The 141,533-nt window shown below is 41.7% G+C and overlaps 3 protein-coding genes across 6 annotated transcripts in view; all 3 read left to right on the top strand.

Annotated features, from left to right (window-relative positions):
* Positions 1–21,702: 21,702 nt before the first annotated feature.
* On the top strand, positions 21,703–34,962 carry CHCHD1 (coiled-coil-helix-coiled-coil-helix domain containing 1). Of its 2 annotated transcripts, XR_016313158.1 has the most exons (4): positions 21,703–21,885; positions 23,518–23,636; positions 25,486–25,712; positions 34,679–34,962. XR_016313158.1 is itself a non-coding variant. In XM_089680188.1 (3 exons), the coding sequence occupies exons 1-3, from the start codon at positions 21,750–21,752 to the stop codon at positions 25,591–25,593; spliced, it is 363 nt and encodes a 120-aa protein (XP_089536314.1). In that variant the 5' UTR covers positions 21,703–21,749; the 3' UTR covers positions 25,594–25,771. The 2 variants fall into 2 exon arrangements, 1 of the variants encoding a protein (XP_089536314.1); XM_089680188.1 differs by lacking the exon at positions 34,679–34,962 and having other exon boundaries at positions 25,486–25,771.
* An 8,684-nt stretch (positions 34,963–43,646) lies between these two features.
* Positions 43,647–103,026, top strand: LOC149460050 (neurotrypsin-like). Of its 2 annotated transcripts, XM_089680186.1 has the most exons (15): positions 43,647–43,990; positions 56,350–56,395; positions 60,540–60,782; positions 61,317–61,455; positions 62,599–62,771; positions 62,914–63,061; positions 67,777–67,955; positions 77,222–77,363; positions 81,037–81,242; positions 81,673–81,814; positions 84,635–84,834; positions 90,822–90,900; positions 91,800–91,922; positions 94,895–95,172; positions 97,727–103,026. In XM_089680186.1, exons 1-15 carry the CDS (start codon positions 43,919–43,921, stop codon positions 98,035–98,037), a joined length of 2,481 nt encoding a protein of 826 aa, XP_089536312.1. In that variant the 5' UTR covers positions 43,647–43,918; the 3' UTR covers positions 98,038–103,026. The 2 variants fall into 2 exon arrangements, with proteins under 2 accessions (XP_089536312.1, XP_089536313.1); XM_089680187.1 differs by lacking the exons at positions 56,350–56,395; positions 60,540–60,782.
* A 22,894-nt stretch (positions 103,027–125,920) lies between these two features.
* ZSWIM8 (zinc finger SWIM-type containing 8) overlaps positions 125,921–141,533 on the top strand; it is a 153,982-nt gene continuing 138,369 nt past the window's right edge. For both annotated transcript variants that reach the window (XM_089680183.1, XM_089680182.1), the window contains exon 1: positions 125,921–127,329. In XM_089680183.1, the coding sequence (XP_089536309.1) occupies positions 127,152–127,329 (178 nt within the window). In that variant the 5' untranslated portion in view covers positions 125,921–127,151. The remainder of the gene's footprint in view (positions 127,330–141,533) is intronic.

Below are 141,533 nucleotides of genomic sequence, written 5' to 3'. Positions count from 1 at the left end.
GGGGTGTGGCAGGGGGTGTGTCTAATGCCTACATACATTTGCTAATAAGTGTCCCTTGTTCCCATCTTAAAAAGTTGGGAGGTGTACACTTGCTGCACAAACTGTTCAGAAATGTCAGCATCTGGGACTGGGAGAAAAGAAAAAGATCTCTGGATGCATTTTACATTTGATGCTAGGGAGAACAAGACCTTTGCAAGCCATGTTGGAGAGACAATTGCTGGTAAATATACAACTTGAAGTGTCATTTGCAGACGAGTCGTCCAGAAGTTCCTACAAAGGTAATAACAATTGTACATTGCAGGGATTTTACCAAAGTTTGCTGCAGTCAGATTCTTCTTTTTTTTATTCTGAGCTGTTTGTTTGTCTGTGTCCATGTGCAGTCACTGAATCTGTATCCCTTTAGATGTGCTTTCCCTTTGGAAGTATCTTGCCAAAAATTCTAATTTGTTGTACAGGGGATGCCCAAAATGACAGAACTGTAGATTGAAAAGCAAAGCTAATTTTTTTTAATATTATTTACAATATGACTTGTGTCGTAACTGTATATGCTACATAATTTTTTTCATATTTGCTAATTATTTCCCCATGAATGTGGAGTTACCCTTTAAATGTTTTTTTAAGCTAACGTTATTTAGTCAGGTAACTGGTGTGTTATGATTTGGAAAATGTGCTAAATTGAAGAATTTTTCTAATTTGGCTATTTTGACCTAGATTTTTAAACTCTTCTGCAATTTACCTTTTAGTGAATAAACATGTTGTTTGTGTCTCTCTTACACACAAGTCACACTGTATCTCACACATTCATATATTTCCTGGACCTCCCCATGTCAGCCTACCAAGGGTCAGCTCCGCCCTCTCTGACCCCTCCAGGACAACCTCTTTTCTAGCCCTATAGCGGCTGTCTCCCCTCACTCAGTGTTCTTTTTTTGTCCTCGCTCTGGACACCTTGAAAAAAAAATCTCTCTCCTATGGCCTTCCCAGGTTCAGTCTCTCCTGGGTAAGAAGACCCCTCGTTTGGGCTGTAAACCTCCCTGTTCAGTGGGTTCCCTTGGTGCGGGGATTGTTATGCATGCTTTAAAAATGTATGTGCGTTGATTATGCCACCCAACAGCAGTTATTTCCGTGGGGCAGTATAAAGTACTGCTGGGAAGGCGGGGTGACTTTAACTGTGCATAGATTGGCAGGCTTGTAGTCCCATATCTCAGTACGTCTGTGGGCTGGTTGGCTTGTAGTCCCATATCTCAGCACATCTGTGGGCTGGCTGGCACTTGTAGTCCATATCTCAGCATGTCTGTGGGCTGGCTGGCACTTGTAGTCCATATCTCAGCAGGTCTGTAGGCTGGCTGGCACTTGTAGTCACAAATCTCAGCAGGTCTGTGACCTGGCTGGCATCTGGGGTCTGCCTGGAGCTGGTAATCCCCACATCATAGCGGTGGCATTTGTTCCAGCTGCAGAACAAGCTAGGTGGTACACATGCACTGAACTTCCCGGGTTGCCATGGAGCTGCCGGGATGCTCTGTGACCCAGGAAGCTGCTAACTTATTGGGAGGCTAGCTTTCTCCCTCATGTTGCAGCTCTGTGGCTACTGCAGAGGCTGCTGTGTCTCTATGAGCTCCACCTGTTTACTTGCTGCTCCAGCCTGCGTCCTTTTGATGCTCCGCTCCCTGTAGGTCACCTCAGAATGTTTGCCTGTTTGCCTTGGATGCATGCACATGTATTGTGACTCTGAGATGTGGGTTACGTTATATCCCCCTTAGGCTGTTGCTAAATGCTGCAGCTTCAAGCACTGAAGATCTAATGGAGAGGTTTTTTTAAATTTATTCTTCTCTTTGCCTGCTTTCTGAATTATTATCATTTTTATTTTATTTAATGTTTGCTCTTTTTTAAAAAAAGTGCTATCTGCGTACCATTTTGGCAGAAAGAACTCCAGAGCGGAATAAATTATCCGCAAAGAGCTCAGTCCAAAGCACTCTTGTCTCCTGTTGTCCAGGACAAGTTGCTTCACCAGAACAGTCCAGGGTGGATTAAACATTTACCAAGTGGTCATTCTAGGACACCGTAGCCAGTGGCCCATTGCAGTTGTACGGAAATGGGAAAGGAAAATCACTTCACCAAAACGCTTCCAAGAAGAGTAAGTCCTCTTGCCAGCACAGGAAAAGGTCTTCTACCTCTTCCAGAGTCTCTTCTCCAACCTTCCCTGAAGTGGTGGCTTGTTGGGGCTGTTCAGCTGAGGCATTGCTGGGCAAATTGGTGTGCCCATCCTATCTTACGTAGGGGGCACATGACAAAGCTTGCAGACGCACAGCAAGTAAAAGTCTACATTAGAGACACAGCAAAAAGAGTTCTGCACCCAAAGACAGAGAAAATACTACCCAGATTAAAAAAAAAAGAAGACCGTTCTTTCTTTCCCTTTGACATTCGAAATCCAAGAGCCCATTAAGGATAAATGTGCAAAAAACCTAACAAAAGATTAAATGTCCATAACAGAGTTTCAATGTTATACCCATTTTGTCAAAGGGATGGCAAATTATGGAATATAATTCCCAGAGTAGCCACCTCTTTACAGAGATTGGCCAGCCACATAACGCTTTCACTTGAAGGTTCGGTGTCTTTTAGAGCTCCAATGGACAATATTGATACAGATCTGAAGAGGATGTACACTGTGGCTGGACTATCTCCTATGGCCCTCATAGTTTGGGTGGCAGAAATGGAGTCCTGTGGTTCAGGAGAAGTGCAATTCTTCAGGATAGCTGTGGACTTCATTGCTGAAGTGGCAGTGGATCTAGTCAGATTGACAGCAAAGTTAATGACTCACACAGTAACACCAAAAAAGCCTTATGGCTAAAGCATTGGCTGCTGACAATGCTTCTAAACATAGCCTTGGCTCGATTCTATTTGATGGGAAGCTCCTTTTTGGCAAGACCTTTAACCTCCCTGGCGGTATGATTATTTCAGATTTTTGGTGCTGAAAGCGGTACCATTATTTTGCATGGAAATTTGGCGTTTTATATTGTAGGCCTGTAATTCTTAGGAATAACTTACTGAAATCTGTCCAAACAAGAGTCTAGTAAACATCCCGAGTAGGATAAAACTTGAAACATGAAATCATAAATTATAATTTAATAAATAATCATAAAAAATAATAATATAATAATAAATTTAATTCAATAATATAATCAAACCAAAAACACTGAAATTTGAAATAGAGCGCCAAGTTCGCACATCACTGAGCAAAGTCGCAAAATTGTTTTCAGTGTCTGATGACAAATTTCCCCACGAATCATCACTCAATTCTGCAAGCGGTTCTGATTTACTATCGCTGTTTTCTAGCTGGTCTAAAACCGCTTTTGACCTAAAGGGATGCTTTTTGGTTGCCATGGACATTTCTCAGTTTCCAGGCAATAAGAACAGTAAAAATACAGGCAGGGCACAGGACAAAGCACTAGGGACAAAATGTATGTGAAATGGTTTGATAATGTTTTACTTAGTGATTTTAGGGAATGTCACTTTTTGTCATTTTCAAATTTCCCGCCGTTCCGTGCCCCCATAGTTCTTGAACATTATTGCTTTCTCAGGTTTGCGTACAAGGGGCACTTTTCCAGTTCATTCTTTGCCATTTGGGCTTTGTACCGCTCCCAGAGCCTTCACAAGACTGCTGTCAGCCATCATAGCTGTTCTGAGACTCAGGGGTCTTCAGATATTTAATTATCTCAATAACATCATTCTGCTGGCCCTGTCGAGGAGTCTTCTGATGGATCACGTGTCTCTAACCTGTAACACACTCAAAAGTTTTGGATGGATAATCAACCATCAAAATTGTCAAATTCAACCAACACAGGTCCTGCTATATCTTTCTCCCCCAGAAGAAAGATCCAGACTCGGGTGAGGGAAGTAATGAGCAGGCCTTGCTTATTGGCAAGAGAGTGCATGCAGTTCCTGGGCCTTCTGTTATCCACCATCCCAGTTGTTCCTTGGGTCAGATGCTGAAGAAGGAAGTTTCAGTTCAGTTTCCTTCACCAGTGGAATCATCAAGCATTGAAGCAGAGGATCCTCATACCAGGTCCGATTTATGTGCGTTTATTAACCTGATGGACAATTTTGTGCAATCAGAAGAGCAGTGTCCCTCACCAACCTCCAGAACCAGTCTGGTTGGTTGGGGGAGCCCACAGCTTTGGTCACCAGGTTTAAGGTTGTTGGAAGAGGTGGACTACACAGAGTTCCTATCTGCTAGAGTTAGTAGCTTCCCGATTCACTCTGCTAGCGTTCTAGTATCTGTTACATGGAAAAGTGGTGAAGGTGCTTTCAGAAAATCAGACTACAGTGGCTTATGTGACCTGTCAAGGGGCACCAGAAGCTTGCCTCTCCTGAGAATACCCTGTCAAATCTTCCTTTGAGCAGAAAGGAATTTACCCTTGCTTCATACCTCCCAGGAACGGAGAACATTCTGGTGGACCAGAGTTGGAATTTTGTAGATCACGGCGAATGGGGCCTCAATTCGAAATTGTTGCGGAAAAAGCCTGGACGACACCAGACGTGGATCTGATGGTGTCAGCAATGAACTTCCGGCTTCCCTCTACTTCTCCTAATTCGGGACCCACAATCCTTAGGACAAGATGCCCTTTCCAGGCCATGGAGGTTTCACCTAGTGCACATCTTTCCACCAATCTCTCTAATTCTAAGGGTTCTCCTGAAGATACAATTCAAAGCGGGGGCAATAATAGCTGTGCTCTTTTGGCTGAGCCAGCCTTGGTTTCCCCTTGTATAGAGGATGAGGCTAGAACAATCAATTCCACTCCCAGTTTGTTTGGATCTCCTGGTTCAGAATGGGGTGTTCCATCTGAACCCCCCGAGACTGAAATTAATGGCTTGGAAGTTGAGTGGTGCTCTCTAAGACATCTGGAGCTGTCAAAGGGTGTAGTTGACATCTTGTTGCAAGCTAGGAAAAAGTCAATTATTTCGACCTTCCATCGGGCATAGAAAGCCTTTTTTGGGGCTCTCTTCTGGCAAAAACTGAAATGTTTCAACTCCCTCGGTATCTAATGTTCTTAAATTCCTGCAAAACAGTTTAAAGTGGCCTGGCTTATAATTAGTGTCAAATTCAAGTTTCAGTCCTCTCGGCCATGGCAAGTAAAAATAGGCCTTTAACCCTTTGGTCATTCTTTTTCTGAAGGCAACAATGAGGATTAGATCACTAGTGGGAATTTGTCACTTGGCTTAAATGCCTTGATGGCACCACCATTTTATCTGATAACTTTGTGTTCCTTATTCCATTTGGCTCTGAAGAGATATTTCCTGATGGCGATTGCTACCACAAGGAGAGTATCTGACATGTATGCTTTTTTTAGCTAGAGAGCCATATTGCTAGATCCTCCAAGACAGGTCTCATATTTCTTCCAAAGTTTCAACTCTGTTCCATATAAGTTGGAAGTCCGTACTTTCACCTTTCCTGGAAGATGGGTCAGAGGATAAGTGGAAGAAGTTAGATCTGGTTCATTCACTTTCAGTATATCTGAAATGCATGGAGGACATCTGTGAACAAGATAGTCTTTATACCTTCCATCAAGGTCCAAGGAAGGGCTTCACTACCCAAGGTCATGTCTTTGTGGATTGTCAAGACCATTCAGATTGCCTACAAAGTCCTAGGCTTGCCGCCACCTTTGGAAGTGAGAGCTAATTCAATGACAAGCATCTCAATCTCATGGGCAGCATAGGCTAAAGTGTCAGCAAAGGTGATTTGCATGGCAGCAAGCTGGAGCACAGAAAATGCATTTATTTGCCACCAAAGTCTTTTTTAGATCTACAGTCATTGCTGTCAGTAATAGAGGTTTATATGCAGCATTCAGTTTGTTTGTGTCTTGTTTTTTCCCCTCAATTTGTTCCTTTTAGCATTGCTTGGTACATCCCGTGTTAGGCTGACATGGGGCGGTCCAGGAATAGGGAAAATTGTATTCCATTCTTATCACAATTTTCCTGTCCTGGATCCTCCACATGTCAGATGGGGATTCCCACCCAGTCTCCGTCGTGAGGAGTGATATGTTGAACGCTGAGTGAGGGGAGATAGCTGCTCTTATGGGCTAGGAAAGAGGTTGTCTCCTGGAGGGGTCAGAGAAGGCAGAGCCGACCCGTGGTAGGCTGACATGGGGAGGATACAGGAAAGGAAAATTACGATAAGAATGGAATACAATTTTCTCTAATAAATATATACAGTATATAAACACACACACACAATACTGCCAAAAGTTTTGGGACGCCTGCCTTTACATGCACATGAACTTTAGTGGCATCCCAGTCTTAGTTTGAGGGGTTTAATAATGAGTTGGCCCACCCTTTGCTACTATATCAGCTTCAGCTCTTCTGGGAAGGCTGTCCACAAGGAGTGTGTCTATGGGAATGTTTGATCATTCTTCCAGCAGTGCAGAGGTGAGGCAATGATGTCGGACAAGAAGGCCTGGCTCATAGTCTCCTCTCTAATTCATCCCAAAGGTGTTCCATTGGGTTGAGGTCATGACTCTGTGCAGGCCAGTCAAGTGCCTCCACCCCAAACTCGCTCATCCATGTCTTTATGGACCTTACTTTGTGCACTCGTGCGCAGTCATGTTGGAATAGAAAGGGGCCATCTCCAAACTGTTCTTACAAAGTTGGGAGCAGGAAATTGTCCAAAATGTCTTGGTATACTGATGCCTTAGGAGTTTCCTCACTGGAAACCCAACCCCTGAAATGCAACCCCACACCATAATCCCCCCTCCACCAAACTTTACACTTAGCACAATGCAGTCAGGCAAGTACCGTTCTACTGGCAACCGCCAAACCCAGACATGGCCATTGGATTGCCAGACAGAGAAGCGTGATTCATCACTCCAGAGAACACGTCTCCACTGCTCTAGAGTCCAGTGGTGGAGTGCTTTCATCACTGAATCTGATGCTTTGCATTGCACTTGGTGATGTAAGACTTGGATGCAGCTGCTCGGCCATGGAAACACATTCCATGAAGCTCTCTATGCACTGTTGTTGTGCTAATCTGAAGGCCAGATGAAGTTTGGAGGTCTTTAGCTATTGATTCTGCAGACAGTTGGTGACTTCTGCGCACTGTGCGCTTCAGCATGCGCTGACTCCTCTCTGTAATTTTATGTGGCCTACCACTTTGTGGTTCAGCTTCTGTTGTTTCCATTTGCTTCCATTTTTTTATAATACCACTAACAGTTGACTGTGGAATATTTAGTAGCAAGGAAGTTTCATGGATAGACTTATTGCACAGGTGGCAACCTATCACGGTAACACGCTTGAATTCACTGAGCTCCTGAGAGCGACCCATTCTTTCACAAATGTTTGTAGAAGCAGTCTGCATGCCTAGGTATTGATTTTATACACCTGTGGCCATGGTGGTGATTGGAACACCTGAATCCAATGATTTGGAGGGGTGTCCCAATACTTTTGGCAATGTAGTGTATATACAGTGCTCAGCATAAATGAGTATACCCCAACAGATTTATCAGAAAACCTTTACTTTTCTTTCAGAATCAACATGTTCTGTGGGACACTATAAAACAAACTACTCCTACAAATGCAGGCCATTGATTGCAAGACTTGTTAATTTGCACACACAAAAAGTATTTTTCCTAACAAATTCATTCAAGACCATGTTGCAAAAATGAATACACCCCAATGAAAGTCTTAGGAGCAAAGCTAAATTTTAGACAACAAAATACTAATTAACAAGAATTTAACTACAGGTAAGTCTAATTATTCATTAAACAGGTGTCCAGCAGACAGTTGATTATAAAAGGGCATTATTTAACAAAGAAAACCTCTTCCCATTTCATGCTGTCAGCAATGGCACCACATGGATAAACCCACTAAGCAACTTATTCACTCCCTGGTTATCTCTCGCCTTGACTATTGTAACTCCCTCCTCATTGGCCTACCTCATCGCAGGCTATCCTCTCTTCAGTCTATCATGAATGCTGCTGCCAGACTCATCTACTTTACTAACCGTTACATATCTGCCACCCCTCTCTGCCAATCCCTCCACTGGCTTCCCATTGCCCAATGGATAAAATTCAAAACATTAACAACATATAAAGCCATTTATAACTCTGCCCCAAAATACATCACCAATATTGTCTCCAATTATCAACCAAACCGTACTCTCCGCTCCTCGCACGACCTCCTGCTCTCTAGCTCCCTTGTCTCCTCCTCCCATGCTCATCTCCAGGACTTCTCCAGAGCTTCTCCCATCTTCTGGAACTCTCTACCCCAATTTATCAGACTTTGCCTACTCTTCTCACTTTTAGGCGATCTCTGAAAACCTATCTCTTCAGGGAAGCCTATCCTGCCCTCAGCTAATAATGGAATTTTCTACTCCTCCTACCAGTCCATCCCCCACAGTTACTACCTTTTAGACCACTAGCCCCTCCCTCTTAAATTGTAAGCTCCAAGGAGCAGGGCCCCCCCTAACCCTTTTGTATTGAACTGTATTGTTTCTGTATTGTCTCCCGTTATATTGTAAAGTGCTGAGTAAACTGTTGGCGCTATATAATTCCTGTGTAATAATAATAATAATGGAAGAGAAATGTCACAAGGCCTGAGAAAGAAAATAATTTCTTTTCACAAGAAAAGTGAAGGCTACAAGATCAGCAAAGATTTACTTATCGGTCAGAATACTGTAGCAAAAGTGATACAAAAATTTAACAACTGCAACCATCTCAAAGAGATGTCCAGGCAGTCCATGGAAGTTAACACCTCAACAGGAGCATCTTCTAATGAGAAGGGATGAAGAAAATCACCATGCAAGTTCACTGTAGTTAGCTAAAGAAGTAGAAAGCCAAACTGGGGGGATTGTTTCCCATGACAAAATACAGCATACACTGCAGAGGTATGGTATGCATGGGTGTCGTCCATGAAGCAAGCCTTTCCTAAAGCCCATGCACAAAAAAGCCCGGCTAGAATTTGCCAGGCCCGATGCTGAAAAAGAAGAAGACTACTGGGACTCTGGAGTGGTGGGATGATGCCTTCAAAACTGTATGGTGTCACAAAGGTGAGGAGTACAAAGGAAAAAGCATGGTGCCTACAATGAAACATGGTGGTGGCAGTATCCTTCTGTGGGGCTGCATGAGTGCTGCTGGTGTCGCAATCTGCATTTCATTGATGGTATCATGAATTGATGTACTGCTCTATATTGAAAGAGAAGATGCTACCATCACTCCGTGCCCTTGGTCCTTTGGTGCACTTTTCCAACATTACGATGATCCAAAACACACATCCAAGTTCACTGTTGCATTTCTGAAGGGTGAAAGTGATTCAGTGGCCAAGTATTTCTTCTGATCTGAACCCAGTCGAACACCTATGGGGAATTCTGAAGAGACAAGTTGAGCATCACTCTCCATCCAGCATCCAGGCTCTAAAAGAGGTCATTCATGAAGAATGGAAAAAGAGAGATGTTGCAATATGTTGCCAACTTGTTCATTCCATGCCTAGAAGACTTGGTGCTGTCCTTACAAATCATGGAGGTCATACAAAATACTACATGTAGTAGTTTTTGTTGTGGGGTTTATTCATTTTTGCATCAGCTAATTTGAGGAAAAAAGATTTTGTAATCTAAGTTACATTATTACCCTTACTTTCATGCAGGGTATTGAATTAAAATTCAAGGAGGTCCAGTCACTAAAATTTTCTGCTGGCCGAGGTCTGACTAGAGTGTACCCATCAGCATGCCCCCTTACATTAGGTGTCGCCATCAGAGTGCAACTTTACATCATGTATTCCCATCACATCAGGTGTGCCCATCAGAGTGCCCCTTTACTTTAGGTATCCCCATCACATTGCCACCTTACATCAGGTATTCCCGTCAGAGTGCCCCCTTACACTCAAAGTACCCCTTTCTATCATATTTCTTCATCAGAGTGCCCCTTTACATCATATTCCCCATCACAGTGCCCCTTTCCATCATATGTGTCCATCATAGTGCCCCTTCCACAGTATGTGCCCATTTGTGCCCCCTTAACATAAAATGTGCCTTTCAGAGTGACCCTTAACATAAAATAAGGGGCATGCTGAAGGGTACATTTTATGTTGAGGGGCACTCTGATGGGCACATTTATATTAAGGGGCACTCTGATGGATACATTTTATGTTAAGGGCACTCTGATGGGCACATTCTATGTTGTGCCCATCAGAGTGCACCTTAACATTAAATGTGCCTGTCAGAGTGCCCTTTAACATGAAATAAATCCATCAGAGTGCCCCTTAATATAAATGTGCCAATCAGAGTGCTCTGTAATATAAATGTGCCCATCAGAGTGCCCCTTAACATAAAATGTGCCCATCAGAGTTCTCCTTAACTTAAAATAAGGGGGAATGCTGATGGGCACATTTTATGTTGAGGGGCACTTAAGGGGCACTCTGATGGGCACATTCTATGTTGTGCCCATCAGAGTGCCCCTTAACATTCAATGTGCCCATCAGAGTGCCCCTGTAAGACTACACCCTACCTTGAGGGCAGACAGGAGCTGTGCCAGGATCCTTGGTGGACGCTTGTGTACAGGCAGGGAGCGGGAGCCAGAGAGACAGTGAGCTGAAAGGGGCAGGGTGCACACGTGATGTCATTTCATGTAATGAGCTTAACAAATGTTCTACAAAACTCAGTTTTGTCAACATTTTGGAAATTGTTCTTGTGTTCATTGAGATATTGAATAAAATAAGTGGTGTATTTATTTATGCTGAGCACTGTATATACTGCTCAAACAAATTAAAGGAACACTTTGAAAACACATCAGATCTCAATGAGGAAAATATCATGCTTGATATCTATACTGATATGGACTGGGTAATGTGTTAGGAATGTAAGGATGCCCCATCGTTTGATGGAAATGAAAATTATCAACCTACTGATGACTGAATTCAAAGACACCCTGAAAATCAAAGTGAAAAAATGATGCAGCAGGCTAGTCCATTTTGCTGAAATTTCATTGCAGCAACTCAAAATGGTACTCAGTAGTTTGTATGGTCCCCATGTGCTTGTATGCATGCCTGACATTGCGCAACCTGGTCCCCTCTTGCACAAAGGAGCAGATATTGGTCCTGCTGATGGGTTAAGGACCTTCTATGGCCCAGTCCAGCTCTCCTAGAGTAATTGCTTGTCTCCTGTAATCTCTTCCATGCTCTTGAGATTGTGCTGGGAGACACAGCAAACCTTCTGGCAATGGCATGTATTGATGTGCCATGCTGGAGGAGTTGGACTGCCTGTGCAAGCTCTGTAGGGTCCAGGTATCGCCTCATGCTACCAGTAGTGACACTGACCCAAGCCAAATGCAAAAACTAGTGAAAACAGTCAGAAAAGATGAGTAGGGAAAAAATGTCAATGGCCCCCACCTGTAAAACCATTCCTGTTTTGCAGGTCGTCTCATTGTTGCCCATCTAGCGCACCTGTTGTTAATTTCATTAACACCAAAGCAGCTGAAACTGATTAACAACCCCCTCTGCTACTTAACTGACCAGATCAATATTCCAGGAATTTAATTGACTTGATGCTATACTCTGATAAAAAAGTGTTCCTTTTTTTTTTTAGCAGGATATATAGAGGGATGTGGTCAGGAAGGGGCGCAGTGAAGAAGTTTTGCCTAAAAGCCAAAGGCCAGCCCTGGGAAGGGACATAAATATAGTATATTATAAAGGGACAACTTGGAGCTGTGTGGATGGGTGAGAGAAAAATCAGAATAACTTGATTTTTTTTTCCACCTAATTTAACCCCACAGATACAGACAACCTCCAATGACAGGCCAAGTCAAGCCAGTGCACCACAGCAAACTATTTGCACAGCTATTTTAAGTGCTTCAAAATCAAAATTGATTCTAAGGAACACCAGCGTTTTATTTCATTCTTTGAAATGTCCTTGCCACTTGTTTTGTCAACCCTGCTGTCTGTGAAACCCTTATTGATGTGGCTGATGATAATATTTAGAAACTGTTTAAAAAGGCAGAGGAGTATGCCATGACAAAATTCACACTGCCCCACCCACACACAAGATGAAGATCTGTTTGAAGATGATACAGAAGAGGAGAATATTGAAAAATCAAAGGAAGAAGCATCATCCACATCAAAGCAGCCAGTCTCAGTTTCTCTCAAAACACAGTAGAAGACCCAGACAGAGGACATCCCCAAACAGCATAGTGTAGAAGATCAGAAAATAAAAGGAAGATCTTTTGCAGAAGCCTGTCACTGATGACACCGGAATAGATTTTGTCTGGCAAAGAATGACACTTTTTATCACCAGTTAAAACCTTTTGCAGTAGACCTGTTGGCTATGCCAGGTTCTCAAGCCTTTGCAGAGAGGGTATTCAGTGTCACAGGTGACCTCTCTAGAGGCAAGTGGAATAGAGCAAGGGTTGTGCCAGCACTTAGCATGAAGTGCTTTCCTAAAAATGAATCAAACCAAATAGAAGTGTTTTATTCTCCAGTCATTTATAACACAAGAAGTTTACCTAAAGACTTGTGGGTTGTGACTATTGCTGTAGGAAGAATTAAAAATTCAACAGTTCTAATTGTCAAATAAATTCTTAGAAAAATGCTCCTCTCTTAGCATTGACAAGTTTGACAATAGAGGTAAATATCACGCTAATGAAAAGAAAAACAGACCATTAAATTTGAATTAGAAGCATATTGTTGCTGAATGCTGTCAATAGAAGTGAATAGTATTCACTGCAAGTGACAGCATTTCCTAAACCTATACACAGGGCCAGATTTATAATTAGGCAGAGTAGGCAGGCATGTGCCTACAAGCGCCCTCCATAGAGGGGCGCTGTGCTGGTGTCTTGAAGGCACCTGCAGAGTGCCCCTCTATGGAAGGCACTTGTGGGCACGTGCCTACTCTGCCAAAATGAATTATACATCCGGCCCTGTGTATAGGTTTAGGAAATGCTGTCAATTGCAGTGAATACTATTCACTACTATTGACAGCATTCAGCAACAATATGCTTCTAACTGAAAGTTACTGATTTATTTTTATTTTTCATTAGTGTGATATTTACCTCTATTGCTTGGGAATGCGGAGAGAGGTGTTAATAAAAAGTGATTGTTATAAACCACACACTAATGATATTGTAGGCTGTGTCCTTTCTCTTTAAATCAGAATTAGAACTGTTGAAATAATAAACCGTGAACAGTAAACTGATTCTCATTATAGAAATAAACATGCAAAATACCCCTGGGCCCCTAGTTATGCTGTGCCTGTGCTTGTAGTTGTAGCTGTAGAAATGTTTTGTTGTATTCAGTTACTTGAACTGTACTTCTGTCAAAAAAATCAATATTCTTGCAACAGGGGCGGACTGGGCATTCTAGCACTCGGGCACTGCCCGAAGGCCCAGAGTCAGTAGGGGGCCCCATGAGATGCCCCTGGTACCTTTCATAGGCTCTTTTGGGTGTGGTTTGAGTTTGGGCGAGGACACAGGGGCCCCTTGATCCCCTATTGCCCGGGGGCCCCATGAGTTGTCAGTCTGCCCCTGGTAACGAAACTTGGTTTTATTTATAAAGACATTATATAATGGTTTAATCTGTGTCTGTATTTTGTTCAAACCTTAATAACATAAATAATAACATGTTAATCATTTTTTTACTCCAGGAGTATACACTGTGTGCACAATTATTAGGCAAGTTGTTTTTTTGAGGATACATTTCATTATTGAACAACTACAGTGCTCTCGGTCAATCCAAAGTGTTAATAAATCTCAAACCTGAACATTTAAGAAAGTAAAAGTGAGGTTTTGGCTTTCTTAGGAGAATATATATGTGAGCACAATTATTGGGAAACTATTAGTGTGCACAATTATTATGCAACTAAATGAAAAACAAACATTTTCCCATCTTACTTGTTTATTTTCATCTGTTAAAGCGAGAATAATAAACAACAATTTACAAATAAACATTTCTGACATTTAAAAAAAAAAAAAAAAAAAGAAAATCAGTGACCATTGTAGCCTTTTCAATAACAGTCAGAAGCCTTTCTTTCATGGAGTCTGTCAGTTTCTTGATCTGTTGACGGTCAAAGCAGCAACTACAGCCTCCCACACACAGCTCAGAAGGGTGTACTGTTTTGCATCACCGTAAATCTCCCGTTTAAGAAGGGCCCACAATTTCTCAATAGGGTTTAGGTCAGGTGAGGCAGGAGACCATGTCATTATTCTTTCATCTTTAACCGCTTAAGGACCACCCTATAGCAGATATACTGGACGGCGCCTGTGCGCAGGTTTACGTATATATACGTCATTCTGCAGCTGCGGATGTCAATCACCGGATCCCGGCCGGTAATTACCCACCGGAGCCCAGTGATTACTGAGCATCTCCGACGGGGAGGAAGACTGTTTTGTTTACAAACAGTCTTCTTCACTGTCCGCTCGAGCACACTGCTCGGGATGGCTGTGCACAGTACAGCCATCCCGATCAGTGTGCTTACAGTGAAGAACACCCCCCCCCGCACCCAGTAAACACTCCCAGCACACAGTTAACTCTTTGATCGCCCCTCTCATTAACCCCTTCCTGCCCAGTGCCATTAGTACAGTGTCAGTGCTTTTTTTTAGCACTGATCACTGTATTGGTGTCACTGGGGTGTCAGTGACACCAAGTTAGTTACCCCCCAATGTCAGAATGCCCACCACAATCCCGCTAAAAGTCGCTGATCGCCGCCATTACTAGTTAAAAAAAAAAATCCCATTATTTATACCGCCATTTGTAAACACTATAACTTTCACGTAAACCAATTAATTTACATATATTGGGATATTTTTTTTAGCAAAGACATGTAGTAGAATACATTTTGGCCTAAATTTATGATGAAATTGGATTTTGTAATAGCAAAAAGTCCAAAATACATTTTTTTCACAAAATTGACGGTCTTTTTTTGCTTATAGTGCAAAAAACAAAAATCGCACAGACGATGAAATACCAACGAAAGAAAGCTCAATTTGTGGCAAAAAAGGACGTAAATTTAATTTGGGTGCAGCGTTGCGTGACCGTGCAACTGTCAGTTAAAGTAACGCAGCACTGTAACGCAAAAAATGGCCTAGGCATAAAGGGGGGTAAATCCTCAGGAGGGCAAGTGGTTAAGGCCTTTACTGGCTAGCCTCAAAGTGGTGTACTTCGATTCGTGTGATGGAGCATTGTCCTGCATAAATATTATGGTCTTCTTGAAAGATGCAGACTTTTTCCTGTACCACTGCTTGAGGAAAGTGTCTTCTAAAAACTGGCAGAAGGTTTCATGTTTGATGTTGAGTCCATCTTTATCCAAAAAGGTGCAACTAGCTCATCTTTAATAATACCAGCCCATACCAGTACCCCACCTCGACCTTGCTGGCATCTGAGTCGAAGTGGAGCTCTGTGCCCGTTATTGATCCAGCCACAGGCCCATCCACCTGGTCCGAAAAGAGTCACTCTCATCTCATCATTCCATAAAACCTTTGAAAAATCTGTCTTCAGATATTTCTTGGGCCAGTCTTGACGTTTCAACTTACGTGTCTTATTCAGTGGTGGTCGGGTTTCAGCCTTCCTTACCTTGGCCATGTCTCTGAGCACTGAACACCTTGTACTTCTGGGCCCTCCAGGTTGGTTGCAGTTCCTGAAGATGGCAGCACTTGAGGATAATGGGTTCCTGGTAGCTTCATGTTTGATTCTTCTCAAATCTTTGGCAGTTAATTTGCGTCTTTTTTTTCTCAACACACTTCTTGCGACCCTGTTGACTATTTGCAACAAAACGTTGATGGTTCTGTGATCACACCCCACAATCTTAGCAATTTCAAGAGTGCTACATCCCTCTGAAAGACTTTTTACAATTTTTAACTTAGTTAAATCTCTTTTTTAGGCCCATTTTTCCTAAGGAAAGGAAGCTGCGTATTAATTATGCACACTTTTGGGTGTTGATCTCCTCCCTCATTACACAAATACACATCACCTGATATGCTTAAATCCAATTAGCATCCAGGTTTTTATAGCTAGGAGTTGAACAATATGCATAAAAATGATGATTTGGTCAAAATGCTCACTTGCCTAAAAATCGTGCACACAGTGTACAGTGAATAACGAACCTTATTCAATCAGCGCAGTCTATTACACGTGGCAACAATTGCATATAACAATTAAAATGGTATGAAAACAATATAAAACAAACCCACCCCCTTATTGCTTGCTGAACATAGATAAAGTGAATCTCGCATCACTCTCAATAGATGTTCCTCATAAGAAAGTGCAGCACAACTCCCTACTTCCTGATGGCTCCATGTCAGCACAGCTGGGTGAGGCCCCGGGTGAGGCCCCGCCCACCCCCAGCCTGATCATGATGTAACTCAATAAATTTTTGACCCACCTCCGCCTAGGCATTCCTTTTCTTCCTCTTGCAATCAGGACTGGTGGCGTCTCCCCTCCCAGCTGGTCTAATGGCTGGCTGTCCGTCCAGAATTGCTCTCAATGTTGGATGCGGTCCCTCTACTCCTTTGCTAACAGCAGTTTGACCAGGGAGCCCCATTGTTGGTCCTCGGGGCGGCATCAGTACTGCCGGCTATGGGGTATTACATCAGTGGGGGTTCCTTGACAGCTGCTGGCATGGCTAAACGTCCATGGTGGCTGCTAGGGATGATGGCGGTAAATAGAGAGCTGCGACCACTGCTAAGGGGAGCGGTGTTGATCCCCCAGGTTCTTACCAGCGCCGCTGAGCATGCGCGGGACTGCTCAGTCAATCAGGAGAAGGGAGCCAACATTTAAAGATGCTTCTGGCTGAAGCATCTGGCTTCTATGTGATTGTGTGCTCCTGCAGCCTGCCTGTGCCTGGTATTCCCTCTCTCTCCTCCAGGCATGCTTTGCACCTGCAAGGCTGTGCTCCTGTAGTTCTATCTGCTGTATTGCTCTGCTTCATGCTTTTGTTTTTTTCTTTCTTTTTTATAACATGCCTACCCCCTCTAAAGACCAGCACTCTTAAAGAAGGTAGGGGAGATGTCGTCAGATGCGTATATTCTTTTTGTTGTCCTTTGTGTCAATGACTAATTTTTTCTTTTTGTCTATGCTGCCCCAGCTCCTCGGGCCTTGGTCATGATCCTTCCCAATGATCAGAAGAAAGAAGCTCAGAAAGGAGAAGGAGTCGGTCATCTACATGGGAGGACCAACATTCCCAGAGGAGGATGCTGGGCATACCCTAGAACAGCCATGCCAGGCAAGACAGCTTGTGAGATTTGCTTCAAAGAAGCAACCAAACACCAAGAACTGGATAAGGTGGAGATGGTATCTCTAATGAAGCAGACATTTGAGGAGACGCTAAAGGCGTTTGCATTGCAGTCGTAGGCTTCAGCCGCTCGAGTTCCGTCCACCTCACGCTCCTTGTCTCCACAGATGCCGCCAGCTAGTCAGGTGATTCCAGAGGCCCAGGAACCTTTGGCCTCAGACGCTGTTTCCTTTGGAGGAGGTAAAGGGCTGCAATGACTTGGTCCAGCCTTTCGTGAAAGAGATTAAGCAGGCTCTGCTTTGGAAAGATGCAGAAGAAGCAGAGGAAGTTTTTCACGAAGATGAAAAAGGAGGGAGTCAATTTCCCGTTCATGGAAGCAATTCAGGACATAAATACTGATGAGTGGAACCAAGCGGATAAGAAAATCACTTTTAAGAATCGGTTTGCAAAGCTATACCCCTTCAAGTCTGAGAGTATTAAAAGTTTGGAGGAGCCTCCAGTGGTGGGCACAGCACTTATGCGCCTCGCTAGACACGTAACCCTTCCGCTTGATGACGCAGTAACATTCAGGGATGTGTTGGATAGAAGAGTGGATGTGGATCTTAAAAAGATCTGCACACTTGCTGGTGGGGTGTGTAGACCTTCTATGGCTTTGGTGGCTATTTAAAAGGCCATGGAGTCTTGGGTTTAGAAGTTAGAAGTGGCAGTAGGAAGTGACCTGAGCAAAGCCGAGGTCTTGGCCTCCTTTGCCAATTTGAAGCTAACGGCTTCTTTTATGGTGGAGGCATCCATTGACCTAATGTTGGCCAGGATCATACTTAATGCAGTAACTGCCAGAAGAGCCCTATGGCTGAGCCTCCAAACAAGGATGGTGTAAGATACCATTTGAAGGGTAGTCCCTGTTTGGAAATAAATTAGACACTGCCATCACAAAAGCTACAGGGGGGAAGTCGGGGTTTATTCCCCAGGATCAGAGGCTGCTTCGCAGAGGGTGCCGCATACAAAAATTTGCCAAGGACCAGAGGAAGAGATGCTAAGTTTTACAGGCCAGGGAAAGAATTTTGTCATTAATGGTCTAACACGGCTGCAAACCGCAAGTCGAAGAGACCCGCTTCGTCTCTAGGATAGGAGTCCCAGAAGTCTTTTTGAATAGAGATTGGCTTCTATCAGTGGACCTCAAGGACATGTATTGCCATGTACTGGTAGCCCCAATCTGCCAGAAATTTCTATGGTTTGCAGCGGGGCAGCCTTTCTGGCCCTAGTGGCGTACCTGAGTGAAGCTTCTGTCACACCGGAAGATAACCATGGAGACACTGGAGAATTTTGGATGGTTAATCAACCGGGAGAAGAGTCACCCTGTGCCAACCCAGAACCTGGTGTACCAAGGCACAGAAGTGAACACTCAGGCAGCATCAGTGGTGTTACCGAAGGACAAGATGTCATGCATCCTGAACACGATCCCAATAGCCCAGGAGAGGCTCTACCTTCTTGCAATAGAATGTATGCGGTTATTACATACGCAGATGGGGGCACCCACAGCATACCTCTTCTGAGGGAGGTTACTCCAATTATGGAATGGGCCCAAGCCAACTTACAACTGCTAACAGCAATGTATGTGCCTGGTTGCTTGAATACCCAGGCAGATTATCTATCTAGAACGAGTTTGGACAACAAGTGGGTCCTATCACCTCAAGTTTTTCGGAGCCTAGTGGCATGTGCCTTTCACCCGGAGACAGACCTGTTTGCTTCCCCGGAGAATACCAAACTACCTCGTTTTTTTTTCTCCAGGATCAATCTCCCACAAGCTATGGGGGTGGATGTGTTGACCGTGGTATAGAATTTCAAGACTGCATACGCTTTCCCCCCAATTCCAGTGATTCTCAGCTAGCTGCGCAGAATACACCAGGAGAGGGTGACGGTTCTGTCAGTAATACCGGATTGACCGAAGAAACCCTGGTACCCACCACTCCATTCATTGAACATCAGAGAACCATACCCTCTGCCAGTGACATTGGATCTGCTCATGCAGGTGCTCATTCGGCACCCCGTTCTGGAGAAGCTCAGCCTGACGGCCTGGGTTTTGAAAGGCAAAGTCTGATCAATCTAGGATACTCGGCTAAGGTCACAGATTCCTCGATGAGAGCCAGAAAGGACAGCACCAACACAGCCTATAGCAGGATATGGAGCAAGTTCTTGGAATTTGCAAACAGGCATGGCTTTGCGCCAGATAACCCGAGAGTCTGCCACTTATTAGAATTCCTCCAGGCAAGGCTGGATATGGGTCGGTCTGTGAGTACTCTGAAGGCTCCCATTTCTGCCCTCTTGGCTTTTACAGGACACTTTAGTGGTTCAATTCTTTAAGGCAGCTATCCGCCAAAGACCTTCCGAGCCTCTGGTGTTGGACTTCCTCGCATCGGACACCGTCAATCATCTTGTCTCACTATGGCATCTTTTTCTGAAAACAACATTTCTCGTGGCAATAACATCAGCCAGAAGAGTTTCGGAACAGGCAGCATTAGGGTTTTCTTTTGTTCTTTCCATAGAGGGTCGTGCTTAGACCAATGCTAAGATTTGTACCCAAAGTTGCCATCAGGTTTCACATAATGCAAGATATTACACTCCCGGTGCTCCATTCGGAAAATTCCCAGGACCCAAGTCCACTGGATGTTGGGCATTCATTGAGAGACTATGTCGACGCTACTGCCGAGCTCAGGAAGTCAGATCTTTTCACCATTACTAACAGTGCACAGAAAGACTCGAGAGCTTCTAGTAATCGCTACATGAATGGTCAAGACCATCTCTTTAGCTTACAGAATGAGAGGGTTGCCTGTGCCTGAGGGGGTTACAGCGCATTCCACTAGAGGGGTTTCAACCTCTTGGGCAGCAGTGGGCTGAGTTTCCATGGAAATAATTTGCAAAGCGGCTACATGGTCTTCTGTTCATACCTTCATGACTCATTATTGTATAGAACTTGCGGCTTTGAATACTGCTGATCTTGGCAGGGGTGTCTTGGTCTCTGCTTCCAGTCAAAATTAAATTGGTTTTGCATTACCCTCCCATCTGTAGCTAGTTAAATCAAAGCTGTGCTGACATGGAGCCATAAGGAAAATGGAATTCAAATACTTACCGTAATTTTCCTTTCCTGACGAGCTCCATGGCAGCACAAATCCCACCCAGTTTGGTAGTATGAGTTACAGAACGCCTAGGCTGAGGTGGGTCAAAAATTTATTGAGTGACGTCCTGATCAGGCAGGGGGTGGGCGGGGCCTCACCCAGCTGTGCTGCCATGGAGCTTGTCAGGAAAGGAAAATTACGGTATTTGAATTCCATTTTCCGTTATTCACCCGCCTACCTAAACTCTTCCCCAGCTCTAGGTCCGTACGGAGTTACAGACCTACCATTATAAACTGGAAAAAATAAACAATGAATTACAAGTGCCGTGACATCTGTTCCATGGAGTTCTGAGAGTCCAAACCTCCACAGATCCCTGTGAATGGATGGTGCGTCTGTGCTCATTCCCAAAGTGAGGCTGAAAGTTGCTTAAAGCTGGTTAAAGGTTTTGCAAATAGTTTGGGAGACATTTTGCAAATTAAAGTAACTGTAAACCCTCACATATACCCAGTGGAGTGACTGGACTGCACGGATGATGCACGGAGATGAAACATATCTTCCTGCATAAGTTGTACCTGTTTATCTATAGCTATATTTCCCCTACATCCATTCAAAGTGCAGAATTTACACAGGATCTCTCAGCTCTAAAGAGAATGGGGGAGAAGAGCTGGAGTTACATCAGTGAAGAGAGCTCTGAGAGCTGATTGGAGGGAGAAGACAGACAGGAACAGAGCTGAGGCTGCCAATCACAGGCTGTGCTCTCTTCTGTCACCATTTTTCTCTTGGTGTCAGAAAAACATGTCAGAAGGGACTCCTGCAGATAGCAGAAGAACTAGGATGCAGACAGAAATGACACTGAGTGCTCTGGATTGAGACAAAGACACACTATAGAGGGATGTGCTTTGTTCATATTTCATATCTGAGGTTTACAACCACTTTAAATCAGGCTGCCTCTCCCTCAGCATTCTATGTGACAGTTTTCCTGTGTATTTGCACCCCCTGCCTGTAATCCTAAACTGCCGATAGATTTGCACAAGTCTACCAGAGAAGTATTACTGGTGATGAGACTGATTTTCACAATAATTAGAGCAATCTTTAGTGGTTGGCACTTCTGCCTTGCAGCACCAAGATCCTCACTTTGAATCTCAACCACAATACATGCATGGCGTTTGCATATCCTCCCTGTGTTTGTCGGCTATCCTCCAGGTACTTTGGTATGTGTGTAGGTCTACAATGAGGGTAGTTTCGCTGTCAGCAGAGGGCGCTCTACCGAACACTGCACACGCATAACTCCGGTTTATCCTCTATGGATGCAGATTCCGGGATTACCATTCACAATCTGATATGAGATGAGCGGCGATGACGTCAAAGAGTTGGTGGGCGTCTCCCGTCTCGGAGCTTTACAGCTTCCCGTCCCATAAGCCTCCGCGGTGTCCTTGACTGTCATGGCGGCGGAGGGGGTTATAATGCAGGCCAAGGTGGCCAGACTTCTGAGCCGGAGGTTTGGGAAGCCGATTCTGGTCCCCAAAAAGCCGCTGGAGCTCACGGATAGGGTGTCCAACCGGAAGGCGAAGATAGCAGGTGAGAGGGGACACTGTCTGCATTATGACACGGAGTAATGTCCAGACATCACATTGCATATGTGCGACCGCACCGTCCGCCCTACACCCCCATCTGTGTACATGTGACCGCACCGTCCGCCCTCCACCCCCCATCTGTGTACGTGCCACCGCCCCGTCCGCCCTCCACCCCCCATCTGTGTACGTGCCACCGCCCCGTCCGCCCTCCACCCCCCATCTGTGTACGTGCCACCGCCCCGTCCGCCCTCCACCCCCCATCTGTGTACGTGCCACCGCCCCGTCCGCCCTCCACCCCCCATCTGTGTACGTGCCACCGCGCCGTCCGCCCTCCACCCCCCATCTGTGTACGTGCCACCGCGCCGTCCGCCCTCCACCCCCCCATCTGTGTACGTGCCACCGCGCCGTCCGCCCTCCACCCCCCCATCTGTGTACGTGCCACCGCGCCGTCCGCCCTCCACCCCCCCATCTGTGTACGTGCCACCGCGCCGTCCGTCCTCCACCCCCCCATCTGTGTACGTGCCACCGCGCCGTCCGCCCTCCACCCCCCCATCTGTGTACGTGCCACCGCGCCGTCCGCCCTCCACCCCCCCATCTGTGTACGTGCCACCGCGCCGTCCGCCCTCCACCCCCCCATCTGTGTACGTGCCACCGCGCCGTCCGCCCTCCACCCCCCCATCTGTGTACGTGCCACCGCGCCGTCCGCCCTCCACCCCCCCATCTGTGTACGTGCCACCGCGCCGTCCGCCCTCCACCCCCCCATCTGTGTACGTGCCACCGCGCCGTCCGCCCTCCACCCCCCCATCTGTGTACGTGCCACCGCGCCGTCCGCCCTCCACCCCCCCATCTGTGTACGTGCCACCGCGCCGTCCGCCCTCCACCCCCCATCTGTGTACGTGCCACCGCGCCGTCCGCCCTCCACCCCCCATCTGTGTACGTGCCACCGCGTCGTCCGCCCTCCACCCCCCAGTGATCGTCCCTGGATGTGAGAAGTTGTGTCTAGGGCCAATCGTTTGCATGTGATTGCTGCGTGAGCGGTGAGGGCGAGATTAGCTATGCCAGCTGGCAGTTTCCCATTACTTTCAGTGGGGCTGCTAATCTCAGTAACCCCCACTGGGATACTCCCATCTAATCACAACCTGGGTGCATTTGCATGTGTGAATATACCGTTCAAGCTTGGTTCATATGTGCAGGTGGTGCTGCTGCGCATCTGCACGAAAATCCGTGCAGCCGCACAGAGAAATGCGGACCCGTGGCCGGGTGGCATTAGTTCTAATGGGCACACTGCACGCACTGGAAAATGCAACTGTACTGGGAACCGAGGTTTGTTTTTTGCATTTTCCAAAATAAGTGCAGGGACTTCTTCCCTGCGTGTCACTGGGCATGGGAGTCCATTCAAATGCTGCTCTCATGCCTGCGCAAAACGCGGCCCTCACGGCCGCATATATGTGAACCAGGGCTAAAGGAAAACTGTGAGCAGTACATGAGTGACCTCACCAAATCTCTCCAGATCTTCTGAGACCCGCAGTCAGAGGCACAGTGCCTTACATCTCGCACTGCAGATTTACAGCTACAGGGTTGTAGGTACAGGAGTGTGTAATGTGTCTGTGATTTAATTTTGTCTTCTGTCACACAGAGGCATCCTGTCTAAGTGAGATGGCAGTATTGATGGCATGCTGGAAAGAAAATACTTTCAGTGACAAAATCTGTTCTAATGAAATCAATATTTTTTACAAGTGTGTGGCACAAGCACAGGTACATAGTTTATTTTCTGCATATGTTTTTTAACTTTATATTGACTCAAATTTTTTTGCCTTTTGTTCCTAAATATTTTATTGTGTTATTGGCCGCAAAAATTAGGCTTTCCATTGTTTTCTGTCCCAGTGACCATGATCACCAGAGCAAATGGAGAGGGCAGATCTACCCAGAAGGGACACAACTTGATAGGCTTCTTACTGTTCCGTACTCTGAGACTAAAGAAAAATGTTTTAGTTATATATATGCTCTAAACCCAACTCCAGCTTTGTACAGAGCAGGGAAATGATAGAACCTCTGCCATGTTTTGCTGTCTAAAAATGTTGCCATTTTTCAGTAACATTGGGAGGGATTAGAACATCTTTCTATCAGAAGGACAGGAAGTGAGGTGAAATCTCCCCAACAGAGTCATGGTCTGAAATAACAGTTTGACAGACGTACAGTATGTGCTTCTAAGTCTATCCAAAGACTTAGAAAAAAATATTCTGCGTTAAACCACGTACTAAAAATATATATTTTTTTTTATTTGTCTGTCTTCCCTTGGAGAGTATTTCCTACTTTGTCTCTGTGACACCAGTACAGGAAAATGAGGATGTGGTTGGCATTAATACAGGAAGGCACAGAAAGTCTTAAAAACCTAGAAGTTCTCAGCATTCCTCTCATTGAACTAAAATGTGTTTTTGTCTGTGCTTTTCAACTTGGGGTGGTTTTAAATAAGGAGAAGTGTCCCCAATAGAAACAAAGACCGCAATTAAAACTTGACAGGGGATATAAAGCCCAGCTGCGAGCACAATAACATTACCCCCCCGTAAAGCAATTCTAGATTCAGTTCCCACAAAAGCAACCTCAGCCCCCACTCTGCTTCCAGCACACTCTACATGCCAGAGGAAGAACAAAACTGAGAGCTGCAGGTCTCAGACACCAGCATTGTCTCTACATCCCTGTCCTCCAGGCCATTCACAATATATACAGTCCCAAGCTTCATTTTGTGAATGGCCAGGAGAACAGGGGACCAGAAACATCACCGAAGAATTGGTGTCTGAGACCTGCAGCTCTCAGTCCTGTTCTTCCTCTGACATGTAAACAGATATGTAGCATAAACTCATATAATCAGTGGATTGCTACATGCCTAAAGTGGTTGTAAAGGCTGAAGGTTTTTTAACCTTCATGCATCCTCCATGAAGGTAAAAACCTTCAGTGTGCAGCTCCTTTTTCACCCCCCCCCCCCCCAATACTTAACCGAACCTGGTCCCGATCCAGCTTTGCGCACAAGAGCAGCGGCTCTCCCAGGTCTCTGCCTCCTGAGACACTGCAGCAGGAGACATTGGCTGCTGTCTTTTACAGCCAGTGAGGGAACAGGGGGAGGGGACGTGTCTTATGAACATACACAGACCACTCAGGAGTGAGCAAAGCTTGCTCTGGGTGCACTCAGCAGGGGAAAGGGGCTAAGAACACCAGCAGGGGACCCGAGAAGAGGATTGGGGCTGTTCTTTGCAAAACCATTATTCAGAGCAGGTAAATATGACTTTTTTTTTTTTTTTTTTTTTTTTAAAGCTAAACCTTTAGTATCACTTTAAACGTGCCAATATCCCAAAGGAATCTCAACAACCTCAATATTTTATGTATGTAGCTGTGACTTTTTTAGAAGCACATTGTAGATCATTGTAAGAACATAACTGTCAAAGAAATACATGAAAATCACAAATTTCTTTGTATGACAGCAAGAATAAAACCATACATCATGACTAATTCAACAGCATTTTGTAGTCCTTGAATTAATGAATTACAATACAATGTATCACAATTTCTTCCACTATATTTCTAATAACTTTGTTCCAAATTTTTGCAGGCTGATCGAAATGCGGGTTCGCATGAAGAAGTTCCAGCAGGCCTGCTTCCAGCAGATAAAGTAAACAAATTGCTAAAGAAGTATCCAAATCGCAAACATGAGATCTAGATCTTCAACTTTTACCTTGCATTGAACTGTATGAACTTGGATGTTTCTGCTGAAAGGCAGAAGGGGACTATTCCAGCATGTTACATTTTGGGCCCTATGTGCCTTATCTTGAAACAAAAGTGAGTTATGAAGTAGCTACTGTGAGTTTTTATTATAAAGATGTTCTTAAAACCCTGAAGACCTTGTTTTTGCATTGATATACAACTTCATTGTTTTGCTCTGTATATATACATTACTTATACAATGTGAGGTTTTTCCATTTGGGTTCCAGATGTTATACTGTAATTGGTAGAGATGTATTAAAGTGATTTGTAAATCTGTTTTAAAATAAAAAATACAGATTGCACTTACCTGCTCTGTGCAATAGTATTGCACAGAGCAGCCCCAAACCTCTTTCTTCTGGGGTCTACACTCTTTGTTCTTCCTCTTCTGAGTCTGTCTCCAGAGCAAGTGCTTGTCATGAGGCAGATGTGTGGGCTGATGTACATACAGCATGGCTCTATCCCCCCCCCCCCCCCCCCCACCAATATCTCCCTCCTCACAGGATTTGACTGACAGTAGCAGGATCCGGTGGCTCCCACTGCTCTTAGCCAACTCCTGTGAGAAGGGGGAGAAGAGGTGATGCAGACAGAACAACTCTGGATCTAGCATGGATTTTGATAAGTCCTTAGGGGGGGCCTTGGGGGTTCTGCTTTTGACTTTTTTTTTTTTTTTTTTACCTTAATTCAGGAAATCCAATAAGGTAAAAAAAAAGTATTTTTGCCTTTTAAAACTACTTTAATACCATGTTTCAGATAAAAGTAAATTTTTTTTTTTCCGGTTGAGCAATTAATGTGGCAGAACCCATCTACATGAATAACATTTTAAACCTTTAATTTAAATCTGTTAAATACATTCAAGGCACATCAAAACTAAGGGCATGTTTCGCTTTAGAAAGTAGCAACAGCCTGAGTAGAAAAGCCTGCCTCCTGCCATGCTGTAGACTTTGCTCTCTGTCTGAAAACAGTGGCCTCTCTGCAGGGGTCTGATACACCCTTGTTTAACCACAGCTAAAAATGACCAATATGTAAAGCTCATGCTTTCTGCTAATTATAGAGCTTTAGCTTTTACTCGCCCAGAGAGTGCTGGACCTCTGCAAAGAGACCACTGCTTCTCTACAGAAAACTGGACAATAACAGGCTTTTCAACCTAGGATTTGGCCTAAAGAAATCATGCTGTAGGACTTGTACACCTTTTTGTTTTGATGCACCTTGAATGAATCAAGCTGATTTAAATGGGTTCACTTAGGCTCTAATTTAAACTAAGAGGACTTCCTGTGCAAATAATCAGTTTTATAGAACTGACATTGTAATAACTGGGTAAAATGAGATATTTGGTATGTGAAAAGATTCACTTCCAGTTCAAATACATGTTCAGATTTCTGTGCATCATTCCCACTTGAAAATCATAAAGTGAATGACATTATAAACCTCAATCAAATAACAATGGTGCCGCGGCTTCTGTTTTTAACACGCTTGTTCTTTCTTTGGATTTCACACTTGCCAGTCTAATAATCTTCCTTTCTGAATTCCTAACTGAATAAACCTTTTACTAGTTTATGGAATCAAGGAAGGATGACTGTTTGAGATTATGGTTGGGTGGACGATTGCCATGCTTAGTCCTATTGAGGCATTATTTCACACTGGCACTGTTGGGCAGCATAACCTTTAATGCACGAACAAGGCAAATTTGCTTTATGCCCTATGGCTTCAGTTCACAATACCATGATGTGTTGGAAAAAGTGTAGGACATGTTGCATTTTTGCACATTGGTCTGCCACAATGTAATGCATTGCTCTGCGCTGCACATAAGCTTTACAAACAAGTTGGGGAAAAAAACTGTAATGCTATTCAACATCGCATTGTAGGACTTGAGGGTTATCAGAAATATTCTGAATTGCATTGAACTCCGTTCCTTAAAAACTGTGGGTGTGGTTATATCTGGTGCCCCTAAGGAGAAACCTAGATGTAATATTTGTGGCTACAATACTGCTGTGTGTTTTTATTATTATTATTATTATTATTATTGAGAACTCCTTGGAAAATACGATTGCCAGCAATAGTATTTCTTAGCTGGAAGCAAGGGGGCAGCAACATTTTGAAACAGCAAGGGGGTGCTGCAGTAACCACACAAACAATTTTTATCTTTTTTTTTTTTTTAGATAAATAGAGCTTTATTTTGGTGGTATTTAATCACCACTGTGGTTTTTATTTTTTTGCTAAACAAATGAAAAAAGACCAAAGGGGGGAGGTTTCTTAGTTTCCGTTATAAAGTTTTGTAAATAAGTGATTTTTCTCCTTCACCTGCACTGATGGGGCTACACTGATCATCAGGGCCCTGATGATCAATGTAGATCTCTTATGTGCTGTTGGCAAGCGGAGAGGACTGCCCATAACCCTCATTTCCCGTTTACACTGTGATTGGACCCAGCTGATCACATGGTAGTAGGTTGCTCTGATTGGCCCTTTACCTTGATCAGCTGTGTCCAAAGGACACAGCAATCACAGACCGTGCCCAGTGTGTGCCCCAGGGGGCGTGGTTCTGGGAGGACTTCCATGGACACCCTGGGGAACTGGGTAAATAAAAGCAAGTGGTCTGTTAGGCCCCATTTATACTACTGCATTTTGAAATTTCAAAATGCTGTGCTAAAATGACAAATCGTAGAACCGTGTGTTCACCTGCCATTCGTTTTAATGACACCCGAAAACTAAATGTGGTTGTGCCACAGTTGTCGCGTGAAAATCGCGCTGCAGTTGCCTCAAACTACACTGTTTTGCCCAAAAGAAATTCAGAAACTTCTTATGGGTGACATGCTTCACACGATGCGGATTTCAGCACAATTGTTTTTGCGCAACAGCTGTGGCAGAACTGCACTGAGTTTTCAGGTGTTATTAAAATGAATGGCACCCGAACACAAGGTTTGTGATTTTTAGCAGTGTTTTGAAATTGTGTCCAGAATTGCGACGTTCCTGCCCACTATTCAAAATGCCCTAGTGTGAATAGAGCCTTCGTTATTCTGTCACTGGCATTTATAGCAGTGACAGGACTGTTGCGTGACATAAAGAGGAGTGGCTCATAAAGTACCAGTTTGAGATTCTGTACATACAGTCATGGCCGAAATTGTTGGCACCCTTGATATTTCTCCAGGAAATCATGTATTTCTCACGAAACGTATTGCATTAACACATGTTTTGCTATACACATGTTTATTCCCTTTGTGTGTATTGGGACAAAACAAAAAAAGGGAGGAAAGAAAGCAAATTCGACATAATGTCACACAAACCTCCAAAAATGGGCTGGACAAAAGTATTGGCACCCTTTCACAACTGCGGATAAATAAGAATGTTACAAGCATGTGATGCTCCTGTAAACTCACCTGGGGCAAGTAACAGGTGTGGGCAATATAGAAATCACACCTGAAAGCAGATAAAAAGGAGAGACGTTCACTTAACCTTTGCATTGTGTGTCTGTCTGTGCCACACTAAGCATGGACAACAGAAAGAGGAGACGAGAACTGTCTGAGGACCTGAGAACCAAAATTGTGGCAAAATATCAACAATCTCAAGGTTACAAGTCCATCTCCAGAGAACTAGATTTGCCTTTGTCCACAGTGCGCAACATTATCAAGAAGTTTGCAACCCATGGCACTGTAGCTAATCTCCCTGGTCGTGGACGGATGAGGAAAATTGATGAAAGATTGCAACGCAGAATAGTCCGGATGGTGGATAAGCAGCCCCAAACATGTTCCAAAGACATTCAAGCTGTCCTGCAGGCTCAGGGAGCATCAGTGTCAGCGCGAACTATCCGTCGACATTTAAATGAAATGAAACGCTATGGCAGGAGACCCAGGAGGACCCCACTGCTGACACAGAGACATAAAAAAGCAAGACTACAGTTTGCCAAAATGTACTTGAGTAAGCCAAAAGCCTTCTGGGAAAACGTCTTGTGGACAGATGAGACCAAGATAGAGCTTTTCGGTAAAGCACATCATTCTACTGTTTACCGAAAACGGAATGAGGCCTACAAAGAACAAAACACAGTACCTACGGTAAAATATGGTGGAGGTTCAATGATGTTTTGGGGTTGTTTTGCTGCCTCTGGCACTGGGTGCCTTGACTGTGTGCAAGGCATCATGAAATCTGAGGATTACCAAAGGATTTTGGGTCGCACTGTAGGGCCCAGTGTCAGAAAGCTGGGTTTGCGTCCAAGATCCTGGGTCTTCCAGCAGGACAATGACCCCAAACATACGTCAAAAAGCACTCAGAAATGGATGGCAAAGAAGCGCTGGAGAGTTCTGAAGTGGCCAGCAATGAGCCCAGATCTAAATCCCATTGAACACCTGTGGAGAGATCTTAAAATTGCTGTTGGGAAAAGGTGTCCTTCCAATAAGAGAGACCTGGAGCTGTTTGCAAAGGAAGAGTGGTCCAAAATTCCGGGTGAGAGGTGTCAGAAGCTTATTGATGGTTATAGGAAGCGACTGATTTCAGTTATGTTTTCCAAAGGGTGTGCAACCAAATATTAAGTTAAGGGTGCCAATACTTTTGTCCAGCCCATTTTTGGGGTTTTGTGTGACATTATGTCATATTTGCTTTTCTGCCTCTGTTTTATATTTGTTCCAATACATACAAAGGGAATAAACATGTGTATAGCAAAACGTGTTAATGCAATACCTTTTTTGTGTGAAATACTTGATTTTCAGGAAAAATATCAAGGGTGCCAACAATTTCGGCCATGACTGTATGTCTATGGCTGCTGTATTGTTCAGAACCCACATACTTGTTCTTGCTGCACTCCCAAATATGCTTCAGATGAATGTATGTTTTAATTGTTTTTCTATGGTATACCTATTACTAGTTTCCTTTTTCTGTATCTAGTACCATCAAAACAATCAGGTGAGTTATCAGGGGCTACCAGCGAACCTTTTGGCTTTTAATATCTTGGCTCCAGGTTGTGGGATCTCAAGAGTTCCCAGTTATGATCTACACTCATAGGGGTTGATTTACAACTGTTCACTTTGCAATGGAGAAGGTGAAAGTGTTCGTTATGGTAAAATCCTTGCACATGATGTGGTATTCTTTGCAAAGTGAAATTTCACCAACAGCCTATTTGTTTTTACAGCTCGAATTTAAATAAAGTTGGGATGCTGTATAAAATAAAATATTTGTGCTTTTATATAGATATTACATAGCATTCCAACTTTTTTGGAACTTGGGTTGTTACTAGTCCAGATTACTCATTCATATCACAAGGAGATTTTATTTGCTGCCTTCATCCATAACACACAGTGAAGGAAGTACTACAGAGACAAACATATTTAACCACTTGAGCTCCAGAACGTTTTACTCCCTTCGTGACCACAGCTTTTTTTTTTTTTTTTTTTTTCAGCACTGCGCTACTTTAACTAGCGATTTGTGCGATCATGCAACACTTTATGCAAATTACAGTTTTTTTATATAATTGTTTTTACACAAATAGAACTTTCTTTAGGTGGTATTTGATTACCACTGGGTTTTTTTTTATTTTTTTTGATTATATAAACATACAAAGACTGCCAATTTTGGGAAAATAACTATGTTCTACTTTCTATAAATAAAAACATATCCAATAAAATCAAATTTCCTCATAAATTTAGGCCAAAATGTATTCTGCCACATGTCTTTGGTAAAACAAAAATCTTAATAAGTATATATTAACTGGTTTGTGTGAAAGTTATATCCTCTACATATGGTGTGTGTATATTTCACAATTGATCAGTCATGATAATTTCTTGAGGCCCCAAAATGCCAAGACAGTACAAATACCCCCCAAATGACCTCTTTTTGAAAGTAGACAGTCTGATGCATTTGGTAAGAGGCGTGGCAAGTTTTTTGAAGTTGTGATTTTTTTTTTTTTGTCACTTTTTTTGGAAATTAAGAAATTAGATACTTCTTTTCCCCCAATTTTTTTTTTTTTTTTTTCACCAGTGCAATACAGCGTCCTCATGTGACTGGTCTGGCGGTGATGAGGGATACTGACTGGTGACAGTATGCTAAATTAAAAAAAAAAAAATATATATATATATATATATATATATATATATATATATATACTCACATACAGTTGTGTTCAAAATAATAGCAGTCAGACATCACTAACCTGATCAATCACTGTTTTTGGTAGAAATGATATTTCTACATGGCAAATAATTTACTAGCAGGTGTAGTAGAGTAATAGAAATCCAACAGACCCAACAGTCATGACATGCGTGCTGCTGATTCTGTGTAATTGAATCACTAATTGAAAGGGGCATGTTCAAAATAATAGCAGTGTGGAGTGCTATTAGTGAGGTCATTCATTCTTTGAAAAACAGGTGGCAATTATTGCCCTTATTTAAGGAAGGAAGGCAGCAAATGTTGTACATGCTGGTTACAGTGCATTTCTCTCTGAAATTCTGAGGAAAATGGGTTGTTCCAGACATTGTTCAGAAGAACCGCGTACCTTGATTAAAAAGTTGATTGGAGAGGGGAAAACATATAAAGAAGTGCAGAAAATGAGAGGCTGCTCAGCTAAAATGATCGCAAATGCTTTAAAATGGCAGCCAAAACTTGAAAGACGTGGAAGAAAGCTAAAAACTACCATTCGAATGGATAGAAGAATAGCCAAAATGGCAAGGACTCAGCCAACAATCAGCTCCAGGAAGATCAAAGAAGGTCTAAAGTTACCTGTGAGTACTGTTACAATTAGAAGACGCCTATGTGAAGCCAAGCTATCTGCAAGAAGCCCCCGCAAAGTCCCACTGTTGAAAAAAAGACTTGTGCTGAAGAGGTTACAATTTGCCAAAGAGCACATTGACTGGCCTAAAGAGAAATGGCGCAACATTTTGTGGACTGATGAAAGTAAGATTGTTCTGTTTGGGTCTAGTGGCCGGAGACAGTTTGTCAGATGACCCCCAAACACTGAATTCAAGCCACAGTACACTGTGAAGACTGTGAAGCATGGCTGCGTAAGCATCATGATATGGGGATGTTTCTCATACTACGGTGTTGGGCCTATTTATCGCATACCAGGGATCATGGATCAGTTTGAATACATCAGAATACTTGAAGAGGTTATGCTGAAGAGGAAATGCCCTTGAAATGGGTGATCCAACAAGACAACAACCCCAAACACACCAGTAAACGTGCAACATCTTGATTCCAGACCAACAAGATTGACGTTATGGAGTGGCCAGCCCAATCCCTGGATCTTAATCCAATAGAAAACTTGTGGGGTGACATCAAAAATGCAGTTTCTGAGGCAAAACCAAGAAATAGAGAAGAACTGTGGAATGTAGTCCAATCATCCTGGGCTTGAATACCTGTTCACAGGTGCCAGAAGTTGGTTGACTCCATGCAACACAGATGTACAGCAGTTGTCAAACAGTGGTTATACAACAAAATATTAAGTGATTCAAAGGAAAACAAAATCTTCAAACATTTTTCAGTTTATATAGTGAATGTTTGAGTTTGTAAAGAAGAATACAAACACTGCTATTTTTTTTGAACAGTCTAACCACTTTTCTTCAATTTTTTTAGAGGAACAACACAAATTTGATATATTTTTCTTCATGTTTTGATTTGGAATAGAATGTGTAGTGTTCCCAATGCATTTGTGTGTATGGAAATAAAAGCTATTAGAAGGATTTTGAGCTTTATTCACTTTTTTCAACACACTGCTATTATTTTGAACACAACTGTATGTATCTGTCTGTACTATATGTGTGTGTATATATATAATTTTATTACACAGTGATGATCATTGTATAAGCAAAAGTTTTAGCTGCCATGGGTTTAACCATTCATGGACAGCTTGCTTATGGTTGTGATCTGTGATTGACTACAGCTAATCACATGATACCATGTGAGTAATTTGGGCCAATTACAGATTGCAACAGTAAGTAGGCTGTTCATGAATGGAAAGCCATTCATGATGGGTTGTTTACATTGTTGTTATGCGTTTGCTGTTGCCAGGCATAGTGATCACATGATACCCTTTATTCCTTCAAGTTACCCTCACACATGGAAGCACTTGGGTGCTCAGTATAAGCACCTGCTGAACAGCTAAATAAAGCTCCAGTTTCTGCTCCGTTAAAGGATAAGTGTATTTAAAAGAAAAAAACACTTTTTTTTTTTTTTGCAGAAGCATGGAAAGCGTTGCACCAGCGATCAGCAAATCGGTGGTGCCATGCAGCGCTGTGGTAGTTCACTGAGAACTCCAAGCCGACATCCGTAAAGGATGTCAGTACTCAAAGATGGTTCATTCTCAGAACTCTGCTCTCTTTTCAAAAAGTGACAGCTGGTACAGGGAACTTCTCCCGGTACTGCTGTCCCGCAGAGTGCTCAGATCGACAAGCCGTTGCAGGAACATGTTACATGTTCCACCCTAAAAATTGTTAGAACATGTAACAGAGTTCACAAAGGTGAACTTATCCTTTAATGCTTTTGCTGCCAGAGCCCTTTTTTGCGGTTTTTGCACACGTTTAAAAAAAAAAAATCATTTTAGGCCTACAGATTACATAAAACCCCCAAAACATATATTTTCTGAAAGCTGACACCCTCGAAAATAGAATAGGGGTAGTTCAAATTTTTTATGCAAAACAATAGTACCACAAAGCTGTGCACAATTTCAGTAAAAAAAATATACTCAAGTTAATTTTAGGGCATTAAAAGGCATTAAACTACCACATTTTTGTAAAATTTTAAAAGATGAGGTTGCACAGAGTAAATAGATATCCAACATGTAAAATCTTAAATATGCATGTGCTCATGAAATGGCAACAAACTTTAGTACCTTATATTTTCTATAGGCAACACTTTTAAAGCCCCTTATACATCATCAATTTAGTATTACAGAGGAGGTCTGGTGCTATTGATCTCATTCTGGGGTCTCGCAATTGACATTTTCATGTGTAGGCATCTCGTGTGCATTTACGTTTGTACATGCGAAAATGTGAGAGGTTCAACATTTTTTCAGTGGGGTTGTGTTAATTATTTAACAAATTTTTTTTTTTTTTTTCTTCATCACATAGGTTCTCTTTACTGAGCCATCCGGGGGCTAAAAGACTCTGGATGTAATGCAGTGCACATCACACTGCGTTACATTCTTTCCCAGCCTCGATGGCCGGGAAATCTGTCAACGGGGACCCAGAAGTGACGTCATACATGCACATTCTGGGTCAGGACAAGGCCATTGAACAGGCTGAAAATGGAAAGGCACATCACTGCAGGGGTGAACAGCACAGAAGTGCACATTAGTACAGTGGTGGCAAATACCGAAGCATGTGTTGGTTTCATTAAAATAATACCTGGTTTATGCAGTGCATCTTTTTGTTCAGTTACTTCATGTCTGAGTACTGTACTGTGTCCCTGTCTCCCAGTTGTGCTCCTGCGTTGTCACCCTATCACACAGGCTTTCAATGTAGACAACAAGTAGTCATTTCAACATACATGATGTAGGCATGGTCTACCATTATCACCATCAGGAAATTAGACAGGGGATATGACATGCAGCCATCTCTGGAGTGAGTGTGTAAAGACAAAGTGCCTGAAAAGAGGATTTAGGAGCTCAGCGGTACAGAGAGAGTTCTTTTAATGTACGAAAAATATCCCAGCATTTATATCTAAACAGGTACAATCACCACCTTGATCCCATGGAAAGGTAGCTGGTTGCAACACTGACCTGTGTAATCTGATGGTGGGGAGGCCCCTGACAGAATACAATAGCTCATTGGGAGAGATATCTGCAGCAGTATCGCTTGTGTTGAGGCAGGGACCTGTCAGATTTTTTTTTTTTTTTATGTTCAACCCGCTGGTTGAAAAAAAGAATACTAACTGTCTACTCTGCTGAAATATTCTTATTTTTTTCAGATTTAGGGAATATACCACACTGATTTTAGGAAACATCCTAAATGAGACTCCTCACAGTAGAACAGAACTCAAGCCAGGCACACTATATTGCTAAAAGTATTGGGATACCCCTCCAAATCATTGGATTCAGGTGTTCCAATCACCTCCATGACCACAGGTGTATAATATCAAGCACCTAGACATGCAGACTGCTTCTACAGACATTTATGACAGAATGGGTTGCTCTCAAGAGCTCAGAAAATTCAAGCGTGGTACTGTGATAGTTTGTCACCTGTGCAATAAGTCCATCTGTGATTTCCTTGCTACTAAATATTCCACGATCAACTGTGAGTGGTATTTTAACAAAGTGGAAGCAATTAGGATCAACAGCATTTCAGCCACAAACTGGTAGACTACGTAAATTGATAGAGCATGGTCAGCGCATGCTGAAGTGCGCAGAAGTTGTCAACTGTCTGCAGAGTCAATATCTAAAGACCTCCTTCATGTGGCCTTCAGATTAGCACAGCAACAGTGCATAGAGAGCTTCATGGAATGGGTTTCCATGGCCAAGCAGCTGCATCCAAGCCTTACATCAGCAAGTGGGATGCACAAAGCAAGGTCCATAAAGACATGGATGAGCGCATTTGGGGTGGAAGAACTTGACTGGCTTGCGCAGAGTCCTGACTTCAACCCGCTTGAGCACCTTTGGGATGAATTAGAGCGGAAGACTGAGAGACAGGCCTTCTCATCCAACATTAGTGCCTGACCTCATAAATGCGCTTCTAGACAAATGGTAAAACATTCCTAAAGACAGACTCCTAAACCTTGTGGACGGCCTTCCCAGAAGAGTTGAAGCTGTTATAGCTGCAAAGGGTGGGCCAACTCAATATTGAACCCTACGGACCAAGACTGCCATTAAACTTCATCTGCGTGTAAAGGCAGGCTTCCCGATACTTTTGGCAATATAGTGTATGTTTCCTTGTGGGATCTTTGCCTCAACACCACTTATTTCAAGCACAAGGATAACCCCCCACATATACCTTTTGCAGTGACTAGCCTCAGGTGATGCACAGAGTTGAAACAAATCCTTTAAGGGAAAGGGACATTTTGGACAGAGAGGACAACTGGCTTGCAAAAGGTATGAAAAGGCCATCTTTGTAAAACTGAAATAACCATCACTGACCAGGGGTGGGGGACTTTAGCACCTTCTGTCTTCCACTTATAATGCTGTTCTAAAATCTCTGCATTAAAGTTTTGACCGCAATTCATGCCAGTTCAGGAATGTAAATCGAAGGATTAAAATTTTTAAAAGCCTTTCTGCCACCACAGATGAAATTATGTAACTAGTACAGAGTGGTTCCACAATTTTCTGTCCTTAAATAATAACACCTACAGTACCTTTCTGTGGTAATTGAGTCAAGTTGTTGGTGCTCTCTGTTTGGACATAAATACTGGGTTATTTTCCTTCCACTAAACAGAACTGAAGAAGTGGCTTGGGTATGCTACAAAATGTCTTGAACATTACAGAACAAGTCCAGAGGAATGTAACTAACAACCACTAGATAATGTATCTTTTAATTTTCCTAAATGGATATTTTGGGGCTTCTAACATTTCTTGCCTAGTTGCCTTGTCTACTCTTAGTGAATACCAAATTAGGATAACACTAAAATCCAGATGCTATTTAAAAGTTACTTCTGGCTCCTAATTTGGATTAAAGAGTTAGAGGCCATGTGCTACTTCATCAGAATTGGCAATTTGAAGACATCCCTGTGTGCAGCCCTGGACTAACTAAAGTCTACTACACATCGAAACAGGTTTGTGAATTCTGACTGTGATTATATGGTTTTAGCTCAAGTATTGGAACATGTATATGGAAATTGGTAACAGGGTTTGGGAGAATTGGGAAAAAATAGGGCTACTCATTTTCAAGTGAAATTTAATCTTCATGCCAAATTGTCAGAGATCATCAGTGGAAGAAAATAATACAAGGCAATTATTCATCTACCATTGACAGATTTTTCACTACAATGCCAGGTATGCATTGCTAGCTGCCTCTCTAGCATATATATATATATATTTTTACATTTCTTGCTTGTGCTATAACGTTTGCATTGTCTCATTAATCCCATTATAGCAACTCTATGAAATGAATAGCAATAGTGCAAAAATAGATGCATGACATCACACACTCAAGTGGAGAACCATAGAGTCACAGCCACATTTTTCTGTTAAAATGACCTTCATTGTCCATAGAATGAACAGAAATTTGTAATTTTGCATTTTACATTTTACTTCGGGTTAAAGAAATTGCCTGAAATATAGCCATTCTGCAAAGGTTAAATGTCATCAATTTCATAAGTATGAGTCATCCTCAGTTGTCTGCTGCAGAAAGAAAATCTGAAACCCTTTGCTTAACACTTAATTCAGTCTCCTAAACCTTACAACTGAAGCCTACTGTTTTAGTGCTTTGGTGACCAAGCGGTTTGAACAGATGCCTGTTTTGATTGCAGTTTTTAATATTCCAGATCATTTAAATGACTCATTGATTAAGTATGTTGGGAGAAGTGGCTGTTGGTCCAAACAGTTCATTTGATAGTCATCACTTTATAGAACAGATCTTTTTTCAGTAAACTTGCAGCTATTACAGTTTGTGTATTTTCTATTATAGTTATTAATTATCACTGTAGTATTAAAGCTGGGCTTTGGATGCTAAATACAGCTACAGTAAATGCACAGCTAAAATACTGTGTATTTGTTTACCGACTTAGTAAATGTGCTAAAAAATGTATAGTCTTGTGATTTGCATCCATATGCTATACCCTAGAGAAGAAGTCTCCAAACTTTATAAGCAAAGGGCAAATTTAATGTCCCTCAGACTTTAACAAGGTCTGCATTGTTTACATCCCAGTCTCAGGTTCATACAGAGATATGTTTGCTACAAGTGTGGTGATATCACCGCACTTGTGCTCCATTGCTTATCTCTAAGTCCCTCTGCTGTGGTGTAGATGGAACTTTGCACTCTTTCCATTCACAAATCTCTGTGAATGGTTGATTTGGCTGTGTGAGCTCCACTCAGGTATATATAAAACAGGATACTGCAAAGTAAGTGCAGGAGTGGTTTGAGAGTGGAGAGTTCGGAAATACAATCAAGTCTTTAACAGTCCTGTAGTTGAGATCAAGCAATATAAGGTTCCTTTGGCACTATTCTCCCCCTACTATTTTTCCTAAACTCTATCACTTTTTTTTTTATAAATTTCAATATACAGTGGGGCAAAAAAGTATTTAGTCAGCCACCAATTGTGCAAGTTCTCCCACTTAAAAAGATGAGAGAGGCCTGTAATTGGCATCATAGGTAGACCTCAACTATGAGAGACAAAATGAGAAAAAAAATCCAACAATCACATTGGCTGATTTGGAAAGAACTTATTTGCAAATTATGATGGAAAATAAGTATTTGGTCAATATCAAAAGTTCATCTCAATACTTTGTTATATATCCTTTGTTGGCAATGACAAAGGTCAAACGTTTCCTGTAAGTCTTCACAAGGTTGGCACACACTGTTGCTGGTATGTTGGCCCATTCCTCCATGCAGATCTCCTCTAGAGCAGTGATGTTTTGGGGCTGTCGCTGGGCAACACGGACTTTCAACTCCCTCCAAAGGTTTTCTATGGGGTTGAGATCTGGAGACTGGCTAGACCACTCCAGGACCTTGAAATGCTTCTTACGAAGCCACTCCTTTGTTGCCCGGGCGGTATGTTTGGGCTCATTGTCATGTTTCATCTTCAATGCCCTTGCTGATGGAAGGAGGTTTGCACTCAAAATCTCACGATACATGGCCCCATTCATTCTGTCCTGTACATGGATCAGTCGTCCTGGTCCCTTTGCGGAGAAACAGCCCCAAAGCATGATGTTGCCACCCCCATGCTTCACAGTAGGTATGGTGTTCTTTGGATGCAACTCAGCATTCTCTTTCCTCCAAACACGACGAGTTGTGTTTCTACCAAACAGTTCTATTTTGATTTCATCTGACCATATGACATTCTCCCAATCCTCTTCTGGATCATCCAAATGCTCTCTAGCAATCTTCAGATGGGCCCGGACATGTACTGGCTTAAGCAGGGGGACACGTCTGGCACTGCAGGATCTGAGTCCCTGTCTGCGTAGTTTGTTACTGATGGTAGCCTTTGTTACGTTGGTCCCAGCTCTCTGCAGGTCATTCACTAGGTCCCTCTGTGTGGTCCTGGGATTTTTGCTCACCGTTCTTGTGATCATTTTGACCCCACGGGGTGAGATCTTGCGTGGAGCCCCAGATTGAGGGAGAATATCAGTGGTCTTGTATGTCTTCCATTTTCTAATTATTGCTCCCACAGTTGATTTGTTCACACCAAGCTGCTTGCCTATTGCAGATTCAGTCTTCCCAGTCTGGTGCAGGTCTACAATTTTGTTTCTGGTGTCCTTCGACAGCTCTTTGGTATTCACCATAGTGGAGTTTGGAGTGTGACTGTTTGAGGTTGTGGACAGGTGTCTTTTATACTGATAACAAGTTCAAACAGGTGCCATTGATACAGGTAATGAGTGCAGGACAGAGGAGCCTCTTAAAGAAGAAGGTACAAGTCTGTGAGAGACAGAAATCTTGCTTGTTTGTAGGTGACCAAATACTTATTTTCCACCATAATTTGTAAATAAATTCTTTCCAAATCAGCCAATGTGATTGTCTGGATTTTTTTTCTCATTTTGTCTCTCATAGTTGAGGTCTACCTATGATGCCAATTACAGGCCTCTCTCATCTTTTTAAGTGGGAGAACTTGCACAATTGGTGGCTGACTAAATACTTTTTTGCCCCACTGTATTTATTGGTTTTAACGCATCAAAACAGCAGGTGGTACATGTAAAAAGGTCCATAAACCAATGTTACAGTAATTAGGGTTCAGTAAAAAGGAGGAATTACAATGTAGATAGCAGGATGCCATTGTTCATACCTATATAGGTAAGTAGAACTATAAAAACACTTTTTTTTATTTTATTTTGATAAGGTAAGGGAGTGGGGTTATAACCCCTGTCAGATTTTTTGTTTCACCATCTGTTTCCCATTGCAGAGATTTCCCTTCACTTCCTGTCCAATAGCCAAACAGGAAGTGAGAAGAAATCCCTGTAAATTAAGGGAATTCCTTGGGGACCCCCAGGTCACCAGAACTAGTGTCCCCATTGGAAGATTTCACCTCTATTACTTTTCTGGTGATAACCCAAAATTTGGGATTTTCTTTTACTTACACTTTCAATGATAATGGTAAAAAGGACAAAAAGAGAGGGTAAACCTAAGGCTGCATGCACACTGGCTTAAAAATCCCTGATTCTACAGGACTTTTGTGTTTTGCCTGTAGAAGCAGCTCAATGCTGTCCTATGTGTCCATGCACATTAGGACATAGAGGCATATTTTAAGCTCAATGTTTAGAGGCAGGAAAAAAAAAACCCCTTCTGGTTTGCATTTTTGATTGGAGCTTTCTGGCAGAAAAAATACTAAACTCCCCTAAACTGCGTTTTTCTTTCTGCCATGAGAACTGGCTTATTTTTAAGCACAGTGTGCATGGAATGGTGGCACAAACAGTAATAAATACCTGACAGGTCCTAATCCCTCCCTTCTCTGTCCAAAATTAAAAAAAGGTTTTGCCTTTATTATGCTTTAAGGATACAGTATAAAAGACAAGACGAGCAGTATTGTAACCTGGACCACAAAGCAAGTGAAATTAGAGAAAATAATTCTGGCTACGTACCAACTAAAAGTTTGTAGAAGAGAGGTGGAGAGTGAGGTGGATGAAAAGGGAAAAAAAGCAAAGATTGCTACTTTTATGAGAAAGGAGAGAAAAAGGAAGGGTGGCATAATACAGAAGATTCTCCACTACTGCATGAGCTCTTGGTAAGGGGAGTAAGTACTATATAGAGAGAGTTGGGTGACAGTATGTGATCCACAGGTCCCAGATCTTGAGGAATATTGTGTGGCTGTTGGTGGGGATACTAGTCAATTGTTCGTTAGCGAAAATAATAGATCTCTAGGGCCAGGACACAGTGTCAAATATTGGTATGGCCTGCCCACAACATGGCAACTCAAGATCCATGTCCACCCAAACCTACTCCACTTACCATCCTATGCAGTGCTGCTGAAGCCATAATGTAGGGTTCTGGTTGCAAAAGGAGGGCCATGTATGAGAGGGGACTAATTGGAATGGTGAGGATTTTGATGTGATGGAGGGAGCACTGATGTGAAGGGGGCTTCTGATGTCAGGTTAAAGTAGAACTATAGACAAAACCTTTTTTTTTTTTCATTTTGGATAGAGTAAGGGAAGGTTATAGCCCCTACAGTTTTTTTGCCCTCTGTGCCCCAGTGGGGAGATTTACCTTCCCTTCCTGATCCATAGTCAAAACTGGAAGTGAGAAGAAATCCCAACAAATCAAGGGAATACCTTGAGGCCCCCCAGGTCAGCAAAACCAGTGTGCCCATTGGAAGATTTCCTCTCTTACATTTCTGGGGACACACCAAAATGTAGGATTTTCTTGTATTTTCAATTTCAGTGATAATTGTAAACAGGCCAAACAGGGTAAATCTCCCTAACAGGGCACAGACACCAATAAATACCTAATAGGTGTTCTAATCCATCTCCATTCTGTCCAAAAAGAAAAAAAACAGCTTAGCCTTAGTTACTTTGATTTCATCAAGGCGGTTGTGTAAATTGCCCGAGGCTCTGTTTTGATGGTAACATTTATACTTTTTACAGGCTTTGGTGCCTTGAGATTTTGGGTACTTTTCAAGGGGGTGGGGACTGAAAAAAGTTGAGAAATGCTGCTATTTAGCATAGTAGGTAAAATAAAATTGTTCTTACAGTAGGGGGGCTGTATTAAACCACCAATTGCTGACTGACAATTGTAATATTAAATGTAATATGAATATTGATGTATGATTCCTATTTAAAGGACCTGTAAATAAATAAAAAAAAGAACGAAAAAAATTCCTTGTTCCTGCCCTGATGAACACTGCAATAAAGCAAAAGTCACTATTAACCAGACGCCATACAAAGATTATTATTTTAAATAAAGGTACTTAGTCCTCATTTTACTAGGCAAACAACCCTGTAACAATGAAACAGAGGAATGTTTTAGAAGAAAAAAAACACCGTCACGCCTAGTTACATTTTAGTTCATTTGTTTCAGTGTTGTTTTACATCCTGTGAGATGAGTGCTGTCCATGATTTTCTTTTTTTTATTTAAACAAACAGTTACATTTTCAGGACACACTTTCTAGGGTCTGCTAGCCCATTTTTCTCAGTCAAAGCAGTACTATACACATGCTTTATCAAAATGTTTAAAAAAAAAAAAAAAAAAAAGCAATCTGCAAAGGCAACATTCTTATCCCTGTGAGTGTTGCTGAGAACTTTGTACCCTGTCACAGCACAATGTGAGTGCGATTTTAAACCACCTACTAAGAAAACAATTCTTGTAAATCTTACCCACAATGTCAACTGTTACAATTGTTGAATGGATGAAATGAATTCAGATTATTTAGAATGAAAATCACAACCGTGAGATATGGACCAGGTCACGATGGATGGAGGAGGCTGATTATAATAGGCATGTGAATAGACTAAATGCGCCTAACAGCAGACATTGTTTCCAATCTTAACAATACTTGTGTTCTTATCCTCTCTCCTTTTTGTATACTAAAATACATTGTTGTCCCCATAGCAAGTCAGGTCAAATGGAAAAAATGGTTTAATTCCCTTTCTTTATGCTTAAGACATAGACATACATGAACCATACAGTATTAATAAAAAAGGAGCACATTGCTTTCTTTTATATCAGCCCAGTTGTAGATGAATGGCATCATGGAATCCTAAACTTCCCATTCCAGAGATCATTTAAATTGTCCAAGATGTGCATTTGCTAGGCTGTGTGGTATGGGACTGTCGGAAGATACAATGACAAAAGAGTCAGCTGGACAAATGCCAATCCATAATTTGATATAGTAGCACATAGCTTTACTAAGTATTTGAATTGTCACTAGTTCACTAATCCTTACTGATTTGGACTCTTGTAAAAGAAGAGGGTGGAGAAGAAGGATTGGAATACAAGGGTGGGTCAGGAGAAGGAGGTGGTTGCCTAAGAACTATAGTAGCTGTGTGGGTGGAACTGAGATCCTGGTACACTCTCACACTCTGCTAGCCTGCACTTGCATATCACCTCTCTGGATAATGCTTCCAACTCTCTGCAAGGATCAGCATTGACTAAAGGCTCTAATTGTACAGGATCCCTCCATCAAACAGCAGCCTAAGGACTGGGGGTGCTGCAGGACTTCAATGAAGAGCAGACAGCTGATCCTGACAGAGGGAAGTGTCAGAGGAGAAATCAGCTGCATCCCATTGCTGAGCAACAATGAAACCTCTGCACTTCCATGGAGTGCTCATCCTCATCATGTGCAGCTGTTGTACGTTCGCAGATTTCCAGGTGAGAATCCATGACACAGCTCTGTTCCTTATTAATAAGTCACAGGATATTCAGTATTTATCAGTGTCAGACTTTGCTCCACTAATCACTGTACTGCTTATCCAAGACTATACCCTCATTTGTTTTTTTTTCTAAAGAAGATAGTAAAAAGAGCAGGTTTTATGATTTCTCTACAAGACACAGAGAATCATGACTCAAGATTCTGCTGCAGCAGTATGCTCTTGGGTTTTTGATCTGATGTGGTAGTCAGCAACACTGCAGTAGCAGCAGAGCTAAAAGAGTGTAAAGGCCATTACATATACAGTACATTTAGGCTATTTAAAATAAACACTTACCCTGGGCAAACAATATATATTGAGAACATGAAGGAGAGACCTCAAGAGTTTAGCACGATGATGGTTTAATAGAAATAAAATTAGTAGTGCCAATACATTTACACAGTTGTTTAATACACACATCTGAAATTTCAAATATTTTTGTTTGTTTGTTCTTTGCTCAGCATAATTAGGAGTGCATGTGTCATTGATGGAGATAAACAGGCCCAGGGTTGGGTTGGCTATGGAATCTAAAAATGTCACAGTCTTGTCATTCCAATTCCTTTATCTCTCCATCGTTCTCTTAATGCGCTTGGCTAAATGAACATTGCACTGCCAGTGTTTATACTGTACATGCACTGTCATTCTTTTAGAACAATCTGGAAAAGAATAAAAATTATACATTCATTTATACATACATACTTCTCCGAAAAGAAAGACAAGCTTGGCTAAATGGGTGTGGTTTTGTAAGTACAATGTGTAAGTAAGAAATGTAGTAGTGTGATTTAACTGTCCTGAATGTTGCAATGAAATATGTATAGATATATGGTAATGTAAAATCAAATTTTATTTCATGCATTTTTTTTGCAAATTCTTTGCAGTCTTAGATGGAAGGTCTCTACCTTCCACAACCTCCTTCTAAATAACCAAAACACCATGCTGTCCTATCCTGCTTTTGTTTCAGGTTGTTTGAAGAGTAAAGCCTTACTGCATGTTAGCCTGGGTTCACACTGATGTGGTGCGGAACTCGGGAATTCCACACCGCATCACAATTGCACCCTGTTCGTACGAACTGCTGCGGGTGTGTATATTAAGTTAACGACACCCCGAAATTGGTTCGCAAAACACAGTGCGATGTGCAGAATTGGATCGCATGGGTGTGAATACCCATGTGATTCGATTCCAGTGCAGACAAAAAAAAAAGGGTCCTGCACCTTTTTGGTGCTGATACGGTGCGATTTGAGCCATACAAAATGTATGGCTCAAATTGCACCGCACAGAATTTGCATGTGATTTGCACAGGAATGCGGTGCAGTTCCTGTGCGAATCACGTGCGATATGCCACACCGCAGAAGTCTGAACCCAGGCTTAAAGTGGACAAGGTGGTGAGGAAAGGATCAGGATGGCTGATGAGAACCTTAGGCCTAAGGTGTTTAAAAAAAAAACTGTTACAGCTGTTTGCCTTTTTTATTATTATTATTATACAGGATTTATATAGCGCCAACAGTTTGCTCAGCAGTTTACAGTATACAGGGAGACCATACAGTTCAATACAAGAGGGTTAGGAGGGCCCTGCTCCTTGGAGCTTACAATCTAAGAGCCTCTAAACCTGTTTAACCTATGTGGCCATGCACACATAGGCATTTACAAGTGTATCAGAACAGGAGCATTTAGACGCTGAAAAAAAAAATCACTTGTGTGTTCCAGGGAGGAACACTTGAGAAGAAAAAAAACTATTGGTGTGCCTGTGTAAAAACACATAAAAGTGCCTAATATTCTGGTTAACAGAACAAATGAATGTCCAAAATACTTTATGTGCTTAAGTGCATCTAAATGTACCCAAAACACGTGCAAAATGCTGCTTTAGGCAAATTTTTTAAGCTGTTTTTTTTCCTGCCAGGAGCAAAGGTGTTGAGGGGAGAAAAAAAAATCATATGCTGATAGTACTGCTGCATGCATTAAGCCTTTAAAAATAATTTGGCAGTTTTCATATTTCTTTCTTCACTTTTCCACTTTAAGGCTGTGCCTCAATACCAGATTTCAGTCATAGTCGGTGCTGCCATGATACAAACAGGATGCAAGCATTGCTATTTAAGACAATAGTATCAAAGCAGATCACTATAAAAAGTGTTAGTAATGTGTAATGTAAGCTGTATGTGGCTATTGGTACTCAAAAGCTGTGCTAATGAAATGCTAAAATTAGGCATCATAAGAGAAGATTTCTTGAAAACACAGGAAGAGTACTGTGAAGCTGGCCATAGATGAGTAGAAAACCAAATGTTCTGTTGGCCAAAAAACGAAAATAGCTCATACAATTTTGCCATCATGTTTATTTCCTTTTTCTAAAAAAAAACAAAACCCAGCATGTTGGAGCAGGCACTTTTGATTGTGGCATGAAAATCGTGTTTTGCAGCTGGCACACTATTGATTCGAAAAATGAACAATTCAAACAAAATCAACAGAAATTTTTTGTTCAGTTTTTCAACTCCTCTATGGCCTGCTTTAGAGTCAACATGAATGGGTAATAACATTTACTGATTTTGTTTAGAGTGATCATCACTTCAAATCTCACCTTCAACCAAGACTGTGAGAGATTTCCCACCCTCTGGAAAATCTGCTTGCCCAACCCTTCATGACTTTGGTCATAACAAGTCTCATATATTAGGCAAATATCATAAGTCACAACAATGCTCAATTTACATAAAAAAGCTTGAGCAAATGAATGCTGAAACGCCTGCGCTGGACGATGAGCTCCACAATGTGAGTAACCCCACATGGAGTACTTTTTGGGAATGCAAGCCTTGCTGCCCTCAACGGACCAAGGAAATCCAAAAAAGCTATGTGCAAAGAAACGGGGCGCACGGGCCTAGTGCATTACCTTCTAAAAATGAGATTTATTGAATAAAAAGTAGTATACTCACAAAATAATAAAATCAAAGGCACATCACAAAAAAGAAAGCATGGTCCAATCTCCCTAGATGGTGGCTGTTGGGGGACTGTAGGCCTCCAAATACTGACGCGTTTCGAGGCAGAACCTCTTCCTTCGAGCCTTTTTTTTGTGATGTGCCTTTGATTTTATTCTTTTGTGAGTATACTACTTTTTATTCAACAAATCTTATTTTTAGAAGGTAATGCACTAGGCCCGTGCACCCTTTGTTTGTTTCTTTGCACAATGCTCAATTTACGTACAGTGCTTTTGAAAAATCAGGTTAATAGCCTTCTGCCTATGGTATTCTATGATTGTTTTAAGAACAAATAATGTTCCCATGCCTTTAAAAGCTTACAATGTCAGCCTAGCCTATTCTAAGAAGGGCTATTTGGGGGAAAAAAAGGTGCCCATAAGGACCAATTATATTTCATCTTTTTTTGACTTGAAAATGAAACAAAGAATCTGATAAGTTATCTTGCCTAACTTCTCACGTTTCTATTATATATAGCTCTGTAAATCTCCATATAAATGGTGCCTGTGTAGTGAACATAAAAGCTTGTTTTTTAAACGGGGATTGTTTTTTTCTATTCAAGGGAAGGACATACAAAGGGTATACAATTATGCAGTTCATTAGTGACTGCCCACAGATTAGGTGAGCAGAATAGGCTATACATATGACTATTTAAAACATGCTATGTCCCCTATTAGCCTCTGGTTTTACGGGTTGTTATATTTATAGCGTTCCTCGTGTAATCTAAACATGTACTTTTCGAACCTTGACTGGTGTAACTTGTGCCTGGATTTCTATTTTGCTCTGTCTTCAGTCCAAGGTTACTGTACACAGTGTTTATAGACATAACTGTAGCATACCTCACAGAGGAAAGAAAGTACACGATAACGGATGAGGACGTTTAGTTTACAGAGAAAAGAAAGGGTGTACTAGAATGACCCTACTCTCTTGTGGCAGACTTTGCTTCATACAGGAAGGCCAGCACTGTTCTTTCTGAACTGACCGCCCTTTAGAAGATCATATGAAAGGCTGAGGTGGAAAAACTGTACTCCTTTATGTGGCTCTTCTCTACCGAGCTTTTAAAGTTTAAATCCACCCAAAGTGGAAGACCGCGGGCACTTGATATTTTGCCAAGCTCTCAAGCACATTGCCAATGAGGGATCTAAGCTCTGTCAGCTGCTATAGCCATTGTAAAGCCAAGCAAGAAACTATCACTCCTGCTAAGTTTTTCATAAGCTAGGTTAAATAAAGAATCTAGCAGGAAAAGTATCTGGTGTCAACCCAAAAATAAAATGGCCAGTTTAGGTAGACTCTGACTTTAACAAATTCAATTTAGGACCAATAGCTTGTGGGCATTTCTTGGAAAGAAAACATTGAGGTGTAATGTTGTACAACACATATTTAGGAATATCATTGTGCTTTGTGCTCTCTTTACTTTCTGCCAGAAAGAGAGTCAGGTAGTTCACCTGACTGTATCTTAGGCTAGCCATACTCGGTTAGGCACCAATTGATTCCCCCACCAATGCTAAACAGCATCAGTGGAGGAACCTTCTCTGCCATCTATTGTATTTAAGTAGCAGGGCTGTCTGAACACCCAGAGTGCCTGCATCCAATTCAATGCAGTCTCTCTTTGGCCAATAATTTTTCCCCTAGCTCAGTCAATTATAAATCAGAGAAACAAAGGTGGTGGGAGTTTTAGTGGCTTTGTATCTCAAGACTTTTCATTGTCAGCCATGTTTTTGTGCCACTAACTCATTTAGTTTTAAAGCAGAACTAAACATACTGACCTAACGTTTTCCCAAAACAATTACATTTAAGGCATGCCATGAATGACAACTGTCAGTTGCTTGTGTTCTCAACCAAACTGTCAAACCATCAAATGGTTGATGTCATAACTGGTCACATGTGCAGCACCATGGCAACTGCAGATCAAACAGAGGGTTAGATGGCAGCTTCCTTGGCTGTAAAGGATAGAATGGTTTAGTTCCACTTTACAGAATTGTCAAGTCCCCTGACCTCAGATCACCCTCCACTTGTAAGCAAGCTGCACAGGCCAGTCTCAGCCATACCTCCCTGAGTAGCTTCACACTAACATATGTCTAAACACAGGAATGTAACAGAAAAAGTTATACTGGTACAAATGTGTCTGTGATCTATGAAGTGTAGCCATGTAAATATTATATTTCAGTTTTTGCTGTTTGTGGCATAAGTATAACAAAATTGTATGCTGGCAGTAGTGCATTATTACTTTCCAAGACCAGAGAAGTGTATTTATACCCAAAACATATTTTTTTTTTAATCTTGGATGGAATAGGGAAAAGGTAGAACCCCTGTCTGGTTGAATCCGAGGCTCAGTTCAAAAAGATATCCTTCACTTTCTGATCTAGGGACAATGTTTTACTAGACAAAACGTGAGGGAAAATATACAACAGGAAAACAGATATTCCCCCACTTACCTTTTTAACTTCTATGTTGCCTTTAGGCCTCATTCGCACAGGTGCTGAGACCCATACAGCGTGAATGAGACATTTGTTTATACGGCTGGTGCTGCAGACAGGCGGCCTATGTACTGTAAGATAATGCAAAGGCAGTGGATACATAGCCCTGTATGTGGACAGTGCGCTTTCAGTCTGTGCACCGCCCCTGCAAGTCTGTCAAATTATGACATGCAGCTGTGTTCTTCCATGTGTGCCTGGCCTGCATTCACTTACATACAGTGGATATAAAAAGTCTACTCACCCCTGTAAAAATGTCAGGTTTCTGTGATGTAAAAAATTAGACAAAGATAAATAATTTCAGAACTTTTTCCATCTCGATTGAAAAACAAACTGAAATCTTTAAGGGGGGGGGGTTTAAACATAAAAAAACTAAAATAATGTGGTTGCATAAGTGTGCACACCCTCTTATAACTGAGGATGTAGCTGTGTTCAGAATTAAGCAATCACATTCAAAATCATGTTGAATAGGAGTCAGTACACACCTGCCATCATTTAAAGTGCCTCTGATTAACCCCAAATAAAGTTCAGCTGTTCCAGTAGGTCTTTGCTTGACATTTACTTAATCACATCCTACAGCAAAAGCCATGGTCCTCAGAGAGCTTCCAAAGCATCAGAGGGATCTTATTGTTAAAATGTATCAGTCAGGAGAAGGAAACAAAAGAATTTCAAAGGCTTTAGATATACCATGGAATACAGTGAAGATAGTCATCATCAAGTGAAGAAAATATGTTGCAATGTCCTAACCTGCCACTATAATACCCTACCCTGCCACTATACTACCCTACCCTGCCACTATACTGTCCTAAGCTGCCGATATACTACCCTACCCTGCCACTATACTGTCCTAAGCTGCTACTATACTGTCCTAACCTGCCACTATACTGTCCCAACCTGCCACTATACTACCCTAACCTGCCACTATACTGTCCTATACTACCCTAACCTGCCACTATACTACCCTAACCTGTCACTATACTGTCCTAACCTGCCATTATACTACCTCAACCTGCCACTATATTGTCCTAACCTGCAACTATACTACCCTAACCTGCCATGATACAACCCTAACCTGCAACTATACTACCCTAACCTGCCATGATACTACCCTAACCTGCAAGTATACTACCCTAACCTGCCACTATACTGTCCTATCCTGCCACTATACTACTCTAACCTGCCACTATACTGTTCTAACCTGCCACTATACTGTTCTAACCTGCCGCTATACTACCCTAACCTGCCACTATACTATCCTAACCTGCCATTATACTGTCCTAATGTGCCACCATATTCTCTAACCTGCCACTATACTACCCTATCCTGCCACTATACTGTTCTATCCTGCCACTATACTACTCTAACCTGCCACTATACTGTTCTAATCTGCCACTATACTGTTCTAACCTGCCACTATACTGTCCTAAGCTGCTACTATACTACCCTAACCTGCCACTATACTGTCATATACTACCCTAACCTGCCACTATACTACCCTAACCTGTCACTATACTGTCCTAAGCTGCCATTATACTACTCTATCCTGCCACTATACTACCCTAACCTGCCACTATACTAACCTGCCACTATACTACCTCAACCTGCCACTATATTGTCCTAACCTGCAACTATACTACCCTAACCTGCCACTATACTACCCTAACCTGCCACTATACTACCCTAACCTGCCACTATACTACCCTAACCTGCCACTATACTGTTCTATCCTGCCACTATACTACTCTAACATGCCACTATACTGTCCTAACCTACCACTATATTACCCTAACCTGCAACTATACTACCCTAACCTGCCACTATATTGTCCTAACCTGCAGCTATACTACCCTAACCTGCCACTATACTACCCTAACCTTCCACTATACTACCCTAATCCACCACTATACTACCCTAAATATACTACCCTAACCTGTAACTATTCTACTCTAACTATACTACCCTAACCTACCACTATGCTGTCCTAACCTGCCACTATACTACCCTAACTATACTACCCTAACCTGCAGCTATACTATCCAAACCCTCCACTATGCTGCCTTAATTTGACACAATACCACCCTAATCTGATACTTTATTGCCCTAGTTTGACATTATACTGGCCTAGCCTGACACTATATTGTCATTGATTGACACTATACTGATTTCAGTTATGCATTACGTGGGGAGGTGGAGCTATGCTGCCTGTGCCCGGGCTGTGTGCAGGGAGGGAGAAGGAGCTGTGCCTCTGTCCTCTGCCCTGTCAGCAGTGACTTCTGCCCTACCAGCAGTGGCACTTGTCCTCTGCCCTGCCGACCTCCAATCCTTTGCCCCCCTGACATTTTTTAATGCACCCCCACATCAGACAGGCTAGATCCGGCCCTGTTTCTGTGTATTTTCAACTCTTGTGCCTGTAGCCCTGGGCAGTTGGCTGAGACCATTTTGCAATGGTCTGCAAAGCTTTGTTACTTATAGTAAACCTTCCTGGACAGAAATATGGAGACTGCCTTTGCTGACCTGCTTGAAATGCTAGTTGCCCAACTATGACGGCCTATTGACTTCAATACATTCGGCTGGTTGGGTTGATTTAATAAAGGTAAGTGGACTGTTCATATTGGAATAAAAGTTGCACTTTGCAAAGGTATGTTCTCCTGAGCTTAGAGAACAAGGGAAAGCACTCCTGACTTCCACCATCTAATTGTGTGCAACAAAAGTGCTGTTTTTTTTTTTCCTTGCAACTGATTGGGTATTCTTTGCAAAGTGAAATTTTACCACATACTCTAAACTCTCTGGGGAAAATTCCCCTGCAAACTGAAACTTCCCTTGCAAAGTGAACATCCTATTTGCATTTAGTAATACAACTCCACTGAGTCAGAACAAGCATGCCACCAAAGTCTGAGGGAAGTTCTTGTCTGTATATTAGTTGGCCAAAGTATCTATCAAAGCAAGACAGCCAGGCAACCAGCATTTGCAGAAGAGGAAGTCAGCAATGGTGCCTTCAGGCTCCCTTTTAAAGCTAACTCCAGGGAAAGTAAAAATACTCCCTTGCAGCCCAATCCACCACTGGAGTGTAGGGGAGTACTTAAAGGCATTCAGAAGAGCTGGCCATATACCCAGTGTGCATGAAGTCTAATGTGTTTTCAGCCCATATTACTTTACACCAGGGCAGGCTGTGGTTACAGGATCTTTAAGCTGAATATTGAATGCATTTTATTTTGTAGCCACAAATGACATGGATTTGATTGTGGTAATGTACTTTTAGGTTCCATTAGCTACTGCAAGCTGTATGTGTTAAAGGAAACCTGCACTGGAATACAAAGGCTGCCTTCTTGAGTTCCTTTTGAATATGTTTGCTGCCTGGCTTTCTATGACACAATTGCCTGTCAAGTCACTCATCTGGGACAAGCTTGATCAGGAAGCCAGAACTCCTAATCTGAAAACTATTTCTAGAGAAGTGACTCAGAAGCTGTTTAACTGAGTGATTTAACCCAGCCAGGCAATTAGCATTTTCAGTAGGAGATTTCAGCTCAGCAAATGACAACTTCCATTCTTCACTAATCAATGTTCCAGCGCAGTACCCATATGTCGCTAGACTTTGAATGGTTGTACCAGGATGATGCCCACAGCGGCATGCATCACCTTGGTACAGGTTTATAGAGCCAACAGTCCTCTTATAATAGCAATCAGAGTGGCTAACTAGCTGCTCGATTGCTATTACAAACAACGGGAGGGGATGTGTCCTTCCGCCTCCCCCCTGCCACCTTCCGGCTTTCTCAAGCTCTCCTGTCCCACAAGGAGACCCGAGCGACCAGCTGGCGCTTCCGCCGACTGTTGAGAAAGCCGAACAAAGCTGGGATTGACTTTGATTGGCTCTCTGCTATGGCAACCCAACAGCAATGATCTGACATCCCTTCCAGTTTACCCGGATGTCCACAGCGCCTTTTTTAAAAAATCAGAAGCATTTCGAAAACATTGATCTTGGTGTTTTGAATGCTTTTAAGAGCAGAGGAGGGATTTGGGGTCTCATTGACCCTAGATCCCTTCATAAAGAGTACCTGTCGCATGCCTATTGCTGTCACAAGGATCTTTACATTCCTTGTAACATCAAAAAAGTGATCAAAAGAAACAAAATTGAAAAAAACCAGTGTAAAAAAAAAGAATTAAAGTGCCCTGTCCCCCCATGCTCATATGCAAAGGTGAACACACGCGTCGGTCCCGCACACATGCAAACAGCGATCGTCCTACACATTTGAGGTATCACCGCAAACATTGGATCATGGGCAGTAATTCTAGCACTAGACCTCCTCTTTAAATCTAAAGTGTTAACATGTAAAGGCTTTTAACCTCCCTGGCAGTATTCCCGAGTGTAGCTCAGGGTAAAGTTTCAGTACCAAAAGCAGTAACCCCGAGCTACACTCGGGCTTACCATGCGGTGCTGCTCAGGGATCTGTTCTTCTCTTACCTTGTCCTGCGCTCCCGCGATGTCCCTCCTGCAGTGTCCCCTGCAATGTCCTCCGGTGGATGCCGATATCTGTCTTCTGGGTTCCGCCCCCTGTGACTTCGGGACGTATGGGGGACGGAACTGGCGGGAAATTTGAAAATGACAAAAAGTGACATTCACTAAATACACTAAAATCACATAGTATAAAATTACTGTATCAAACCATTTCACATACATTTTGTCCCTAGTGCTTTGTACTGTTCTTTCTGCCTGGAAACTGAAAAACGTCCATGGCAACCAAAAAGCATCCCTTTTAGGTCAAAAGCGGTTTTAGACCAGCTAGAGAACAGCGATAGTAAATTAGAACCACTTGCAGAATTGAGTGATAATGATTTGTGGGGGAAATTTGTCATCAGACACTGAAAACGATTTTGCGACTTTGCTCAGTGATGTGCGAACTTGGCGCTATATTTAAAATTTCAGTGTTTTTGGTTTGATTACATTATTGAATTAAATGTATTATTATTATTATTTTTATGATTATTTATTAAATTATAATTTATGATTTTGTGTTTCAAATTTTATCATACCCGTGATGTTTACTAGACTCTTGTTCGGGCAGATTTCAGTGAGTTATTCCTAAAAATTACAGGCCTACAATAAAAAAAATACATATTTCCATGCAAAAAAATGTACCGTTTTGAGCACAGAAAAATGGACATAATCAGACCTCTAGGGAGGTTAAAGCCAATGAATAGTAACATTTTCACCCTTTGCCATTGCACAGATGTGCACAATTTTAAAGTGTGATATGTTTAGAATCTATTTACTCAGTGTAACATTGTTATTGTCTATACTTTACAAAAAACATTGGGTTATGTAATGTGTTTTTTGCATTAAAATTCAAAAAGTGTATTTTTTTCCAAAAAAATTGCATTTTAAAAACCACTGCGCAAATACTGTGTGACATAAACAAATGCAAAATCAACCAATGTATTCCCTGCCTCTGCAAAAAAAAAAATTATAACGTTTGGGGGTTCTTACTAATTTTCTAGCAAAAAAAATACTGATTGCTACATGTAAACAAAAAGTGCCAGAAAACACTTGGTCTGAAAGTGGTTATAGAAATTGCTAGAGAAAAAAAAGAAACACTGATGGTGTATTGTTCATAAGACTAGAAGTAACTGCTCATACGTGCAGCAGCCTCCAAAATCCGACAGCTAGTATCAGAACTTGCCGCTGGTTCCCACCTCCTACTCATTCCTATTGGCCTATCTCTATAATGTGTTGCCTCATTGGCCATTAGGAATGCACAGGAGCAGGCAAGCAGCACTATCAGCAATTTGTCCCCTGATAGTGCTGCTTGCCAAATTTGAAGATGTTCTATCAGGAAAAAAAAATTGCTGATAGTGCTGCTTGCCAAATTTGTAGAAGTTCTATCAGGAAAAAAAATGCTGATAGTGCTGCTTGCCAAATTTGTAGATGTTCTATCAGGAAAAAAAAATGCTGATAGTGCTGCTTGCCAAATTTGTAGATGTTCTATCACCATTTTTTTTTCCTGATAGAACATCTTAAAATTTGGCAAGCAGCACTATCAGCATTTTGTTTTCCCTGATAGTGCTGCTTGCCAAATTTAAAGATGTTCTATCAGCAATATTTTCCCCCCTGATAGAACATCTTAAAATTTGACCATACATTAGACAATCTAATCATACAACCTCCTTTACTGACTATGTATTGCAAGGGCATGCATGATCGGTTGTAAATGTATCTGGGTTGTTTAGTGATATCATAACACATAGTTTTAGTAAATCTAAAGGAGATTGTACAGTCAGATTATAACATAATCTTAAAGAGGAACTGTACTCGCTTTCTCTCTAGCGTTGTCATGATGGCCGGACTGACAAACATTTTCATTGGCTCCGCCATGATCGCATCACTCTTGGCATGCACAGGACTTCATTCATTCAGACATTGTCAAAATTTGTACACTGAGCTGCACATGTGCTATGCACAGCTCAGTGTACAGCTCGGTGTAAAGCACTGCAGGAAGGTAATGGGACTTTATTGCAAGAGAGTTATAGGGGTTGATTTACTAAAAATGGAGAGTGCAAAATCTGGTGCAGCTCTGCATAGAAACCAATCAGCTTCCAGTTTTTCCCTGCACAAGCTAAAGTTAGAAGCTGATTGGCTACCATGCACAGCTGCACCAGATTTTGCACTCTCCAGTTTTAGTAAATCAACCCCGTCTTTTCTGCATTAAAATATTGGCTGTTTTCCAAATGTTTATTTCTTCCTTAAAGTTCCACTTTAACAAGATCATTGTCATCTGTGGTTTGCAGGACACTCACTGACCCATGTAAACTAAATTGCTGCAATATCACAAAGTTAATATGTGCAGAAATAGTAACTCTATCTTACTAGCTTCTATTTTGTGTCTGCAAATTCCTAGGATATCGTAAATTCCCTGCAAGCACAGAAGCACCTGCTAAAAACAGGTAAGGACTTGACTGAACCCTGCGTCACTACTAAGGCTACAATTTCACAACTCTCCTTATCTAACAATATTGAAATAGCTGTGTTACACAGAACACTACAAGCCGGTCAAAAAGAAACACCCTTTAACCCAGCTGAGTATTCAATAAAAATTGCTAATGATGTTCTTTACATATAACTAGTGTCCCTGTGAAGCCTTGCTCTGCAGAACTCAGACTGGGAGAGGGAAGGGCTGCCGTCTGGGCCAATTAGGCTTTATTGCATTGTGCGGTGCTGTCTTTCTCCCTTCATAGGGGTGGGGAGAGCAGAGAGAAGGCTTTATCAGTGTGCTGCTGCTACTCATTTTGAACCAGCATACTGTAGGCCCATCACCAATCCCTATTGCTTACCTACAAGAAACTAGGCTCACCAGGCTACCTGTATGCAGGGGTAGGACAAGGGGGAGGGCAGGAGAGGCAGCCACCCTGGGCACGATAGGGATTTTGGGGAGATGAGCTAGAAGGGTGATTTTGCGGGCCGGGGGGGGGATTTGTACTAGGAGAATGGGTTTCTGTTAGGAAGTTGGATTTGGGGGTGGGAGGATTTGTGCTAGTATGGATGATTGGGGGGAATTTTTGCTAGCAGGAGAAATTTGGGGGGAGGATTCTAGGTAGGAGATTTCAGAGGGGGGGGGGATTTGTGCTAGTATGGATGATTGGGGGGGTTTTGCCAGGAGGAGAAATTTGGGGGGAGGATTAGTGCTAGGAGAGGAGATTCCAGAGGGGGGGGGGGATTTGTGCTGGGAGAGGGGGATTTGAAGGGTGGGGAGGTTTTATGCTCAGTGGGGAAATTCGAGGAGTAGAACATTTGTGCTAAAAGGGGGGATTTGGGGAAGGAGAGGTTTTAAGCTGGTAAGGGGGACTTGTACTAGAAAAGCAGGATTCTTTTTGGGGAGGGGGAATTTTGGCTTGCAAAGAGAATTTATGCTTAGGAGGTAAGTGTGAAGATTAGTGCTCACATTTTTATGAGGGAAGGTAGAGGATTTTTGCTGACACGTAATGCTCATAAATATTTTTTTTTGGGGGGGGCACTGTTTGGCATCTTTGCCCTGGGAGCTAAATGGTCTTGTCATGGAACTGGCTATGTGGCTCATTTTCACATGTGGCAGCCCTTTTGAGAGGCAATAGGTTGGGGCAATATGAGAGGCAGCTGAGAGGCAATAGGTTGAGGCAGCTGAGAGGCAATATGTTGGGGCAATATGAGAGGCAGCTGAGAGGTAATATGTTGGGGCAATATGAGAGGCAGCTGAGAGGCAATATGTTGCTTACTCAGTGCCTCTTTTAGCCCAAAAGAGGTCATACCACCAGTTGCTGTGTGGCCTCCCTAACTTTAATCGTTTGTATTCAGTGTTGGTAGTCTTTGCCAAATGCGATGAGGTATTAATTTTTTGCCATGGCCATGAAGCAAAGCATAGAGGATGTGGCTGGTGTACAGCCCTGAGCAGCTGCAAGCGTTTGTTTAGGTGGGTGGTCAGGGAAGGTCTTAAAGAAGAACTATTACTTATTATTATAATTAAGAAGAAAGCCCATATCTCCAGTTGCAATCATTCACCATACAAGCTGATGGTTTCAACTCTCTCTAATGAATAGCAGGCTGCAGTGTAAACTGAAGAGAGGAGATGTGGAGACAGTACTGCACAATGGAGAGGCGGAGGGGCACAGTGCTGGCTGTAACCCATATTTATAGGCTTCGTGGGGGTGCAGCTATAGCCAGCAATGACTTAAAAGAAAGATTTATTTTCTTGAACTTCTGCTTGAATTTTAATGGGGACATTTTGGTATAGATCTACTTTAAAGTGAACCTGTGCTATGCCCATGCAAGGCAAAGAAACCCTTTTACTTAACTCCTGCCCTCTCCAACTGTACATGCTCACATTCCTTTCATTTCCTCTTATTGTCACATACGTCCAACCATCAGAAGTGAAGAGAGGAGGCCTTGCGTAAGCTCCATGATCATTCCACATTCAGGCACTCAGTGGAGTCACAATTGGTAGGAATCATCTCTGTCATATGGAGTCAGTAATATGCTTCCAGCATGTGGCACTCTTGAAGGCAGCAGTTAAGTGAACCATGCAAGAGGCAAATCATGTCATGAGAGAAATATAGGGCTGCCATTGCTGACCTGTCTGCTTGTTATGTTGACCTAGTAGACATAGTACTTCCTCAGGCACAGACCTGAATACAGTAGGGGAATGTCAGAAGTTCCTATCTGCTTTCTTGTACTAGGACAGTTATTTTGAAAATTGAAGGAATATGGAGACTACCATCGCTGATTCTCTTTTGAACATGATAGTTGTCTGGCATGTTTGGCTTTAATACTTTAAAAACTGACCTGAACAATCACGTAAATCAGGAAAGTTGAAACCATTAATATTAATTTATTGGCCTATTCAGAAACATACAAAGTTCTGAACCCATTGAATCAACACAACAGCTAGGGATCTAATATTTTCAGGAGAGGACAGCAATGGCAGCAGTCTCCATGTTTCTCCCATGACAGGACTTCTTTACTTTACTTACCTACACAATGATACAATTTTTGCTAAAGAATATAACACTCCCTCTGCTGTGCAGAAATCCAATGCTGACAACAGTACCTGGGATTTCAGTGTAGCAGACACAGCACTGTCAGCTCACTACAGGAAGATAGGAGATCAGAGGACTTTCTGGCAGGAGCAACAGGTATTTTTCTGTACTTGCAGCATTTCCTCAACATGGAGAAATTGAAAAGATGTAAGATTAGAAAAATATCAGCAACACTCCAAACTTAGCTCCTCTTGCTGTATTTATTTATTGTCAGCAAAGTGACTGCATACAACATGTCTCCACCCAAAAACCAACATGTAATTCATGAGGATTGCAGTTTCTGCTACAGTCCTTCCACAGTATTCCGCAGATTAAGGCCTTGGCAATATTTTACTGTATATACTGTAACTTACATTTACAAGACCGTCCTTACTGTAAATGACTCTATGAAACTCTTGCTTTTTCTCTTAAGGTGACAAACCAAATGAATAGGAAGCCTCTTGTCATCAAAAAGGGATCTTGGTACCATCACTTGGGCTTCTGATTTCTATTCATGGCACACTTTATTACCTAAACCCTTTCTACTAACATACTGTTCTGCACAGGTCTCTCCAGGAGTGTGTAACGCAACCCTAAGAGGATGTCTTGTTCCTCCTTTACAGGGCTTCACGTGAGCCTTAATACACACTCACCAGCCACTTTATTACTGTAGGTACACCTTACTAGTACTGGGTTGGATCCCCTTTTGCCTTTAGAACCATCTTAATTCATTGTGGCATAGATTCAACAAGGTGTTGGAAAAATTTATCAGAGATGTTGGTCCATATTGTCACAAGTTACTGTTGCCTTTCTATCATCTATCATCTCGAAACTGCCCATTCTCCTCTGCCCACTGACAGTAAACAAGGCAAGGCAACAAGGCATTTGCTTCCACACAACTGGATGTTTTCTTTTTTGGACCATTTTTGTAAACCCTAGAGATGGTTGTGCGTGAAAATCCCAGTAGATCAGTTTTTGAAATACTCAGACCAGCCCATCTGGCACCAACATCCATGCCATGTTCAAAGTCACTTAAATCCCTTTTCTTCCCCATCCTGATGCTTGGTTTGAACTTCAGAAAGTTGTTTTCACCATGCCTAAATGCATTGTGTTGCTAGCATGTGATTGGATGATTAGCAATGTGTGCTACCAAGCATTTGAACAGGTGCACCTAATAAAGTGGCCGGTGAGTGTATATGGCTGCTCCAAAGCTCTCTCTCTTCATACCTTCAAACCTCTCTCCATTCTCAACATCCTATCCCCAAGCCTTGACTCCTTTTCCTAAGGATCTTGCTGCAAAACATAGCAGCTTTAGTGTAGCCTTCCCAGACACAACCACTGCATATTGGTAGCTAAACGGGACCAGTGACCATATAATTATTTAAATACTTAATTTCTCCACTGTTACCTGTTCTTGCCATTTGACATTATTATTACCGGTACTCTCTGTGTTTTATAAATTAACAAATCGAATGCCATAAAATGTAATGTATTCATAGATTGAAGAAAAACAAAAACTAAAAAACATTCTTGCTATCTGCAGGTTACAGCCTCTGCTCTGATGGTGTAGCTTCTCTGGGATACTACAATGGCACAATTTCTGTAACAGAGTCTGGTGCAGAATGTCTGAATTGGTCCGAGTTTCCTGATTACATTCAGCAGTACCCTGGTCGAGGACTGGGGAACCATAACTACTGCAGGAACCCTGAAGGAGGAAGGACACCATGGTGTTTTTATCGGCAACCTTCAGGGATGATAAGCTGGGCACACTGTGACTGCAGCCATGGTACTAGACATCTGAAATATACACATTCTAGGATAGATGATGAGAAGTACTGTAGCTGTATATGTAGAGACCAGCATATGAAAGGCTATGATTGATATTTGCACATTTTTATGGGACATATTGCATGGTAATGTTTAAATTCAGACATACTTTATTGTGCGACACTCTAATTCTGGCACAATCCATTCTGTGAAATGGAAGAAAGCTGAAAAAGATTATTCTTCAAATTGTTAATTTCTTTTTTTAGATTTTGTCCACTTTTTTGCACAATTTTTTCACCAATCTGTCTAATTTTCATTATGTTTTTAAACAGCAGACATTTACATTGGTATTTCACAATCAAATGCAGATAAACTAAAGGAAAACCAGATGTAAATTTTAAGCATTTGACTTCTTTGTTTTAATAACCTTGATGTTTTACAAGTGTGATATCTGAGTCTGCCAAGCCTAAGCAGACATAACACTTTATCTGACAAAATGTACTTTTTGCTTAAAATATGTTTAGACTATAAACAGATTAATTGTTCCTACTAGGTGCCATTCGCCTGTTGGGTGATCATCTTACCAAGAGTGGTGGAGTACAGCTGTATCTAAATGGGGTTTGGGGATCAATATGTGCAGATCACTGGACCGATTGGGATGCAAGTGTGGTGTGTAGACAGCTTGGAATCAGGTTAGTCTGAGCAGTTTCTGACACAAGATACACTATACTATGGTATAAGAACCAAGATTAATGTTAATGTGAGTCCTTAGCAATACATTAGAGGTTCTGTAATCAGTTAAAACTTAACATATCCTACTATTAATCTGATATTCCAGTCTTTACATTCCATTTCAGATGCAATTGTTTGCCTCATTCAGGGACATGTTGATATGGATTCAGTGCTGTAAATCTGTTAAGGAAATAAACCATTTCCACTGATTTCCAACTGAGACCACCCATTCAGGGTGTCTAAAAAATATATGTGCAAAGTCTTAAAGTTTGTTTATTTATTTTTATAAAGTAGCTCCAGCTCCCTTAAAACAGCCTGTCCCCCACTGGGTCTGCAGAGACTCTGTGGGTAAGCAGTGGTCTCTCTGCAGCTGTCCAATTCTTGTAAGTCAGAGCTAGAGCTCTCTAACAAGAAGAGAGTTTGACTTTTCTGACGAGAGGGTGTGTTGGACTTCTGAAGAAAAAAAACCCTACTCAGACAGAGAGATCCCTCTCTGCAGACTGCTGGCTGGGTACAGACTGTTTTGGTGAAGATGGAGTTGTTTTATAAACAAAGCAAAACAGTAAGATTTTGCATACTTTTGGTTTTGATGCAGCCTGTATGGATTTAATTGGAAAGTTCATTTAGACTTTACAGAAAACTTGTCATAAACCTTAGAAATTAAAAATGTCCATACAGTAAAAATGCATAAGTGAAGGTTGCCTTCGGTTAGTAGGTACAAACGTGTACTTTGACCTCATATAAATATGGAGTTGGGCTCTCCTACTTATTGGTCCTTTATTGTGATGTGTAGCCTTATTGACTAATGAGTTAGTCTTGGGTTGCATCCAAGAGTGGTGTGAAAGTTTCTGAGCAAAAGTTATGAATTGCATATAACTTCATCTGCCTATATCTCTGAAATGTGGTTTTCACTGAAGTTAACCTCTGCTTATACATTTTTTGATCACATGTTCAGCTGGACGCTCCCAGGTTTATGATTCAGGCTCGATGCTCTATCTAAAGGCATAGTTATGTATTTTCCTGGTAAATGTGCTGCAAATTTTTGTAATTATGTATTTTCTATTTGTGTTAAATGTACATATTCACTTTTATTTTGGCATCAGTGAAATTGGCACAGGCAAAAAAATCTCAGACTATGGATTATGGAATAACCCTGTACATCTTAAGTCTGCTAATTGTCGAGGGGATGAATATGCCCTACTACACTGTAGCTACAGCCAGGGCAAGGACTGCAGACACAGGATGGTAGCAGCAGTTACATGCTCTCCCCCTCAAGGTAATTCTTTAACGCTAGTTTATATTCACTGTCAACTGGCAGGTAATCATATGACTATGTAAATGCATTTGACCAAAGCAGCATTCTAATCTCTGAAACCTTCCCACTCATAAGCTTTTATTTTTCCTTCTCTGAAGAGCAGGTTTAAAGCCGCCCCTTCGATTGGTGGGAGGAAAGGACCACTTTGAGGGTCGTGTTGAAGTGTTTTTTAGCAGTCGGTGGGGAACAATCTGTGATGACCGGTGGGATGACAAAGATGCTGAAGTTATTTGCCGACAGCTGGGATTTAAGTAAGTCCCACCACTTTCTGCTAGACATAGGACCACTCTATTTATAGGGTCAGTAAACCTAGAAAATAAAGTTACTTTAATAAGAAAGAGCTACAATAGTTTCACTTATTAATTTAAACTTTCAGTATGTGTCCAGAATATGAGATATCTGAAGTGATGTAAATGTTTTACGGGGCCTTTTGCTCTGTGTTAGTTGACTGAGAAGAAAAAGTTAGCTTTCAAGACTGCTGAGTATGTTGTTTTTGTACATGAATCAATGAGCAGTGGCGGCATCAGGAGGGTGCTTGTGTGTGCTGACCATACAATATTTATACAATCAACTTTAGATTTACCAACACTGTGTAATATGAGCACCGACCTAAGCTAACCAATTCATTTATATTCAGTCTGGCACCTAAACTGTAACTTCTCTTACAAAGTCATAGTCATAGTCACTGGGTTTGGCTGCTCTTAAAGGGTGAAATATCATCAACTATGCCTAAGAAAGGAAAACACGAGATACACTAAATTGGGGTTTGGAATTTGAGATTTACAATGCTACTTGGGTAATTCAGCTTTTTTGCTATCTTTTTGGGTTTCCCATATCTCTAACCTTCGCTCCTAAATTTTATTCAGAAATACAATTAGAAAGTGATTGGCAACCAATCTAATAAGCCCACTGTACATCAAAGATCCAGCCTTGAGAGTGGATGTACCCAGGAGAGTAAATACTCGGACCTTTAGAGATGTTATCTTGCTATACTACTTTGGGGGTTATTCCACACCACCTACAAAGCTGTCTATATTTATTTCACTGACACCTTAAAGAAACTGGTCACAAGGAATACATGGAGTCTGCCTACGCTGAGCACTCCATTTGAAAATGATAGATGCCAAACAGACCCAACACTTCCTCTTCCTACAACCATGAATGGACAGCTGACCTCAGTGTCATCCCTGAGGAAGAGGACTGTGACCAAATTTGGGCTAAAAAGTCATTCTCCCTTCTGCACTGAAAAATTTTATTTTGATGATATGTTGTACCAACCAGGATAAACAAGTTTGTCCCAATTAACTTTTATAACTCTTATAACTATAGGCAGCACAGTGGCTAAGTGGTTAGCACTTCCACCTAACAGAGCTAGGGTTCAACGGTTCAAATCCCAACCACGGCTCTACCTACCTGGAGTTTGCATGTTTTCCCTGTGCTTTTGTGGGTTTCCTCTGGGTATTCTGGTTTCCTCCCACACTTCAACGACATGCTGGTAGGTTAATTGACTCCTGTCTAAATTGACCCTAGTATGTGTATACATGAATGTAAGTTAGGGACCTTAGATTGTAATCTCCATGAGAACAGAGACTGATGTGAATGTACAAAAGATATGTAAAGTGCTGCATAAATTGTTGGTGCTATATAAGTACCTGTAATAAATAATAAACTCTTGTTTCCAAGAATGTACAGATCTGTGGTTTCATGTACAGATCTGTGGTTTCATGTACACATTTGATGGACCTGCCCAATTGTTCACACTTTCTGGCTAAAAAATTATTATTTTTTTTGCATTAAATCTGATTGTCCAAGCACCATTGGTTCTTTCAATCCCTCTCTTGAGCTCTTGAGTAAATGCCCTACAAATATTATTAATCTGCAATTTGGGCTCCAATTGCAAGAGCTCATGACAAAACAAACCGTAGCCAAACGGGAGAAAAGCTCCAGACTACCTCGCTGAAAAAAAAAACGTATTACACAAACTATGATCCATAAGAATATTGAAACTATTGTACTTTAGAAAATATAAGCACTAAATATACCAAGGTATCGCAAGTATGGGTAGATAAATCTCTACCACCAGGCTTTGATAGCACCCTACTAGAACCTTAAAGATATATTCTCCCATACCAAAATACTGTAGGCTGCACCAGTAAACATTCAGATTAGGTCTTCCTTACTACTCGCGCTACTCTCCACTGTGCCAAAGCTCCTAAAGAAATTCATGAATGTGAACTCCCAAAGATTCCAAATTGTCAAATAATTGACTATTATGACTGTTTTGCAGAGAACATACTCTAAGACATTAGTTTACTGTTATACAGTATATTCTGTAAGTGGGCCAAGATGTTTGTGATGGTTTTCTATGTAGCTTATTATTGACACATACTTCTACCATTGATCCCTGCAATGACCACTGAGAACTTGCAAAACTATGAGTTTTACTTTTTTGAACACTCATTTTCTGAACAGATTTCACACTAGAACATCTCCATACACTTTTATTTTACATTTTTGTAATTTTAATATTTTATTCTTCCAAATGAAAAAATGTTTTTCCTTGAGCCATATACAGTGCCTTGAAAAAGTATTCATACCCCTTGAAATATTCCACATTTTGTTGTGTTACAACCAAAAATATAAATGTATTTTATTGGGATTCTATGTGATAGACCAACACAAAGTGGCACATAATTGTGAAGTGGTAAATAATTTTCAAAATGTTTTACAAATATCTGAAAAGTGTGGTGTGCATTTGTATTCAGCACCCTTTAATCTGATACCCCAACTAAATTCTAGTGGAACCAATTGCCTTCAAAGGTCACCTAATTATTATTAAATAGAGTCCACCTATGTGTAATTTAATCTTAGTACAAATACAGCTGTTCTGTGAGGCCCTTGGAGGTTTATTAACATTAGGAAACAAACAGCATCATGAAGGCCAAGGAACACACCAGACAGGTCAGGGATAAAATTGTGAAGAAGTATAAAGTAGGGTTAGGTTATCCCAAAAAATATCCCAAGCTTTGAACATCTCACGGAGCACTGTTCAATCCAGCAACCTAAAATGGAATGAGTATGGCACAACTGCAAACCTACTAAGACATGGCTGTCCACCTAAACTGACAGGCCGGGCAAGGAGAGCATTAATCAGAGAAGCAGCCAAGAGACCTATGGTAACTCTGGAGGAGCTGCAGAGCTCCACAGCTCACGTAGGAGAATCTGTCCACAGGACAACTATTAGTCGTGCGCTCCACAAATCTGGCCTTTATAGAAGAGTGGCAAGAAGAATGCCATTGTTGAAAGAAAGTCAAACGAAGTCCCATTTGCAGTTTGCAAGATGCCATGTGGAGGACACAGAAAACATATGGAAGAAGGTGATCTGGTCAGATGAGACCAAAATGTAACTTTTTGGCCTAAAAGCAAAACGCTATGTGTGGCGTAAAACTAACACTGCACATCACCCTGAACACACCATCCCCACCGTGAAACATGGTGGTGGCAGCATCATGTTGTGAGGATGTTTTTCTTCAGCAGGGACAGGGAAGCTGGTCAGAAATGATGGGAAGAAGGATGGAGCCAAATACAAGGCAAGCTTAGAGAAAAACCTGTTAGAGTCTGCAAAAGTCTTCAGACTGGAGCGGAGGCTCACCTTCCAGCAGGGCAATGACCCTAAACATACAGCCAGAGCTACAATGGAATGGTTTAGATCAAAGCATATTGATGTGTTAGAATGGCCCAGTCAAAGTCCAGACCTAAATCCAATTGAGAATCTGTGGCAAGACTTGAAAATTGAATTGAAAAGACTCCATCCAATCTGACAGAGCTTGAGCTGTTTTGCAAAGAAGAATGGGCAAAAATGTCACTCTCCAGATGTGCAAAGCTGGTAGAGACATCCCCAAAAAGACTTGCAGCTGTAATGGCATTGAAAGGTGGTTCTGCAAAGTATTGACTCAGAGGGGCTGAATACGAATGCACGCCACACTTTTCCAATATTTATTTGTGAAAAATGTTCAAAACCATTTATCATTTTCTTTCTACTTTACAATTATGTGCCACTTTGTATTGGTCTATCACATAAAATCCCAATAAAATACATTTAAGTTTTTGGTTGTAACATGACAAAATGTGGAAAATTTCAAGGGGTATGAATACTTTTTGAAGGCACTGTACGCTTAATAAGCAGTGCTCCATTCCGTTGTATCTTGTTAGAAGCTGCACAGTTTTTAGCCAGCCTTCTAAGGGCTCATGTACACTGCAGCTGATAAACTCACATTTAGTAGCTGTTCAGCGTTTTTTTCAGCAGCCCCTGAACTCACCCTAATGTCTTCCTATGTGTGCATGTACACAGCTTCGTTTACAGTTGTTTACAGGCATTTGAGTTTACAGTTTTTTTTTTGAATGCAGAAAACTTGTGTTCAGCAGTCGATTTGATCAGCGTTTCAAACACAAAACGCTTGTAAATGCAGCTAAACGTGGCAAATCGCGTTTATAAGCGTTTGTGTTTGAAATTTTTTTTTAACTCTTCTAGATCCCGATGCTGTCCAGAGCCTTTTTTCATCATGAAAAATGCATGCAAAGCGTTTTCAAGGTACTCAGATGGACAAAACACTGAACACAGGATGTTCCTACCAAGCTTGTCACAGATTGTAATGAAACATTGCTTGTGTGCAAACGCACATAAACGTGCATAAACACATTATGCAAACATTCTAAACATACTTTTTTAACCTACGTTTTCCAGCAGTCAGTTTCCATTGTTCAGAAGTGTCCCGTGTACATGGGGCCTAATGCTTACCAAGTGATTTCATAGTAATATGGTCAGAACTAGAAATACATCTATTTTATTCTGTTTACTAAATGATATTGCTTGCTTCATGTATCGTTGTCTAAGGCAAGAGATTTTAATCATGTATGGTACATTTCTCATATTTTGTTTTCAAAATATATATTATATATCTTAAAGGGGCAAGCCGAAAGCCTTGGTGTGGGCACACTATGGACAAGGCTCAGGTCCTATATTACTTGATGAAGTGGAGTGTTTAGGAAATGAAACTTCATTAGACCTTTGTAAGAAGAATGAATGGGAACATCACAACTGTGACCATATTGAAGATGCTGGAGTTTCCTGTAACCCTTATGTAGGTAGGTTGAGATTTAAAGAAAGTGTGTGCTATGTTTTGTTTTTTTTGTGATTTTTTTTTTAACTTGTGACGGCACCGTTGATGCAATTACACTCTATTGTAGCTTCACTACCCCCAGCCCCAGACCTCAGGGTACAAACGCTTCATAGGAATGAGTGCAGAGGCACAGGCATGGTTCAGATGATTTCGACAAAAGACCATGTAGCCTTGTTGGCAGATTGGGGAAAGATGAGTAAAAGTCTGGCAGGAGGGCAGGGGGCAGGATAGCGGTGGGAGAATCTACAATGTAAGTGTACCTGCACTAAGTCTACCTGCATAGAGCTTCTGTCTTTAATCCAGACCATGCTGCAGCATACTAGCAAGTCCTTCTTTCTGCAATCTGGTTGTGGCGGAACCATTCCGCCTGGACTTCCTCCTGAGCGATGTGTCTCAGCCAATGGTCCCCTTTTCCAGCAAGTCTTCCAGCGCTCTGCCAAGGCGGGTATTAGAGCTCAAGGACAATATTTCTTCGATATCCCAAACCACGAGTCGGAACTTTATGTAGGGTGAATGAATTAATACTTTATTGAACACAGCTCAGTTTATACAGCACATCCTGGCAGTAATCCCTGCCCCTTCACCCCCACCCCCACCAGACAGTCTGGCACCTGGTTTTCCCCATCCACAACAAAACTCTACAGCACAACACAATAGCACAGTATGAAATCTAGAGAAGTGAAAGACTACAAGTTCACATTACTTTAAACAAACAGTGTCGAATGAAGTGAAAACAAACAAAGAGCGCACCAACCTTGCGCATGACCTCAGTAAGCCAAAATTTATTAATTACAGAATAATACTCACAAACACTGAAGTATATCATGCATGTAAGTCCTCAAAGGGACTAAAGATAAAAGCAGCCTGCGTGAGTCCCATCAGAGGAGTGGACACTCAGGGAACAGTTGACGCGTTTCTAAGGACGAACCTTCTTCATCAGAGCTTGACTGAACAATGAGTGATCACTCCTATATGTAGTCCTATATATATCCTGTATATAATGATCACTCATTGTTCAGTCAAGCTCTGATGAAGAAGGTTCGTCCTTTGAAACGCGTCAGCTGTTCCCTGAGTGTCCACTCCTCTGATAGGACTCGCAGAGGCTGCTTTTATCCTTAGTCCCTTTGAGGACTTACATGCATGATATACTTCAGTGTTTGTGAGTATTATTCTGTAATTAATAAATTTTGGCTTACTGAGGTAATGCACAAGGTTGGTGCGCTCTTTCTTTGTTTTCTCTTCACAGTATTGGTCGGGCTTCCCCAGCCTTGTTTGGAGCTGCACAACCCCATATGCACTGGTGGTAGAAACTTTCAAGTCCTGACTCCATCTACCTACCCCGTGTTGGGTCATAGGGCGCAAGAGAGTTTGTTTTCTTTCTATTAAACAATGTAGAATGCCTGTCTACATAACAGCTGCTAACCATATACAGCTTTAAAAACAAGGGGATAAAACTGGAACAGAAAGGGCAAAATGTTATCACAAAGGGACGGTTCGTCACACTGGTAACCCTAGAACCCCTGTCACCTACCTATTTGTAATGCAGACTAGGGATTCCCAAACACCCCTACGGAAGGCTGCTTAGTGAATCTCAAGCTTTGATGTATCAAAACATCAGTTTTAAAGATATTCTCACAACCACCAGTATATAAATCTGCCTTGGAAATTTGAATGCTTTATGGTGATAAATCAAGCAAAGACAGAGAGAGAGAGAATGTAACAATGTGAAGCCTTCAGAGCACACTTGTGAGGAGATATGGAACCTAGCTACATAAAAATCAGATTAGGGTAAACTCAGTAGACTTCTAATTTCTTCAGAACATTAGCAGTTTATAGATTTTTACTTGTTACCTGAAATTGCTGTTCCGTATTCCCCCCACCTTGCCCAGGACCCTCCAATTTCCCCTTCATAGCACTGCCACCCTCTCTGATTTTCTCATCCTTAGTACTCACAATCAGTGAACACGCTTGGTCCACCCTTCATCTCCCTTTTCCTAAAGTTGGCCATACACAGTTAGTCTTTTTCAGCATTTGCCGCTGTCAGAATACACTGAGGCTGCAGCTGCTGATCAACAGAAAACTTTCAACATAATCAATTAAACAATAGACTTCTGTTGACTGAGCAGGGGAGTCCACACACTGATTGAAATTCAGTTGGTCCAGCAGGGACTGGATACATTTCAATTAGTGTATGGTCAGCTTTAGGCTAGCCACGCTCAGCCAGATTTCTCGTCCTAAGCCCCACAGCCAGAACGAGGGAAATAACTTGATTTCCCCATCCTCACTTAACAGCAATGGATGGCCAAATCTTCTCTGCCATCTTATTATATTCAGGCAGCCTAAGCACCCATGGTTGTTTGAATACCCAGTGACTGTGTCTGATAGGATGCAGTCACCGTTTGAGTAACAATTTTCCACCAGGCTCTGTCAATTGTTAAATGGAGGTGCCGACAAGCTCATATTTCATGTTGAATTCTCCAAAATTCGAACCTATTATGACTAGCTTAACACTTCTCCAACTGCCCTTCCCACTCATTTCCCAGATAAGTGCTCCACACTCACCTGCCTGTGCAGGTACTGCCCTTTTCAGTGTACCTAAACAGGTAATTTTCTTTCATCTGCATTTTCATTTGTTTGTTCACTTGCTGTTAGATGAAACTTTTTTTTTTTTTCATGTTTTTGTATTTCCATTTGTATTTGAGTCTTTAACTGTGTTGTAAAAATAACCAAAATGCCCAATAAATATTTGTTGAAAAATAAATCTTAAAAAAAGAGAGTCATCTATTGTAATATTGTGCAAGTTCTCCCACTTAAAAAGATGAGAGAGGCCTGTAATTGGCATCATAGGTAGACCTCAACTATGAGAGACAAAATGAGAAAAAAAATCCAGACAATCACATTGGCTGATTTGGATAGAATTTATTTGCAAATTATGGTGGAAAATAAGTATTTGGTCACCTACAAACAAGCAAGATTTCTGGCTCTCACAGACCTGTACCTTCTTCTTTAAGAGGCTCCTCTGTCCTGCACTCATTACCTGTATCAATGGCACCTGTTTGAACTTGTTATCAGTATAAAAGACACCTGTCCACAACCTCAAACAGTCACACTCCAAACTCCACTATGGTGAAGACCAGAGAGCTGTCGAAGGACACCAGAAACAAAATTGTAGACCTGCACCAGACTGGGAAGACTGAATCTGCAATAGGCAAGCAGCTTGGTGTGAACAAATCAACTGTGGGAGCAATAATTAGAAAATGGAAGACATACAAGACCACTGATAATCTCCCTCGATCTGGGGCTTCACGCAAGATCTCACCCTGTGGGGTCAAAATGATCACAAGAACGGTGAGCAAAAATCCCAGGACCACACGGGGGGACCTAGTGAATGACCTGCAGAGAGCTGGGACCAACATAAAAAAGGCTACCATCAGTAACACACTACGCAGCCAGGGACTCAGATCCTGCAGTGCCAGACGTGTCCCCCTGCTTAAGCCAGTACATGTCCGGGCCCATCTGAAGTTTGCTAGAGAGCATTTGGATGATCCAGAAGAATGTCATATGGTCAGATGAAACCAAAATAGAACTGTTTGGTAGAAACACAACTCATCGTGTTTGGAGGAGAGAGAATGCTGAGTTGCATCCAAAGAACACCATACCTACTGTGAAGCATGGGGGTGGCAACATCATGCTTTGGGGCTGTTTCTCCACAAAGGGACCAGGACGACTGATCCATGTACAGGACAGAATGAATGGGGCCATGTATCGTGAGATTTTGAGTGCAAACCTCCTTCCATCAGCAAGGGCATTGAAGATGAAATGTGGCTGGGTCTTCCAACATGACAATGATCCCAAACATACCGCCCGGGCAACAAAGGAGTGGCTTCGTAAGAAGCATTTCAAGGTCCTGGAGTGGCCTAGCCAGTCTCCAGATCTCAACCCCATAGAAAACCTTTGGAGGGAGTTGAAAGTCCGTGTTGCCCAGCGACAGCCCCAAAACATCACTGCTCTAGAGGAGATCTGCATGGAGGAATGGGCCAACATACCAGCAACAGTGTGTGCCAAACTTGTGAAGACTTACAGGAAACGTTTGACCTCTGTCATTGCCAACAAAGGATATATAACAAAGTATTGAGATGAACTTTTGATATTGACCAAATACTTATTTTCCACCATAATTTGCAAATACATTCTTTCCAAATCAGCCAATGTGATTGTCTGGATTTTTTTTCTCATTTTGTCTCTCATAGTTGAGGTCTACCTATGATGCCAATTACAGGCCTCTCTCATCTTTTTAAGCCGGAGAACTTGCACAATTGGTGGCTGACTAAATACTTTTTTGCCCCACTGTATTTTATATAATTCTTTTTTATATTTTTTTTAAAGTGTTACTAAACACACAACAGTAGAATCAGTCTGTATATGCAGTAAAGCATGCTTGTTATACTCACTGTGGAACCTAAGGGGTTAATGCTCTGCCTTGTGTAAAAAAGCTGTTTGATCCTTTCTTCTCTGTTCCTCCCCTATTTCAAGCGACCACCTCTTATCTCCAGACTGAACCGTAGGCATACACATGCTCAGTTTGGTGTGTATTGCTAGAGCGTTTTTTTTGTTTTTTTTCTTGGGAGAGTACATGTGATTAGCACAGGGCCAATCAGCGCTGTCCAGACAGAGGTCAGGGGATTTCCATCCTCCTAGAGCAGAAAGAAAACTCCTCCTACAAGCTTTAGCTAGTGGTGGGCTGGACACTGATAGAAGTCACAAGACTGCTCTAACTGCTAATGAGAAAAGGTATTTAGCAGTTTATATTTACTAAAATAATTGCATTTCCATGTTCTGTGCACTGTGGAAGACCAGATATAGTGAATGCAGGGTCCGGGGTTTAGTAAAACTTTAACTTTATTGATATCATAAGGGGGCTAACAAGCCCTTTGAGAGCCAAATGAAAGTGATGGAGAAGCTCTAGAGCCGCCCAATCACTTTTTTTTTTTTTTTTAAAAAGCTCTTAAAGCCAGTACCAAGCTCAGAGCTGCAGCAACAACTGTGAGTGTAATTTACCAACTTTTCTTTCATACCAATTATAAACGTACCTTGATAGACGAGTGGCTAAAACCAAACTCCAGCTTTCTGCTCTGCATATAGCTTGGGTAGGCCAAGCTGGTCCAAACAAACTATTACCTTTGTAAATAGATGCGCCAACTGTGAGCACTGTATAAAAAGTATTTAGCATTAGTTTCCTGTCCTGTTCCTGGAACAAAATCGAATGGGGCTGACTGATGCTCCGCCATTCACAGGGAGCTTTGTATTTTATGATGGAAAGTCTCCGTTCCATTGCCAGAACACAATGATGTATACTGTATGTAGCTGATGTTACGTACAGTTTTTATACTGTGCTCACAGAAGAGGCATCTGTTAGTGAAGGTAACAGTTTGTTTGGACCAGCTTGGTCCAAAGGAACTATTTTAAAGTGACAGAAATCTGGACATCAGCTTTAACTTGATTCGGTATATACCTTTACATTAAGTACATATGGTTTGCTTAAATGGTTGTGAAATTCATACTTTCTTTTGTAGGCTCCATGCACGCTAGTGTTTTTTTTAAGCTCCTAGAAGCTGTTATTAGCATTTTTTTCTGCTCCTAGAAGCTAAATAGTGTTATCCTATGTGTCCATGCATACTACTAAGCTATTAGCATTTTTTTGAACGTCAGCTTCTGGGTGCACAACAAACCTTTTTCTTTAGAGTTTTTTTGGAACATTTGTTGCAGCAGAAAAAACCCTCCTAAACCCTCCTAAGAGTTTTTTTTTCTAGCTTTTTTTCCTCTACATGTACTGTAAAAATGCTAACAAAGCACTAATGCTCCTAAACATTTCTGTATGCTACTAACATGCTACTAAAAAATGCTATTACCAACAGTTTGTATCCAGCAATTTGGCCAGCATTTATTGAGCTTAGAAAAAAACACTAGTGTGTATGGAGCCTTAGATGAGAAAAAAAGACATAATTTTAGTACAAAGTATGTAAGCAAAGGCTATACCACAGCCAGGCCTAGGCTGGGACAAAAATTAGGCCCGGGCATTTTAGACTGAGCAGCCAATTTCCGGCTGGGCATTTGTGGGGGCAGTTGGTGACGGAATATTCACGGAGTCGATCCTCTGCACTGAAATGTAAAGGGGCACTGTGATATAAAGGGTACTGCACAGTGTCCCTTTCATTACAGTGCCCCTAGAGATATAATGACAATGCCCCCTATATATTCAAAGAGACAGCCCAATTCAGCAAAGAGGCAGCCCAGTCCAGCAGAGAGGCAGCCCAGTCCAGCAAAGAGATATCCCCATATAGCAAAGAGACATCCCAATCCAGCAAAGACACATCCCAATCCACAAAGACATCCCAATCCACAAAAAGATGAGCTGTCTCTTTGCTGGACAGGGATATCTATTTGCTGGATGGGGATGTCCCTTCTTTGACAGGGCTGTCTCTTTGCTGGATTGGGGTGTCTCTTTGCTGGACCCAACTGAGCAAAGAGACATCCCCATCCAACAAAGAGACATCCCAATCCAGCAAAGAGACATCCCTGTCCAGCAAAGAGACATCCCGCCCAGTAAAGAGACAGCCCCTCCAGTAAAGAGGCAACTCAACCAGCAAAGAGACAGCCCAATCCAGCAAAGAGACAGCTCAACCAGTAAAGAGACAGCCCATCCAGCAAAGAGATTGCCCAACCAAGCAAAGAGATGGCCCAGTCCAGTAAAGAGACATCCCATTCAGCAAAGAGACAGCCTCTCCAGTAAAGAGACAGCCCCTCCAGTAAAAAGATAGCCCCTCCAGCAAGGAGACAGCTCATCCAGCAAAGAGACAGCCCCTCTAGCAAAGAGACAGCCCATCCAGCAAGGAAACAGCCCATCCAGTAAAGAGACAGCTCAAGCACTAAAGGGACAGCCCTTACAGCAAAGAGATGGCCTAATCCAGCAAAGAGACAACTCAGTCAAGCAGAGAGACAGCTGTCTAGCAAAGAGACAGCCCATCCAGCAAAGAGACAGACCAATCCAGCAAAGAGACAGACCAATCCAGCAAAGAGACAGCTCATCCAGCAAAGAGACAGCCCGTCCAGCAAGCAGACAGCTCATCCAGTAAGAAGACAGCCCATCCAGCAAAGAGACAGCCTGTCCAGACAGCAGACAGCTCATCCAGTAAAGAGACAGCTCATCCAGCAAAGAGACAGCCTGTCCAGCCAGCAGACAGCTCATCCAGTAAAGAGACAGCTCATCCAGTAAAGAGACAGCTCATCCAGTAAAGAGACAGCTCAACCAGCAAAGAGACGGCCCAATCCAGCAAAGAGACGGCCCAATCCAGCAAAGAGACGGCCCAATCCAGCAAAGAGACAGCCCAATCCAGCAAAGAGACGGCCCAGTCCAGCAAAGAGACGGCCCAGTCCAGCAAGGAGACAGCCCATCCAGCAAGGAGAAAGCTCAACCAGCAAAGAGACAGCTCAATCCAGCAAAGAGACAGCCCGTCCAGCAAAGAGACAGCCCAATCCAGCAAAGAAACATCCCATCCTGTAAAGAGACAGCCCAGTCCAGCAAAGAGACAGCCCAATCCACCCCCCCCCCCCCCACACACACACACACACACACACACACCGCTGCTACAGAGCGGGATGTATGGCTGCACTGCACTCACCTCCCTCCCCTGTGGAGCCATCATGGTTAGGTGAGATCCCGCCATGCTCAGTGCAGTGCATTTCCTGCGGCCGGTTTGGAAGGTGTGTCCCCTACTAGCAGGTTCTCTTCTGCATCTCCTAATTTGCCGGAACCGGCCCTGCTGTAGGCACAGCCACATAGCGAGAGGCGAGCGGCGGCCGCGGTCTGTGTTAACCCTGTCCAGACCGCGGTCGCCACTTACCTCCTTCTGAGCGGCCCAGTCATCCACAGGCCACTCTTCCTAGGACACGCAGCCCCGGACCATCGGGCAAATTTCCGATGTGCCCTATGGCCAGTCAGGGCCCTCATTTATTCTGACCATAAAAAATTAATATACAAAAATTATTTGTATGGGGTGAGCTTTTGTTCACCCTTATTTTACTGTATACTGAGTTAAAAAAACAAAAAACACAAAAACAATGCAATAATAATGCAGTAATAGAGAGGCTGGATGAAAGGTTTACTGTAGTATAACACTTTTGCTAGCTGAATAGTACATTATGTACATCCAAACAAAAAGATGAACAACTGAGGAGGAAAGAGGGACAAAGAGATTTGGTTTCAAAAGAGGTACAGTCTGCCCAAATAAAGAACAGCTTGGAGCTTTGGAATAAAGTGCAGAATCTTGTGAGCTGCTATGCCAGATAGTCATGCAAAATAATATGGAAAATAAAATGTTAATAGAAAATAAAAATAGAAATAAAATGAGATTGTGAATCTCTCACAGCATGCACATTCCCATACAAAATGTTTTTTATAACATAAAATAACTTGATTGATATTTTTTGGACCTATGGAAACTGCACACATTGTTAAAGCGGACCTCCAGTCAAAAGGGGAAGTTCTGCTTTTACAACTTGTCCCCCACTCCCCATTAAGGATTGGCATTTTTGGGGAGCAGGTACCTGAATTTGACAGGTACCTGCTTCCACTTTCACTCTGACCACCTAGGCAATCAGAAGCCGAAGTTCTCCATCCCGCCCCGCCCAGCAGTCTTCTGAGACACGTAACAGGTCCCAGATGACTGCAGGACCATTCACAATGCGCAACACTGCTCGTGCATGCGCAGTGGCCACCCAGCTATGAAGCCGCAAGCTGTCACCGCAGGGTGCCCACACTTAAGATGCCGGGGACAGAGGATGGACAGTGAACCCGGCTGGGATGAGGACACCACTGGATTCTGGGATAGGTGAGTGGATGTTTTTCAATGTCAGCAGCTACAGTTTTTGTAGCTGTTGACCTTTATTTTTATTTTTTTTACAGGAGACTGGAGCTCCGTTTTAATGAGATCTGTGCTGAAAAATGAGGCAATGGAACTGCAAAGAGTAAACACTTTGTCATTCACAATAATGGCACAGATCTACACTGATCAGCCATAACTTTATGACTGACAGATTAAGTGAATAACATTGATTATCTCGTTAGAATATATCATACATTGTGTGAGCTGTTTGATATGCATGTAAATGATCCAATAATGAACATATGTCTTTGTTATTATGTATATTTATGTAGCTGTATATTTAATTCAGATGGTGCACTAAAATTGACTGGAGGGAAGGAGGCTGGTGAAGGAAGGCTGGAAATATTTTACAAGGGAGAATGGGGTACAGTTTGTGATGATGGATGGACTGAACTTAATGCCCAGGTGGTCTGCAGGCAGCTTGGTTACAGGTATTTATTACATGTCATCAATAATACAGTTGTATCATAAAAGAGTTGTGTTCAAAACTTTACTAATATATATACAGTATTCTAATATATATAATATATATGTGCAATAGGTATAGGTACACGTGTGTACGTGTGTGTGTATATACAGTATGTATGTGTGTGTATACAGTATGTATGTGTGTGTATACAGTATGTGTGTGTGTGTGTATACAGTATGTATGTGTGTATACAGTATGTATGTGTGTGTATATACAGTATGTGTGTGTGTACACACACAGTGCTAAGAGAAAGTATTTGCCCCTTCCTGATGTTTTTGTTTTTTTTGCATATTTGTCACACCTAAATGATTCAGATCATCAAACAAATTGTAATATTACACAAAGATAACCCAAGTAAATACAAAATGCAGTTTTTAAATGATTATTTAATTTATTAAGAAAAAAAAGCTGTCCAAACCTGCCTGGCCCTATGTATAAAAATTGCCCCCTAAACCTAATAACTGGATGTGCCACCCTTGGCAGCAACAACTGCAATCAAGCATTTGCAATAACTGGCAATGAGTCTTTCACATTTCTGTTGAGGAATTTTGGGTCACTCTTCATTGCAGAAATTTTTAATTCAGCCACATTAGAGGGTTTTTGAGCATGAACAGCCTGTTTAAGGTCATGCCACAGCATCTCAATCAGATTTAAGTCTCAACTTTGACTAGGCACTCCGAAACCTTAATTTTGTTTTTTATGAGCCATTCAGAGGTGGACATGCTGGTGTGTTTCAGATCACTAGTCTGCTGTATAACCCCAGTGCGTTTTAGCCTGAGGTCACAAACTGATGGCCAGACATTCTCCTTCAGAATTTTCCAGTAGAGTGCAGAATTCATGGTTCCATCAATTATGGCAATTCGTCCAGGTCCAGAAGCTGCAAAGTAGCCCCAGACCATCACACTACCACCATCATGTTTGACAGTTGGTATGATGTTCTTTTTATGACATGCTGTGTTAGTTTTACGACAGATGTAATGGGACGCGCACCTTCCAAAAAGTTCAACTTTGTCTCATCAGTCCACAGAATACTTGCCCAAAAGTATTGGGGATAACCAAGATGTCCTTTGGCAAATGTGAGACGAGCCTTTGTGTTCTTTTTTGGTCAGAATTGGTTTATGCCTTGAACTCTCCCATGGATGCCATTTTTGCCTAGATTCTTTCTTATTGTTGAATCATGAACACTGATCTTAACTGAGGCAAGTGAGGCCTGCAGTTCTTTAGATGTTTTGTTCTTTTTTTACCTCCTGGATGAGTCGTTGTTGTGCTCTTGGAGTAATTTTGGTAAGCCGGCCACTCCTGGGAAGGTTCACCACTGCTCCAAGTTTTCTGCATTTGTGGATAATGGCTCTCACCGTGGTTCTCTGGCCTCAGAAATGGTTTTATAACCCTTTCCAGTCTGATACATATAATTTAATTTGTTTCCCATCTGTTCTTGAACTTCTTTAGATTGATGTGTTGCTTTTTGAGATCTTTTAGTGTGCTTCACTTTGTCAGACAGCTTCTATTTAAGTGATTTTTTGATTCAACAGGTCTGACAGTAATCAGGCCTGAGTGTGGCAAGTGAAATTTAACTCCGTTTTCCAAACATTGTGGTTAATCACTGTTCATTCATGATTTAGCAAGGGGGGGGGGTTACTTCTTCACACAGGGCCAGGCTGGTTTGAACAGCTTTTTTCCCTTAATAAATTAAATCATAGTTTAAAAACTGGATTTTTTATTTACTCGGGGTATCTTATTACATTTTTGTTTGGTGATCTGAACTATTTAATGGGGGGGAGGCAAATACTTTTTGTACTTTTTGTGTGTGTGTGTGTATATGTGTGTGTGTGTATATATATATATATATATATATATATACAGTGGGGATCGGAAGTTTGGGCACCCCAGCTAAAAATTTGTATTAATGTGCATAAAGAAGCCAAGGAAAGATGGAAAAATCTCCAAAAGGCATCAAATTACAGATTAGACATTCTTATAATATGTCAACAAAAGTTAGATTTTATTTCCATCATTTACACTTTCAAAATAACAGAAAACAAAAAAATTGCGTCTGCAAAAGTTTGGGCACCCTGCAGAGTTAATAACTTGTACTGCCCCCTTTGGCAAGTATCACAGCTTGTAAACACTTTTTGTAGCCAGCAAGAGTCTTTCAATTCTTGTTTGAGGTATCTTTGCCCATTCTTCCTTACAAAAGTCTTCTTTCTGGGCTGTCTGTCACGCACTGCTTTTTTAAGGTCTATCCATAGATTTTCAATTATGTTGAGGTCAGCAGATTGTGAAGGCCATGGCAAAACCTTCAGTTTACGCCTCTTGATGTAATCCCCCGTGGATTTCGAGGTGTGTTTAGGATCATTATCCATTTGTACAAGCCATCCTGTCTTTAACTTCAGCTTTTTCACAGATGGCATCAAGTTACCATCCAAAATTTGCTGAAATTTTATTGAATCCATTTTTCCTTCTACTCGTGAGATGTTGCCTGTGCCACTGGCTGCAACACAACCCCAAAGCATGATTGATCCAACCCCATGCTTAACAGTTGGACAGAGGTTCTTTTCATTAAATTCTGTGCCCCTTCTTCTCCAAACGTACCTTTGCTCATTCCGGCCAAAAAGTTCAATTTTAACCTCATCGGTCCACAGAACTTGTTTCCAAAATGCATCAGGCTTGTCTATATGTTCATTTGCAAAGTTCAAACGATGATTTTTGTGGTGAGGACGTAGAAGAGGTTTTCTTCTGATGACTCTTCCATGAAGACCATATTTGTACAAGTATCTCTTTATAGTGGAATAGTGTACCACAACTCCAGTGTCTGCCAGATCTTTCTGGAGGGATCGTGCAGTCAAACGTGGGTTTTGAATTGTTTTTCTCACAATCCTGCGAGCTGTTCTGTCTGATATTTTTCTTGGTCTTCCAGATCTTGCTTTAACTTCCACTGTTCCTGATGACTGCCATTTCTTAATTACATTCCGAACAGAGGATATTGACATCTGAAAACGCTTTGCTATCTTCTTATAGCCTTTTCCAGCTTTGTGAGCGTCAACTAGTTTCAGTTTCAGTTTTCTAGACAACTGCTTAGAAGAACCCATGGTGCTGATTGTTGGGGCAAGGTCAGATGAGTCTGGGCATTTAAAACCTTTGGGATTGACATAACCTGGTCTTCCCAGACGATGATTGAGAACAATCCATGACACTGGCAGATCTCAGCTTTGCAAAGGGGGCAGGCAGTGCATGCTATAAATTCTGCAGGGTGCCCAAACTTTTGCAGACGCCATTTTTTTGTTTTCTGTTATTTTGAAAGTGTAAATAATGGAAATGAAATCTAACTTTTGTTGACATATTATAAGAATGTCTAATCTGTAATTTGATGCCTTTTGGAGATTTTTTTCCATCTTTTTTTGGCTTCTTTATGCACATTAATACAAATTTTTAGCTGGGGTGCCCAAACTTTCGATCCCCACTGTGTATATATATATATATATATATATATATAAATAATGCACAAACTGAATGACCGAATGAATCATGTATAATCATATTAATAAGTTTACTGAAGAATGGGAAAGAGAATAATAATAATTCTTGCACGCCTGTCAATGTAATTTTGTTTTTTCAATCGGTTATTTGCCTTGCAGTGGTCCTTCTAACTTGGCATCAAAGTTGAAGTATGGAGCTGGAGAAGGACTGATTCTTCTGGATGATGTGTCTTGCACAGGCAAAGAGCGCACTCTAGTGGACTGTACACGTAGTAGCTGGGGCCAGCATGACTGCTCTCACTCTGAGGATGTGGGAGTGCAGTGCTCCAATGACACCAATGACATCTTTGAAATATTACCAACAGGTAGTATTCTTCATAACTTATTCTTTGCAGAGAGATCAAAGTTTCATTATTTTGGATAAAATGGACATCAAATCTATTTAAGCAAGGGCGTCTACTTTCTGTGCCTTTGTACAGGGACTAATTCATCAAACTCTGTACTTGTTGAATTGCTACTTTCACATATCAGACCTTTATTCCAACTTACATTTTTGTTGAATTTCTTTGCATAGCTTCCAAATGTTTTTTTTTTTTATAATGGTCAACATGCCAAAACACAATTGTATACTATCTATCTATCTATCTATCTATCTATCTATCTATCTATCTATCTATCTATCTATCTATCTATCTATCATTCCTGTATTTATTATCCACCTATTTTCTTTGTCTGTCTAATGTCCAATAGCTTCATTTAAGACACGTAGTAAATTAATATTATTCATGGTTTTAGGGCCTCCAATTCGTTTGATGGATGGGGAGAGCACCAAAGAAGGCAGAGTGGAGATATTCCTCAATGGAGAGTGGGGCAGTGTGTGTGACGATGGCTGGACAGACAAGGATGCGGTGGTGGTCTGCCGGCAGCTTGGCCACAGGTGATTGGCTTGCTATGAACCATTTAGGGGGAAACCCATACCCTTCAGGAACTATGATGCTGTAGAGTAAGGAAAAGCAGAAGTTTTCTATTTCAAAGATAGGAAGTTCATTTTACAGCCTTGCTATAGTAGTCATCAAGGCACAAGGCAAAAATGTTCCTAAATGAGACACTGACATCAATAAAACAACCTTTCCCTAATTCAAAAAATGCTGGATTTTAATTTTAAATATTAGTTCTGTTTATTTAACAAAATCTGTAATAGAATTTTATTTAATGACATCAGATTACTTTTATTTTACCTTTCCTCAGCTTGTTTAATACTGGTGTAATGTAACAGTTTTGGCAAAGTCATCTAGTGGTTTTGTCTGACAATGACAAGGAGCATAATGCCAAGTGTGTATAGGAACATATATTGTCTGGAAGAAAAAGAAAATGTATTACTTTACTGGCATTTAAAACCTAAACCATCTGACATGAGTTCTCATGAGGGCATTTGAAACATCTGTGCAGACACATCATTCCTCCCAATGCCAAAAAAGCAAAACTGTGCTGAGATGCACAGCATATATGTGTCTACAATCTGCATTGATAAACAGAGACAGTTTTACATGTCAGATGGAAGTTCACATAAGCCACATCCAAAGCTGACCTCAAACATTATGATCTTATTGTACAGTAAATAACAAATATATGGAAATAGATCACTCATGGGAGTTTGGGGATGCAACAAATGATTTACTAAGAAATCAGAAAACATATTGCTTCTAAAGACTGTCTATTCATAATAACAAGAAACTAGAAATGTAGGTGTAAAGGTTCGTCTGTCAAAATGGCATGAACAATAATAAAATAACAAATCTATATTCAATGATCCTTAAAATACACACAGAGATGTATACATATCCCATTGACACTATGGGCTGATTTAGCAAAGATAAATAAGCTGTTCACCTTGCAAAAGAAGTTTCCATCAGCTTAGTAAATGTGGTAAAGCTCTGCTGACTGTCATCATCCAAACAAGTGCAAACAAACATACTGGTTTTTATTTTCCTTTCTTTTGGTTGGGTATTCTTTGCAAAGTGAATTTTTATCACTAAGCTCTGGGGATATTGACATCTTGGACAGTGGCTACACCTCCCAAGTTATCTATGGTTAAAAAAAGATCTCAAAGCCCTAATGTATATTGAGAAACTAGACACTGTTCCTCAATTTTATGGTTCCACAGCTCGTTTTTTTCAAGAGATGGCAATCTTTGAACACACATTATCAGATTCTGAAATTACGTTGCTCATATCTACATTCTGCTATTCAAGTACCATACAACAAATGTATCCAAATTCTCTGGGTAGATTGAAGTTGAGGACCAAGGGACGTATTTGTCCCATGTTTTTAATTGCGTGTATCATCTAATTAAGAACTTAAAATTCTTTTTTTTTTGGTTTGAGTCAAAATATTAGTTCTTATCAACAAACAACAAATGGATCTAGCTTTTTGCCAATTATTTCATGAAATGGCTTAGTTACAGCAACTGAAGTGTACGAACTTTAAAAACAAAAAAATTGATTCTTTTGGCGTTCCAAAATCTTACGGTCCTCAAAGGGTTAAATCAATTTCCGTTTTAATTTATGCAAAGTAAGCATTGGATGTTCTATTTAGCTTTATCTCTTTGTATCCCTGATATAGGCTTGAAAATTAAAAAAAAAAATTAATACTTGACTTTCAGGAATCAGGATGTAATATCTATGAGAATTTGAAAAGAAAACTTGACTGCATTCCATGTTTATATTTCTTTTTGTCTTCTTTATGTTCTTTTTATCTCCTAATTATCTATTTATTTTCTTTTTTTTTTCTCTCGTTTTTTTTAATTTCAATTTAGTTTTTCCTTTGAAAGGGATATCTCTCATTACTGGGTCATTATTCATCGTTTAAGGTTTGAGATCCTATTTCTTTGTAACTAAGTGAAAATATGACGACATATGCATAAGTGCTGAAGTAACATTGTTCAGTTTACTGCTTTTATGATATAAGAATGCCTATTTTCTTAATTTATTTCTTTTAGTGGACTTGAGATGTCCATTAATTTTGTTTACTTATGTTGAAAATGAGTAAAAATTATATTTAAAAAAAAAAAAGCTCTGGGGAAACTTCCCTTGCAAAGTGAACAGATTATTTTGCCTTTAGTAAATTGACCCCTGTATTTCTTCTATAAAGCATATGACCACCATGGTGCCTGACAAACCTTTACGCCTGCATTTCTGGTTTCTTATTGTACAGTTCCCTTTAAATATACCAGAACTATGTCCTGTGATAGCGTTCTGTCATGCAAAATGGTTGTTGGCATGGGATGTTCCCTGGATTCTTTTGTTTGGTACCTGTGAATAAAATGACTTGACCATTTTATTAAAGGGTTATAATCCCATCCAACTCCAATTCAGTACTATTGGCTAATCTACAGCAAAAATACCATGACATGAGCTCCGCAAGTGACAAGAGTGAAATTTAAAAACAACTTAAAAAACTTACATAGAAAAAGTAATTCACACATCTGCGCCAACGAGATTAACCTTTAGCATTAAACAGAGTGCTTTCACAATTTGCCTACATCACTCCCTCTATGTGGAACATCTGAGGCTTGCTATAGAGCAGCCCCACTTGTTGGATTGCTTCTTACTGTTGCCTCTCTATAATTGGAAGACACAGATGGCATCTGTTTGTTTTAGCTATTTAATACAGTATGGTCTTGTTCTTGCAAACATGGTACAGCATGAAGTAGACAGAGCAAACCGATCTAAGCAAAATTATTTTCTTTTATATTTAGGGGTCCTGCCAAAGCCAGGACAATGGCTTACTTTGGTGAAGGACAAGGTCCAATTCACCTGGATAACGTAGACTGCAATGGCACAGAAACCACACTGGCAGAATGCAGGAAGCAGGACAGTGGAATCCACAACTGCTGGCACAGTGAAGATGCTGGTGTTATATGTAATTATGCAGAGAAGAAAGCCATTGGACTGAAGGGTACAGAATCTTTCATTACACTACTGAGATCCATAGGCCAAGCGTCATACATTCCGCTGATTAGAGCTGCAACAGGCATAAATTCCTAGAACTGATCTGATTTGAGCAAGGACAGGAAGAGTTGAGGTGTTCTTTAGTTAGAGTATCATGTAATAAAGGTCACCTAGTTTGAGAAGTTTCAATGTAGAAGATTCAGCATAATAAAGAAGAATTGACAATGCTTATCAACACTGGGCCTCATATATCAAAATGTCTACAATATGAGCTGTCTGTGTTGACCTTTAGTTTAGTACAACCTACTATGTAATGCATTATGGCCACTAGATGAAGCTGACAATCATAGGAAATCATCTTATTAAACAAATTTGTCAAGGATGGGTGAATGTTGTCACATTTGTCCAACATTGTTTATAAATAGGCCACATATTATCTAGTGGTAGCAACATCAGAGCGCTTATTGGTGCTAATACGACACAATATGAGCCTTCAAGTCTTTGAGTCGTGAGAAGAGCTCAGTGAGTATTGCACATGAAATGTTAAACAAGTCCTAATAATACAACCTGGCACAACTCATCTATTAATCCCAGAAAAAGTCCCAGTGCTTGTTTTCTAATATGTTAGGTATTAACAGATTTATAATGTTAAGTCTTAAATTGCATTAGGCCTCATTCACACAGATGTACATAAGCGTACACCCCTGTGAGGGAAATGTTTGCCCATATGGGATGCACAGGTGTTCTGTGCATTTGCATGCAAGCAGTCCCATTTATGATCCCACACACACCCATATGGATGTCAAATTGGGAGCCGTGGCTATATCTTCAATCTGCTGCATCCCAATAAAGATGAATGGGACTGCCTGCACAGGGGTGCAAGGAACAACCGTACATCCCATGCAGGCAAGCACGGCCTTGCACAGGTTTACACTTAAGTACGCACATTCGATTGAGACATTATTCATTTAAAGGTATTTTAATCAATTGCTCCACTTGATCAACAAATGAGTTAATAGAGGCAGTTCTAACATCTCCAACACAAATGAGATTCAATGTGCCTTCTGCTGCCACTTCTGTTGTAGCTTAGGTGGAAAAGGAATCTCTTGAACTGTATATTAGTGACATCCACTGCAGCCATACTGCCTACAGGACAAATGTGGATGTCAGGCAGTTTAGAGGACAGCCATGGTAATTTGCTCGATTCCAAATTAATATTATTATTATTATACAGGACTTATATAGCGCCGACAGTTTGCTCAGCGCTTTACATTATGGAGGGAGACAATACAGCAACAATACAGTTCAATACAAGAGGGATTAGAGGGCCCTGCTCCTTGGAGCTTACAATCTAGGAGGGAGGGGATAGTGGTACAAAAGGTAATTAGCTGTGGGGGATGGAGTGGTAGGAAGAGTAGAGGATTCCAGTATTTAGCTGGGGACGGGGTAGGCTTTCCTGAAGAGATGGGTTTTCAGAGTGCGCCTAAAGGTTATCAGAGTAGGCGATAGCCTGATAGATTGGGGTAGGGAGTTCCAGAGCATGGGTGAAGCCCTTGAGAAATCCTGGAGATGAGCATGGGAGGAGGAGACAAGGGAGCTAGAGAGTAGGAGGTCTTGCAAGGAACGGAGAGTACGGTTTGGGTGGTATTTAGAGACAAGATCGGTGATGTAATTGGAGGCAGTGTTATGAACGGCTTTATACGTTAGTGTTAGTGTTTTGAATTTTATCCGTTGGGCAATGGGAAGCCAGTGGAGGGATTGGCAGAGAGGGGTGGCAGATACAGAGCGGTTAGTAAGTTGAATGAGTCTAGCAGCAGCATTCATGATGGACTGTAGTGGGGATAGCCTGCGATGAGGTAGGCCAGTGTGGAGGGAGTTACAGTAGTCAAGGCGTGATATAATAAGGGAGTGAATGAGTTGCTTAGTGGTTTCTGAGGTTAGGAACGGTCGTATCTTGGAGATATCGTGAAGTCTACATGCGTTTGTCAGCGATTGGACCTGGGGCTGAAAGGACAGATTGGAGTCTAGGATTACACCTAGTACCCTGGCGTGAGGGGTGGGACTAATGATAGTGTTGTTGATCTTGATGGAGAAGTCAGGGGAGGGGGCACGGGCTGGAGGGAATACTAAGAGCTCAGTTTTGGAAAGGTTGAGTTTGAGGAAGTGGAGTGACATCCAGTCCGATATGTCACTTAGTAGTCTGGTGAAGCCAAATAAAGCTTTCTGGTCACAAAAGCGAACAGTTTAACCAGACATTGATAATTAAATATACAGTATGCTATGCTAACCTAAACCCTAAAATGTATTATAGTTAACTATTAACCTCTATTCTCAAATGTATCCATATAAATCAAATTATCAAATTTATCCATGCAAAAACGTAATACAATATGTGCTTAGTTCAAACACAAACCTCTAATTCCCATAATATATCAGTAAAATATGGGAAAAAAACGTGCTACAGAGTCTTAGTGCTAATAAAGAGATCTTTATAAATAGCGGTTTCTTTTATACTTTATAGAGCACCAATACTTCCACCCAGGGACAGACTGACAACTCATGGGGCCCCCGGGCAATAGGGGATCATGGGGCCCCTGTGTCCTTGCCCAAACTCAAAAAAGCCTATGAAAAAGGTACCAAGGGCATCTCATGGGGCCCCCTACTTACCCCGGGCCCTCAGGCAGTGCCTGAGTTTCCAAATGGTCAGTCCGCCCCTGCTTCCCTAGAGTAAGATCCTCTTTACTCCTCCAGAAACAGCTTCTTTGCTTGTCCCACATCTTTCCCAAATGCAGGATCTCAGCAATTCACATTTTTTATTTTCAAAGCTAAGAAAAATGCAATCAAACTTACAAACAAGAGTGTCACATCACTATGGCTTGGACCTTTATTAAACTGCACAGGCAGGTATTACCATTCAGTTATGTCCATACATGTTTAGCTTGCGTGATGACATCACACCACTTAACCCCACTTGATGCGTTTTGTCATATGACAGACTTCATCAGCAGTGGTGTATTACTTTTTTTATATGGATGTATTTGGTAATAGAGGTTGTTGGCTCCCTGTAATACTCTTTAGAGTTTAGGTTAGCTTTGTATTTTATTCTTTATCAATTTTTGCTAAAATCATACAGATATTCATAAAACAGCTTAGTTTTCTTTTGTGTATTTATCTACAAAATTGTGCAGAATTTATACATTTTTATTAAAACCAGACTTATGTTGCTAAGGGGTCCAAAATGTCATTACTTCCATCACGAATGCAAAAAAAAATAAACATTTCACAATAAACCGTTAGTATTCTTACCCAATAGATCTACATCCTCTGCACCACACCCTGTCTTTTTTTTAATTAATTCTTTATTTTTAACAGCACATGGTAGCAGTACAGAGACAAAAGAGATGAACAATATAATATACATCTCCAAAGACTCATACATATGAACAACAATATACACAATAAACAGTGTCATTCAATACCCAGTATCCACCCAAAGGAGATGGGCACACAGGTCCAACTCCAGAGAGACAAAAGACACCCCTCTGAATATTTCTGGTGTTTCAGAGTAGAATAAGTCTCTGCACCCCGGGCTGCACTGTTTTTTTCCTCCTATAAACAGCAGTCAGGAAAAGAAGAAGAAAAAAAAAAGGGGGGGGGGGGGAAGAGGCACAGAAGAGGGGAAGCCTATTCATAACCATCCCCCCTCCAACTCCCACAGATTAGCATTGCCAGATCTCAGGGCAAGACAGTTCTGTGAGCTACACCAGCAGAGCAGCGTACTCCTCCGAATAGAGAAATTAATGCCAGTAATGCCATTTCTCAAGGACACACTCTGTCTTTAATGTATGGCTGCCTTATTAGTCCAGGTGAAGATTTCACACCCCCTTTTCTTTTGAAATGGAAAGGAATCTGGGTCACACATTTTCTCAGGAAGAAAGAGATCATATTTTATTCTTCACTCACAAATTATCAATCTCTAACAGAGTCCAGGAAACTAGATATAAAATCCTGACCAGGTGGTAGAATCTGCACTCTTCTAAATAAAATGTATTGCTTAGTCTCCTCTTATTGCTGGAGATGTAACTGCTCTAGGGGAGCACTATTACATATTTTTCTGAGAATGCCCACTTCTGCATCCATTTTGAGGAGACATCCAAAGACTAATCACGCAGTTAATGGGAATATAACTCAGGGACAATCCCACGGCCCTCCTCCTTCACATGACTCCACTACAAAAACCCCTACTTATTCACCCCACCCATGCAGTGAGATCATGCCTACCACTGAAGAGTACTGAACCCCCCCGTATAGGCCTGTGGTTTTTGGTAGCTAATTATATCAACCATATGGAGTATCTTGCTGCCTCCCTGAATTGCAGGGAAGACAAATTTTGCTCCACTTGGTTCCATTGGAATGGCTTCCATTTCACGCTGGAATACCGATATCATGTCACAGCACAATCTGAGATTATTACTGGAACTTGACCAGATATCCACAGGAAACACATATTAGCTGACTGGCCCTTAGGCAAGGATAAGACAGGGCATTCTACCTCATGCCTTTTTTTTCTCTTCATTAGCTCTCCCCTCTCTGCCTCGCTAACCCTTCCCCCACCCCTTTCTTTTTTCTCCTTTTTTGCTCATATGGGACTTTTTTTCTTCTAACTAACCCCAGTCTGTTATGTTCTGCTCAATAACATAAAATTTCATACACATTACAATACCAAGAGGCCACATGCAAACCCTTGTCCGGAACACAGAAACACTAAGATGTATGATGTAATTTCTAGCAAACCGAGGAATTATTAACACCTAAATGTGTCTTCCTTTTAATATATTTGTGCAATCATTCTGTAAAAACTGTATACTCTTGCATTTGTTTTTCTTTTGGAAAGTACCATATTTTCTCAACTGTAGAATGGTTAAAAAATTCTTACCCAAGCACTTGCAGTTTACAACTTTCAATGTTACTGGCTTTTGTTTCCTGAGTGCTGCTTCCCTGAACTGTTGGTCTTCACAGGAGTTAACTATGGACAGTGCTTGGAGAAGGGAGGAAGAAGATGAGGGGGGGGGGAGCAGGGGAGTGCCTTGCCTTTCTAGGCGGTGTGTTTTTATTGATAAAAAACAGTGTAGGAAGACACAGCTCTAGTACCTACATACAAAAGTGACTCCATAGGACACTGCAAGAGATTGGAGTCACCTTGAAACAGGAAACCTGGAACAGTGATCATGGCACCAGCTTATACTGTATCATTTTAGTCATTGAAGTCCTAGCAACATAACTCAAGAAAATGTTACATCATCTGAAAAAAATGTGCACACGTTCTACATAGACAGATTTGGGATAGTTTACTTTGTATTAACATGCTGTGTGAGCTTATTATACATAAAGTCCATACATATTTTGATATAGGACAATTTTTTTTTAAATGTTGGAACTTTTTAAGAATGAAACATTATGATTATCACACCAGAGATCACTTGTGTATGGTAGTCAAAACTGGACTGTTATAGGTCCCCTTCACATGACCATTCAGTTTTTCAGGCAGACCTGATTGGACGGTCCATGTATCCCTATGGACCAGTGGGAGTAAACAGACTTGTGTCTGTTTACACCCAGCTACCTCCGATCTGATTCAGTCCACTAAAATTAAATGCAAGGGGATTTGGTCTCCTCTGTATAGGTGGATCGGATAGAAGGTAGTCGGGTGTAAATGGACAGATGGTCCATTTACACCCGGCCGCCCATGGAGCAGAGTGGGCATGGTCCTTGTCCACTCTGCATAAACTGAGTGGTAATGGACCTGTAACCTGCCTGCTCTGCTCTGCTCTGATCAACAGGGGACCAGTGGATTGCTCTCCTGGTGAGCAAATCAAATTGGCCAGTGTGAAAGGGACCTGAAGGCTAAGAATGCTAAAAATGTTTAATTTTAGGTAGGATAAACACAGGAAAGGGATGAGGAGTAATTTCATCAAATTTCTTTTTATCACTTAGACGCAAAATTTGCCCTATGTGGTATTAGTCTTGTGACTCGACGAAAGAAAAGAATTGTTGGTGGAACCAAGTCAGTCAGGTATGTCTGATTATATTATTTGTTTCAGGGCGAGGAAATAGCGTTCTCCCACTCCTCTTAAAATCTCTGTCTACTGCCAAAGCGACTGTGTATAAAACCAGTACATGTTAGTGTTAAAGCACTTCTGCCCAGAACACAAAATAGTTCTGGATTAGCACCAAACATGGTAAAATGAGAGGAAGACGGTAAGATGCAGGCAAAATGAAGATGTGTCGATGGAGTATAATTTTAATTAAAAACATGACACTTCTCAACATATTTTGTATTACAGGATTATAAATAAAGAATTCTTTTATTATTGCCCAAAAGAATTATAAATTTAGCTTTGGTCATTGCATACTTATTTTTTATTGTCTTGACACGTGTTGAGTATGTCTTCTCTCCATTTATGGACTGGATTCTAGCAGCTCAGAAGCAAAAAATCTAAGTGTACCAACAGATGTAAAGTAACAGTTTCCTTTGCCAATGTTTAAGCCTCTGCCAAGTATAAGCCTATAATTAACTTGCTAGTGCATAATTTGTATACAAAAACTGCTACTCCCCCATTGAGTATCACTATCTTGCCTCTTGCACAGTGAAGCCAGGCTGTCCTTCCTCTGGTAGTCATTTATCACTGCTCTTTGTATATCACAGTGGCCAGTGAAAGTGGTTAAAGGTGGAGGTGAGGGCTTAGCTGTTGACCTCTGACTTACAGTAAAGTCAAAATGTGCATATTGCTAAAAGTTCTGTCTAGTCTTCATGATTGGTTGCTTCGCACATTGTTTTTATTAAATAGGTAATATGGAGGCAACATAAGTTTTTATGGTAAGGAGACAAAACTTCCTATATAAAAATTCTTAGAATTCTTAAAAAAGGGCAGCAGAGTTATTTAATATTTGTGTTGTGATTTCTTCTTATAGGGGGATTTGGCCATGGCAAGCTTCTCTGAGGCTTAAGGGATTTCATACAGAAACTCGTTTACTATGTGGAGCAACACTCATCAGCAGTTGCTGGGCCTTAACAGCTGCTCACTGCTTTAAGAGGTTAGTAGAAGGAAGGAGAGCCGCAGACTTACAACACATACTTTAACGTCTATTACAAAGGCAAAGCACCCTGCCAAATGGTTACTTTATGAGTGACCTATGTTAGAATGTTAAACGGCAGGATTGCCAGTTATCTGAAATACTTCCTAAATTACTTAACATACCCTCTAGTCCTCAACCACAGGAAAACCACAAGTGCCTGCTGGGAAACCACCATTAGATTTTTGGTTTTGTTCCCTTTGTTCTTTGAGGTTTCCTCTCTATGAAGACTTTCAAAATTGGCCTCCAAACACACCTGTCCATCCTTGTTTATGTCTGCGGATAATTTCATTCCCCATAGTTGAAAAATTAACACAGTTTTAGAAGGATTTGAGTGATCAAATGGAAAAGCATAATGCATATTTTATGTTATGTTTCAGAGCTGTGTATCAGCTTGCCGAGTGCTCCTCGTAAAAGTCGGAAGTCTTATACACTTGAATATGTAAAAATATGTAAATATACTGAAATACATATGAATTTATCCATCCCTTTCTTTTGTTGTTTAATTTTGCTAGTATCTTTTACTTTCCAGTGTTTATGGAGCGAAGCACTAATGTTTATTAGCATCCTCTCCATAGGTAGTATAGCAAAGAGGCCCTAGTGCAGAATGTACAGGATCTTGTGATATACAGTATAGCAGAATAGCTCACAGCAGCAACAAAGGACATATCTTTTTTTTTTTGCCAATGCAACAACCTTTAGCTATCCAATCTGGGTTTGATTTAGGCTTGTGGTAGCCTTGTATTTTAATGAACCAAAGGTTGTTTTTGTAGTTAGAAGTTCAGTAATTTATTGGATAAAAAGTTGGAAGATGAGCAGAGAGCTCAGTGCAGTTGACTGTCACCAATAGTAATGATGCCCAGTAGAACAAGTACTTTATTAAAAATGTTTAGTATGTGTGTGTATATGTGTGTATGTGTATATACATATTTATATCTTTTGGACGATCTGGCTATACTATCTAGAATGATCTAGATCACAAGACACAACACTCACAGCTTGCTGATTTGGCAGTGAAGGAGTAGAAATACGCTGATAGGCAAGTTCAATATATTAGACTGACAGCATTGTGCACTGTAGCACTGTCAGATTGGCTCTATCCTGGCACATTCTTTCCTAAAATCAGGCCTTCTTTGCAGGGGATTACAGGACGCTGGTATAAGGACAAATTTAAATTTGAACTTCAGGAATCTTGAAAATTTCCCTTGCAGTGGGGCTCCCCATGCTCCACTGGCCTAAGGTCCAGATGTTATTGAGACAGATGCTGGGTCTATAGCCCTGGACTGGAAGTGAGGACACTGAGGGACAGTCCACCATGGGAGCATGGGGAAGTGCTGTCTATCAAGGGAGGAGAGGATCGAGTAAGCAAAAGTGTTTTTGCTCTCCCTTGAACTAAACAAGTAGTTAACCTTTGTAGTGCAGATGCAACATTTACAGATTTCCTTAAGTTGGGCATTGGATACTAACACTAGTTGCATATAATGATATTTATTGAATATATAACGGCATCTTTTGGTGTTTTATGTCTATCTGGAGTTCATTTTACATCAATTAAAATGTAACCATTTTATTCAGTGAACAGCTGAAGCCAGATACATTTGTAAATATGCTCCATAAACACACATTTAAAGTGCTTGTAAACCCAGTGTTGGTCAAATGCTGAATACTGTCATCCATAAATACCTTTGCGTGCTCTGTGTCTGATCACCTCTTTGTAAAATTTGTCTGTCACTCCCAGGGGCGGACTGACTGTTCGGGTACTCGGGCACTGCCTGAGGGCCCAGGGTCAGTAGGGGGCCCCATGAGATGCCCCTAGTACCTTTCATATGCTTTTTTGAGTGTGGGTGAGGACACAGGGGCCCCATGATCCCCTACTGCCCGGGGGCCCCATGAGTTGTCAGTCCGCCCTTGGTCACTCCATTTTTGAGATGAAGCCCTCCGAAGTTGTTCCTTTCTGTGGGTGCATAGTAGTGATGTCACCAGAATCCCCTCCCCGCTCTACACACCCTCATCCCCGTGCTGATCCCCGGCATAGTGGTGCGCACTGCGGGAGTGCTGCCCACGTCCCCTGACGAGTCCTTTCCAATTAGACACTTGGATCTGCACCACCTGACATCATCCCCTAATGCTGAGGGACAGAGCTGCCAATCCAGGTGCACCAGGAGGAAGAGGGGGAGCCAGAGAGAGATCTGTGCATGAATGCACAAGAGGCATGGACACTTCTTACGCTAGTGCATGAGAAGTATTATGTAGGCTGTCAATCAAAGGAGAAGGAGCGTGGCGACACCATTTTATGGCCTGTGATGGTTTTGTTCAATGAGGGACAGAGAGGAAAAGAGTGTCAGGTCCTTTTCCAGGCAGACTGGCGGTGTATGCATTTTCCTGCTGTGCAGATTATGGTAATGTGATGATCTAAATTTATATTTTTTGGATTTACAACCACTTTAAAGAAACACTGGGGGTTATTTACTAAGGCCGGAGAGTGCAAAATCTGGTGCAGCTCTGCAAAGAACCAATCAGTGTCCAGGTTTTATTTCCAAAGCCTAATTGAACAAGCTGAAGTTAGAAGCTGATTGGCTACCATGTACAGCTGTAGCTGATTCTGAGTGCACCAGTTTTGGTAAATCTCTCCCCCCGCTGTTACTTTGCCCATTCATGACAATGGTACCTTCTGATAGCCCACAAGATATATGCAATATATACTGACTAAAAGGCTACCTGCAGGTTTGAACACATATGATTGGGAGCAATGATATCTTCCACCCAAGGAAGCTGTGATACTATTGGAAACCAGGCCTTACTAAAGATGGACTCCTGCATTAAGATCATAGAACACTTTCTAGAATGACTCCATGCTAACTTTATCAGGTATATTCAATGATGGTATATGTGTATTCTGTTATGGGTTTATGATTTCTTTGTGAATCCCTCAGGTTTGGAGAGAAGCCACACCGATATTCTCTCAGAGTAGGCGATTACCATACTGGTGTAGAGGATGACTTTGAAAGAGAACTTCCTGTACAGAGGATTGCCGTACACAAGAAGTATCATTCTGGCAGCAATGACAATGATATTGCATTGGTGAGAGTTCAGGGGAAGGAACACCAGTGTCTTGCCTTCAGTGACCATGTGCTGCCCATCTGTCTGCCAGAGAGGAAGGAGAAGGCATCTTACCAGAAGCCATGCTTTATCTCTGGATGGGGGGACACAGGTAAATCATCACAGGTGTCATAATGTCAAAGCAGAACTCCAATCAACAACGCACAGTTGAAATGATATTTTCAGGCCATTTTTGCGGTTCACTCACCTCTAACACACGGCATAATCAGGAGGGTGACAACATTACTTCTTGCTGAGGCTACCTGTGGCACCTGTCTACTTACTATAATAGGATTGCAATCAGACCACGATAGATCACTAGAACAGTGAATCTATTGTTTCAAGGGGAGAAAAGACAAACCTGCTTCATCTATACAGTAATTAACTTAATTCATTCCACGACTCTGGTCACGAACCGAATTGGTCGCGAACTGAAGCAAATTTTCCCATAGGGTTCGATTTAAATCAGGTTAATCCATTCTGACCCCTACAAATGTGGTCGCCAACCAAATCAAATTTTCCAATAAGGTTCAATGTAAATAAGGTTAATGCGTTCTGAACTTTTTTTGGTTTTTTTTGAACCACAAAAATATGAAACAAATTACAGTACAGTATGAAGAGAGAGAACACTAACCTTGCTTGAGACGACTTCTTGCATGAAACAGGAAGGCTAATGGGAGGCAGTTATTGTTCGGAGGGAGAGTCCCCCTCCATAAGGACATTGGGGAGATCTCCTTCAGGGGTTTCCTCTCTTCTTTGTCTCTTAGCTGCAGGCTCAGTTTTGGTGAAAAATCGGCACTTGTCTTTTCCTGCACTGCATAACCCTCTGGAAATGAGAGACCACATTAATATTCATCAGATTCAACACTGTTCATTACAGTTATGTTGGGGTGGTGCTTCTGGTCACCTTCATTACCACTCTGCACTCTCTTTTTAACAACATGCTTGCTCTGCACATTCTTATCACCTTGATTACCTCTCTGCACATTCTGGTCACCTTCATTACCTCTCTGCATATTCTGGTCACCTTCATTATTGCTCTGCATATTCTGGTCACCTTCATTACTGCTCTGCACATTCTGGACACCTTGATTACCTCTCTGCATATTCTGGTCACCTTCATTACCGCTCTGCACGTTCTGGTCACCTTCATTACCACTCTGCACTCTCTTTTTAACAACATGCTTGCTTTGCACATTCTGGTCACCTTCATTACCACTCTGCACATTCTGGTCACCTTCATTACCGCTCTGCACGTTCTGGTCACCTTGATTACCTCTCTGCATATTCTGGTCACCATTACAGCTCTGCATGTTCTGGTCACCTTCATTACCACTCTGCACGTTCTGGTCACCTTCATTACCGCTCTGCACATTCTGGTCACCTTCATTACCACTCTGCACATTCTGGTCACCTTCATTACCGCTCTGCACGTTCTGGTCACCTTGATTACCTCTCTGCATATTCTGGTCACCATTACAGCTCTGCATGTTCTGGTCACCTTCATTACCACTCTGCACGTTCTGGTCACCTTCATTACCGCTCTGCACGTTCTGGTCACCTTCATTACCACTCTGCACTTTCTTTTCAACAACATGCTTGCTCTGCACATTCTTGTCACCTTCATTACCGCTCTTCACTTTCTTCTTGCGACCATGCTTGCTCTGAATTTTCTTTTTTAAGCCATACTGGATGTCCTGTACAGTATGTGCTAAAAAGCACACCAAAAAGCTTCTCAGTACTGTAAGTGTCTTCACAGTACACTTTCAGTGTCTGTCTGTGACCGCCATCTCGCCTACAGGAAGTGAGGACCACCTGTCAGAGCAGGGAAGATGGCCGCAGCTCGTGTTGTCAACCAAAGCGGAGTTTGCGAACAAAAGCAAATTTTTGTGAACTCTTCTGTTTGCGAACCGAGTTGTTTGTGAAAAGAAGCATTCGTGAATCTAAGTATCACTGTACTGTATTGTCTGGATACACAGGAAATGCTGTGACATCACATCAGTGGCTCTTTTACCACAATGCAGAAGCAATGTTTTGCATTGTGCTCACAACCATTATTACAGAGTACTTTTTTGGCATGGTCTGTAGCAGGATCGGAAGCCCAAGCCTGGATACCAGCTGTCACTTGACAGCTGGCCGTTCCAAAGCTAAACCCCATCAGCACCTACAAGAGCTGCTGATTTCTAGTGCTGTTTGAAATGGTGCATAGAGAAATAGCCTACAGTCCTTGTTAAAAATTTTATTTTTCAGATACAGCACATAAGATACAGGATATTTTGCACAAAAAAAAAACTTTATGAAAGGGTCATGCTACCCAAAACATTTTTTTGCAGTTTTTGGTACATGCAAGTGAGACAATCCATTTGATACCATTTGATTTGGTTTATGATACCCTAAGGACACAGTTGGTAAGATCTCTGAATACTTACTATAGCCTCTATTTTATTTTTTGAAGAATACAGCAGGAGTAGACCCAAAATTTCCAATCAAATTTTTCAAATCAAAAGTTTCCAATCAAAGAGCCCAGGACTGTCTCAACCTTTAACTCTAGACAACGTATAAGTTTCACATTCACATTTCATTTTGCATTTTACAAATGTTGCCTAAATTACTTGATTCTTTTATATCTTGTCAGCCTAACCAGATTTGTCATTTTATTACCACAGGAACATCCTACTCCAAGACACTTCTTCAAGGTGCTATTCCAATACTTCCCAAGGAGTCCTGTGTTTTGCGCTACAAGGGAAAATTTACAAATCGTATGGTTTGTGCTGGAGATCTATCTGAAGAGAATCGAGTAGACAGCTGCCAGGGGGACAGTGGAGGCCCACTCATGTGCCAAAACTCAAATGGACATTGGGTTATTGTAGGGATAACATCCTGGGGTTATGGGTGCGGACGAAAGGGCTATCCTGGAGTGTACACAAAGGTAAGCAGGTTCACCCCCTGGATCAGAAGGGTTACAAAACTGAAATGAAATAAAGGACACTTTTTATTTATTGTGATCAGTGCAATTCATGTTAAATTCTCAGAAATTCATCATGAGTCTCATCATAGAGCAATACTTGTCCACAACATGCCTTAAATTTCATTTGTGGGTCTTTACTATGTAACAAGACAAAACTGTGAAACGTCTTCCATGTTGTGCCTCTGTTGTAAGAATGTATGACTTCTCTTCTTGCTTTATGATTGAACAAATTAGTACATGAACTGTTTAGTAAATGGACCAAGAAACACTATTCTAGGGTCCTTCAGGTCAGTGGGCATGTGCCACAAAAGTCAGGAGGTGCCAGAGCTTTTCCTTTAGCTGTATGATGTGCTAGGTGGGAAACTTTAAAAAAAAGTTATAAATGTGAACAAACCTAAGATTTTACCTCTGCTCTAACATTTAGCTATGCTTAACCCAAACATACTGTATAACAAGCTCCTCAACTATGTAGGATTGTTGTCTGACTTCTGAAATGTATAAATGCAAACAAGTCGCTGCATGTCTGTACATATACAGTATACAGCTGTCAAGTCTACCTTTTTATATGTTACAAATGGACATTAAATCTACTTGTCCAGACAGTATTTATTCCAATCCTAAACAGGGCATTATTACATGAACATAAATATATATATATATGTATATATTATTTTACAGATTAGGAATGGTGTCCAATTACTGTGCTCTGAATACTTTACATTGGTTTCTGTTTTCTCTCACTATGAATTTGTGTTATGTTTTACCCCCGCCCTTGACCCAAGAGCACCTATAGCCCACGTTGAAATACGTAGCCTTTATCCTAAGAGTACAGTTTGTCTTGGTGATACCTTCTGGTAAACAATGTTGCTTCTCACAGGTACAGGGCTTATGTAATATTTGAACAAGACTCTGTAATGTTTTAGCATTGTAATTTACAGCTGGACTCCAGTAATGAGGCAAAATCTACCTTTGGAGTGAATCCCCACACCCACCCCACACTGATAGGGTGAATTATTTGTTTATTCTTGGGGTGCATGGATAAGGTATATTCTAGACACGTGCAGAAAGAATAAATTTGTTTCATTGAGTTACTAATTTGGTTTCATTACAAATGTAAAGAAATTCATTTTGTTTATTAATTTTCGACTGGATTATCATTTTTCAAATTGACCCAAATTCATTGTGATGACAAGCTGGTTCTAGTCTATTTGAGATTCAAATTACAGAAGATGGCTATATTTTTATTTTATTCTATTCTTTTTTTTTTCTATTCTATTCTTTTCTATTCCATTCTTTTATTTAATTCCTTTATTTTCTATTCTATTCTTTTCAAATTTCGGAAGATGGCTATATTCTATTCTAATCTATTTTTTTTTATCTATTTGAGTCTCTTCTTTTCTTTTCTATTCATATCTATTTTTTATTTTCTATTCTATATTTAATTCCATTCTGTTCTATTATTTTATTTTATATTATATTATCTACTTTCATATTCTATTACTTTCTGTTTTTTCTATTCTGTTTTATTCTATTCTTTTTGAAATTCAAATTTTGGAAGACCGCTATATTCTTTCTATTTTATTCTATTCGAAATTTGAATTTCAAAAATCAACTTTTGTAAAATGACTGTATTTTTCTTTTTATTCTGTTCTATTTTTTAAATTCTGTTCTATTGTTTTCTTTTATATTCTTTCTATTCAATTCTATTCCTTTCTATTCAATTATTTTCTTTTATTTTCTATTCTATTCTTTTATTTTCTATTCTATTCTTTTATTTTCTATTCTATTTTATTCGATTCTATGCTTTTCGAAATGAAAATTTCAGAAGATGACTGTATTCTATCACTAGTGCACACAGACTTTGAAGGAAACCAGCAATAGTCAGCAATATGTTTACATTTAAAATTTGTTTTTGAATTTGTTTCGAATTCGGATTATTTGTTTATTTTAGACTAAATTTAATTTTGTTATTTCGGATTCATTTAAACCCCTTACTATTGTATTCCAGATATTTGGATACATCTGAATCTCTGAGTAACGAAAATTTCATCCGAATTTAGATTAGGAACAGAACAAACTGCACATATCTAGTGTATTACTTATCTTACTCCTGGATATGATAGGCTTCCTCAACCTATACAAATGATCAGCCGCAGCTTCCCCTCTAAGCAGCTTCTGGCTACGGTTACATGCTCCCCTCCTGATGTACAAATTCAAATGAATAGCCCTGAACTGCACGTGATGACGGAGAGGATTGCTCAATGCCCAAAACCTGCTAATGACCCTGCAGCCTGCCAGAGCCAGTGATAGGGTAAGTAATACACCATGCACCCCTAAGCTAGATGAGCATTTAACCCTTGCAGTGTGTAGGGAGAGGCCAACTGCAAGGGTAGAGTTTGTCTCATTCCCGGAGTTCAGCTTTAAGCTTTGACAATAGTTATTCATTGTAATTCTCTCGCAAGTACTTAAAGAGAGGACATGGCGTAAACTTGGTTCTGCTTGCCAGTTCCTGAACAAAGAGTGTGGTACTATGGAAGAGCAAACGTCACAGGGTATTATATTACCACAATAAAATGTCCTTGTTGTTAAGATATTAAATGACAGTGTGTCTTGATACACAATGGAACTAACTATTGTAATTATTTTTAATGTGATAAATATCTCATAACCAAAGTTGCTAGAAATGTCACTGTATCATTTCTGATCATAATAACTGTGTTTACTACTGTTCTATTAAACAAGGCATATGTGCTTGCCTCATCAAGAACTTTTTTATTTATGAGCTTCATTGGAGTTCCATGAGGACAGCTGATTTTATGAATGGATGTATTGAAATAGAAGTGTGGGCTCAGAATATACCAGGGTTACAGTAGGCATACACAGCTGAGTATGAAATCATCTTGACCTCACTGGGGCAGCCGAGTACTGTATGTCATTATCCATAAATACTTGAGATAACAAATCAAATGATGGGGCCACATCTAGAAGAAAAAAAACAACTAATAATCTGGGGTCCTGCAGCCACATGGATTAATAAATACCAATAAATGACCAACTCTATAAAGTTTATAAAGATAAAATAATAATAACATTTTGAAAATTTCACATACTTTTTTCTCACTAAAAAAAAAGCTCATTTTAATATTAGGTTTTAAAAGATTTTTTTTTCGTTAGTTAATAAATGGGCATTGTTCAGTTTTTGTGCTTGGGCCCGTCACTATTATTTACAGTGAAAAAAAACTGTTTAAGTGAACCTGTGCCTATGATCGCTACAACATTTACATATTCTGAACAAGCAATAAAAGAATATTAAAGGTTTAGTCCACCTTTGGGATCATGGTTCATTTTGCACCCATATTTAGAGTGTAGCATAAAGAATGGTCACATTCCCCAATCTCTGCCCCCCAACCAACCCCCCGCCCTCCACCTGTACAGCCATGTAATCCATTCACAGATCCATTGTAAATGGAAAAACTACAAGTCCCATCTGCAAAAGGCACGGAGGCTCAGAGATCACACTGGCACAAGTTACATATGCTGCAATTGTTACTGCGAGTGTAGTCAAGTATTTATTTATTCTAGCCCCATAAGAAAAGGTCCATACCTCCATATTGACTAGGGCCTAGGACATAAACAATGCAGGAGCCTATGATTTATACCCATAGCACACTGATCATGGTTGTAATGCTCTTCAGGCTTCTATGCAAAAGTTTTTAAAAAATGCACATATTTTATTGCATTATTGTGGGTGTACTTATTAAGCTTTTGCAAATGGTGAACTACGTCTTGGAGACATCATATGCCTTCAAATCTCACAACAGACTCTGAAATCTCAGCTATTTTTTTATGGCGATCAGATCTTGGCAGTCTTCCAGCCCTGTAATATAAATGCACAGCAGGTGTTTCTAAGCTGTTAGAAACCAACTAAACCTGACCCCAGAGCCTTAGACTGCTGCTGGACACTGCCATCTTGGATGCGATGTCATCAGCTTCGGCAGACATAGAGCTGTCACTCAAATGACACTCTCTGGTAACCCCCTCCTTGTCTCCTCATAGCTTCATAAAAGGTTATGTAGGGAGGGTGAAGGGAAGGGTGGAGGATCAGGTCCAGCACAGAGAGTATTTAATGTCTCCCAGAAGAGGAAATGGCTATGATGTTCAGGGAGGGAAGTAGCTGTGCAAGTGAATTGACTTTTACTTGAGTAGTCAAATTTTCTACAAGTTCAAGCACACATTGCAAGTAAATAAAATTTATGGAAATAGAAAAAACACTGCAAGTAAGCATTTAGAATACTTTGATTTTCCTATGCTTTTACCTGAAATTGTGTAGGTTGGCGAGAGGATCTCTTTAAAGTAGACTGGAAATATACATTTCAGGGTATAATACAGGGTTGATAAGGACCACTTGCTTACTTTTCATGGGTTGCTGTGGTATAATATTCATCTGCTTCTGCCCCCCCCCAATTTGCTTTGTAAGTTGCAAACTAGCACTGTAGTATATGTAGGACTAAAGAGACCCTCCATGCAACAATGCCTAGGCCATGCAATTTGCCATGCAGGCACTGTTGTGTGACGGAGGAGAGAATCACATAAGCCCTGGACCTGGAAGTGCCGGGTTTTTCTCTGGCAGACTAACAGGGCAGCTGTGGAGCAAGTTGAAGGTAAATATAGGCCCCTTACCCTCCCTGCTGTAAAGTCAACCTAGTACTTTGCCCCAAGCAGGCCTAGGCCTGGTTTACTTTAAGCAGGCACCATATACAGTTAAAAACACATCCACTTTCTATTAACCGCAGTTAATGTTTTGAATTTTTTAAATATTAATCTGAATATATAGCTTACTTTTACAGAGCTGCAAAAGAAATGTATATAAAGGATTGTGTAATTGTTTTTCTTTTATTGTCACACAGTGGATCATCTGCAAGTTCATGTCTGCTAAATAAGTGCAATTATGTCATTTTTTTCAGAGGATCTCATGCAATTAAAGACATCAGAAACTTCCTATAGTCTTTTGTGTTTTATTAGATAACCGTTAAACATTGGTACATTTAACTTAAGTCCAACCACAACAGTTCCTAAATGTGGTGGCTGCATTGCTTTTCTTTCTTTTTCCCTTTACTTTCATCTGGTGATCCTGCCGGTAACACAATTCCTGTCTAATGGGACAACACTCACTTGCTGCACTGTATTTGTAGTCCATATTAGGAGAGCAGCCTAGGGTGACAACTGTGCTCCCAAACAAACACCTTCTTCGCTCCACATTCCCATTACACACAGGGGAGTTGTTTTGTAGTTCACAGAGGATAGCTTAAAAGGATGATTATATTGTTTAGGGGTTTAAATTCAATCCACAGGAAGTTGCAAGGGTATAAATGTTCCATACCTGAAAAAAAGTAAAATCAAATGAGATCGGGCGCATTCAGGGTGATGTGGCTGTAGGCCTTCAGCGCCTGGTATTCTCAGGTGGTCTCCAAGGCAGGTACTAACCAGGGCTGACCCTGCTTAGCTTTCGAGATCAGATGGATATATATCAAATAGTGCGAACGTGCGCTCCAAGTCTTGCTCTTGCTATGGCTGAATGTCATGTCTCCAGGCCCGGAAGTGCTGTAATCACGCTTTGATGTACATTTCACCCAGCAGTGTCTTCAGGAATTACTTCGCCCATATTTGATATTCACAAGCTGTATTTACTGGTGCCGGTACAATAGGCACTGCTTCATGTGAGTGTACATCTGACTACTTTTGTTTACATTGTCAATTTAATAAATGTTACACTTAAAACAGTCTTAAATTTGTTTGGTATATTTGAACGGCTTGGTACCACGTCTCCTCAAGAAAGGAACAGTCCGCATTAAGTACACAGATGAATTGGGAGTTTGCTGTTAACCTTATTGCCATATCCGTGGGCTTGTTTAATGGAGAGCTGTTGGAGGTGAGAAACACCCTAGGAAAACCAGAGAGGATAGATCCATACACTACCAATATGCGCATTTTGACAAGTTATATTTTGTAGGTTCAAGGACTGGAAACTCTGTATAGTGTTTTTTTATTTAAATTATTGCCATACTTATTTTATATGATTCCCATATTCATTTGAGACATGCCCATTCAGTAGAATGTATCTATGTACATTTTTCACAGGGATGCATTGCACGCGTCACACGTCAAATTTAAATGTCATCCAATTGAAGAGCCATGCCAAAATTTAATAGTCCAGATAAAAATATATTACAATGTAAAATCAAATAGAATACTTTATAAGGAGTCAATGCACTCTGGGGACAAGAACTCTCTTGGCTCTCTTTTAAAGTCTTCTATTTGATCTGCATGAATTTGTATCTGGGCTATTAACTGTTGGTGTGGTGCTTGAGTCACAGATCCACTTAGTTACATTACAGTCCAAGGAAACTGTGGAAACCCTTGAAGGTGTAGAAGCTGTCCCCCCAGAATCCAGACATCATGCTCAAACCCTGATGCAATGCTACTGGATATTATGCTAATAGAATAATAAAGGGGTTTCAGTGCTACTTATCTATACCTTCAGCTTTTCTTCCAGGCATTGCTGCAGATTCCAGTCCATCTAACTCTCTATTGTAATTCATCTTGTGATCTGAGATCTAGGCTTGTGAAATAAGACCGCTATTACAAGACATACAAACTGCAGGCTCCTGGCTGTCCCTTACATTAAAAATTGTTATGTTAAAAAAATGCTTCTCATGGTCAACATGAGCAGACATATCTGATTTGAAATTAATTTTATTTTAGTATAACCCCAGTATTTGCTAGACATGCTCTCTTGTTGTCTTTAATTGCTCCTTAACCCCTTGGTGCCGGCGCCTCCCGGCCCTTTAATGGCTTCAGAGGCTGGGAGGCAGGGCGGGGTTTTAGGGTCATGTGACCACTTTGATTCGCTGTCACGGCGGTCACATGATCAGGAAAGGTCACAATTGAAAGAGGAGATCGGGACCTTTCCGTAAATATCGGACATGTGTGCAGGGAGCGCGCAGGGCGCGCGCTCTCAGCATATATATCTTTCTTAATTGCACGCAAATGTACAACCGCTCGGCATCAAGGCCCAGACACCGGGAGGCCACACATTTGCGTGCGGCCGGCGCGAAGAGGTTAAAGTGGTAGTAAGCTCTGTTTTTTCTGTTGTACCTACTGTACAGGTAAGCCTATTATGAGACTTACCTGTAGCTACAGTAAATAGCTCCTAAACATGTGCTGTTTGAGATATTCCAATGTGCAGAAGCAAGTGATTTCACTGGTGCATGCCATCCACTGAGAGAGCTGTGCCACTGCCGTGACTCCTATGCATGTGCAGGAGTGATGTCATGGTGGCTTGGCCATTTAAGCGTCCGGAGCTTGCAAACCCAGAAGGAAGACTAGGTGAAGATGGAAGCCCTGTCAGCAGTGACAGTGCACTGTTGGAGGGCTTTGTATCAGTATAAGTCTGTCATAATGTGCCAGGGTGCAATGCATATTAGCACATAATGACATAAGCCTGTGGTTTTCTACCACTTAAATGTTTCATTTTCCTTGGCAGACAGAGGCTGCATTACTATAATATTTGCTACAATACCATGCAGAGCATTTAAAGTTGAAACCACATTCCTGGTTTCAAAATCAACCACAAATTCTGCCACATTTGGAGTTTTTTTAGTGGGTATGCTTTAACTAAGCTTCTGAGTACCAAGCCATATATCCTTTTTTTTTTTAATCAATGGGCAACTAAAACGCAAGTTCTAATAAATTCTACTTAATCATAGGTAACATAGAGCATGTCTTCCATCTACGGCAATGGAGGTTTACATAGTCAAAGCTATATTGCATAAGGCCACCATACAGCAGCCTGAAGATATGTACATTTATTGCCAACTCCAAACATAGTTGGGCATACTTATTTACTTTCTTGGAGGTTCCCCGCACCCTAGGCTGTCTGTGTATGTGTGATCAGATATGGAGCCTTTTGGAGCTGGTAAGACAGGCATCAGTTGCACAGAGGGAATTCCAATCAGATCGAAAATTAGGATCTTTTTCTTGAAAGCTCCTTTATGTGAGACTCGTGAGTTGATCCATGAATATCCAATTCTGTAGAAATATATAATTTATCACGAAACACACTTGCAATACTATTATAGTTCTTCAGTTCTAGCACACTTTATGGGGTCTAACTATAACAATTCACTGTGTGAATGTTTTAGCCTTCATGTGAAAGTCACAAATAATACCTGTAATGTTTGTAACACTTCTTTTTGTTGTCTTTTGCTGGGGAAATGTATTAATTCCTAACAATAATTCCTCCCACCTTCTACCTATTCCTCCTAATCCCTTTACTTTAGGTCAGGGGCGTCAAACTGGCGGCCCTCCAGCTGTTGTAAAACTATGGAGGGCCGCCAATTTGACACCCGTGCTTTAGGTGATCTACAAAGGTTTTCCGTCTGCAAAGTTGTCAAAGAACAGGTTTTGTCTTTTCAACATTGTATCAATTCTGTATAGCAGTTCATTATCTGCAGTAGCTGATTCATTACTGTAAATACATATTTCCTAAGACCATCAGCTCTATCTAGTGGTCATAATGTAGTATTTTCATGATTCACTCTATTTTATAAATGAAAAATATTCAAACCAGTGAGAAAATAACCTAATAGCTTTAATTTGTGCACCCATTTCCACAAAACAAATGTACATGCAGTTTTATTTATTTATTTCAGGTACTTGTATAGCGCCATCAATTTACGCAGCGCTTTTACATTTATATTGTACATTCGCATCAGTCCCTAACCCTCAAGGGGCGTACAATCTAAAGTCCCTAACTCACATTCATACATACACATACTAGGGCCAATTTAGACAGGATCCAATCAACCTACCAGCATGTCTTTGGAGTTTTATAGCCCTTAGTTTACAATGCAGAGGTGTCACTCATATTACAGGTGAAACTCGAAAAATTAGAATATCGTGCAAAAGTTCATTTATTTCAGTAATGCAACTTAAAAGGTGAAACTAATATATGAGATAGACTTATTACATGCAAAGCAAGATAGTTCAAGCCGTGCTTTGTCATAATTGTGATGATTATGGCTTACAGCTCATGAAAACCCCAAATCCACAAACTCAGAAAATTAGAATATTGTGAAAAGGTGCAATATTCTCGGCTCAAAGTGTCCCACACTAATCAGCTAATTAAGCCATAACACCTGCAAAGGGTTCCTGAGCCTTTAAATGGTCTCTCAGTCTGGTTCAGTAGGAATCACAATCATGGGAAAGACTGCTGACCTGACAGTTGTGCAGAAAACCATCATTGACACCCTCCATATGGAGGGAAAGCCTCAAATTGCAAAAGAAGTTGGATGTTCCCAAAGTGCTGTATCAAAGCACATTAATAGAAAGTTAAGTGGAATCGAAAAGTGTGGAAGAAAAAGGTGCACAAGCAGCAGGAATGACCGCAGCCTGGAAAGGATTGTCAGGAAAAGGCCATTCAAAAGTGTTGGGGACTTTCACAAGGAGTGGACTGAGGCTGGAGTCAGTGCTTCAAGAGCCACCACACACAGACGGATCCTGGACATGGGCTTCAAATGTCATATTCCTCTTATCAAGCCGCTCCTGAACAACAAACGTCAGAAGTGTCTTACCTGGGCTAAAGAAAAACAGACCTGGTCTGTTGTTCAGTGGTCCTAAGTCCTCTTTTCTGATGAGAGCAACTTTTGCATCTCATTTGGAAACCAAGGTCCTAGAATATAGAGGAAGAATGGAGAGGCACACTCTGCAAGATGCTTGAAGTCCAGTGTGAAGTTTCCACAGTCTGTGTTGATTTGGGGAGCCATGTCATCTGCTGGTGTTGGTCCACTGTGCTTCATTAAGTCCAGGGTCAACGCAGCCGTCTACCAGGAGATTTTGGAGCACTTCATGCTTCCTTCTGCAGACGAGCTTTATGGGGATGCTGACTTCATTTTCCAGCAGGACTTGGCACCTGCCCACACTGCCAAAAGCACCAAAATCTGGTTCAATGACCGTGGGATTACTGTGCTTGATTGGCCAGCAAACTCGCCTGACCTGAACCCCATAGAGAATCTATGGGGCATTGCCAAGAGAAAGATGGGAGACATGAGACCGAACAATGCAGAAGAGCTGAAGGCCGCTATTGAAGCATCCTGGTCTTCCATAACACCTCAGCAGTGCCGCAGGCTGATAGCTTCCATGCCACGCCGCATTGAGGCAGTAATTGCTGCAAAAGGGGCCCAAACCAAGTACTGAGTACATATGCATGCTTATACTTTTCAGAGGTCTGATATTCTATGTACAATCCTTGTTTTATTGATTGCATGTAATATTCAAATTTTCTGAGATTGTGGATTTGGGGTTTTCATGAGCTGTAAGCCATAATCATCACAATTATGACAAATCACAGCTTGAACTATCTTGCTTTGCATGTAATGAGTCTATCTCATATATTAGTTTCACCTTTTAAGTTTCATTACTGAAATAAATGAACTTTTGCACAATATTCTAATTTTTCGAGTTTCACCTGTATTTCTTCTTCCAATTGAATGGTCTTAGCCTATATGGCTATTTTCATATTGGTCAAATATTCCTAACAATCTTAGGATTGAATCTTAGGGAATGTCACATTAAGGGCCACAACCAGAAACTTACATTTCACACATTACAATCATTACATGTGTTATTTGTGACTTTTGCATGACTGCTGGGACTATTGCACTGCATTTTTTTCTCTATAAATAAATGAGAGTTAAAAGAAACGAAGAAGAACAGATGGGGCAAACAAAACACAGTGATGGGCTTATCTCACTCTGCTCTCTCCTCCTATCAGCACATGAACTTAGTGGCTCCTTCACTGCTTCTTCCTCTCCCACAAAGACAGCAAGAGGCTAATACCAAGTTAAATTCATGCTTTTGATATCTGCTGAGAGTTCACTTTTAGATAACCAGTGTAGCCTTAGCCTTATTCTAATTTGACCATGACCACCATATCTCTAGATCACATAGAATTCATGCATTGGAGGTTAATGGTTTGCTAACACCGGTATTCCATTATAAATAAATCATTACTGAAAGACAAATCTGCATTGCCAACATGCCAAAGATTAGCTGGGGTATTCACTAATTCTGCAAAAGCTGACTAATCCATGGTTAGGCAGGCTATTAAACTATTTTTTACCACACATTGTATTTTCAGTGTAGCATATGTAGTACCCATGTAACACTTGCAAAATGTTGAAGCCTCTTAAAGAATTTCTGCATGATTAATAGCAGGATTTGAGTATTGCATTTATCCATACCCAATATCTATGGGTATCATAAACAAATGGCCTAGCATATGTGGACTGTTGATTTCTGTGTAATAGTATGTGTGCTTGGGCTGTTATTTTGATTTTCAGTTGAGTTTACAGTACCCAGATCAACAAGCCTACTTTCATAAGGCAATACTAGACTATTTTTCTAGTAGATGTCCAGTGTCTACCTAAAATCTATCATTGCAGTTGGGCAGGGATACACAACTATAATACATAGGAACTAGCTTTATTCCTAAGGCATTTCTGAGAAATGTTCACATATTCATCAAAAATTTTCATTTAAGATTGCCAAACACGCTTGGATAAGTGATCGATTTCTTTTCCTGTTGATCTCTCCCGACCTATTTGGTCGATATACTACACACAAGGAAGTGCATTTCAATCAATAGTTACAGTATAATTATTATTATACAGGATTTATATATTTGTAAATTATTGATCGCATCTCTGTTTTCACCATGTAATCTCATAATCTGATAAATTAGGATACGATCATATTGTATTTATGAACAAAGTATCTCAGCATTGCTGACTGTTGCAAAATGTTCAATATATGTCCACCCTTGCAAAACAGCTCAGTTTGATTGAATCCAATCTAAATCAAGTCTAAATCAATTGGAAGGGAAGTTAAGGCAATTTGTTTGCAGATTCAATTATTTTGAACGAGTCACACATTAACTGGATAATAAAATCAAAGCCTGTGTGGTCATGCATTGAGTGGGGAGGCCTATTCCTATAATGTGTATGTATGCTCAACATACTTGCACACTTACCTACTAGTGTGCCCTCAAGCAAAGAGCGGGCCAGACTTGTAGTCGCCACTTTTCCACCTCAGTCTTCCCTGCCGTTTATTCAGGGTCCTACTTGGTGTAATTTCTTGTGCATATACACGAGTTACATTGTACTTTACACTCAGCTCCATTCTTGATAGTTTATAGATGCCAGGATTTTGTACAGATGCATTTTATGTAGAAAATAAAAACTTGCTAACAGCATAAGGAAGAAAGTTTTTTTTTTGTTTGTTTTTTTTATTTTGCAAAAAAGACTTTGCATGCCCCTGGCAAAAACTGGAGTTTAGTTCCACTTTAAAGAAGAAGTATCACTTTTTTTATTAGTATTCAGTTCCTGATGAAACAAACTACACGTATTATGTACCATTTTCCTAACTGCCCAGTAACTCTAGCTGTGATGTTTGACAGGGTGCCCCCACTGGACGAGGTAGAGAGCGTGATGTCACCGTCCTGCCTCTATAACTCGCCCATGTAAAAATATACTATGCTGGGAATTCTTCTTTAAGATCATATAAAACACATGGTTCAGAATTTATATCTAAGTGCCACCACACATGTTTGAATCTGACCATACAATCTCTCTACAATTAATTTGAGAACTTGTCACAGAGTTGAGGCTTCAGGAGAACCATTGCCCGTAGAACTTCGTGTTTTCAAGTTATCCAGAAAGAACTATCATTGTATTATACGGCTTCCTATCCATATGGAAGAAAAATATATTTGAAATATATTTTAAAAATATTCTTCTCAAATATATTGCCATATATTTGAAATGCTACAATTTTGACCATATTCAATATATTTCAAAATATATTTCAATATATATATATACAAATCTACATTTTTGGAATGCATTTACAAATATATGTAACAATTGAGTACTGTCCGTGATACTTTTTTTATGTGTTGTAATACGGCTACAATCACCTCAAACAAATATATGTAAAAATATATGTTAAAATTACTTTTTTATTGTTAAAAAAATCTGAAGAATATATTTTAAAAAATAGATATTTCTAAAAATATATATTTTTTAAATATATTCTTCAGATTTTTTTTAACATTTAAAAAAAAGTAATTTTAACATATATTTTTTACATATATTTGTAAATGCATTCCAAAAATGTAGATTTGTATTTTCAAAGACATACGGTATATTTGAAATGTATTTTTAAAAATGTTTTTCATATATTTTGTAATAAAAACGCATTTCAACATGCAGTGTATATATATATATATATATATATATATATATATATATATATATATATACAGTGGGGCAAAAAAGTATTTAGTCAGCCACCAATTGTGCAAGTTCTCCCACTTAAAAAGATGAGAGAGCCCTGTAATTGGCATCATAGGTAGACCTCAACTATGAGAGACAAAATGAGAAAAAAAATCCAGACAATCACATTGGCTGATTTCGAAAGAATTTATTTGCAAATTATGGTGGAAAATAAGTATTTGGTCAATATCAAAAGTTCATCTCAATACTTTGTTATATATCCTTTGTTGGCAATGACAGAGGTCAGACGTTTCCTGTAAGTCTTCACAAGGTTGGCACACACTGTTGCTGGTATGTTGGCCCATTCCTGTCGCTGGGCAACACAGACTTTCAACTCCCTCTAAAGGTTTTCTATGGGGTTGAGATCTGGAGACTGGCTAGGCCACTCCAGGACCTTGAAATTCTTCTTACGAAGCCACTCCTTCGTTGCCCGGGCGGTATGTTTGGGATCATTGTCATGTTGGAATATTTATTTATTGAAATATATTTTGAAATATATTGAATATGACCAAAATTGTAGCATTTCAAATATATGGCAATATATTTGGGAAGAATATTTTTTAAATATATTTCAAATTTATTTTTCTTCCATATGGGTATGTACAATGTATTCCTATGTGGGCACCAGACTGTGGCCATTGGTTTTCTGTATAAATTTACTGTGTTTCTCTAATAAAGCAGTTCTTGTTTACTCCATGAACAGGTGTTATTTACTTCTTTGGGATAGCTACAGCTATACAACTATAGTCACTTGTCTCATGTTCCAGAGTTTGGGAAGCAGCTTCTTGGCGGAGATACCTAGTCGGGATGTCAGGCGTCTGTCACAGAGCTACCAAAAGTTTGCCATATGAGTGCCTACTTAAACTTTCCAATCAGTTTGTATCCAATCAGGCAGGCCCTTGCACTACATACTTATAGGCAGATCTAGAGAAGACTGTACAATCAGATTGTAACATGTGTGGTGAGCTTAAGGTGCATTATAATAGGACCATGAAGGGTTTATATGGAGTATTTAAATAACAGAGGCGCTGACTCTTCCCTACTCTCTCCAAAACAGAATAAAAGGTTTGGCCTAGAGATACACTTTACAGCAATATATACTGTTTAGGCAGAACATAGGCATTGATTAGTTGACTATTGTGCATGTCAGCACCCCTCGCCTCCCTCGTTCCAGTACTGCAGGGGTTAACATTTTGAGTCCAGACCTACTAGCCAGGCACAAACCTTACTCGTGTCCCCCAAGGCAGTGTAGAGCGGGCCTCGTGTCCCCCAAGGCGGTGTAGAGTGGGCCTTGTGTCCCCCAAGGAGGTGGAGAGCGGGCCTTGTGTCCCCAAGATGGTGGACTGTGGGCCTCGTGTCCCCCAAGGAGGTGGACAGCGGGCCTCATGTCCCCCAAGGCAGTGGAGAGCGGGCCTCGTGTCCCCCAAGGAGGTGTAGATAGCGCCTCGTGTCCCCCAAGGCGGTGGAGAGCAGGCCTCGTGTCCTCCACGGCGGTGGAGAGTGGGCCTCGAGTCCCCCGCGGAGGTGGAGAGGGTGTCTCCTCTCAGCGTAGGAGAGCAGACCTCTCCTGCACGTGTCCCCTCAGCGGCATTGCCACTGTAATAGCGATGCCGCGGAAACCGGAAGTTGTAAACCAGACCTTGGCTTCACAATGAGGCTTGGAGCGCATGTGCAGTCGCTCCATGCTTCTTCATCTGTGCTCGCCGCTCGCAGCTGCTCAACACAGAGGAATTTCTCCTCGCATTTGGTGAGCGGCCGAGCGGCTTTTTCAAGCCCTGCGGTACTGCATATACTGCATGTACTGCAGCCACATGCACTTCCAGATTTAACTTGGAATGTTGCAGCTGCAGCTAATCGGCGCAGCTTCCACCCATGGCCAGTCAGTGCAGCACTGTTCTTCCAGCTATGATCAATCAGTGCCCTTTTCCCTTCCTGAAAGCCTATTTAAGCTCTACACAGCAATGTTTGTTAAAGCTAGCTCCTGGGCCTCCTGTCAGTTAAAGTGTTACTAAAACCACACCAAAAAATCAGTCTGTATATGCAGTAAAGCATGCTTGTTATTCTCACTGTGGAACATAAGGGGTTAATCCTCTGCATTGTGTTAAAAGGCTGTTTGATCCTGTTTTCTCTGCCCCTCCTCTTGTTCAGATGTCCACCTGACAAGAACCTGTAGCCACATGCTCAGTTTAGTGTGTATTGCTAGAAAGGTTTTTTTTTTCTTGGGAGAGTGCAGGTGATCAGGACAGGGCCAGTCAGTACTGTCCATACAGAGGGTCAGGGGTTTTCCATCCTCCTAGTGCAGAAAGAAAACTCCTCCTACAAGCTTTAACCAGTGCTCTGCTGAAGTCACAAGACTGCTCTAACTGCTGATGAGAAAAGGTTTTTAGCAGTTTATATTTACTAAAATAATTGCACTTCCATGTTGTGTGTACTGTAGGAGACCAGAAAGAGTGAATGCAGGGTCCTGGGTTTAGTAACACTTTAAAGTTCTCCTGCCATTTATCCCTCACCTGTACTCTACTCTGACTTTTGTGTAGTGACCTTGGCTTGCTTACTGGTTATCTATGTCCAATACCTGCCCTGACCTCGGGCCTCTATCCTGGTCTTACATATCTGCTGTCTGCCCTGACCTCTAACTTGCTTCCTGGTTATCTATGTCTGCTGCATATCCTGACCTCTTGCTTGTATCCTAATTATCCATGTCTGCTGCCTTTCCTGGCCTCTGGTTTGCATTCTGCTTATCTGTGTCCACTGCCTGCCCTGTCCTTTGGCTTGTATCCTGTTTTCTTGTGTCCATTACCTGCCCTGATCTTTGACTTCTATCCTTGTTATCCATGTCCACTGTCTGCTCTGACCTCCGGCTTGTATTCTGCTTATCTATTTCTGCTGCCTATCCTGACCTCTGACTTGTAAACTGGCTATCCATATTTGTTGTATGTCTTGACCTCTGGCTTGTATCCTAGCTATCCATGTCCACTGGTTGCCTTGACCTCTGGCTTTTATTCTGCTTTTTATGTCTGATGCCTTTCCTGTATGCTGGTTGTCTGTATCTGCTGACTTTCCTGACATCTGGTTTGTGTCCTAGTTATCTGTGTCTGCTGCCTGCCCTGACCTTTGCCTTATATCTTGGATACCAGTTTCTGCTGCCTGTCCTGACCTCTAGAGTGTACCCTTGTTATCCATGTTTGCTGCCTGCCCTGAACTCTGCTTTGTATCCTGGCTATCAATGTCCACTACCTGCTCGGACCTTTGCCTTATATCTTGGTTACCTGTATCTGCTGCCTACCCTCACCTCTGGCTTGTATCCTATTTGTTCATGCCCGCTGCCTAAGATCTTTGGCTTCTATACTGGTTTTCCATATCCACTATCTTTCCTAACCTCTGGTTATCCATGTTTGCTGCATGTCCTGAACTTTGGCTTGTATCCTGTGTATCTGTGCTCACTGCCTGCCTTGACCTCTTGCTCGTATCCTGCATATCTATGTCTACTGCCTGCCTTGACCTGTTTTTTCTGCCTGCCATGACCTTTGGCTGTTATCATGGCTATCCATATGTCACAGTTAGAGGTCAGGCTTGAAGACCAGTAGCTATACCAGTAGAGAAGCTCCCACTGACCAGAATCTATAAGTAGACCCTGGCGGATGTGTGGGGTCTAAGCTCTAACCTGTATTCATCAGAGCTCTTGATGATGGAAATGGGTTTGCTGCATGTTAATACCAGGGTAGGGATCAAGCAGAAGTGTAGTTAGTAAACAAGCCAAAGTTCAGTAACACGTGGTTGCAGATCAAGATCAAGCACAATAATTTGGCAAAGAGGATGTGCAAAGACATAGCTTAAATCCAGAAGTTCATGGGAGGAGCAAATCGTTCAAGGTTCACTAGAAATAAGAGAAAAGGCAAGATTGTCCTAAGAAATCAGACAGGGAGATGTCTAGCATCTCCGGTGGTACAGGAAGAAAAGTTACAGCCAGACACCACAGAGATCATAGGTTCAGATCTAGACTCTGGCACCATATCCACTGTCTGCCTTGCTCTCTGGCTTGTGTCTTGGTTATCCATATCTGTTGCCTGCCCTGATCTTTGATTTATATACTGGTTATCCATGTTTGTTGCATATCTTGACCTTTGGCTTGTATCCTCATTTTCTGTGTCGACTGGCTGTCCTGACCTCTGGCTTGTATCCTGCTTATCCATGCTCACTGCTTGTCCTGACCTCTGGCTTGTATCCTGGTTATCTGTGTTGCCTGTCCTGACCTCTGGCTTTTATCCTAGTTGTCCATGTCTGCTGCCTGTCCTGACCTCTGGGTTCTATCCTAGTTATCTATGTCTGCTGCCTGTCCTGACCTCTGGCTTCTATCCTGGTTATCTGTGCTTACTGCCTGTCCTGACCTCTGGCTTGTATCATGGTTATCTGTGTCTGCTGCATGCTCTGACCTATGACTTGTGTCCTGGTTATCCTTGTCCACTGTACGCCCTGATTTCTAGCTTGTATCCTGGTTATCCATGCACGCTGCCTGCCCTGAACTGGCTTGTATCTTAGTTACCTGTGTCTGCTGCCTGCCCTGACCTCTGGCTTGTATCCCGATTACCCCTGTCTGCTGCCTGTCCTGACCCCTGGCTTTCATCCTGGTTATCTTTTGTCTGCTGTTTGTCCTTGAAGGGAAATGTATGTTCCTCGCCCCAACATTCTGTTTATTTATATATTCCATTTTGTTTCTCTATTTTATATTTTGTCTAGATAATCAAATGTATAGGTGTGTGTGTGTGTTTGTGTGTGTGTTAGTTACATGCTATAGAACTGCAGCCACTCATCCCTTTAAATCTAGCTTTGCTCAAGGCATGAAAAGTAACCAATTATTTCTTTGTACTAACAGCACCTGCTTCTGCTATGATATAGTTAAAAGTTAACCACTTTTGTTTGAAGGGAAAACACCGTTGGTTTCTTGTAATTGATTCAAGATCTGTGCGATATGAATTGTAATTGATTCAAGATCTGTGCGATATGAATTGTTACAGATGTCACGTACATAGCCTTAACAAATTACTCAGTGAAATTCCATTCCATGTTCTCCTGTTACAACTCACTGTATATAAGGAGGAAATTGTGAATAAAAAATCAGATTGCTCTCTGGAAGAACTGGCGTGCATGTGTATTTTTCTTTCTCCCAGAGAGCAGCCTCATGGATCCAACGGGGCCTAAACCTGCCAGTGGTCGATAAAGAAAAATCCCTTTCAGTGCTGACCTCTTTCTTTTATCATGGTTAATTGTATTTTCTGTAGTCTGTTGTATCTAGAGCTCTGTGAACCCAGGAGTCACGACTCACGGTCAGCATGCAGCCCAAACCCAGTGAAGGGGTCCCTGGTGGGAACTGACTGTTCTCTGAGTCCTGGGGCAATTCCACATCACCTGATCTCCCATGGAACCATCCACTGTGGATCTGTGTGTTTCACAGTCCCAGCTGCCAGTCCTTTGCAACTCTGCAGTGTCATACTCCCATGAACCAGCTGTCAATTTACACCTTTTAGGCACACCTATGTATATTTTACATTTTCCAGTATATTGGCTGCGCAGCACACAACTAGTCAGCTACCTTTACCCATCATTGTGCAGGATATATCCCCCAGGTTCAGGAGCACTAACCTGCTCCTTAGTACATTTAGAATAACTGGTTAAAGTATGAAGGCAAACGTTTTTGTAGTTTTGGATAGAGTTTAGAGGGAACACAACACCTGTCAGGTTTTTATTGCTGTCTGTGCCCCCACTAGGGAGATTCACCCTCCCTGTTTTTCCTGGTGACCATCATCATGTGAAACAAAACACAGTACCAGATCTTAAGTGGTCAACAGAACAGGAATATAAGGGAAATCTTCCAATGGGGACGCTACATTGAAGACATCTCTACCGAAGGCACACATCATGGATTTCTATCAGTGCTACAGGACAAATAAACTAAAATCTATTTTATGATATTTATTAACAAAATAAAAAAAACCATACATGCACAATTAAAACATCCAGTGTGATTAAAGCGGTTGTAAAGAGCTTTTTTTTTTTTAAATTAAAATAATAAACATGGTATACTTACCTGCTTACTACTAGCAGCCCATTACCTCTTCTGGGGTCTCCCGCTGGTGCTCTTGACTCCTCCTCTACTCTATGTGCCCCCATAGGAAGCAGATTCCTATGGTGGAACACTTGTGGACTCGCTCCTGTGCAGGGCTGGGTGCATCCATTGACATGCACAGCGTGCCTTGGCCTCGCCCCCTCACAGGATTTGAATGACAGCAGCAGGATTAAGGCCTGTGAAGAGAGAGAGAGAGGTCAGCGCTGCTGCAGATGGGCACAGTGCTGGATCGAGACAGGACTCAGGTAAGTAAGGGGGAGTGAGGGGGTGATACAACTAGTGGGCCATTTTTACCATAATACAGGGAATGCATTAAGGTAAAAAATGTCTAGCCTTTGGAACCACTTTAAGAATCCCTACATCATAATCCCAATCATACACCTCTCTTTGTGCCTCTATGCATTTCATGGGATACCCCACTTCTTCAGGACTGCAAGGGATTTGAAATCTAGGTGGTCATAATGTCAGGAATGGACTTGCCAATAACGGTGGGACTCACCTGCCTTGTGGGCTGCAGTACCAGGGCTGGCCAGCGGGTGCTCTCAGCAATCAGAGACTCACCCCTGCAGTCAGCCAAAACACCTGAAGCTGATTGCAGGGGTTGTATTTAAGGAATGGCCAGACTCACAGTCAGGGCCTTGGTGTGTGTTTTTCCATGGGCCCCTGTATCTTGTAACCTGCATTCCTGTTCCTGTTTCTGCCTGACTTGTTGCCGACCCTGCCTGACCCTGACCTCTGCTGACTTCTCCTGTTTGATCCCTGGCTTGTGACCCTGACCATTCTCTGCCTGACCCCCTGTAATTACCTGCCCGTTAGTTGCTGTACCCGGCTCGTGACCTGACTACTCTCCGCCTCCTCCTCCTGTACCTACCTGCCCGATAGTTTCGACCCGGCCTGCCTGACTACGTTGTGCTCTATATGTGTATGTACTTGTGTATCTATATCTGTTTAGGTTTGGGTTTGTTTCACCTTGTTGTATGTATTTGTGTTAGCTTGGGGTTTGGTGCACTGCGTTTATATTTGTATTGTTAGTCTCAATAAATTATATTATTTACTATATCTGAAGCCTACGTTTCCCTGTGTCAGTCTACACACTTCTGGTCACACCCGCATCCCTGACACATAAAAAACTGGAAGACTTTCTTTTGTGGCTATGGGCCAGGAATTGAAAGAAAATTTCCCCAATAGGACACAGATGGCAGAAAACCCCCCCCCCCAACTAAATCTATCCTAAATGAAAAAAAAATAGTTTTGCATTCAGTTCTAGTTGAAAGGGTGAGTTCACCTTTACCAAAATACTGCCTATGCAGATAAGAGTGTCTGTAGATAAAACAAACTGTGCAGCTTTAACCAAAGCTGAATAATGCCCTTTCAAAAAAGGTTAGGCCATTTACATACATCATGAAGCTAGAAAACTCATAGGACATTGCTAAGAGATGCCTGGCTATTACTGCTCGCCTCCTCCATCACAGTAACAAGCGCTGAAATACTGAGCTCGGAGCTACCGCATCAGGGGAGAGAAAACTGATGTGCGAGGGGTTGAATCATGAAAGAGCTCACTCCTGTGGTGGTGGAGGTGAGCAGTAACAGCTGGGTCTCTCCTAAAATGTCATTAGCAATGTCTTAGGTGTTTTCCATTCAGGCTTCATGAGCAACATAAATGGCATACACCTAGAGCAAGGGCATTATTTAACTTACCCGCCGCCGTATAGCAGATATACTGCTACATGGCGGCATGGGTGCACAAAATTACATATATATATATATACATGATTTTGCATCTCCAGGTAGGGGGCACGCATGCGCCCCACCCGTGCGGTCATTCGCGGCCGTGGATGTCAATCACCGGGTCCCGGGCTGGTGATTACCTGCCGGCACCTGGTGATTACCGACAATCACCGACGGGGAGGTTTACAGTCTTCCTCCCTGACAGCTCGGGCACACTGTAAGCACAGCCATCCCGATCAGTGTGCTTACAGTGAAGCACATACCCCCTGCCCCCCAGTAAAACACTCCCTACACACAGATAACCCTTTGGTCGCTGCTCACATTAAACCCTTCCTGCCCAGTGTTTTTTTAGCACTGATCACTGTATTGGTGTAACTGGGGATGTCAGTGACACCAAGTTAGTTCCCACCCAGTGTCAGAATGTCCGCCGCATTCCCGTCGTCCCGCTAAAAGTCGCTGATTGCAGCCATTACCAGTAGGAAAAAAAAATCTCAGTATCTATACCGCCATTTGTAAATGCTATAACTTTCACGTAAACCAATTAATTTACACGTATTGGGACTTTTTTTTTTAGCAAAGACATGTAGCAAAATACATTTTGGCCTCAATTTATAACGAAATTTTATATTTTACATTTTTTTTACTGGACATGTTTAATAGCAAAAAGTCAAAAATATAGTTTTTTTTCTCAAAATTGTCGGTCTTTTTTTGTTTATAGCGAAAAAATAAAAAACCGCACAGGCGATCAAATACCACCAAAAGAAAGCTCAATTCATGGCGAAAAGGGACGTAAATTTAATCTGGGTGCTGTGTTGCATGACAGCTCAATTGTCAGTTAAAATAACACAGAGCCGTAATGCAAAAAAATGGTCTGGTCAGGAAGGGGGGGAAATCCTCTGGACGGCATGTGGTCAAACTTGGTCAGAGCTGCACGGTTTGTTTTTATCTACAGACACCTCTTTTCTGCTTAGGAAGTTTCTTGGTAAAAGTGAAAGAACCCTTTACAGCAGTTTTTCCAAACCTTTTTACCTTCAAGGAACCCCTTACAAAACGTTTAAGATCCTGGGGGAACCCCTGAAATAAAGTTGACATCTACAGCTCACGGGACATTGAGCTGTTGATGTAACAACAAATATTCTTAGACATAGCATTAAATAAAAGAATAAATACTAAAACATACCAATTGAATGTTAAACTTGTGCTGTTTCTGCAGAAAGGCTCCATTCTGGATCCAACTTGAGATAAACAGTGTATGTGTGCGTGTGTGTGTGTGGGTGGGGGGTGCAGGGGCAGCAAGGCAGGGTGCAGGGGCTCAGGTGGGCATACTGCATACAGGGGGAAGCAGGGCACATTACAATAAAGTCTGAGGAAGAAGTAGAAGCTTTGAAATGCATTACTATCCACATTCACAGAATCACGTCTTCCCGCTGACATCACTTCTGGTCCGACGGCATCTTGCACTCCACGCTGGTTAGCACGGCGGTGGGCCACTTCCTGCTGTTCCACCTTCCCAGCTCGGTTGATCTGCAGCTGCTGGAGACCACCGGGACCACATTGGAGACTAATCTGGATGTATAGACATGCCTTTTTATTTCTACTAATCAGTGAAATGCCAATTGCACATTTTAATAAACAAGGTTGTTTTTAATGCTGCACTTAGTGTGGCGCCCCTCTGTGCTTCTTGTCATATACTTACAGAGTCCCAGCTTCACTCTAAAGGGTACTGCCACTATGATGCTGCAATATTTCCTGTCTGACTACCAATACTACACTTATTGGACTTCCTTATGGGCTTTTTAATAAAAGGACTTTAGCCATTTTCATTTCTTCAGAACCTCCTTTTTGTCAACATTACGTGGAAGCAGGGCACATTATTTGGAAACAGGGCACATTACGTGGAAGTAGGTCACATTACGTGAAAGCAGGGCACATTATGTAGAAGCAGGGCACATTACGTGGAAGCAGGGCACATTATGTAGAAGCAGGGCACATTACGTGGAAGCAGGGCACATTATGTAGAAGCAGGGCACATTATACAAAAGCAGGGCACACTATGTGGGAACAGGGCACATTACATGGAAGCAGGGCACACTATGTGGGAACAGGGCACATTATACAAAAGCAGGGCACACTATGTGGGAACAGGGCACATTACATGGAAGCAGGGCACACTATGTGGGAACAGGGCACATTACATGGAAGCAGGGCACACTATGTGGGAACAGGGCACATTATGTGGGAACAGGGCACATTACGTGGAAGCAGGGCACATTATCTGGGAACAGGGCACATTACATGGCAGCAGGGCACATTATGTGGGAACAGGGCACATTACATGAGAGCAGGGTACATTATGTGGGAACAGTGCAGGATGGCACATCATGGGGCACACAGCGCAGGATGGCACGTCATGGGGCACACAGTGCAGGATGGCATATAGCGCAGGATGGCACATCATGGGGCACACAGTGCAGGATGGCATATAGCGCAGGATGGCACGTCATGGGGCACACAGTGCAGGATGGCACATAGCGCAGGATGGCACGTCATGGGGCACACAGTGCAGGATGGCACATAGCGCAGGATGGCACATCATGGGACACACCGAACAGAATGGCACGTCATGGATCACACAGCGCAGAATGGCACATCATGGGGCACACAGCGCAGGATGGCACATCAGCTGCCTGTGACGGAACCCCTAAAGGACCTCTCCTTAGTTTAGAAACACTGCTTTAGGCCTGGTTCACACTGATGCAGTGCAGAATTTGCAGCACTTTCTGTACGAAAACAAAACGTATGGCTCCAATCGCACCGCACACAAATCGCATGTGATTTGCACAGTAGTGCTCTGTGGTTCCTGTGCAGAATCACATGCGATATAGCGCAACGCACATATGTGAACCCAGGCTCAGGGTATAACTAAAGACAAAACAGTTGATTTTCTGGTTTGTGGACAGAGGGGAGAGGGATTAGAACACCTGTCTGGTTTTAATTGCTGTTTGTGACCCCAATAGGCAGATTCACCATCTCTATTAGTCCTGTATACCATTATCAGTAAAACTGAAAGTAAAAGAAAATTCTAAATTTTAGATTGTCCCAAGAACAGGAATAGTGGGGACATTTTCCAATAGAAAACAACAAAAATAGTAACTTAATGCTCACAGACAGGAAAAGTCATTCAATAGCATACAATTAAAAAGAGAGACTGAGTGACTCAAGGAACTCAGGTCCAGCAAACGAGTCATATGTAGATCCATAACCTCCAGTGGGAGAGGAGAAACAGAGACCGGTCCCAGTGTGGGATGGATCAATTTTGATGTAGTCAAAAGGAGAGTAATGGCAGCCCACTGGAGAGATGGGGGATTTTCTCTCACTTGGTGTTTTGGCTATGGGACAGCAAGTTAAGGGAAATCTCCCCAATGGGACACAGATGGCAAAAAAAAGCCTATAGGGGTTATAACCCTCTATTACTTTATCCAAAATGAAAAGAAGTTTTACCTTCAAGTGTTTCTAAAGGCTCAGGGTTTTTTACCTTAATGCAATCTATGTATTAATGTACAAAACCTTCTGGGTGCAGCCCCCCCCCATACTTATCTGAGCCTGGTTTCAATCCAGTGATGTGCATGAGAGCAGCGGCTCTCCAGGGTCTCTCTCTCCTCATTGGCCCCTGCTGCTGTCAACCACAGCCTGTGAACAAATGATGAGAGAGCGGGGGCTGGGGCCGGGCCACAGGAGTGAGTCTGCTTGAGTGCCTCCAGGCTTGCTATTGGGGGGAAGAACCAGGACTGCTGGAGTTGGACCAAAAAAGAAGAGGATTGGGGCAGCTCTGTGCAAAACCATAGCACAGAGCAGGCAAGTATAACATTTGCTATTTTTTTTTTTAATTTTTCCTTTAGAATTATGTTCAGTTCTACTTTGGTGGATGAGTTCTGCCAGACTCATCCACCTCACCACCCGCTCCACCTCTGCCACCCCCCTCTGCCTCTCCCTCCACTGGCTCCCGATTGCCCAACGCATCAAATTTAAACTCCTAACCCTGACCTACAAAGCCGTTCACAAAACTGCCCCTGACTACCTCACCAACCTGATCACCAAGTACCACCCTACCCGTACCCTTCGCTCCTCACAGGACCTCCTTCTATCCTGCTCCCTGGTCTCCTCCTCCCATGCACGACTGCAGGACTTCTCCAGGTCCTCCCCCATCCTCTGGAACTCGCTGCCCCAATCCATCAGACTGTCGCCTTCCCTATTCACATTCAGGCGCTCCCTCAAAACCCATCTCTTCAGGGAAGCCTACCCCACCCTCACCTAACGGCCATCCTCCCCCATTCCTCCCACCACTTCATCCCCCTCAGCCACTTCCTACTGTACCTTTACCCCCTCCCTCCTAGATTGTAAGCTCGTAAGAGTAGGGCCCTCTTACCCCTCGTACGTTGTTTGTTGTTGTTGTACTGTGCCATGTATTGTCCCCCCTATTGTACAGCGCTGAGCAAACCCTTTGGCGCTATATAAACTCGTAGTAATAATAATAATAATACTTTAAATAAAACCTTTCATTATAACACTTCTATAAATACATTCTTCTTAAACGTCGATATAAGCAGTTTAGACATTAATGGCTGTGTGTTGAGTTATTTTGAGGGAACAGCAAATTTACACTGTTATACAAGCTGTACACTCACTACATTACATTGTAGAAAAGTGTCATTTCTTTAGTGTTGTCACATGAAAAGATAGAATCAAATATTTACACAAATGTGAGGGGTGTACTCACTTCTGGGAGATACTGTGTATAATTTTGCAGGATTTATATAGCCCCAACAACTTTCGCAGGCCATAGACGGGTTGTTTATCGGCCGAATTTTCGTCCGACTGAAAAATCGGCCGATATTCACACTGTTAGTGGGACAATGCCATTGGCCGTTTTTTCGTGGATCTTCTCGTTTCTTTATATCAGTCATGCTGGAAAATCTACAAAAAACGTCCGTTTTTCGTAAGCATTGGTGGCAGTAACGACCGATTTTTCGTTTATCGGCTGACAATTCAGCCGATAAAAAGTCCGTCTATGGCCAGCCTTATGCAGGCCATAGACGGGTCAAAAACCGGACGTTTTTAAAAAAAACAACAACAAAAGATCGGTCGTTCAATAGGCCGATGTTACCACCAACAGTAAAAAAAAATCAGCCGATTTTCGTCCTGTCTATGGCCGGCATTTAATTACTTCTGTCCCTTGCAGAGAGCTCCGCTATTATATTTGACATGAAAAAGTATTGTCGTTGCAACAATGTATCTATTTGTATCCATTTCGGATACAGATGGTACACAAATAGATACATTGTTGCAACCGCAATACTTTTTCATGCCACATATAATAGCGACTGGAATTCTTATTTTTCTGCTTCTTCTTTTTCTTGAAAGTCACGGCTCATGCGCAGATTTTTTATCGGTAAAAAGATCGGCCGATTTGCCCATCATTGCCACGAAAATCGGCCGATCGCCAAAATCGGACGATTTTTTTCCAACTTTCTGCAGGCCATAGATGGGTCGAAAATTGGCTGATTTTTTTGGCTGAAAAAATTTTTTTCACACCGTTAATGGGTTAATTGGTCAGCCATGTTTCTGGATTTGGGCACATTTTTTTAATTGGTAAAGTTGGAAAAAAAATCGCCCGATTTTGCCAATCGGCAGATTTTTGCGGAAATGATGAGCAAATCGGTCGATCTTTTTACCGATAAAAAATCTGCGCATGAGCCGTGACCTGCAAGAAAAAGAAAAAGAATAATTCCAGTCGCTATTATATTTGACATTAAAAAGTATTGCGGTTGCAACAATGTATTTATTTGTATCTGAATCAGGAGCGGACTGACCATTTGGAAACTTGGGCACAGCCCGAGGGCCCGGGGTCAATAGGGGGACCCATGATGCCCCTGGTACCTTTTTCATAGGCTTTTTTGAGTTTGGGCAAGAACACAGGGGCCCCATGATCCCCTATTGCCCGGGGGCCCCATGAGTTGTCAGTTCGCCCCTGAATAAAAACGTGTATCTGAAATGGATACAAATAGATACATTGTTGCAACCGCAATACTTTTTAATGTGAAATATAATAGCGGAGCTCTCTGCAGGGACAGAAGTAATTAAATGCCAGCCGTAGACGGGACAAAAATTGGCTGATTTTTTTTACCGTTGGAGGTAACGTCGGCCTATTGAACGACCGATTGTTTAGAAAAAAAACGGCTGGTTTTCGACCTATGGCCTGCATTAACGAATAAAAAATGTGCCAAAATCCAAAAAAACGGCCGACCAATTAACCCATTAACGGTGTGAAAATCGGCCGATTTTTGACCCATCTATGGCCTGCATTAGATTGTAAGCTCCCAGGATCAGGCCCTCCTTGTTTTGAACTGTATTGTTCTGTATTGTCTCCCGTTATATTGTACAGCGCTGAGCAAACTGTTGGCGCTATATAAATCCTGTATAATAATAATAATACAGGGCAAACATCTGCTACTCAGAAACACAGACGCAGTCTCCGGGTCCCCCTCGCACCATAGAATAGCAGACCCACTACAGAGCGCCGCTTCCCTTCCTCCTCCGCCGTACAGTCAGCTCCTCTGTGGTGAAGGAAGCCGGAAGGCGGAGAGCGGAAGCGGAGATCAGCTGATCGAGCTGTCCCCAGGTAGAGCCGGGGAGAGAAAGCCAAGGCAAGCGGAGCAAGGCTGGCCATAGGACGGATGGAGCCTCTGACCCTGAGTGCCGTCTAACGAGGCTCCCCGCATAGGGAGCAGGAGGAGACCAGAGGACTCGGCGTACCCGGCCCGGCCACACGGGGGCATTGTGTCCAGTGGGGGGAGAGCAGCAGCAGGGGGGCTTTTGTTTGGTGAGAGGAGGAGGAGGAGGCAGCTGACAGATCCCTGAGGGAGGCCTGGGCTCGCCTTGTGTCTTCTCGCCTGGGGTGCTGCTGCAGCCTCCTGTGTGCCCAGCCAAGGCAAAGCAAACAAAAGAAGAAGAGAACAAAGAGGGCAGAGGAAGGCTCCTGCACTCAGGGCTTTGCCACCATCCCTGGCCCCATCACCTGGCCCCCTGGACATCAGCTGGCACAGTGCAGGACAGACAGTGACCACCATCCTCCTCCTCATAGGGACACTGGGCTGGGGGACAAAGCAATAATATAGAGACCTATGGACACTCAGTGTCATGTTATGAAGATCCTGCCCAGTTTCACTTTCATTTGGCATCATTGACCTCCCAGTCCAGCTACTCCATAATAACCCTTTTTCATTTTTGTGGACATTACCTTTTTTTTTTTTCTTTGTAATCCAGTATTCTATGATGTAATCATTACAATCAGGGCTGAGGATCTGTTCGTGTGTGTGGATCATGGTGTACCATGCTGCCCATTGGGCACACAAACACCAACTATAGGAAGGGAAGCGTGTCTTGACTCCTCACGTGCCCCCCTTTGTTATAATAGCCACCCCCTGTTTATTGATGTCTGTTTTGTATTAATCAGAAACTTGAACAAAGTCGGCTAAAGGATCGATTGAGCACAGTCTATTTTTATGGTTTATCTGGAAAAGCACAAATATTCTGAAGTGTAGCCATTCGCACTGAGGCCGAGAAGCTGCCCCCAGTCTAATGTAGGAAACGTTTTTCTACAAATCGAGTATGCAAGACCGCTGTAGAAGGAAGAGAAGACTATTTATGCCAGCTATGTAATAAGGTGTAAGACTCGACTTATAAGCCAAAATTGCTTTTTAGGGTTTTTTTTTTTTTGGGACAGCCAAGGGTGCATCTGAAATTCTTTTATCTCTCTGCTCTCAACCTGTTCCCTGTTTAAAGTTCACAAAGATACCTCCTGGTTTAGATTCTTGGATGTGATGGAACTCATGTTTGCAGAGTGGGAGGACGGGGAAAGATTTTCCTTTGAAGACTCAGATCGGTTCGAGGAGGACTCTTTATGTTCCTTTATCTCGGAGGCAGAAAGTCTCTGTCAGAATTGGAGAGGATGGCGCAAACAGTCTGCAGGTCCCAATTCTCCTACCGTGAAAATGAAAGGTGGGTCTTTGTTCAGTCGCCATGTTGTCCTATTCATAGTCTGGAGCAGGGTGGCTGATTTTTAATTGTGCTGTTTTGTAATTTTATTTATTACAGGTATTAATATAGAGCTGACAATTTATGAAGCACTTTACATATTGTATATTCACATCAATCCCTTCCCTCAAGGAGCTTACAATCTAAATGGATCGAATCTCAGCTGGTTCAGCAAGCACTGGCCGAGATTTGATCCATCTATGGGCAGGCTGGTTGTACTTAAGTCTATCCATTGATTGACTTCACTACAACCTGCCTGTCAAATTTTTTTGCATGAAATCATTTCCGGCTGCTATAGCTGCTAGAAGTAATCATTGTGTTCTGTCAGCTGGCAAGGCTCTCCCACGTGTCAACAAAATAGCTCCATGGGAGGCATTCTGCCATCAACACTGACTGTCTTGATGGGGGAATTAAGTGATTTTCTGTCCTTCCACCCAAAATTGAAGGAAAGAATATTGTATTATCTATGGCCTGCCTTAGGCTCCTATCTCACATACACAAAGCCAGTTTTACCAGGAACCTATTAAAGTGGTAGTAAACCACAAAAAAGAAAACAAAAAAAAATCTCCCTGCAAGTTAAGAGCATAATGTGCTAGTATGCATCGAATACTAGCACATTATGAAAGACTTCTCTGAAAAAGAAGCTCTCCAGCAGTGTACTGTCACTACTGACAGGACTTCTCTCTTCACCCATTCTTCCTTCCAGGATCATGGGCTGCAGCCGTTTGACTGTCGAAGCTGCGAGGATGTCACTCCAACGCATTTGCATGAGAGTCATAGCTGTGGCACAGCTCTTTAAATGGACGACATGCCATCCATTGAGATCACAAAGCGCATGCGCCCCTGACATCACCAGTGCTGCTAAACGTAGTATCTCTTCAACAGTGCAGGGTTAGGAGATATTCCTTGTACCTACAGGTAAGCGTTATTATAGGCTTACGTGCAGGTATAAATTATTGGAAGGCCTTTACAACCACTTTAACAGTGTGCCTTTGGAGTGTGGGAGGAAACCCATGCAGGCACAGGGAAAGCATGCAAACTCCATGCAGATAGGTCTCCAGCTACGACTTCTTATATGTCAAAAGAATAGGTGACAGGAGCATACAGTATTTTTGTAATTACTAAATGTCCATAGCGGAGAGGAGTATTAGAAAAGGAGATCCACAAATAATCGCACTAAAGATCCAGCAGCTCCAGAATAATGAAAGGTATCCACAGACAATAGGGGAAACAACAAAGGTGTATAGATCTACTGCGGTAAAAGCAGTATACTTAATAACGATGAAAACAAATCGATAATTCACAAACTTAAGATGAAAGCAGCACATCTCAGGTCACTGGAGTTCAGGACAGTTGAAGCCCACATGCCACCTTGTTCTCATAGGATTATGGCTGTCGCTATTTTTTTATTACCTGTCCAAGGGTGCCTATACATGTAATCTGTCCTATACAATCTCTGCACAAACTAGAAACTTTGCCAAAACTATGTAATATGGGCTCCTACCTAAACCATCCAATCAGTTGGTATTCAGTCAGGGAGGCCCTTGCACTACATATTTGTTGGTAGAGCTAATGGAGATTTTGCAATCAGATGGTAATGTGTGTGGTGAGCTTAAGGAAGTCTGACAGCCAAATGACCTACAATAAAGTTTTGGTACTGGCCATGCTGTCATGGACTCCTGTGGCTTGAGATGTGCTGCTTTACTTCTATGTTTGTAAGTCACCACTTTGTTTTTAAACACAAAAGCAAATATGTATTATATTACAGCTTAACTGTAATGTAATACAAGCTGTCTTGTAGATGTAGCAGTACTCACTTTTGTTGCCAGCGGTTTAGACATTAATGGCTGTGTGTTGAGTTATTTTGAGGGGACAGCAAATTTACACTGTTATATAAGCTGTACACTCACTACTTTACATTGTAGCAAAGTGTCATTTCTTCAGTGTTGTCACATGAAAAGATAGAATCAAATATTTACAGAAATGTGAGGGGTGTACTCACTTCAATGAGATACTGTAGCTGTAACAATATGGTGTAATATTAATAAATGGTTCCATAGTTAAAGTAGAACTAACAGGAAATGTTTCTCTTTCATTTTCTAACCCCTTTGTTTTTATTTTGCCATCTGTGTCCCATTGGGGAGATTTCCTTTCACTTTTTGTCCCATAGCCAAATTGTGAAGTGAAGGAATCCCTGGCTGTTACCAGAACTAGTGTCCCCATTGGGAGATTTCTCTATTACTGGGGACAACCCAAAATTTGGGATTTTCTTTTACTTTCACTTTTCGATAACAGTAGACAGGAGAAATTGAGAGGGTGAATCTCCCTAAGGCTTGGTTCAGACCTATGCAGTTTGCGTTTGATTCATTTCTGCAGTGCGTTTTTGCACATGCATTTTTGCCGTGTTTTGGCACGTTTTTGATGCGTTTTGATGCATTTGTTTTCTTGTTGCTAGGCAGATTAAAATGGAAACGCATCAAAAACACTATATGCTTCTTTACATTGTTTCCATTGAAGTCTATAGAACCAAAAACGCAAATTTTTGGATTTAAAAAAAGTCCCTAACCCTTTCCAAAAAACGCACCGGGTGAAAACGCGGAGATGTGAACCTGTCCCATAGGAAATCATGTTAAATGGACTGTAGTGCATTTCTGCAAAATGCTGCGGAAAACACATAGGTGTACCTACATACAGCAGATTTACTGAAGAAGCCACTACATGCATTTCTGGACTGTTTTAGTAGGAAATACTAACTGATGTAAATGCTTGTAAAAAAGTATATAAATTGCAAAATAAAAATGTAGTATAAACACTAAAGCAAGGAACCACTTTCCCTCTACATGCTGATTGGACATAGGTTCGGCTTTTCCTGGTTGCATCAAAGTTTGCCTTGCTCCTCATACCCATCCTTTTTACCAATGAGGCAGCCCATTGTAGTGATGGAGCAGTTTGAATATATGCGGTGTGGGTGCAGCAGGTTGCCTGATCAGAATGATATTGCTTTCAGCAGAGGGGAGTTCTAAAAGCATCTGTGGTTATATGCATTTTATATTCATTAGCAGCTTTTGATTTTTAAAATGACAGTCACTTTAAGGGGTGTTGCACATGGATGCTCTAAACCCATGCAAGGTCCAGTGTATTTCTCCTGCTCAGGATGCCCAGTCTCTTGTACAGTTGCCCATAGACATGAATGGCTGTGCATGGTATGCACCGATAACTCCCATAAACACACTTCTAGTGTACAGGCGTATTCCAGTAATAGAAAATTTTCTATTCTCGGAATATGCCCATACACTATACATGTTTTTACACATATACCCGCGTACAGCCATTCATTTCTGTGGGCAGCTGTACAAGCACCTGGGCTTCCTGGGAAGGGAGGCAGGGGTGGGGAATTTACTGGAATTTGTTGCATGGGCTCTGGACACCCATGTGCAAGAGGCCTGCCTAAGTTGTAAATTTGATTTTGTTGAAGAAAAAAAGTACCCCCCAGGTGCATTCTTTATTATGCGTGTTCCTACTGTTCTGAGGACATTGATACAGTTCTTATCATGTCCTTTCCAAGACTGACTGCTAAATGGGGATGTGGGAGGGGCATTTGCTTCCACTATAAGCAATGACAAACTTTTTTTTTTTTGGCAGCTTTTATTTAATATATATATATGTGTGTATATGTATTGTGAACCTGCACCATTTTCTCTATGGATGTGTGTGTGAAGGGATCCTTACATTTCTAAACCAGATAAAACATTTAGTTTAGGTACTGCAGTTTTAGCTTGCTTTCATTTTTCTTTTTTTTTTTGTGTGTGCTTTAAGTTATTTATTATGATTAGTGAATAGGATGGGGACACACAACATACTGTATATTTTCTTGAATGTCAGAAAATGCATATTAGCTGTGTTCCATTTGTAGTGATGGTGGGCAAAAGTGTTAAAGCATAGGCAGCAGATAAAAGGAGAATAAAACCTGTTAGACAGGTAGAAAGCTAAATTGTTGTTTTATACTGGACCATGCCTCTATAAGGTGAGTTGAATAATCAGCTACTTGTGGTCTTCATCCAAAGCCCATGACAGGGTGACATCACTGGGCTGAGCATTATCACATTATAACAGACCTGCCTGTTCACGGACCCTCACTGCAGGATCACCCAGTATTATTTTAATGAAAGCTGCATGGTTTAAAATATTCCAGGTCTATCATGATCTTTACTGTAACCCAGGACTAAAGTCTTTTACACCTGTTAATATTATTAAAGTGACTCTCCGGCCTTACCTTCAGTCTTGCACAAATACAGGGTCCTCTCCAGTTCTTAAATTGCTTACTCTGATTTCACTGTAAACTATGAGCTTTCACAGTGTGCTTTAGAAGCTGCAACAAATCAGCCAGAGCCTGCCTCATCTCCAGGCTGGAGGACTTCCAGCATCATCTAGCGCTTTCTTCTCCAGCATGACTGTCCCATGTCCACCCCTCTCATTCCTTGGATTTCAGTTTTCTTAGTCTTAGAGACTCATTATGACATGCAGGTGCTATCTAGGACAGTTTGCATGTAAATGCAGTTTGCTTAGGAGTGCTCGCTATTCCAGTCTGACATCCACCCATTTAGGCATTTTGATATTTGCATAATAGCTTCCAATACCATCCTACTGCTTTCATCTGGGATGAGGGCTTATGGCAAGAGTACTGATGCAGGTTGCTGTGATCTTTTTAGGAAGCTATATACAGTTAGGTCCATATATATTTGGACACAGGCACAATTTTAGTTTTTTCGTCAGGTATTTACCAAAACCTATTCAATCTATAGTTATATAATGCAGGGCTTAAAATTTTAAGTCCTGAGCTACTAGGCAGGCCTTAGAGTTACTCACCACCAACAAACACACACAAACAGAGACACCTGTACACACACACAGACATGTGTACACACACACACACACAGAAACATGTACACACACGCACAGAGACACGTACATACAGACACATGTATACACACACAGGCACGTACAGACACGTATACACACAGATACATGTACATACACAGAAATGCACAGACACATGTACATACATACACAGACAGACACATGTACGTACATACACACACACAAACACACACACAGACACATGTACACACACATACATGATGTACATACATGCAGACAAATGTACAGATACATACATCTACACAGACACGTGTACATTGCACACACAGACACACACAAACACACACATGTACACGTACCCCCCCCCCCCAAATAAAAAGTTGCAGTACTTCGTTGTTCACGCACAGATCCAGGTACTGCACTCTAGGGGGAGGCAGAGAGCACAGCACACACTCCTTGCTTTGCTTTCACTGCGCTCAGCTATTGAGCAGTCTGACAGCTCCCAGTGCCAATGACAGCTCCAGCCTGAGCTCCGTGCCTGCTCAGCAAGTTGGCCCTGGGGGACACACTCGCCCCCACCATAATTTCCACTTGCCATTGGCAAGCAGGCGAGTGGAAATTTCAAGCCCTGATATAATGGATATGGGCTGAAAGTGCACACTCTCAGGTTTAATTTGAGGGTATGTACATCCAAATTGGAGAAAGGGTTTAGGTATTACAGCTCTTAAAAGTAGCCATCCCCCCTTTTTTTCAAGGGACCAAAAGTAATTAGACAATTTAATCAAAAGCTGTTTCATGGCCAGGTGTGGGCTACCCCTTCGTTATTTCTTCATCGATTAAGCAGGTAAAAGGTCTGGAGTTGATTCTAAGTGTGGTATTTGGAATCTATTGCTGTGAACCTACACCCTGTGTTCAAAGGAGCTGTCCATGCAAGTGAAACAGGCCATTGTAAGGCTTCAAAAACTAAACAAATCCATCAGAGAGACAACAGCAACATTAGGAGTGGCCAAATCAACAGTTTGGTACATTCTGAGAAAAGAAGAACGCACTGGGGAGCTCAGCAATATAAAAAAGCATGGACGTCTACGGAAGACAACAGTGGTGGATGATCGCAGGATCTTCTCTATGGTAAAGAAAAATCCATTCACAACATCCAGACAAGTGAAGGACACTCTCCAGGAGGGGGACGTATCATTGTCAGTCTACAATCAAGAGAAGACTTCATGAGAGCAAATACAGAGGGTTCACCACAAGATGCAAACCATTCATAAGTCTGAAGAATAGAAAAGGCAGATTAGACTTTGCCAAAAAAAAATATAAAAAAAGCCAGACCAGTTCTGGAAAAGCATTCTTTGGACGGATGAAACTAAGATTAATCTGTACCAGAATGATGGGAAGAAAAGTGTGTGGAGAAGGCTTGGAACAGCTCATAATCCAAAGCACACAACATTATCTGTAAAACATGGTGGAGGCAGTGTGATGGAATGGGCATGCATGGCTTCCAGTGGCACTGGGTCATTGGTGTTTATTGATGATGTGACAGAAGCAGCCGGATGAATTCTGCAGTGTTTAGAGATATACTGTCAGCCCAGATTCAGCCAAATGCAGCAAAGTTGATTGAACAACGCTTCACAGTACAGATGGACAATGATCCAAAACACACTGCAAAAGCAACCCAGGAGCTTTTGAAGGAAAAGAAGTGGAACATTCTGCAATGGCCGAGCAAATCATCTGATATCAACCCAATTGAGCATTAATTTCACTTGCTGAAGGCAAAACTAAAGGCAGAAAGACCCACAAACAAAGAACAACTGAAGATAGCTGCAGTTGGAGCCTGGCAAAGCATCAGAAAGGAGGAATCTCATTCTTTGGTAATGTCCATGGGTGCCAGACTTTAGGCAGTCATTGCCAGTAAAGGATTCTCAACAAAATATTAAAAATTAACATTTTATTTATGATTATATTAATTTGTCCAATTACTTTTGGTCCCTTGAAAAAGGGGGGGTGGCTACTCTTAAGAGCTGTAATTCCTAAACCCTTCCTCCAATTTGGATGTACATACCCTCAAATTAAACCTAAGAGAGTGCACTTTCAGCCCAAATCCATTATATAACTATAGCTTGAATATGTTTTGGTAAATACCTGAAAAAAACTAAAATTGTGCCTGTGTCCAAATATATATGAACCTAACTGTATAGCACCTTCTGCCCTTCCCCCCACAGCCATGTTGTGCTGCAATGCATAGAGAAGTACAGAGACCCATTGATGAATTAAGTGGGTCTAAAATAAATGATTTCATACATACATATGAAGGTTTTATTTAAATATGCTTTTGTGGGTTTATGAAGGGAAGTACAAGTAAAGTCAAAATTATAACCAGATTAAAGCTCAGCTTTACCAGTTTATACAGTGTGCCATCATCTCCCATGGTACTGAAACTGTACAATGTAAACTATGCAAGCAAGGGTGAGAGCCACATAAAACTAATAAAGCTCAGATGAGAGATACCTAAAACTGCATACAAGAATGTATACAACAACAAAAATGCAATAAAGTGAGCTTAGCCAATACAAGCTTTAAGTCTACAGGTTGCAAATTTGCTTCAGTTGTAGCTAAATTGTCTCTGGAGACAGAAAAAAGGTGCCCCTTGGCAAATGTTTCCATGGTACAATTGATATATCTACTCTTCAGTGTTTTGTGATTGGTGACTCAGCTTTTGCTGCCCTTGGGGCATAGACTCTGCAGTGACAGCTGCAGCTCTCTTCCTGTACAGCTGGTATATCTAGCTTTAGGACCGGCTAGTATTTCTAAAATACACAACTCAAAGCAATTCTCTGATCATTTCTGAACATAAATATATAACGATGTGTGTATACGTTATTTATAAAATAAGGAGTACATTTTCCATGCTTATCTTGCTATGAAATTGATCCACCCCACTTGAACTGGTGACTCAGCTGGAGAAGGAGGCTATCCTCAGGTGACCTTTCTCCTGAAGCTACCCAGACATTCCTTCGCACTGTGCTGTGCCTTGTCCTGAGCTGTGTTTCATTTCAGTTTTGGAACTGCAGTCTAGTCTTCTGAGCCTTAGGAATACACAGTTTGCGATTTTTTTTTTTTTTTTTTTTTCCTTTTTATGAACTTTTGTGAGAAGCCTCTGATATAACATTCCTGTCCGGATCTGTTTCATCTATTCTTTTGTGGCAGTGTAATGGAGTTTTGTTATGTTGTATGTAACTCTTATGCCAGCATAAACGCCTTGCAGTCTTTAAATTATGACAAGTGGGTTTATGTGTCAGTTTAACATGAGATTCGGGGAACAACCGCCATAAAGTAAACCAGTGTACAAATACAAATGAGTCTAATAATGAAAAATTAAAGAGGACATTCACTCAAAATGAACACAATGGGGGAGAATCACTAAAAGTGGACAGTGCAAAATCTGGTGCAGCTCTGTATAGAAACCAATCGGCTTCCAGGTTTTATTATCAAATCTTAATTGAACAAGCTGAAGTTAGAAGCTGATTGGCTGCCATGCACAGCTGCACCAGATTCTCAATACTCCACTTTTAGTAAATTCCCCCCCTCCTTCCCCCATAGTGTCATTCTAATGCCCCGTCCCTCATGTTATGCTTTTTGGAAAGTATTTTTCCTTTTGGAAGCAAATACCTATTTTTGCAATTTCTTGATTCCCCCCCCCCCCCCCCCCAATTTTTTTGTTGGTTTAAAAAAAAACGCTAAAGAGCGCAAACATGGGAAAACGCCGCTAATCGCAGCAAAACTCCGCTAAACGCTAATGTAAAAATACTAAAAAAAAGCTGAAAACTGGTTTTAACATGACTTTACACAGCTAACATTACCAGCGTTATCGTCCAGTGTTAGCGTTAAACGTCCAGTGTGCATGAGGGCTTATATTGCAAAACGTGGTAAAGCACCACAAACCGGCAATTTTGGACGTTCTTTTGACCAAAAGAAACATTTTTTTTCTTGGTTAAAAAAAAAAAAAGTGGAAAAACGCCGCTAAACGCTAATGCAAAAACGTTACGGTTCCATGCACATTGGGGGGAGGGGGGATGTTTTGATAACACTGGTAACATTAGCTGTGTAAATCACATTAAAAACATGAGTTTTTCAGTGTTTCTTTTAGCGTTTTTGCATTAGCGGTTTGCCGCGTTTTTTTGCGTTTTGTGGTTTTTAGTGTGGTTTTTTTTTTTTTTTACCAAAAAAATTTTTTTTGGTCAAAAAAGTCCAAAAATGCTGGTTTGCTGCAATTTACTGCAATTTACCACGTTTTGCTATGTTTTTGAGCGTTTTTACAGCTAAAAAACTCCTATATAAACCCACTAGTTCTGGGTTTTTTTTTCCCAGCCAAAAAGCGTTGATTACAGTCCCTCACACACATCTTTAATCTTTCCCTCTCTACTGGCACATTCCCCTCCCCTCTAAAACACGCGCACATCACTCCCATACTTAAAAAACCCTCCCTGGATCCCACCGACCTGAACAACCTTAGACCCATCTCCCTGCTGCCATTTACATCCAAACTCCTAGAGCGCTTAATCTATAATCGCCTGAGTTCTCACCTCACTGACAACAACAACCTCCTTGATCCCCTACAGTCTGGCTTCCGCCCCCTACACTCCACCGAAACTGCCCTACTCAAACTCACCAATGACCTACTAACCACCAAAGCTAATGGACACTATTCAGTGCTCCTACTCCTCAACCTCTCTACGGCTTTCGACACGGTTGACCACCCCCTCCTCCTCAAATAACGACACTCTCTTGGCCTCAGAGACTCCGCTCTCTTCCTATCTATCACAGCGCTCCTTCAGTGTTATCTATAACGCTGCCACCTTCTCTTCACCCCCCCTCTCTGTCGGGGTCCCTCAAGGTTCTGTCCTCGGGCCCCTTCTCTTCTCCATCTACACCTCCTCCCATGGCCTCTCACGACTTCAACTACCATCTCTATGCCGACGACACGCAAATCTATCTCTCTACATTCACCTCACCCCTTCAGTCTCCGCCCGTATCACAAGCCTACTGAGCGACATATCAGATTGGATGTCACTCCACTTCCTCAAACTAAATCTTTCCAAAACTGAGCTCCTAGTTTTCCCCCCAGCCTGCGCCCCCCCCCCCCCCTGACTTCTCCATTAAGACCAACAACACCACCATCAGTCCCACCCCTCAAGCCAGAGTACTAGGTGTCATCCTAGACTCCAATCTGTCCTTCCAGCCTCAGGTCCAATCGCTGACAAACTCATGTGGACTTCACCTCCACAACATCTCCAAAATACCTCCGTTCCTAACCCCGGAAACCACTAAGCAACTCATTTACTCCCTCATTATATCACGCCTTGACTACTGTAACTCCCTCCTCATCGGCTTACCTCATCTCAGGCTATCCCCGCTTCAGTTTATCTTGAATGCTGCGGCCAGACTCCTCCACCTCACTAACCGCTCCATATCTGCCTCCCCCCTCGGCCAATCCCTCCACTGGCTTCCGATTGCCCAACGGATAAAATTCAGATTACTAACATTGACGTATAAAGCTGTTCATAATACTGCCCCAAACTACATCACCGATCTGGTATCCAAATACCACCCAAAACGTAGTCTCCGCTCCTCACAAGACCTCCTTCTCTCTAGTTCCCTGGTCTCCTCCTCCCATGCCCGTCTCCAGGACTTCTCCAGGGCTTCCCCCATCCTCTGGAACTCCCTACCCCAATCCATCAGACTATCTTCCTACCACTCCATCCCCCACAACTATTTCCTCCAGTACCACTATCCCCTCCCTCCTAGATTGTAAGCTCCAAGGAGCAGGGCCCTCGAACCCCTCGTGTATTGTATTGTTACTGTACTGTCTTGTGTACTGTCTCCCATTATAATGTTGTAAAGCGCTGAGAAAACTGTTGGCGCTATATAAATCCTTATAATAATAATATGTGGGTATGGACACTAAATATGCATCTTCTTGAAAAACCAGCATTTTGCCTAAATGTCAATTGGCAAGCCATATTATTTGAGGTAATCTTTCAAAAGTCTGTCTGCATTAATTGAAGAGTAGTCACAATAAAGGCTAAACTCAAGAGTTAGTAGAATGACTGTAGCAAAATCCTCTGCAAGGTCATGGCCAGATTATGAGTCACTCAGTGCAGTCACCCTTACCATAGACAGATGCTTCCTTCTCTACCTCCATCTTTTCTTTTCCTCTACTGATAGTTAGACTTTCAGGATCGACGTAAAACAGCTCAGTGCTTTTTTTGTTTTTTTTTGAAGACTGTTGTGACCTATAGCAAGATGTTCTGATAGTACCGACTCTTGGAATTATTTTTACCAAACATTGTTACAGGTTACATCAGAAGCCCCCAAATCCTTGGAGGTTCAGTTTGCAGTGAAGTCCACAAAGAATAACACCCCTATCACTTCCCACAGTGATGTGCAGTATCTTATTGACAAGGACCATACATTGCATTGTGTGATGAACAGGGGTGCTGACGTGTTTAAAACACTGTCCCCCAGATTTTAGTGGCATCCCGCAAAAGCATTTTACAAAACCAGTCCCACAGATAATCAACAGGTGGTGCATTAGCTGTCATCCGATCTATTCATTGGTAGTAGTGATTGGTATGATTTATAGCTGAACTCTGAAATTATTATTATACAGTATTTATAAAGCGCCAATAGTTCGCTCACCGCTGTACATTACAAAGCGGGACAATACATGAGACAGTACAATAACAATACAGTGCGATACACGATGGGTTTGAGAGCCCTGCTCCTTGGAGCTTACAATCTAGGAGGGAGGGGATAGTGGTACAGGAGGAAAAGCTGTGGGGAATGGAGTGGTAGGAAGAGTGGAGGAGATCGGCAATTAGCAGGGGGCGGGGTAGGCTTACCTGAAGAGGTGGGTTTTCAGGGTGCGCCTAAAGGAGAGGAGAGTAGGTGATCGTCTGATGGATTGGGGTAGGGAGTTCCAGAGGATGGCTGATGCCCTGGAGAAGTCCTGGAGGCGAGCATGGGAGTAGGAGACCAGGGAACTGGAGAGTAGGAGGTCTTGTGAGGAGCGAAGAATATGTGTTGGGTGGTATTTGGATATCAGGTCGGTGATGTAATTTGGGGCAATATTAAGAATATATTGTCAAAATACAAGAGGTATGCGTATTCTTCCTTGAATCTTGGTGTAGTTTGTATATTTCTTCCAGATCTCTGCAGTAATTCAGTTTGAAACTTTGCCTCTGTGCAGAAGCTTCCTGTAATAAAGACCACTCACTGCTGCTCTTTGTCCTTGTGCAGGGTGGTTGGTCTTGTATCCACCCCCTCCTGTAGTTTTCTGCAGACAGTCTGTAGTAGGTGGGGCCTGCTGGGTCTCACCCATAGCTCTGATCTCTTCATGGGCTATGTGCAGCACAGTGATGATGTCACTGCTGCCTTTACAAGACAATATCTAGGTTTGCAAAGGCATTTCATGCACACCAAGTGGATTTAAATTCTTTGTGGCTCTTAAAGCGGGACTTAACACTATCTGAGCAATGCAAACTGAAAGTGCTATTTGAATAATTTTTAAATTCAAAACAAATTCACCCAGCCATCCATGTCTGCATGCTTTCTTTTGTTGAGAAAACACCTTGAAAAACGCCCCCCCTCCAGCATTTCTAGCCACAGCCATCTTGAATAAGAGCAGATGCTTCATGTAGCATTTACTTCCCGTATTCCATTTGCCCTTAGCTCAGTCATGCAGGCAGGAGGGTGTACTTTAGCTGAGAAAGTCTCTTCTCTGCTGCAGATGAAACAAAAAAAAAATACCCATGAAGACTGTGATTTATGACATCATTTTTGCCTAGGCCACAAACCATGATACAACTGAAAAAACAAAAACAAAGTTTAAAACATATAAGTATAATATACCTTTCTATCTATTTACTAAGGCTAGCAGTATCAGGATTAAAATAAAGTGTTACTAAACCCACAACAGTACAATCATTCTGCATATGCAGTAAAGCATGCTTGTTATACTCACTGTGGAACCTAAGGGGTTAATCCTCTGCATTGTGTGAAAAGGCTGTTTGATCCTGACTTCTCTGATCCTCCCCTTCTTCCAGTGTCCCCCTCTTTCTCCTGATAAGACATCACGTGGAGTCCCTCTGCACATGCTCAGTTTAGTGTGTATTGCTAGAGAGGATTTTTTTTTTTTTTTTTACTTGGGCGAGTGCATGTGATCAGCACAGGGCCAATCAGCACTGTCCAGACAGAGGTCAGGGGTTCTGCATGCTCCTAGAGCAAAATGAAAACTCAGCTTACAAGCTTTAACATGTGCTCTACTGGACACTGATAGAAGTCACAAGACTGCTCTAACTTGAGAAAAGGTATTTAGTATTTTATATTTACTAAAATAATTGCACTTTCATGTGTGTACTGTGGGAGAGCAGATATAGTGAATGCAAGGTCCTGGGTTTAGGAACACTTTAATGTTGATATGAGAGAGTTTAGTTCCGCTTTAAGGAATATTTTTTAAATAATTTTTTTGTGCCTGGAGTTCAGCCCTAAATACAATGTTGGCTTATACTTTGGGCGACCCATAGTTGCTGATTACAAGGATTACACAAATATAATAAAAACGCAGAATGCTTGCGCCAGTTACTAAGTATGATAATGGTGAGGCTTTGTTGTAATGTTTGTTATTGCTTGTAAATGTGATCGGACTAATAACTTGTGCCAAAAGACATATTTTGTAACAAAAATCAATATGAGCAAACCAAAATCAGCCGAGATGTCCTTCCATGAATGAAGAATAAGCAAAGATAAGAAAGGAGATAGCAGGGAATAGATAAGAAAGGAGATAGCAGGGAATAGGATCAGCTGAGCAGGTAATAAAATGGAAATTTGGAGAAGAAAGTCTTTGGCTCAGTCTGGGGAGTAAGGTTACAGAAGACGACAGGGATACAGTTTGGTCTGACACACAGGGTTTTACAAGGAAAGCATTTCATATGTTGTCTGTTTTGTTTGGATGGGGAAATCTTTGGGGCAAAGTCTTCAGATGATAAGCTGGACGTGGCAGGAGAAGGTAGAAGACAGAGTAGGGAATTGAAGTTGTTAGAAGAGCTGCTCTGGGTTTGGGAATTGTATGGATATGACAGAGAAGTATGATTGTTTAGCAGATGAAAGATCTTCCCTGAACTTGTGTAAAGCTTGTTTAGAAGCTATGTAGACCTCTTGAGTATTGTTTATCCTCCAGCATTGCTCCGCCACTCGGGAACACCTCTTTAACATTTTAGTAGTAGGTGTGA

Source organism: Staurois parvus, unplaced genomic scaffold (assembly GCF_062004578.1).
Source record: "Staurois parvus isolate SC_StPar_1 unplaced genomic scaffold, SC_StPar_1.0 ptg000236l, whole genome shotgun sequence".
Lineage (NCBI taxonomy): Eukaryota > Metazoa > Chordata > Amphibia > Anura > Ranidae > Staurois > Staurois parvus.
The sequence above is the reverse complement of the archived record's forward strand: the minus strand, read 5'-3'. Positions and strand labels throughout refer to the sequence as shown.

Bases quoted from the DNA above. Each gene is read 5' to 3' on its own strand.
- CHCHD1 (XM_089680188.1), top strand. From the start codon at position 21,750: ATGGCGGCGGAGGGGGTTATAATGCAGGCCAAGGTGGCCAGACTTCTG. The intron at 21,886-23,517 runs GTGAGAGGGGAC...TCTGTCACACAG, and splicing joins CCGGAAGGCGAAGATAGCAG to AGGCATCCTGTCTAAGTGAG. The intron at 23,637-25,485 runs GTACATAGTTTA...AAATTTTTGCAG, and splicing joins AGTGTGTGGCACAAGCACAG to GCTGATCGAAATGCGGGTTC.
- LOC149460050 (XM_089680186.1), top strand. From the start codon at position 43,919: ATGAAACCTCTGCACTTCCATGGAGTGCTCATCCTCATCATGTGCAGC. The intron at 67,956-77,221 runs GTAGGTTGAGAT...TATTTAATTCAG, and splicing joins TTCCTGTAACCCTTATGTAG to ATGGTGCACTAAAATTGACT. The intron at 91,923-94,894 runs GTTAGTAGAAGG...TGAATCCCTCAG, and splicing joins GCTGCTCACTGCTTTAAGAG to GTTTGGAGAGAAGCCACACC.